Source organism: Artemia sp. Qi Xiang Cuo, chromosome 21, assembly GCF_049724085.1.
Source record: "Artemia sp. Qi Xiang Cuo chromosome 21, ASM4972408v1, whole genome shotgun sequence".
NCBI classification, from domain to species: Eukaryota; Metazoa; Arthropoda; class Branchiopoda; order Anostraca; family Artemiidae; genus Artemia; species Artemia sp. Qi Xiang Cuo.
Window position 1 is genome coordinate 46,708,925 of NC_142814.1, and position 144,179 is coordinate 46,853,103.

Sequence of the window (144,179 nt, forward strand, 5' to 3'; positions counted from 1 at the left end):
GGCACAAAGACAACAACAAAAATGTCGAAATTATTCAGATATACCTCAAATTATTGGAAAACTGAGTCATAGCTTCGCCGTGGCATTCAATAAGATCCAAAGAATCTAATTAAAAAGGGAGCACACACAAAAGCCAAATTAGGCCAGTAGCCTATGAGAAATTGCAATATACCTAAGACAATGAACAAGTCTTAATGAGGGGCCCTGGGTCTATCAAAATATTTCAATGGTGTACCAGGAAATTTGATATCATTTTCTTCTGTCTCCACTTTAAATGAAAAAAATAGTTATCCTTTTGTCATCCCTGCTTTCAATAAAAGAAAACAAGGTATTATCACTTAAAAATGATAGCCCCCGATCCCCCCCCCAATAGGCAAAAAATTACAAATTATTTATGAGTCTTATTTTTGGAGTAGCTTCCGAACAATTGAGTATTAAACATTCAGGCGTTCAACAATTGAGTATTAAAAATTAAAAAAATCTTATCTAAAAACAGAAAAAAAAAAAAAAAAAAATCTGCAAACTTACAATTCAGCAGTAGAAACACATCTGTCGGCTGTTAATTTCAAAATCCAACTGAAGGCTGAAGCTGTATAGTAGTGAATTTGTTCTATAATTCTATTCAACTTGAAAATAAAATTCTTGACTACAAACAATGTTAGAAATAGCGATTGGCAAACAGCATTCGAAATGATTTAAACTCATTTCATAAAGACGATACTGTTTTTTGTCAGCGTATGAAGAACTGTGTATATTACGATATTTGCAATTGGACACTGTATATGTCTGGTTTTTATGCAAAGTAACAAAAGAGACGAAAATTAAAGAACAAGAGAGTAGTGAAGAATTATGGTATGCAAAGTAATATTTGGCTGGGAAAGTCACTGGTGGTAAATCGCTAGGGGTGGCACCGTGATTGCGTGATTTTCGGGGATTCGGGGAAGCAAATTTTTTTTCGGGGTGACGCTTAGATTTTCGGGGAAATACCCGAAAATTCGGGGATAGTGCAAGCATTGTTTGATTTCTAATCAGGAAAATCGAAATACTAAACCACACGAGAAGGAAAAGGTCTGACTTTTCGGTTGAAGCACTAAAGAATTGCCGCAAAATTAATTTAAAGTCGACCACAACCGCCGCCGCCTCTGTCGGCGGCGGCGCGCCGGCGGCGTTACGACACTTCGGCGGCGTTCGACCGGGCCTCTCGTCGGCGGCGTTTGGTCGATCCGCCGAATTACAGTAATGACTTTGATAGGATAAGCAACTCAAAGATAAGCAACCTTTGGGTGGATTCGGATGCCTACCAAAGCTGTTTTCAAGTAATTTTTCAAGGGCCTTTCTACAGTCAGATCAAGAAGGTAATCTTGTTATCATAGGCAGCGCAATCGTGCTGCCTAAGTAAATAACGATGTTGGTACAATGTATTATTCATTACTAATTAAAAAACTTTTCTACAAAATAAGTTTTTCAAAGAAAATTAAAGCGTGAAACTACCACAAATCAGCACCGATAAATAAATGAAACCCAAAACTGAACAGAAATTACAATAAGTAACCGAGTCAAGCTCAAAACGAGCAGAAATTAACATGAGTAGGGTTCAAAACCCCTATGCCTTCCCAAGACCAAAACATAATTTGCACCTTACTGAAAAATATAAATGTTTCTACTTTTATAACTTTAATAAATCAAATAATATTAACGTTTTGATTACTAAATATCAGTATATGTATATTAAACTGACAATGCACATTCATTTGCATTTTTTTTCAGTAAAGTGCAAATGAATTAATTTTTAATTAATTTCGATAAACGGTGGGGCAAGAAATTGAAACATCTTAAAAGAATCAAAAGGATGTAATATCGTTGGCCGGTCATTGCCCCCCCCCCCTCCAAAGCTTTAATTTAAAAGCAGCATAGAATGATCCTAAACAAACTCTTTAAAATTTTAGCTGAATCTTAAATCTGTATAGCCGAGCCTTATTATTTAAAATCTGCCACGCGCAAAAAGAATATTTTCCATTTCTTGTTGTTTATTTTAATATGGTTTTGTTGGTGTATTGTAAAACACCAACTGGTGTGTTGCTTATTGGTGTATCGTGGTGTTGGTGTAGTATGGTTGGTTGTTTGTATATTGGTTTTGTTGTATGGTTTTTAGGTCCGTCATGTTTGCCAAAATCGCTTTGGCTTCTGAACGGCTTAGTTGTTATTATGAACTGCAACTGAAAGTATAATTTGATTAAGATCCTTTGCTGCTAAGTCGGCAACACCCGTAGTTTTGTAGGTTGTAAATTGCTGAAAATTATTTCATTGACTTGTGTTTGACTTGTTACAGAAGAAAAAAAGGGGGACGAAAGAAAAGATTACCCCACCCATAGATGCATAAATTGTCTGTGGAGAAGGACAAGAACGTATCTAAAAAATGCAGAAGAAAACCTTATCCAGATGTAAATTGAATTATTTTAGCATGTCCAGTCTTATCAGGGTAATAGCGTCATTTTTCATCCATTCAAACCAACCGGAATTGTGCAAAGAATTTAAATCTGTAGTTACGGGGCACAGTATATAAATTATAGGCAGTATGATCTTTCCCTATCTCACCCATTATAAAAACCCGGACCTAGATACGAGTGCTCCAGAGAACGTATAAACATAAGCGACATTAGATCTTTTCACTTGTAGACAAGTCAGATTTCTCACACGAAATTTGGTTTCGGCGTTGAACCACTAAATATTGAAAAATCTAATCTTAAATTAATTTATTCCAATACATATATGAAAATCGGTAATTAGTAGTGCAATGTTATTATTAGATGTTTTTAGGAATTAAAAGTAGGCTCCGAAGTCTCAAGTTGGTTTCAAAGGCATTTCGAGAAAGTTTCTGCCAAAATACGTGTTCCAGTATAATTGGACCGCTGATGGCAGATTAAATGAGAGGAGCTGTTTGTACGCGCTAATGCAAGAATAAGTGGGAGGAGCTGTTTGTTCGCAGCGAGAATGAAGAGCCAGAAATTATCCGCGGTAAACTTACTGCTATATCTTTATACTGTGTAATGGGGACACAAAGTGGGCACTTAGCTTCTCCTCTCTGAAACCTAAGTTTGCGTACACTGGTGGTCACCCAAGTTGAAACTATAGGGTTGTAGTGGAGGAGGAGCGTGCGCAGTTGGGGCTGCAATAAGTTGTTAGCAGTAGTAGTAACACAGCGAGGATTTCAGAATCTCGTTGTTTTCACTCGTCTTAAAAAAAGAGATATGATTTGGTGTATGAAAATTGTAGATATAAACTCTAAATTTCACTTGAAATTGTGATATTGTGATGTTGTAAAATACTTTTTCTCGTTGTTTTCACTCGTCTTAAAAAAAAAGAGATATGATTTGGTGTATTAAAATTGTAGATATAAACTCAATTTCACTTTTGAAATTGTGATATTGTGATTTTGTAAAATACTTTTTCTCGTTGTTTTCACTCGTCTTAAAAAAAGAGATATGATTTGGTGTATGAAAATTGTATATATAAACTCTAAATTTCACTTTTGAAATTGTGATATTGTGATTTTGTAAAATACTTATTCTCGTTGTTTTCACTCGTCTTAAAAAAAGAGATGTGATTTGGTGTATGAAAATTTTATATATAAACTCTAAATTTCACTTTTGAAATTGTGATATTGTGATATTGTCAAATACTTTTTATCGTTGTTTTCACTCGTCTTAAAAAAAAGAGATATGATTTGGTGTATGAAAATTGTAGATATAAACTCTAAATTTCACTTTTGAAATTGTGATATTGTGATTTTGTAAAATACTTTTTCTCGTTGTTTTCACTCGTCTTAAAAAAAGAGATATGATTTGGTGTATGAAAATTGTAGATATAAACTCTAAATTTCACTTTTGAAATTGTGATATTGTGATTTTGTAAAATACTTATTCTCGTTGTTTTCACTCGTCTTAAAAAAAGAGATGTGATTTTGTGTATGAAAATTGTATATATAAACTCTAAATTTCACTTTTGAAATTGTGATATTGTGATATTGTCAAATACTTTTTCTCGTTGTTTTCACTCGTCTTAAAAAAAAGAGATATGATTTGGTGTATGAAAATTGTAGATATAAACTCTAAATTTCACTTTTGAAATTGTGATATTGTGATATTGTAAAATACTTTTTCTCGTTGTTTTCACTCGTCTTAAAAAAAAGGAGATATGATTTGGTGTATGAAAATTGTAGATATAAACTCTAAATTTCACTTTTGTTGAAAACGATATTGTGTGGTAACTATACCCACTAATTTTAAGCATCTTTAGCGTGAAACCACAAAATAATGGTTACCACCCTTGGATGAAATTGTATCTACTTAAGATTTACGAACGAATTAAAAGAGCATAAATGCTCTGTATTACATATCATAGCTGCACGCCTAAAGGTTTTATTCAACATTTTCACGCTTCTCGGATATTGGCCGTTTGCTAAGTTGTTCTCAAAGGGCTTACTAGCAGGGCAGTCTGCTTAAATAATACTTCTTCATCCTGCTCTACCTTCTCTTGCTGATCCTTTATTTGAGAACGACTTAGTGAGACCTTTGAGAATTTCATATACGATCCTTATCTATGACAACGACGATGCGATAGTGGTATACAGACGGCTGTTTTGGCTCAGAGCCGTTCCTAGGGTTTGTGGTGCCCGGGGGAAAATTAATTACAGCCCCTCCCCCTTCCCAACTCAAATATAAGCAAAAAAACCGAATCAAGTTAATAATTTGATCAGAGGGGGCAATTCCCCAGCCGTGCTTCCTCTCAGCTGTGACGCTCGGGACTGCTGACCCGATTGTGCCCCCTCCTAGGAATATTTCTGCCTGCAGTTGACATACTTATATTTTATGAGATCAAAGTTGAAGTGTAATGAAAGTTGTTTAGCATATTTTAATGTTATAACTAAGGTACTTAAGATTTTTAATATATTTATAATATTTAATATACTTGTAAATTTTTTTGGTAATTAACAGTTTTTTTATGGGAGTGGATTTAAAAAAGGAGGCAAATTAATTTCAAAATCATTAAAAATAAAGGGTTTTTTTTACTGGGGCCCGACTTCCCAAAGGTTTATGTATAAAAAAGACAAAAAAAAAAATACTTCAAGAATTTTTTTTTCGCTTTTTCGTTTCCTCTTCTTTTTTTAGCTCTTGTATTATTATTATTTTTTTTTCTGTGTCAAATCTTGACAGTTCTTTTTTATATGTCATTTTATTATTTGCAGAAATAGTTGGATATTGGTGGTTTTGCTATCAAAGTTTAAGATTAATCGATAGTAATTTAACAAATTTTGATGGTTATAGATACGGCACTTGACCAGGTATTAACTTTTTTTTTGGAGGGGGGATGGTATAATTAAGAAAGAATGCCAAAAGTTTGCGAATTACATAGACAATTATGGGCGAAAATCGCAACAACTTCGAATTCTTATAATGGAGGTGCAGACGTCTTGAGAGCCTCCACTTCCGTATTTGCCTGCTCCATATTATGCTCAAGATTTATTTTGTCCAGCTTGGTGTAAGTAATGCGCATGAATATGTACAGGGTTCCCACTCTTAGTGATTTATCACTGCTTTTAGTGGTTTTTTATATTGCCTAAACAAAAGAATCACTAAATCAGCACATAAATCACTAGGTTATTGAAGAAAATCACCAAATCAACCAGTACATCACTAAAATCTATTGATTTTGTTCCTCACTGGGAGGCAACCTTGAATATATAGACTACTGCCTTCAACCTTGATGAGTATGAAACTTGATATCACGTTAATAGCAGAAAAAGGGTAAAATGGTAAAAAAATGGTAACACATGGTGGCATCTAATTCAAAAAAGTTTGTTCTCGCTCTGAAACCGAGAACAACTAGGGCAATAAGAAAAATGACTTTAAATCTGGGACTTTAACTGCAGACGATGGGATTTCTCCTATGGTACAATTCAAATTTGAAAAAAAAGTTCACATTTAGGTCACCAATTTCCAATTATTTTTAGGGAAAGCATCCTTCAAACTACTTTCTGGGGAAGGGGTGGTAAATGCTGCACTCGACTCATTTAAACGATTGAATATACCAAATTTAAGTTCGCACTAGTGACATAGCACCTAATAATAGCAGGGGTGGATCCAGGATCTTTTTAGGGGAGGGGGAGGCGCAACATAGATTGATTCGATAAACTTGCGTTAGGAGCAAATTTAATTAACGCAAACTTGAGTTAATTAATTAAGTTAAACTACTTTATACTTCGATAGGGGGGCCTTCCCCCCCCCCCCCCATGGAACCGCCACTGAATAATAGTAATAAATAATAATTTATCCGTAACCCACTTTTAAACAAAACAAGCGGAGCAAGTTATTCTAAAAAGAAAAAAGAAAAAGCAAATACCGAAACATATAGACAACTTTAAACTTTATCCCAAACAAAACACGCTGCTAATTTTAAGATTTGGACCTAATCAAATAGTTCGTGGTAACGAACTATAAGTAAGGAGCGACCCTGCTCAATAGTAACCGAAATTCTAAAAAAACGGAATTTTGATTAGGCCCAAAATAAAAATAAATAATATCGCGGCATAGTGCCACAGTTTTACGATTATTAGTATAGTATTTATATTACAATCACTTGGTGATGCACATAGAATCAAAGATTTGTTGAAAATCAATGTGTGTCATGTTATGATTATGTGTTATGTTTCGAGGGAAGTATCATAGCCAGAGCTTTTACATCCTGAATTATTTGGAATAAAAACATTAATTATGTTTGGTTTTATGCTTTTTATTCATTGAAACGACTACACAATTGTTTCCTCTACCTCCCCCATGGACAAGCGCTGCTTTTTACGGAAGGTAGAAAAAGGTCCTTTTTTGTTAATTATATGTTTTATTAATAAATCCTCATCCCTTGCGACCTTTATCTTTACACCCTCCCTGGGTAGGAGTTTATTCTCATGAAAAGTATTTATATTTGTCACCACAATTGTTTTTTAATTTGGTAATATTTTACTTCTTAGAATTATTATTGTTTGATTTTTAATTACTATTATTTTTTTATAATTAATTACTCAAAGGCATTTATTGTTAAATTAGCGCTAAGCAAATCAAATGGTTGAATAATGTCGGTAGCACCATTCTTCTCAATAATACGTGTAGTACAATATGAAGTGGGACGGTCCAGCAAAATTTGCAATATCTAAAATAAGCAATACAGATATGGTGTAAATCTTTCTTATACAGTAACGAATACATACCAATTAAAAACAAAACAGAATTGCTACAGTACGTGGAATCAAGGCTGTATCCACGGGGGGGTTAAGAGGTTAAACCGTCCCGAAATACTTGTTTGACTCGTAAAAACGTTACAAAAATGAATATAAGCAAACATTTATGCCTTTTTTAAAGTTTTTTTGGTAAACCCTCTCCCCCCAAAAATTCTTTTAACTCCCCCTCCCCCCAAAAAAAATCCTGGATACGACCCTGCGGGGAATATATTTTAGGTAAAGCTCGGTGCGAATATTTTCTATTGTTTTGTACAATTTTTGTATATACAATCTTCAGCTTTTCTTTAACATTTCTCAGAACCCAAAGTTGCAGAAAAGGGAGTGTAGATCAGATACATGTCCCTAACCACTGTAAACTCTGTAACATGGCGAATTACTTAGGATCCACAGGATAATTTATGGGCAGATGATTTGGGATTGAAAAGTAGATGCTGGTATTTATTAAAATTCAAACACAGACTAACATTCCAAAACTTCGTAGAAATAAATTAGCCTCGTTAGATTAGCCTCGTTACAATAAAATATCAATTAAATAAATTAAGCTAAATGTAAGAAAATAAATGACAATTAAATTAATGATTATCATGAAAGATCGTAATAAAGCTTATGACAATTGTGGTAATAGAACTTGGAGTTTAAACAGTAGATTATCATTTTATATTTCTATCGAAAATTTTTTGAAGGTGAAATTCCCCCCCCCCTCAAAAAGAAAATCTCTAAAAAAAGCAAAATTTTGAAAAATTTACTCTTAAAAAGAAGTGCTAAACTGGTGGAAATGACGTCTGACAATACTTAGTCGAATTGTAATCAGGTAATTTTTCGTGGATCATTGACTAACAAAAACTGTGGCGCGTAAGCGTTTCGTAACTTAACGCACTCAAGGCCAAAATTCCTTTCCTAATTAAGAAACTTGGTTTCCAAAAAAGGAGGGTCCTTTCCTAACATGTTTCTCAATAAAACTTAAGTTATGATTGTTTCGTTAATTAATTTGTTCTTTTTTTATTACTTTGATAATTATGTTAAAAATGTGCATGTTACATTTCGTCTCTATTAGCCATCTTTCATCTAATTACGAGGTCCTCCACAAGCTATGCTTCTTGGGGCCTCTAGCGCCCAAGTGTATTTGTGTAATTATTGTAGTATTTAATTAAAATTGTCCTATTCTACGGTGTACACATCATAACCTTAAGCAATTGAGATTTTATCTCTTTTATTTTTAATTCGTAAGTTATTTTTTTCTGCATGAAAACCAATTTGCCATTGGTCTAATAATCCACAAGATTTGAAGTTCAACGGTGGCATGAAGTTCTACATGCCACCGTTGTATTGGTGGCAATGACACCATTGTAACAGTGGTGATGTACTAGATTGCGACCGTTGTTTTCGGTGCATTTCTGCATTTTCTGTTATTTAAAAGGGAAGAGTTGATTGAAAAAGAATTTTGAATCGAATCGGAACTTACAAGGATTGCTTTGGGCATTTTTCGAAGAAACACTCTGAGAGGGAAGCTGAGTATTGATAAGTGGATGGATACTGGAATTTTTAATATTATCTTTCTCTTATATTTCATTATTATTGGGTTTCCTCGAGGCATTTGCCCTGCCTCGGGTACTATTTTTGTCCCCTTTTTGGAATATTTTGAGCGACCGCAATAAGAAACGTATCAGAACAATATTTTTTAAGTATGCATGGTGTCTGCTACAAATACCACATTTTGTTAGAAATCGCCATGTTTTTGTTAAGTATGGCATTTTTGAGCCTCTTGGTGCAGTTGAAGAGGCTATTCTGACTTACAAGAAAAACAAACTAGTATCTTCACCCCATGAATGGGTCCACCTTCTCAAATAGTTTTTGTGTGTAGTTCTCAAGTGTTGGTAGTGACGTAACTGCTACTACTACTCCTAAAAACTCACGGCAGCACCAAGTCGCTTGAGGGAAATATAGGTACAGACACTCCTTCTTATGAAGCTCCAGTTTTATGTAAACCCTTCTTTATGACCTTTCCCTACTGCATTCAGGGATGGCCTATTTTTCTTTTGGTTCCAGATTGATCACCATCTCAACCTCCTTTTATTATAGCCCTAGAAAGATAAAAACGATAGAACTAGATTTGTTTCACAGCCTTTGTTTTACATAGGGTCAGTCAAACGGGCACCTAAAATCTTCATCTGCCTTTCGAAGTGCCCATGTTTCAAAACCATGGTTGACCATTGTCATTACCTTTAGCTTCAAATGTCTTAAACTTGGTTTGAAGGCTTATCTTACTATTCTTCCAAACTTTCCTCAACAGTGAAGAACCATATATATCCATTTTATTATCTTTCTATTATTAATTCTAATTCAGTTTTTTTTTATCTGTTATTTATTTTATAGGTTATATATTTTGATCTAACTATAATAGATGCAATTAATTATTTAAAAAGGACTCATTTTAAGTTCCTCTATTAATTTTGTCTGCAAATAACCTAACTGACAAAAAAGAAAACTTTCGACGTTCAGACCTTGTCAGAACTACGGTTGACTTGACTGGTGTCAAGTCAACTATCGTAGTCAAGTATCCGACCTTGCTCTATATATTCGACGCATCATGCATTTAGAATAGTTTGTAAACATCTTTTCTAACGAAATCTATCTAATTTAGCCAGTCAAAAAAATAGATGTCGTCTTAGTTGAGAAAACTCAGCAAATTCGTAATTTGAAATTGACTTCCAAGAAGAAGTAGACAACGATAGAATTAATCAAAATTTGAAGTTCTACCGTAGTGAAATTTAATAATTAGCAAAATTGTAAGCAGAAGACTAGCCTTAAGAGGAAGAAAAAAAATCACCTACTTTTTGACAAGTTGAATAAAAATATTTAGTTTTACGTCCCCATGTATTTTCCTTCTTGCCAGAAATACCAATTAAGATCTGAAGTTATGGAATAGGCCATTGCTTTTAGACTAGACCACCAACTAATGCAATTAATTCCCTTGATTAAATAGTGTTGCAAAGTGCTTATTACCACTTGCTCCAATTGTTAATTTCTTATTGTGATTCAAAGCTCAATGAGCTGCAATTCTTCTTTCTATAGAGTAAAAATTTTGGTGTATATATCCAAAGCCGTTCCTAAGGCTGGTGGAGTTCTGGGAAAAATTAATTACAGCGCCCCCTCCCCACTCAAATATAAGCAAAAAAAGCCGAACCAAAAAATTGATTTAATCCGACAATCCCCCAGGCACAGCGTCCCCCCAGCTGTGGAGCCTGGGGCAGTTGACCCGGTTGCCCCCCTCTTTATATATCTGTCAGGATAAGCTATGAAGAATTTTTGTTTGTTTAAAGGGTTCTAGGTTGTAAGTTTTTTTTTTTTTTTTTTTTTTTGTTCTTGAAATTCATTTTAATGTTCAATCCGTGTCCCATAGAGTACAATTATTACGCTTATTCAGTAAATTATTGCAATTAATTGTAGTAGCCACTGTTTAAAGCTGGCGTTGTAAAAATTGAGAACGGAAACCGGCTTGTTTGTTCAGGTATTCGTAGTCTTTGTTGAAACACCTCTATAATAGACTCGAATGTAGATGGCGTACTCGTTTTGTCCAAACAGCCATAAATTTTTTCTTAAATTTTCGAATGCTTTAAAATTAATCTTTAAGAAGAAACATAGACTGCTGTGTTCTACAGTTCAAAAATAATATTATGGGTCTGAAGCGTAGGTGCTCCTAAAAACGGAGGAGGATTCCAGTTTTCCAGTGAAATTGTTTTGGGTACCCAAAGATTGACGGAGGTTCCAAAGATTGTCCTTGTCGGCCAACAGTCTAAAGCCGAACAAAAAGCAGGTCGTCGACGAATTGGGTTATGATGTCGTAAGGAAAGATTTAACAGAAATGGGTACTTCCTTGGAGGGTGTAAAGAGGAAGGTTTTGAATAGATTGGTATGGAGGAGGAGTGCACTGAGGTGAGTTGGCCTCAGGCAGCTTGGTGCTTCAGTGAGTTGTTATTAGTAGTAATAGAAGTATTCATAAAAAAATGACTCCATTTCTTTCAGTAACATTATATGGTACTTAAGTATTAAACGTACTCTTTTATATACTTTATATGGAATGTCAAACTGGAGATGCTACAGACACCGGGACAGATACCCGCCAGACTGGTTATTTCAATAGACCGCTATTAAGAATTGGAATGCATAGAGTAGTTTTCATTACATTTACAATATTTAAACAGTTTTTTTGGGGGCTTGGGGGGGGGGAGGTACCTAGGTTAGGTTAGGTTACGTATTTAATATATGGTATGCTTTACCCCCACCCCCTAATGTGCAAATATATAGCTCAATTTTGTTTCTAATCTATTATATATTCATCCTATTTTATTTTATTTCAATAGCATCAACCAAACTTGACTTCTTTAGCAGTATATTAAAGAGTACGTTTAATACGCAAGTACCCATTATATTTAATTTAAATCTTATGTCAGTTAGAATTTTCAATTGTCCATAGCTAAATTTTATGATTTTTTATTCTTTTTTAAAACAACGGCCGAATCGAGAATTTAAGGAACAGTTTTTTATAATTAGTATAAATTTTATAATTATAATTAGTTTGTTGTTTTTATGTTTTTGATAAGTGTTTTGTGTCTTTTCAAGTTTTATTAGAGATGGGTATTGTTGGAAAAAATCGACATATTTAAATAAGATTCCTGTATAAATTATATTTTTGCCTTATCTTATCGTTGCTTCATATCTGGGGATGCTCTTCTTTTTGTTTTTTTCCATAATTTTCGTTTTCTACAACTCAGATGATTATATAAACTAGCTTTGTTATGCTCTATCTGAAATGGCAGTGTCACCACAGTTTAGTTTCAATTTTATGCGCTCTATAGAGTGCAATGTATGCATCCAAGATAATTTGATGATAGTGATAAGACTAACCATAGTTAATTTCAAAATAAAATTGGTAGTATACCGTGAGAGAACTGCTGAACTGCTTAAATTTTTTTCTTTTCTGACTATTTATTTACTAGGCTATTATTTTTTTTTATCATATAATCGTTTTGTTAAAAAAAGACGATTTAACCATTATATATTAAAAAAGTAATACAAAATCAATCCAGAAATTTTAGGGAAGGCCTATTCTCGAATTTTGTAGGGTTTTCTCAGATTTCTCCAAAGAAAATTGGGTCCTCTGAAGTTTTCCCGAAAATTAACATTTGTAAATGCATAACGTCAGCACAAAATGCAAATTATTAATTTTCGTTAATGCTTATTTTGGGGAAATCTTCGGTGAACCCAGCTGTCTTTGTAGAAAATTTTGGTGAACCTCGAAAACTTAGGGATAGTAAAAGCACTGCAAAGAGCAGTATAAGCGCGTATGAGGTGCTATTTTGTTCCAAACAGTTTCTCGTTTTTTGTTTTTGCGCTATTCTTAAAAGTTGTTTCATGTTTGACATGTTGCCTTTCTTTATTAATAGGACGTATTAGTAAGCACGTACGGGGTTGGGTTTCATGCCCAGATTTTGGGCCCCACAAGAACTGAAGGATTTTAGCGTTTTTCTGCATAATTATTTGTAACATTCATTGCGGTAACAGGCACATGCGTTAGAGAAATGTAGTTCGACTAAGGTGAAATATTAGCTGTGAAATGAATTTTAAGGAGACAATAGAATGTTTTAAAGATGAAGTTGGGAGGAGATGAGGGATATACGTTGAGGTATTAAGATACCAGATTCTTTTCTCAACCCCAGCAGAGAATTGTAGCGTACCGTCAATGGGTGTTTTCTACAAGTATATCCAGTACCCTCTAGTATATTTCTACTTGTATTGCCGTTTATCAAGCCAATACGGCAAATACACAGGACTATGGTATGGTTTTATTACCTACAGAAGGAGACGCTCCTACTGAGCACTTGAAGTATAGCGTCGTAAAACTCTCCACCTCCCGTTGGAATGGCCTCCTGGGGGATGTTATCCTTTAAAACCCTAGGGAGAAAACCTAGGTAAATGGTTGACAAGTGGTACCTAAGTTTTTAGCAGGTGCCGTGAAATTTGACATAAAGAAATAATGAGACTATTCTCACTGTTTTGAAACAGGTTCTTGCGATGACAGCCAGTTGCAGGAAATGATTCATAACTGCGAAGGAAATGTTGGGTAGATGAAACAAATAAGGCAGATGGCTCGCTAGGGCCCTTGTCAATAAAATATACGAGTAAGGAATGAGACCCAGTATACTGCCTTGAGAATCTCCAGTCTTCACCATATGGTTAGGGGACATCTGTTCTGAAACAAGTTCTTGCTTGACTGCCAGTTTCAGGAAATGATTCATAACTGCGAAGGAAATGTTAAAAATGGATAAAATGGCGTTGATGGTCCGCTAGGTTTCTTCCTTGTCAGTAGAATATGCAAGAAAAATAATGAGACCCAGTATGCTGCCTTGACGAGCCACAGTCTTCAGCAGATGGTTAGGGAGCGTAAAACTATTACCATATTTCAAATTTTTTTTTCCGACTTTCCTCCAAAATGTTGACTGTCCTGAAACAAATTCTTGCGTGACAGCCAGTTGCAGAAACTGATTCATAACTGCGAAGGAAATGGGTTAGGTGGATGGAAAAGATGGCGTAGGTGGTCCGCTAGGTTTCTTCCTTGTCAGCAGAATATGCAAGGAAAAGACTGAGACCCAATATGCTGCCTTGAAGAACCACAGTCTTCAGTAGATGGTTGGGGAACGCAAAACTATTACCAGATTTTAATTTTTTAACCGACTTTCCTCCAAATTTTGACCATATGAAAAAAAATTCTTGCGTAACAGCCAGTTGCAAGAATTGACATAACTACGAAGAAAATGCGGTACTATCCCATTATGCGGGCCTCTCGGGTTAATCAGCTATAGAGTAGGCAATGATAAAACCCGTTTTGTGACGTCTTAACTGTTATAGAGCAGGCAATGATAGCAAGGTTTTCATTGCGTATACGATATTAAACTGTGTTTTTTTGGGGGTTTGGGGGGGGGGGGGGTAAACGTACCTAGATTAGGTTACTCATTTAATATATGCAATGCTTTACCCCCCCCCCCTCTAATGTGCAAATATATAGCCCAAACTTGTTTCTAAACTACTCGTATTATACATTCATCCTATTTTATTTTATTTCATTAGCATTAACCAAACTTGACTTTTTAGAGAGGCCCGCATAATGGAATAGTACTGAAAATGCTGGGTGCAAATTCAAGAAGGTATTGAAGAATATTCAAAATAAAGGATGTATCCTCCTGTCTTGAACTATCTCTTCAAAATGAAGCAAATTGCGAAGGAGGAAAAACAAGGATATTTTTCCTTTTTTTTCCTGGCTGGAAATTTCCTCGGTTTTCTTTTGCTTCACAATTTGCTTCATTTTATCGTACATAGCTAGTGAGATCTTAGGAATTATTTATCCTAAGGAGGAAAAACATCCTAAGGAGGAAGGAAAAAAAACGAGGATTTACTTTTTTTCTGGCTGGAAATTTCCTCGGTTTTCTTTTGCTTCACAATTTGCTTCATTTTATTGTATAGCTAGTGAGATCTTAGGAATTATTTATCATGGTTAGAATGTATTTGTTATAAATCTCATGGATCCCGTATTAACATATCGCATTTATAGAGGTGTATTTACTTAACATCATCTGTGATAAGTCAAATTTTATGGATGAAAAGCGTTGTCATATTTAACCAATTACTTTCCCTTACTTATTTTCACGGTTCAATGTGGCAATGCTGACGAAAGTGTGATACTGCCCTAGTAGCTGCATAAACTGCAGCTGCAAAAGACGGTGAAATTTGTTTAACTTTAAATGAATATTGCGGCTCTATATCCGAGAGCCGTCCTCAGCATATATATATATATATATATATATATATATATATATATATATATATATATATATATATATATATATATATATATATATATATATATATATATATATATATATATATATTAATAAAATAAGACTTGCAGTAAAATGCGATCTTTAAAATTAAATAAGTTTAACTCATTGAAGTAATGATTCTGGGGCCGTTTTAATTTTTAGTCATTTTAGTCATAGTCAAATTTTAGCATACGGGGGCAGTTTTCCCTCCGCTAGTTTTATTGCCCCTCTACCTCGATTTTTACCCTTAGGTTTAGGAAATACCTATTCTGGTATTTTGATAGAAGAAATCGAAAGAAAAGCAAAATTGAGCACTCTTCTAGATTTTAAAATTAACTTTTTTCCTCTTTTCTTCATCAAAAAAGTTTAAAAGAATCCTTGTCCCCTCCCATTCTTACATTTTTGGGAATTGGTATCCCTGGATTTATATATTAAAAGATGACCCGACTATGAGTAATTTCACCCATCTCAATTCGCTTCAAGTTCAGAGTGTATACTCCCTAGCTTTCAAGTGTTTACTACATACCTTACTCTGAACTTTGCTCTTTAATTACTGTTCACAATGAGCACTCACTTGCCAATTTTTGTATAATCAAATTGGTTGCCTGTTTTAAAACTTTCGTTGTAAAAAATGGCATCTGCCCATTTTTATCTGCTCCTAATGAGGTTGGCGTGACATGTAAAACATTTACGATAACGCATATGCATTCTATCAATCATTTTTTAGCTTGCTTTCAAAAACGTGCTGGACAGTGTTTTAGAGACAATCTCCTCTTTGTTCTACCATCATTTAGATAACAGTCATTTAAAAATAGGTAAACAGAGTTGAGACGCTATTTCAGTCCTAAATGGGACAAACTCCAAAAGTATATTCTCTATGGGCAAAAACTGCACTGTTTGGAAAATTTAGAAGTCCAGGAGGGGAGGCTCTTCTTGCGTGCGTACATGGCGAGGTACGAGGAATAAATGGGGAGCAAACCGACCTTATTTCTTTTACAAACAAAAGGCGCTAAAACCTTCGCTACAAATGTTTTAAAACCAATGACACAGCGAAGCGCAGGCCCGGATCGAATAGGTGCGAGACCCGATTGGATTTTTTTACGGGGCCCTCTCTATATATAAAATATAAAATATTTAATGTATATATATATATATATGGTAAAATTCTACTTTAGCTACTTTTGGCTATCTTGGGAAGGGGTTAGGTTAGGACAATGAGACTTTCAGGGATGGGTCTACAGGCTAAAGTATGTCCCGGGAAGGTATTTTGAAGTACCTACCTCCACTCCTTCTCCCTCTAAAGGGTCATGAAATGTGCCTACATGACAGGTCTATACCCATTGAAATTTTGACAAAACAACATTTTACCTTAATTTTCAGTTATCAGTTTCTTTTTCTCTGGTTTTAGCTCTGAAAATGCAATTTCAGTTATTTGAGCAGAATTTTAAGACATATTAATAGTTTATTTTCAAAATTTAGAAAATGTATTTGCATATCTTTAAAACCTTATAAATTGGGATTGAACAAAGTTGTGAAGCTGAAAACAATTTTGTTGTAGGCTACTTCATTTGAGCAAAAGATCTATTTTTCAAGGTTTTACTTTTATAACACACATATTTTTAAAGGTCATCAAAGGTCAGGACCCTCTAGAGGGAGAAGGAGTGGAGGTGGGTACTTCAAAATATCTTCCCAGGACATACTTTAGCCTGTAGACCCATCCCTGAAAGTTTCATTTTCTTAACCTAACCCCTTTCCAAGATAGCCAAAAGTAACTAAAGTAGAATTTTACCATATATATATATATATATATATATATATATATATATATATATATATATATATATATATATATATATATATATATATATATATATATATATATATATATATATATATATAAGCATATAAATATATCAAATGTCATGAATCATCAGATAGGTAAACTTCTTGAATTAAAAAATAAAAATGTTCAGAATTGCAAAACATTTATTGAATGTTGACTTACATCACCGAATATGGAAACATGAATTTACACATGTCTAAGTTTTCTTCTATAAATTCTTCTAAAATTGTTTGAAAATCTAATTTCCTTGCGTCTTCACTTTCAATCGACATAATTACTGAACTGTTGAAAATCCATCCTGATTCATTGTCGATCTCAGATAGTTTTTTATTAGTTTTAGCGTGGAAAATCATCTCTCTCCAGAAGCAACGCTTATTGGGATTGCTAAGAATATTCCAAGAGAAAACAAAAACAGGTTTGGAAATGCGATTGCTCTACATTATCTGATAAAATTTGAACAATTTTAAAAGGATTAAAAAAAAAAAAAATCCTGAATGAAAAATACATTTCAGCTGCCATTTCTTCAACTAATATCTTTCTGTCATAATTATCCGTTATCGTTAAAAGTAATATGCTTTCAATTTTGATTTTTTTTTTCATTTTGATGGTAACGAGGAGTCCTTTTAAATACGGATCCCGATTGGGCCCAATCACTCCGATCGCCCTTTATCCGGCCCTGGCGAAACTTATCCTAATAAGCTGATCCTAATTAGATAAGATCCTAATCATGGCTTCAAAAAAATAAAGAGGATCCAAAAAGAGGATGTATTAACTAAGTTCTTTTTCGTTGTTCGTAACAGTAAAAGGAAACCAATCTTTTTCCCATTCCAACTTTTCCTGTTCGATTCTTATTTTATAAAGTATGAAGATTGGGAGATCATGGATCTGACGTTTGCTGGAGCGAGAGGGGGGCTTTAAAAACACATCAAACATCCCTTTTTATTCTTGAAACAAGGTATTATACTACTACTACTACTACTAGCAACTCACCGCAGCACCAAGCCGCCTGAGGCCAACACAGTTACGCACCTTCCTCCTCCATCCTGATCTATTGAAAGCCCCCCTCTTTACACCCTCTTAGATAGTTTCCATTTCTCTTAAATCTTTCCTTGCGACTTTCTCCCACCCTAACTGGGGACGATTCATGGTTCAAGTCAGAATATTTCCTTGTGCCGATTGTTCGATGCTTCAAACAGTTTTTAGTTTTTTTTTTGTGTGTATTAACAAGTTGTCTTTATTTGTGTAAAAGGGGGAGGTGTTTAGAAGGGGGATGTTGCCTCGTGTGGAAATTTATCAAAGTTTAAGCGTTCCTGTACCCTGTGAAAACTGACTTAAACTAAATTTCTTTAATTTCAGCTTATATATATATATATATATATATATATATATATATATATATATATATATATATATATATATATATATATATATATATATATATATATATATATATATATATATATATATATATATATATATATATATATATATATATACATAACAATATAAATGAAATTTTTGGTTCGGGTGTAGTAATGTTGAATGTTTGGCAATAACATAACCAACGACAGTTGCCAGCTGCTTTCTTAATTATTTTCTTATCTTAATTAATTGTCTTGTAAAAGTAATATTGCGACAAGTAACGATAAAAGTGCAAAGAATTACTTTTTTTGCCATAAAACAAATTTTTATTAAACGCAACTGAATTTCTGTTATGATCCTAGTAAAACTTAATTGCCGGAAACAATTTGAGCTTTGATGCTTTTTAATCTTTTTACAAAGTTACGTTATTTAGTTATTTGTTTCCACTGAAGGGATAATCACTGTTTTTCCTGATGTATACGAGCTACTTCCTCTGACCTTTTGGTAATGCTTCCAATTCTGCTTTCTATTTCTATATCTGAAAGTCTTGTTGCCCCTTGATTCTTTCAGAGGTGGAATGCGCATGGGGGAGGGGGACCTTTGAGCCTGCCCTCCCCTTCAAAATCTCAATTCTCGATTTCAAATTGTCAATTGTCAAATCTCAGTTTTTACGATTTTGCCTACCGGTTTTTCACAGTCTGTCTTTTTTTCTTTTTTTTCTACTATTATTTGGCACCCCTTCAAATGTAGCCTAGACCTTTCCCCGAAATCAATTCCTGGAGAAGTCCCTGATCTTGCGTACACAAAGCAATCGAGTGTGCGATTCGGTCGTCCCCTCTACTGGTCAGTATTTCTATTTACTAGCAGTGGCTTACCCATGGGGGGGGGGGCGCTGGGGGCTCCCCTCAACATAGTCTAAAGTAGTGTAATTTACTTAATTTACGCAATTTTGCTTTAATTACACTTGATCCTAACGCAGGTTTATCGGATCAACCTATTTTGCGCCCCCCCCCTAAAAAAAGTCCTGGATACGCCCTTGTTTACTAGTATTAAATCACGAAATTAGAGGGGGGGGGCAAGATGATATTTTCAAAATCTCGGGGGATATTTTTGTTTTATTCATTTTTTCTATAAAAATTCCAAAGAAGAGTTTCCAAGATAATAACTATCGTTTCTAGGGGGATAGACTTATCGTCCTAGGTATCGAATGTAATTTTGCCTGCTGTTGTGTCGCTTTATTGTCAGTTGTACAAAAATATATGTCACAGTTCCAGGCACGTACACATGTTTTCTTTTGTGTGTGGGGGGAGGGGGTGTACTTCTCCAAAACAGTGACATATATTAATTATTTGTGTATTGGGCGTATAATCTGGGGTGGCAGTCCCGGAAATATGGGAATTTTTATTAATTCCCTTTATTTTCCATCTAATTCGTCTGTTTTTTCTTACTTTGCTTCCTCCCTCCAGATAAATTCCTCTGCACGTGCCAGATTCAAATTAAAGAAGAAGTTTCCGGAGGACACGTTCTGAAGCCCCCTCCCCCTGTGTATATGTCTCTTTCATTATTTTTCTGGTTAGGTCGTCTCTGCCCCCAACTCCGCTTCCTTTCCTTTTAAAGTTATTTTGTGACCAATGTTTCCACTTTTCTTTTGAAACAATCTGTAAAACCTCGGCGAATTTGGTAGAAATTCGGTAGACTGCTCTTAAACTGAGAGCCATCTACCCATTTCCTACTGAAAATTGTTTCGTTATCTTTTATTTTGTTCGAGGAATTGACTGGAAATTCGGTAGGTCTCCTGAAAATGGGTTGAATTGGAAACGCTTTCTGACAGAAGGAAAACCCCATTGATCAAAAACAACTAAGTAACATTATGATTAGAAGTCTAAGTGAGAGATTTGTCTGATCGAAGTTTAAATTCTCTTAATGCCCTTTTCACAATGACATTAGCTAATGCTAATTTAAGCCAATCAGAGTTTTTCGTAGAATATTCCAAAGGATCAAAAAATTCTATAAAAAACCTGACTGGCTTAAGTAGTGGTTATCTCATTGTGAATGGGCCTTAAATCTTCCGAGACAATTTCCCTATCTAAAAGATGTAGCGTAGATATTTCATGCTAGATAAGTATTTTGAATATCCTAGATGCCTAGTGTATAAGCAGGAAGATATTATTAATTATAAACACAATTCCTTCCCGGTCGAAGAAATGAATGTTTCAACTGTGATCCAAAACAGAAGCGAATCAAATATTCGCCTGTATGAAGGTACTTTTTTCGTCAGTAGGACTTAAAATCCGGCTGCCAAACCGAAATTTGACTGTTTGAACCACTGTATATAAATAATATACAGTAAGGTAACGGCTCTGTGATTTTTGGCTACTGCATCCTCGGCGCGTACAAACAGCTCCTCCCATTTAATCTGCCTTCAGTGGTCCAATGTATATTACACTGGAACGCGTATTTTGGCAGAAACTTTCTCAAAATGCCTTTCAAATCAACTCGAAACTTCGAAACCTACTTGTAATTCTTTAAAACATCTAGAAATAACATTATACTACTAATTACCGATTTTTATATATATGTATCGGAATAAATTAATTTACAATTAGATTCTTTAAAATTTAGTGTTACAAAGGTGAAGCGAAGTTTTGCGTTCAAGAGAAATCTGACTTGTCTACCCGTGAAAAAAAAAATCGAATATCGCTTATGTTTATGCTTGTCTAAGTGTTCTCTGGAGTACTTGCATCTCGGTCCGGCTTTGTATAATGGTTTAGATTGGGAATGATCCTACTGTATTATAATACAGCGTTTTGAACCTAGCACAAATGCACCCACGGCTTGGGATTTTCGCCTAAAGCAGACGCAAAGTCACTTGTTTGTACCTCCTTGTTTTTTATTCAGGATCGTTATTTTTATTTACCAAAATATACATATTTGCCTGTTATTTTTCTAGAAGCTAGCAATATTTTCCAAAGCGAATGAATTATTAGGGACAGCTATTTTCGTAGGTTTTTTATTGCGCGATGTTTACTCGATTTCTGCCACGGAACGATGGCGATAAGGAATTTAATTTCCATGTTCATGGATACTCCTGAAGAAACGTGTATAAACAAGCATAAATTGTAAAACATAATGAGTCTCGGATTTATCTGATTTAGGAGAATGGCTTATCGATCCAATCATTCTGGGCATAGACTACTATGGGCGTAAATTGTAATGGAATTTTTTTTTTGGGGGGGGGGGGGCTTTGAGGAACCAGGCCGTACCAGGTGCAAAATTCCGAAGGTATAGTGGGGAAAAGGATTTTTGTCAGTTTGTTCATGCAAATACAAAAAGAAGGGATTTTAAAAGATCTAGAGGGAGGCGTTTTTGTTTTGGTACTCCTGTATTATTCAGAACACACTCTAGAAGTGAAATTTGGTTAATCATAATGAAATAAAACAAAATATGATGAAAATGCAATATTTTAGTAACAAAATTATGGAAACTACAACAAAGAATTATGGAAGGGGGGCCACCCAGAACGCATTATATTAAATACCTAAATCAACCAAAATACCATCTCTATATATTAAATAATCAATGAAAATATACCTACAACGTAGATTTCAACTGACCCTAAGCCAATTATCTCCGTATACAGACAGCTATAAACAGGGGCGGATCCAGAATTTTTTTTCATCGGGGTGGGGGGGGTGCATAATAGGTTACTCCGATAAACTTGCAAAAAAAACAGTAATTTGAAAGGAGCCTCTATTATTGTACATCGTAGGTAGGTAGTGGAAACAGTCGTAAATTTAATCTAAAATCTGGTAAAGCTTAAAGTTCTACTAAATCTGTTGAAATTAAAATGATCTAAAAACATTAGTACAAAAAATAGTAAGTAAAAAAAAACACCCGCCATAAAAATATTAAAAAGCTTTTCACCCTCTACAAAAAAAATATTATATTTAATAGCCCCAAATCAACCACTATGTTAGGGAGGGGCGCGCCCCCACCTGGATTCGCCAGTGGCTTTAAACCTGTTGTTGTATGATTTTGCAGATCCAGATTCTCGAAAGTGTACTAGCTAGGTTGGAAGTACCTTTTTTTCTGTTTTTTTTTTTAATTGAAAATACCAAAAAGAGTATTTTTGGAAATTTGGTGGGGCAAAATGCCCATTGGTGGTCCAGTGTCGTAACGAGGATTTTGATAATATCGTAGGGGGGTAGTTGTCATCTAGATTGCATGTTTTCTACTCAACCTTTTTTAGGGAAATCCAAGCAGGGAAGAGAGTGGCCTGGATCGTTCCCTCCCCTCATGATCCCTTGATTTCTACGAGATCGTTTTCAACCGCTTCAATATTACACCGAAATATGATCTCTTCACACCATCCAATTGCAGGGACTTTTTACATTTTGGACTTTAAATATCTTTCAATGGAGAACACCTTAGATGTAATTTTATCTCTCCTTCTTGGTATCAAAACTGTCTGAAATTTTAATGCAATCTTATCAGTCATGTTTTGATTGAGTCTCTGGGTAGTCGTAGTTTGACTACCTCGTGATTAGAGGTTATTTTGCTAAGAGGAAACGAACCTTTCCATGAATTCCCATTTGTGAATTTTGAACAAAAAGAACAATTTAAATGACAGGTTTTGAGTGGCAGAAGGTGATAAGAACCAGTTTTTTATTCACTCTACTTGATCCATTGTTCTACAAGAGCAATAGTGCTATACAAGTTATAGGGAGTTGAATGGGTGGAGTTACATGCCATTATTAGAATTACGAATTTGTGTAGTATTTGGTATGGTAGTAGGCCATGAGTCTAGAGACTTTCGGGGTCTAGTTGCTGATGTAAAAAAGAGGTCCTCGCATTGATGGCAGATAAGTTAATTCAACAAAAAAGTCAGGGGCAGGGAAAGAATTTTATTCTAAGATCCCAAAAAGGCTTGTTCAAAATGTAGGGGAGCAATTTTTTTCAATTTTTCTTTCAATGAGAATTCCAGAAATAAATATTTTTCAACATACAGGGGTGTATTTGGCTCCTTTGCCTCCATCTGATTCGACCCACCTGCAGATGGCTTAATTTTCCTGCTTAGTGGCGATCAACTTCTAAGTTGGCGTCCAAAGTTTTCAAAAATTCACCTTGTTTAAGGGAAAGAATTTATAGAAATTCGTTAAGAAATTTGCTTTTATGGGTTTGTAAGAATCTAGTTGGCCACACAATTTCCCAAGAACAAATTATCTAGTAATCAATTTTTTTCCCAAAAACCTAACAAATTTTTGGATAAAGTTTTCCCGGGTTTTTCGGATAAGGGAAAAGCGAATGCGCGGGGAATTCGTCTGGTGTAGTTATGTATTTAAAATCCAAAGATGAAACCAGGGTATAATCTTGTAAACATAAATGGATGAAGTCTAGAATTGGGGCAGTTGTACTATACTTAATCCGCACCCCCTCCCAATGTGCAAATACGCCTATATATCCCAAATTATATGTTCCCCATGCATTTTGCCATGCGTCACTCTTGTATCGAATCGCGGGGGACTTGTGGGGCGCGGGGGACTTGCATTTTTGGTGAGAGGGATTGAATTTTGAGGAAAGGGAGGACCTTTATTTATGGAATGAAGGTAAGATTGAAATTTTTTCCATTGAGATTGAAATAAATAATGGTAAAAAGTTAATTGTTTGCCTGGTTTATAGACCCCCTGGTGCTCATCCGGAGGAATTTTTTCAGGAGTTTGGTATGTTTTTAAGCAGGGCCCAGTCTAATCGATCAGAGTGTGTTATTCTGGGTGATTTTAATTTTGATTTATTGAATTTAAATAGTTTTAATTTAAAATTTTTAAATCTTGCATTATCTCATAATTTGTACCCAGTGAATCTGATTCCTTTCCGTATCACTGCTCAGTTGGCAACATTAATTGATAATATATTTGTTTCTTCAAATCTATTGAGGCAAGCATTCTGTGATGTTCTCCTTCAACCTGCTTCTGACCACCTCCCGATTGTTTGTATGATAAATAGTATCAAAACTTCGACTAAAAACCCAAGTAAGAGAGTTTATAGAGATATGAGAAATAATAACTTGAGAAAGCTGAAAGAGCAAGTCAGTACTATAGCATGGGATGAAGTTAACGAAGAGCAAAATGCAACTACAGCGTTCGACAGGTTTATGAATATTCTCTTACCGGTATTTGAGGTGTCTTGTCTTCCGAGGAAAAAAGAAAAATGAGCCAAGAAAGTCATGGGTGACCACAGAATTTCTTGAAATGATGCAAATGCGAAACCAGCTTTTTGAAAAACATTTACAGAGCCCTGAAAATGCGAGTTTATTTGAAGAATTTAAGCGAGTCAGAAACAAAGTTAACCATAAGCGTCGCAGTGAGAAAAAAGCATATTATGCTTCTGCTTTTGATGGTAAAAGTGGTGATGCAAAAGGAACCTGGCGACTGATAAATGAGGTTTTAAAAGGGAAGACTAATGATAATGATGGAGTAAAGAATCTGATGGTTAATGGAAGTGAAATCACTGATAAACAGGAAATGGCCGATGAATTCGGAAAATATTTCACGAACATAGGCGCGAGTATTAAGGAAGACGTAGCTAAAAAGTCTAGAAGACATCTGTTAAAGTCCTTTATTGATAATCGAGGCGAAGGGCACAGTTTTTCGTTCGAGAAGTGCACAGCAAAGGAGATTGAGAGCACAGTGAAAGGACTGAAGTCCAATTCTGCCGGAATAGATGGACTTAATCTTAGGGCTGTAAATGCTATCCTAGTTTATATATTACCTTGTCTAACTGACTTAATAAATCTATCACTCCAGACCGGCGAATTCCCTAGTGGTCATAAACTAGCAAAGGTAATACCATTGTATAAAGGGGGGAAGAAACAAGAACTATCGAATTGGCGACCGATTTCGTTATTGCCTATTTTTTCTAAAATTTATGAAAAGATAATTCACAGGAGAGTTTATGAATATTTGGATAAACTAGGAATATTGTGTGACGGCCAATTTGGATTCCGCAGTAAACATTCTACTAGCCATGCTGTTCATCATCTTCTGGATGTAATCAATGGAACTCTAGAAAAGGGTCTTATTCCTTTAACGATCTTTGTTGACTTCAAAAAAGCCTTTGACACTGTGGATTTTGAGTTGCTGCTGTGTCGCCTATCTAGTCTGGGGATAAAAGATGTTTGCTTGGATTGGTTTAAATCATACTTGTATGGAAGGTCAACTAAAGTAATGATAGATGACATCGTTAGCGGAGTCTATCCTGTAAAATTTGGAGTTCCTCAGGGGTCAGTCCTTGGTCCATTACTCTTTCTCGTATACATAGATACTCTGAGGTTCTACCTGCCTGAAGCAACTGTTACAGCATTTGCAGATGATACTGCTTTGACGATTTCTGCACAGTCACTGGAAGAACTAGTAGATAATGCAAACCGAACGCTGGAAAACCTTTTGGTGTTTACCTCCTTGAGTTACCTTGCTGTTAATACTTCTAAGACAAATTATATGATTTTTAGTAGGGTAGGAAAAATTGTAAATAGTGCTTCCGTAGTATTTGATAATTTGTCGCTTTCACAGGTTTTTGAAAATAAATATTTAGGATTTTATGTTGATAATAATTTGAGTTGGAAGAAGCACATAAATATGATTTCTTCTAAACTTGCACGAGGTCTTGGAGTGATGCGGCGTTTGAAACACGTGTTACCCTTAAGTGTTTTAAGAAATATATATCATACTGTTTTTCATCCTTTTATTGTTTATGGTTGCTGTATTTATACATCTAATTTTACTTCAAATATTAAAAGACTGCAGATTCTTCAGAATAAGGCACTTCGAGTACTGGGTTAGTTTGTTCAGTATGAGCATACGCGTGATTCTTTTATTAGTTTTAAAATTTTAAATATTCATCAGATCAGGGACCCTCAGGCGGGAGTGTTTACTTACCAGGTGCTTAATAGATTATCTCCAGAATATTTTAGAGATTTTTTTAAGTTTAATTCTGATTATCATCATCATAGGATTCGTGGAAGCTTTGTCTCAGAAGTAAGGAGTACGAGTCGATCTAGTTTTGCAATTAGAAATTATGCAGTTAATTTGTGGAATAGTTTCCCGGAGAGCATTAGGGAGTCAGAAAACCAGTTTCAGTTTAAAATTAGATTAAAAAAGTATTTGTTGGGTGGGATTTTTTTTTTTTTTTTTTTTTTTTTTTTTTTTTTTTTTTTTTTTTAATGTTAAATTGTAATTAAGTTGTAAATGAAAATGTTAAAAAAAAATGTTAAATTGAGTTAATTTGTATTGAATGGTATGAAAAGAGTAGAAAGAGGGAATGAGTTTTGGTTTATGATAAAAGATTGTGTGACGCTGCTCAAGTCACAATAGTGGCTTAATAAAACGTCATACGTTCTTACCATCTCTACGTTTGTTGATAATGTTATTCAAAAAATGTGTTGTAAGTGCCAGTTAAGTATGATGTATTATTAGTTGAAAATAAAAGTCAAGTCAAGTCAAAATCGACGTTGACGAAATCAAGAACCGGAAAAACACTTGGGAAATATGTAATGCAGTAGCGGATCCAGGGGAGGGGCGAGGGGGCGAGCGCCCCAATAACATAGTCTAAAGTAGTGTAATTTACTTAATTAACGCAAGTTTGTGTTAATTAAATTTGCTCCTAGCGCAAGTGTATCGGATCAACCTTTTTTGTGGATCAACCCCCCTCCTCCTAAAAACCATGGATCCGCCAATGATGTAATGTGGGGTGTATGTTTGCAAATTAGGGGGGGGTAACGCCTATCGTAGCTACAGTGAGAATGTGTGGATTACGATTATTTGGTACGTATTATGAAATAAGAATTGTTCTCTTAACATGTTTCCTTCTCAAAAGGCCCAATTCTAAACTTATACTCATGAATGTAATGATTGTTACCACGACAGTAAACTATATATGATATAATAATACCTATATGATAATACCAAGAAAATTAAAATAAAATATGATTGTTCGATTTTTTTTTTCTCGTATCGAAGGAGTTGTCGTTGAAACTTCGAAAAGGGCTCACTCGATTGGAAATTGGAGTGGCTTATGCCCTTTTTAGTAGTCGAAAGTGATTAGAAGGCCACTAACACCCCTTCCACGCTCAGCATTTCCCAAAGCCCACCCAATCAAAATTTTGATATAGCCATCTTGTTCAGCGTAGTTTATTTCCAGACAGAAATTGTTTTTTTGGGGAGGAGAATCCCCCACAGCCCTCTGGGCAGGAGTCGTAAGTTATGCCCTGGGGGCGTATAAGGTTTTTATAGATAGCGTTGTCGTAGAAACTTCAAAAAAGGCTCATTCGATTGGAAATTCAAAGTAATAGTGCCCTTTTTAATAGTTGAAAGTGATTGGAGGGCAATCACTTCCCACTTTTCCCCCAACACATCCAATCAAAATTTTAAGATAGCTATTTTGTTCAACGTAGTTAAAAAGCCCGGAAATTATGTTTTTGGGGATGACACAACCCCACAACCCTCAGGGCAAGGGTTGTAAGTTATTCCCTGAGGGCATATAAGCTGTTGTCATAGAAAATTCAAAAAGGAATCATTCGATTGGAAATTGAAACGGCTAGTGCCCTTTTTAATAGTCGAAAGTGATTGGAGGGCAAGTTAACCCCCCTCTCACGCACACCATTTCCCCAAACATATCCAATGCACATTTCGAGATAGCTATTTTATTCAACATTGTTAAAAAGTCTGGAAATTATGTCTTTAAGGCTGATAAACAACTCAGGTCATGGTCTACAAATTTTGCCCTAGAGCATATTAGGTTTTTATAGAAAGCGCTTTCAGAGAAACTGCAATAAAGGCTAATTCAGTTATACATAGAAAGAATTATTGCCCTCTTAAATAGTAGAATGGGATTGGAGGGCAATAACCCCCCTCTCACGCCCACCATTTCCCCAAACACATCCAATCAAAATTCTGATATAGCAATTTTCTTCAACGTAGTTGAAAGTTCTGGAAATTAGGTCTTTGAGGATGACAGCCCCTCCCCATCCCTCAGGGCAAGGGTTATAAGTTATGCCCTGGGGATATGTAAGGTTTTTATTTAAAGTGTTGTCGTAGAAACATCAAAAGGGCTCATTCGATTGGAAATTGATAGGGCTAGTGCCTTTTTTAATAGTTGAAAGTGATTAGAGAGCAACTAACGCCCCTCTGACGCCCACCATTTCCCCAAACACATCCAACAAAAATTTTGAGATAGTTGTTTTGTTTAACGTAGTTGAAAGTTCTGGAAATTATGTCTTTAAGGATGACAACCCCCTCACAGCCCCCAGGGCAAGGTTTGTAATTTATGCCGTTGGGGCATGTAAGGTGTTTATACAAAAGTACTGTCGTAGAAACTCAAAAAGGGCTCATTCGATTGGAGTCGAAAGGGATTGGAAGACTTGACATTTTTATAGTAAAAATCGATGTCAGTAAAATGTATTATTATTATTTATTTTTTTCTTGTTTGTTTAGACCAGGGCACCTCGTATCGAAGGAGTTGTCGTAGGAACTTCGAAAAGGGCTCATTCGATTGAAAATGGAAAAGGCTGATGCCTTTTTTAATAGCCGAGAGTGGTTGGAAGGCAACTAGTCCCCTTCCAACGCCCATCCTTCTATTTACCCATTATGTTTAAAAACTAAATGTTGCCTTAAGATTAAATCAAAATGCACTGTGTTAATTCTAATTCCCAATAAGGCATCTTAGCAGTATCCCAAGAACGACTGAGGGTATTGTGTTCAAACTTTCGGGGCTACTTCTGCTCTTAAAATTTAACCAAATCAAAGTAGTGTAAGTGTATCCAAACTAACAAAGAACGTAAACAGATTTTTTTTGCGAATGGTATCAAGTATTGTAGTTCAGGTCCACGCTAGGAGATATGAAACTAATTTAAACACTAATATTCGTGTCAATATTTTTGAAAGTGTATTAGTTGTTAAAAATAACTGAACAACCTTGTCCAGGATACAAATAGAAGACAAAACTATAAAGTCTTAAAAAAACGAAAACATTTAAAGTATTATTTTCTTTTTCCCTAAAAAGACTATCTCAATACAAAACGAACAGAAATTAATTTAAAAAAAATTTTTCCACAAAATAAGTTTTTCAAAGAAAAGTAAAGAACCCCATTAAACCAAAAATGAGCGAAAAGAAAATCAAATAATCTACCAAGTGTGAAACTACCTCAAATCAGCATCGATAAATAAATGAAACCCAAAATGAATAGAAATTACAATAAATAACCGAGTCAAAATGAAAACGAGCAGAAATTAACATAAGTTGGGCTCAAAACCCCTATGGCTTCCCAAGGCTAGAACATAATTTGCATTTTACAGAAAAAAATGCTAATGAATTTGTAATGTCAGTTTAATATGCATATACTTATATTTAGTAATCAAAAATGTTAATATTATTTGATTTATTAAAATTACAAAAGTAAAAACATTTATATATTTTTTAGCAAAGTGCAAATTATGTTCTAGCCTTGGGAAGCCATAGGAGGTTTTGCGCCCTACTCATTTTAATTTCTGCTCGTATTGAGTTTGACTCGGTTTTTTATTATAATTTCTTTTCGTTTTGGGTTTTATTTATTTATCGATGCTGATTTGTGGTAGTTTCACGCTTGGTAGATTATTTGATTTTATTTTTGCTCATTTTTGGTTCAATGGAGTTCTTTACTTTTCTTTGAAAAACTTTTTTTTTTGAATTTTTTTTAATTAATCTCAGGAAAACCGGGATGTTTCTAATGATTAAAAGTGCTTCTTCGTAGTAAGATCGTACTGACAAGGAATTCAGTCAAGTTGGACCAGACCATCAATGCCTTAAAGCTAGATGCTGTCATCTACATTTCTCTTGGTATAGCGATTTTGTATTTGCTTAACATAGGTTGTACCAGAAGGGATGTACAACACAGGGGGGGGGATTTGGAACCCAGACCCCTGAAATCCTGAATTTGCCTCATTTCTTCCCATTTTTCAAATGCAAATTATCAAATATAACTTTTTCGGTACTGCCCCCCCCCCAAAAAATCGTGTGTATTTGCCAGGGTTTTAATCATTGAAAAATATTTTATTTGTTCATTTATTATTTATTACTGTTTGCAACAATTTTAGGTAAGTGGTAGCCCAATAAACTTGGGAATCTCTTCTCTGGACTTTTTTCCGAATTTTGGGCAGTTTTTATCTGCTACACAGACCGTTCAGTATTAGGCAATGGGAACAACAATGGAGACTGGTTCTAAAGACAGGCAAATTTCAATTCACTTATAAAGCCGGATTTCAAGAAAATTTGATGCCAATTTTGAATGTTTTGTAGCCAACATGTAGGCAAGCTTATTCACAAGGCGTTCTAAACTAGGTCATCCCCCACAACTAAGGCACAGAGACAAGACCTGTATTATGTTCATCTAAGTCGATGGAACAAGGGAGACAGAATCAGAGGGATTGCAGTCAGAATCAGTGTCGCCAACGCTTTGAAATAAACTGTACCAGTTTCTCGATTGAAATTGTACCGTAAGAAAGTAATCTGTACCATCGGAACAATAGGTTAGAACTTTGCCATAACAATAAGATAATTTTCAATAATTTAAAACTTGGAACAGATATTTTAGTCAAAAAGGAACAAGTAAAACCTAAATGTACCGGGAAATCTGATTGTACCAAAACATTTCCAAAGGTACTGCACTGTGCCAGGACCTCTAAATTGTACCAAAAACGTTGTACCGTGTTGGCAACGCTGGTCAGGATTAGATGCAAGGTTAGGACGAAAACCTGTATGCACCACGTCATAAAGTGTACAACCCTTTGATTGGTCTTTTGAAATTGCCAAGTTCCGTAACAAGCATTAGACATGTTTGTATTTTCTATTGTCATTAGAAGAGAGAGGTTAGAGTCATTGAGAATTTGTAAACAAATCGTCACTCTCTCAAAGACTTGTTTATCTGAGAAGAACGTTACCTGCTCTAGCAGAGAAACGAGGGAGGGGTAACTTAAATAACTGCAAGCAGACAATCGTGAAACCAAATTAGTAAAATGTTCTTATTGGCCAAAAAGTTTTTCATCTGTTTGGTTTGAAGTCAAGCAAATAAGAATATGATTTAAAATAGGTGGTCTAAGGAGCCGCCTGGTTTCAGAAATCCTGTGCAACAGTTTTCCAGCGCCATGTGTGCCATAAGTGGCACGGCAAACATGATCCTTTGTTCACTTATGCTGTAATGATCCAAGGGTTGAAATAGACGAATGAACAGTGGTTACAAGTCTCAAAATCTTGTATGAATTGACCATAAACGAAAGTAGTACCGCTTGTTGTTGTTGGTTTTTGTTGTTGTTGTTGTTGTAGGATTGTTGGTTTGGATGAGTTCCGTTATTACCTCATTAGCATCAATAATGTTAGAATAACAATTTATATTTTAGAGCAAATAATGACAAGAAGTATAATTTTTTGTTGTAAAGCACCGCTTTTTAAATTCTCACACGGAACACTTAACTCTGGTGGGAGATTAGAGGAGGGTGTTGAAACAAGCAGAGTGCGAGTTCGAGCTTGATTTCAGTTGAGTACCAGTATGCTTCCTAGGATTCACTCTTATTCTTTACGCTCGTATTTATAATGCACGGCTAGTCTATTGACCCATAGCTCCTTGAAACATTTGAGGACGGGGTATCCTTCATATCTGGATGCCGCCCTGTATGTTGTCTCGATGTTTATTTCGCCCTCACTGGTGCCCGAAAGTAGGGGAATATTCCTGTACCCTCTCAATGATCCAGCCATTTCATCTCACACGTTCTAGGGAGAAATTCCATGCAATGTATAGAAAATATTTCTTGAAAGTGGTAGGCCTCTCATTCCTGGGCCAGCCTTTGTATAGCCAGTTTAACGCTCTCTGAGCAGCTACGTTATTAGGGGACTAACTTACCTTATGGGGGAAGCTAACGGCTGATTTCGTATTTTGTCTTTACATTTTCTTGAATTACAGGACTAAAATAAATTTTACAGTTGTTCGTTAATATCAGCCTTAGGGGACATGCGCCCCCGCGTATGTCAGTATTTATTTTCATTTGTACTTTGAATCCGTAAGCCTGGTTAGATTACGTTGTATACGCCTGTCACAGAGTGTTTTACTTTGCCTGGGGAACATTATCGCTGGAGAGAAGCCCGATTTCGTCTTTAGTTTGCTGGATTGGTTGGTACGGTGCGTTTTTGTATTCTTCGGGTTCTTCTACCATTGTTTCGCTTCAGTTCATTACCAGCCGTGTGAGTGTGACATGAAGCAAGTTTAATGGATTTCTAACATTTGTGTTAGTGAATTTTGCTAAAGTATGTTTGACATTTTCACCATGTTTCTAGTTTCGGATAAGTTATTAGTGCCATATTTGGAGTTTATTATGGACAATAGGGGCATTCATTTAATATATCAAGAGAAAACAAATAAAATTTAAATTTATTTCTATTCGAACAAGGGTTGGATTGGCATCACCAAAAATCATGTTTAGTTGTATTGGAAAAAATAATGCTTTCAAGGGTGATAGAAGCCACCTCCCTTTATCAAAAAAACGACCTCTCGAACCTGATTCAGTTGCATGTCGATTGGTAAAACATGACCACGATTCGAGTAATGCATCTTTAGAAAAACCTCGAAGTCGTTCGAATGAAAAAGTGCCTTGGTTTTCGTGGTCATTTCGACGAAAAAAGAAGCCATATACGGAGAAGATGGATATAATTCCTGATACTCGAGTGGGTATAGAGAAATACCAGAAAGCTTTGGAACGAAAAGGTTCAAAAAAAGGAATTATGTCTTGGAATAAAGCGAGCTTGCCCTTTTTTGCTGATGAAAATGATAAGTCGTCTAATCACAATAAAGCTGAGGACAGGACTGTCGTTTCAGATGATTATGAAAGCCCACAATTTTTGTTGAAAACTTGTAGGGCGGAAGTCCTAGGGGGTTCGGACTTCGGATTCGGAAATAAGCCGGATTCGGTAAGTATTGTTAATTTTGAGACTGACTCACCTCAACAAAAAGGTGAACTAATTCAAGATGAAACTTGTATTAACTCCTTAAGTTTAATAGACCGTAATGTTTCTGAATCGGTTGAATCCAACGACACAAGTCAAACTGATAACGCGTATACTGAAGGTGAGTCGCCACTTTCTGTTTTAAATAGCCCTTCAATTTTGAAAAATTTAGTGCAGCCCAAAGTTGAATCTGGCGAAAAAGAATGCGAATTGAATAATTCTAGTGATATTGCTGCATCTAAAAATAGGCACACCAAAGCCTTGTTCACGCCACGTCTGATTTCATCTTTAGAAAAAATGATTTGTAACGTCGAAAAAGAGATGGAGTGTAACAAATTTCATAAAAAATCGTTAGCTAGCATAAGCCACTTAAGTCCTAATTTGATTGACGGGGCTGAAGTTTTTTACAACGCCGATGATCGAACTCTTTCAACTGACGCCGAATGTCAAACGGAATCTGAGCGGAGTGCTATTGATGATAAACTGTCAGATGCGGTGAATGATTTCAGTGGCATTTCTCCAGCATTAAGAAGCAATCGATTTTTGCAAAATATTGGAAACAATTCGCTATTCGACCCAGCATGCGACAAAATAGAAAATCAATCGGTAAATAAAATTAGCAAGGGAATTAGCATACTTCCTTCTTTGGCCTGCCCGCATGCAGTGGAAGTAATTAAGAATTACCTTGAGCCAGTTTTGGAAAAAGTACATTTAGAAAATGAAACGCATTTTGTTGCTAACATTACAGAAAAACGAAGCAGTGCCATAAGGCAGTTCAGAGGAGCTGTTGAAAACAAAGATAACTTATCTAAGTGTGACTATAATGAATTGAACGACTGCATGGCAGAAAGTGTATCAAATTATGTAATTGCCGAAAAACTGAACAAATTACCCGTTTCTGAAAATAACCTGAGATTGATAACTAAGGACCCGTCAAGCCATCGTACCTGTGAAATTGTTAATGATAAAAATGAAAGAAATTTCGAGGAATCTATGTTAACTTGTGATGACAAAAATGAGATTACGTTTGAAAATATCAAATTTTCAAATATGAATATGGATAATTCAAAGCTTAATTACGGAGTGAATAGTATTGAGTTAGCACAACATATTTTAAAGCTAAAATTAAGCAGAGAATCAGGTGACAAAAGAGCAAATATAGTATTTGATGAATCTATTGCAGAAGATATTGAAATGCATAATGTTACTACGGATCATGTGATTGATATGACATCCGGTATTCCTAAGAACAAAAGTGATGTCGATCACGCTACAAAACTTCTTGATCACTCTAAACAGCATGGTCAATTTGAAAGTTCAGTCGAAAGTCTTGATCGATTGATAGAAGAAGATGTAAGTAGTAAGAATGATAAAGGAAGGAAGCCTAATTTTCGTAATTTCAATATTTGCAATAACGTTATTGATTCAATTTCTAATGGTGATTTACAAAGAGATTTTGGTGTTGGCCCGAAGATTAATGAGATTGACGGTTCCGAAACTGTGATAATTGAAAGTGCCATTAAGAACCAATCTAGTAGTACAGATGTTGCAACTCAACGAACGAACTTAAAACGAAATCTTGGCGACGATGCTGAAATTGTATCGCTTCTGGATACTAATCCGGAAACGACGAGCGATTACCTGATAATTGATACTATACCCTTATTTAGTGTTTATGGCGACAAAAATCCCTCTGGCATAATTACAAAAGAACGAACTAAATTGTTTGAAAGAAATTTTACCACTAGATCACAAACTAGTAATGCTAAGAATGGTGACGTAACAAACTCAACAAACTTATTAATTGCTTCTGCTGATGGTCAGTCCCCTGAAAAAAATTTCAGCAGTGATTGCTCAGATAAGCTGACATTGGTACTTCATGATGAGCTGATCAGTACCTATAAAAAGTGTGGTGGTGAAACAGACTCATCAAATCTGTTCACCAATTTTGCTAATGCAGATATTGATATGAAAAATCGATCTTCTGAATTTTTTACCGGTGATGACAGATTAAATGTGCTGACATTGATACCTGGAGATGAGCCGCTCAGTGTAGCTAAAAATTACTGTGATACAACAAAATCGACGAGCCTAATTATTGAGCCAACAGATGATGATACCGATATGATAAATCGATCTTTAGAATTTTTAACCAGTGATGACAAGTTGAATGCACTGACACCTCGAGATGAGATTCTCAGTGTAGCTAAAATTTGTGATCAAATAGCAGAATCAACGAATATATTTGTCGAATCGGCGAATTTCGATACAGCTGAGCTAAATCGATCTTCTGAATTTTTTCCTAGTGGTGACAAACTAAATGCACCAACGCTGATGCCCCATGATCAGCCGATCATTGTTGCTAAAGATTTCGGTGATAAAACGGACTCGGGGGACATTTTTGTGGAATGTGCTCATAGTGATATCAAAATAAATAATCATTCGTCGGAATTTTTTTTTGATTGTGACAAATTAAATATGCTGACCCTGATACCTCGTGATGAGCTGCTCAGCATTAAAATAGACTCATTGTTTGATCATAATGAAGTCGCATTTATGGGTAGGCAAATTTTTGGAAACCGGAAGGTGTCAAGCACAAAGAATCTTCCAACAAAATTGAATAGGAATTTCAAAGTACGAGATGAGAATGAATTAGTATATAATGATATGGAAATCGTTGATAGTCTTAGTCTTCTGGTGCCATCTTTGATTGATTTCTGTAAGTAGGCATTTTGATTATTATTTTGTCTAAAACTACAATACCCAGGGGACCGAGCTTTGCTCGGATAAAAGAAAGGCTGTTTTTTCTTAATCTTTTGCAAAATAACTTTAATTTCATAGTATTTTATTCGCTGTACAAGGTAGAACTATTAGGGTAGTGGACGTCTGGGTATATGATTTTTTGACAGGGTCTCCTGGATGATTTTTGGGGTTCTTGTCTGTTAAACAGAACGCACTCAAGAGGTGAAGTTAGGTTAATCCTAATGAAATAAGCCAAAACATGACGATAATATAATACTCATCAAAAACAAAAAATATAGAAACTACGACAAAGAATTATTGGAAGCAGGCTGCGCAGAATGTATTAAATCAAATATATAACCTACCCTAACCCCTAACCACCTCTATATATTAAAAAAATACATAAATTGTCATTTTCTCATTCAAAATAAGCAAATCATAACCGATGCCGGATGGGAAACCGGTTTCTGTCAAATATTACGCAGCGTAATTCGTGCGTTCCGTTTAAGAGACGAGTACTTATATATAGCCTATATATATATATATATATATATATATATATATATATATATATATATATATATATATATATATATATATATATATATATATATATATATATATATATATATATATATACTGATATATGCATATATATATATATACTTAATTTGTTTTTCACAAATTTTCACGAAGTCTTGACCTCTATAGACCGTTAAGTATGGCGGCAAAAAATTAATGGTATATAATGATAGCGTAACTTAATGAAAAAATATTATAGCCTTCAATTAAACTAAACAATGAGACACATACAAATGAATAAAACCCTTTCGATCAGACTTACTTCACAGCTATCAGACGGTAAGGTCTTTTTCCAAAAGTTCGGAAGCAACTCATTTGTCAACAAATCAAATGCATTTTGAGACCCCTCCTACTTATGTTCAAGTCTTTCAACCTTCTGGGTTCTCTGATTTCAGTCAGAAGACGACTTATGGAAGATACTAAGAGTACTAGGAGGGAGAACACATTTCCCAAAGTCATGACCTATCTAGATCCCCAGATAATTCTCAGAAAAAAATAAATTGCTGTTTTCGAGAAGAATATTACTGACAAGTATAGGCCTATATACAATTATTTTTGTTTAATAATAAAAGATGCTAATAGTATATAATTCAATACCAGTTTGATAATTTTAGCGTTATAACATATAGTAAAACAGGCAAATTCAAAGTCTACTAACTTAAAAAAAAAACAAAAAAACTTTAGCTTCAAAAGCACGGGGCTAATTATCTCGAAATTCCCTTTTCGCAAGGGCTAATAGGGTACTAATTAGCTGGTACCCACGCGAGAAGTCAAGTTTGGTTAATGCTAATGAAATATAACGAAATATGGTACTTTCCCATTATATGGGCACCTCGGCTATAGGCAGTCGAATGAATGCAGTGATGGAGACTCGTAAAGCGGGTAACTGTTATCTAAATTGATCGAAGAGCGTGGTTTCTCATTGAATTTACAATATTTAAACTGTTGTTTTTTTGGGTTTAGGGGGAGAAAAAGGTACCTAGCTTAAGTTCGGTTAGGGTTACGTATTTAATATATGCAATGCTTTACCCCCCCCCCCTCCTAATGTGCAAATATATAGCCCAAATTTGTTTATAAACTATTATATATACATTCTATTTTATTTCATTAGCATTAACCAAACTTGCCTTTTTAGAACTGCCCATATAATGGGAAAGTACCCAAAATATGATGACAATATAATAGTTTAGAAACAAATTTGGGCTATATATTTGCACATTAGGGGGGGGGGGGGGGCGTAAAGCATAGTATACGTTAAATACGTAACCTAACCTATGTACCTTTTCCCCCTAAACCCCCAAAAACAAAAGTCTAAATATTGTAAACGCAATTAGAAACCATGGTTTGTAATCCAATTCTATATTGAAAGATACCCGTTAGACTAGTTTCCTTTAGCATCTTTCTGTGTACAATATATCGCGTGGGTGCCGGCTAATGCCATTGCCTTGTTAAATTTGTAGAAGACGTAAAGCAATGAAATTAAAACATATTCTTTACCTCAGCATTTTGGAAGATTAATGGGTACTTAAGTATTAAACGTACTCTTTTATGTAACGCAATGAAACCAGTCACGAAAAACTCTCTAAAGTCGGGTTAATTCAGGAGACCGTTATAGAGTCATGCAATGCAAAGCGTGGTTTTCATTGCGACAACGATATTTAAACTGTTGTTTTTTGGGGTTTAGGGGGGGAACGGTACCTAGGTTAGGCTATGTATTTAATATATGGTATGCTTTACCCTCCACCCCCTCTAATGTGCCAATATATAGCCCAAATTTGTTTCTAAACTATTATATATTCATCGTATTTTATTTTATTTCATTAACATTAACCAAACTTGACTTCTTTAGCAGTATATAAAAGAGTACGTTTAATACTTTAGTACCGATTAATCTAACTTTTTTTTCTTTTAAGTTTTTGTGCCACATTTTCGCCCTTAAAAATTCAACATCAACAATATGTTAATCCCCAAGACAAATCGCCTTCAAGTGAAAGCTGCAACATTTCAACCTGTTTGACGCTGCGTGTTTTAGCTTATTTTTGGCTTGTTTGGATGTGTAGCCTATACTATACATGTTGATATAGTGCTTTTTTTATAATATTATTTATTAAGTTTATTTTGTTTTTTGTGTAGTTCGATTTTTTCAGCACCAGCAAAAACCAATGTGCCGCTCAGCCTCAGCAACTATTTTCTTAAAAAGCGACAATTAACATGTTATTTTAGTAGTTTGCCAATCTATTGGGCAAATAACATATTTTTAGAATCATAGGGTTTTGGAGGTGGAGCTAGACACCTTCCCAAGGCCGCATCCAGGAGGAAGGGGGTGTGGATTTTAAACCCCAACCCCCCAAAATTTTTACTTGACTCGTAAAAACATAGCAAAAATTAGTATTTGTAAATTTTGATACGTTTTTGGAAGTTTATTTTTTGTGCACCCCCCAAAACAAAAAAAGAATCCTAGATACGCCTTTGCATCTCTTTTTACTCAGAAAGTTTAAAGTTATCTACTTGTGGTGGAGTTTGATCCAAATACACCAACTCCTCATTTTTGGCAATCGTTGATGGTGTTGGTACAATCCTTGATTGATTTCTATAACCCGACAATTTGATTATCACCCTGTTTCATGACTACATGCCCATAATGTATAATTTAATACCCATTTCGTAATTATCGCCAAATGGAGGGTAGCAGCTCCCTATGATTTTGTAAAATCAGGAAGAAACCGCCCTGCTACGTAATTTGAATTTTTTAGGGAATTGTTCTTCTTTTTTTTAGGCGCAACAAAGCTTTTTTGGAGTTAAATTCAGAATGTCGTGTAACCATAATTTTGAATGCTTTTTCCTATAAGCATTTAAGGAATGTCAGTATTTATTCAACACCGTCGGATTTTTCGCTAGCTTTTGAAATAGGAGTTCTTTTTATTTTAACGCAAATTTCAAAGGTCTTCTGGTTGAACTTTAAACGTTTTAAACGTTTTTTTGGTGAAACAAGATCTCTTTCTATTTTAACGGATACTTTAAATTTTTTTAGGGGAATTTAAACGGTTTTAAGTGAACTAGGGTTACTTTCTATTTGTACGCGCATTTTGAACGTCTTTTAAGTGAACTTTAAACGTTTCAAAGTTTTTTAAGTGAACTAAGATTTCTTTCTATTTTAGCGCGCATTTTAAACTTTTTTAGGTGAACTTTAAACGTTTCAAACGTTTTTAAGTGAACTAAGATAACCTTATATTTTTACGCACACTTTAAACGTTTTTAGGTTAAATTTAAACGTTTTAACCGCTTTTTAGGTGAACTATGATTTCTTTCTATTTTAACTCACATTTTAAACGTTGGTGAACTTTTCAGTTTGAAAGACTTTCGCGGTATGTTGGAATATTTTCAATGTAATAATTGCAGAGTTACGTACTACCCCAGGCTGTACCCAGAAAATGGTTGCCATGTTTGAACCCCTCCTCCTCCAGAATTATGTCTGACTCGTACAAAAGTAACAAAATACATATGAACAAATTTTCGTACAACCCATGGTGATCACCGTTTTCTTTTTGTGAAACCCCTCGCTTTTTTTTTTTTTTTTTTTTAATAAATTATCTCGAAAAACAATTCTGGGTACGGCCATTGTAGGCTACAACCTCACTTAACACAGTACTTGGGGGTTGGACCGAGCAGATTTTCTTCTTTGAGTGTCCGTCTTAGAAATTGCAAATAATTAACCTAGAATATACAACTTTTTTTCGATAAATCCTACTTATCTATTTTATTGTACACATAAATTTCTAGTATTTTCCAGTGAGAAATTTCCACTACGAAATCTTTCCCCAGAGCAAAGTCTTGGTTCTTGATAGCTCTGGGTTTGCGTCAGGAATTGTACAAGTAGGGCCTAATGCTATGTAAAAATAGCCTTATATCCCGTTTGCTATTTTTTTGGGCGGGGGGGCTAGGGGGCGAAAATCAAAGGTTAGCTATTTGAAAAATATAGCACACACTCTAAACGTCGTGTCAAGTCATGTGTTTACGCAGTGGGTTCGACTTCAGCTTGGTAATACAGAACCCAGAGTTCTAACTTAGCCGTAGCAATACACTGCTGGGATGACGCAAGGATCTTAGTTGTGAGAAGCGTCGCTAATCCCACACGCACACAAATATCTTGTTATTTAAGATGAAGGACGCTCTCGATGTGGCTGCCTCAGATGGGAAAGGGTTAGTGCTCAGACCGTCAGGAGCAAGTCTCTAGCATTTTTATTTGGGGGGGGGGGGCAAGAGGGGTCCATATACAGATAGTCAAGGGGCATGGGATATATAATAAATTTTTTTCTCCACATTATTGGGGGGGGGGCAAATGCCCCTTGCCTCCCCCAAACGACGCCCCTGTAGACAGTCCCTCAAACTACAATGATGATTAGTAAAAACTGCATGTAGTAACCACTGTTCCAGTTCAACGTCAGTCAATCTTCGTACACAACAAACTTAAGTTTACTATAAATATTTTAGTAAATTCACAATTTGATAACTGCTATTAATTTTTACTATTTTAATTATCATTTTATTATATTATAACTAGTTACTTCGACTAATTAAAATAGTGTTCTTATTGAATTACTAGTTGTATTGAGTTACAAAAGTTAACTATACAAAAGATTTAATTTTTCCTCGTTGTTGTTGAAACCACAAGAATTCGTAAAAATCCGACCTTGCGTAAAAGAGGAATCAAGTGTCGTGAGTCGTGGGCGCCAGGTGGAATTCATCGTTACATCCGTTTCAGCTGAACTTGCATCAGATAAGATCCTTTCAACAAGTTATTGTTTAATTTATGGCAGATGGCTGGTGATTTAGCTAAATCAGAAGGGACAAAACCTGTCTTATTTTGATTTGAGCATAGATTTTGATATTATTATTATTAATGATGGTGGTACAGCGAAGATGTAAAAAGTAGAATGTCGAGGCGCATCGTGTTTTGCACAGTTGGAAAGAGGCTTGGAAAAATAGATAAATCTGCGAGCGAAGATTGGAAGCGACGGTAATGACAGTGGCCAAGTTCGATTCTGAAGCATAGGCGCTGTGAAAGGCTGAGAAAAATTTGTATTCCAGGGGAAATTGTCTAATAATGATTAGTTACTCGCTTGACTTATCGCATATCAAACAATAAACTGCATGAAAAATGTGGTTCGTTTCCACCTTCTATAGATTTAATGAAAGAAAGGTTAGGCCAAGTTTGCGAATGACAGATGACAGATTGCCGAAGATTGTGCTTTTCAGCCATCCATCTTGGGCAAACCAAAAACAGGTCATTCTTGAATAAGGTGGAAGGGGGTCAAACAAAGGATTTGAAGGAAATGGAAACTTCATAGGACGGGTTAAAGAGTGAAGCTTCGAATAAATTGAGGCGGAAGATGAGCGTGAACTCTGTTGGCCTCAGAGAGGCTTGGTGCTGCAGTAAGCTGTTAGTAGTAGTAGCAGATATCAAGGATTCACAGACCAAATGCCAATACTTGATTGAATTTATTGTCCAATGCTTTATTAATTGCTTGGAACTTGTGCATTATAACTAAACCAGCGCTATAGACTGTACAAAGAAACCAGACATGAAAGCAGACAAACGGGTATTTGCTAGATAAATTGATGGCAAAGCGGAGTTTCTCATTGAGTTTACAATATTTAAACGATTGTTTTTTGGGCTTTAGGGGGGAAAGGTACCTAGGCTAGGTTACGTATTTAATATATGCTATGCCTACCCCCCCCCCCCTAATGTGCAAATATAATTGCTTTGTTAACCAATTGCTTTGTTAATTTGGTACTGTTCTAATATCTATACAAGACTCGAGGCATCCACTCGACAAAAGCAAAGATCTGACGCTATCTGATGCTGTAAAAACAAGTATTCAGGGGTCTCTCACTCTGAGAACTATATTTTAACTTTAGTTTTTTTAGGGTTTAGGGGGGAGCTTAGGTTACGTATTTAATATATGCTATGCTTTACCCCCACCCCCTTCCCCTAATGTACAAATACATAGCCCAATTTTGCTCATAAACTATTATATTTTCATCCTATTTTTTTTTATTTCATTAGCATTAACCAAACTTCACTTTTCGAGTGTTGTACATTAGAACCGTACTGTTAATTATATAAGGGACACAGAACAGTAAAAACAAAAAACTGATGCATGCATTTCATTATTGGTCGTGTATCGTGAACATCCTTTTTTGACAAATGATTCTTTGGCGGTCACTTGAATCAGCTTATAGGACTATTTGAAAATGCTAATGAGCTCTGACTTGGCTGATAACTTTGTAATATATAATATTCAATACCAAAATAAAGTAACCAAATATCTATTTCAAAATGAGAGAATATTTAATTTGATGATTTTGCATCATTGTGTGAAGTCAACAGCTGTCTCTTGTTCGTCAAATAATACCATGCGCTTTGGGCGCGGTCTTCTTTGCCTAAATAATTGTTTAATGGTTTTAATAACTCATCTTTTGATATTAATGTACAATTGGTGGCATTGAGAATAAAACATGTTAAGAACATTTTGGTACTTTCGCATTAGATGGGCCTTTCTAAAAAGTCAAGTTTGGTTAATGCTAATGAAATAAAATAACATAGGATGACTATATAATACTTTAGAAACAAATTTGGGCTATATATTTGCACATTAGGGGGGGGGGGGCAAAGCATTGCATATATTAAATACGTAACTTAACCTAGGTACCTTTTTCCCTGTCTAAACTCCAAAAAAACACAGTTTAATATCGTATACGCAATTAAAACTACGCTAGACTAAGTATTTCTCTCAGCGGTGTCTTAAATCACCTTGTATCAAAACGGGTTTTTCAACGCCCGTTTAACTGTAGCATCTAGCATCTCTTATATGACTTCTTTAGAGAAGCCCATCTAAAGCGAAAGTACAAACATTTTTTTGGTACTTATGCATTATATATAACACAGCGCTATAGACTGTACAAGGAAAAACTAATGAAAACCCGTCAAACGGGTATTTGCAATAGATAAATGGATTGCAAAGCGTGGTTTCTCATTCAGTTTACAATATTTAAACGATTGTTTGTTGGGGTTTAGGGGGGGGGGAGGTACCTAGGTTAGGTTAAGTTACGTATTTAATATATGCTATGCTTTACCCCCCCCCCTAAAGTGAAAATGTATAGCCCAAATTTGTTTCTAAACTATTATATTTTCATCCTATTTTATTTCATTAGCATTAACCAAACTTGAGTTCTTTCGTGTATAGCGCTGTGTTATATATAATGCATAAGGATCCATCTTTTACTTCACAATGTGCAGAGAAATTATAGTTTACACATTCTGAAGGAACAACCCCCCCCCCTTCTCTTGATGTGCAAATATGTAGCCCAAATTCCGTATTTCCCGTATGTTTTTCCATTTCTTGATTTACCAGCATTGACTCAATTCAACAAGAATGATGGGTGGCAAAATGTATGGGAAATATAAAATTTGCCCTATATATTTTGCACATTGAAGGGGAGAGTAAAGTATAATTGAAGTATCCTCAAAATGTGTTAACTGCATTTTTACTACATATTTTGAAGTATGAGTTGTTTTCTTAACATGTTCCCTTCTCAATAACCCCAATTCTGCCTTAATAAAGCATCTTTGTCTTATATTAATTAAAAAAAATTTCCACAAAATAAGTTTTTCAAAGAAAAGTAAAGAACTCCATTAAACTAAAAATGAACAAAAATAAAATTAAATAATCTACCAAGCGTGAAACTACCACAAATCAGCATCGATAAATAAATGAAACTCGAAACGAACAGAAATTACAATTAATAACCAAGTCAAACTCAAAACAAGCAGAAATTAACATGAGCAGGGCTCAAAACTCCTATGCCTTCCTAAGGCCAGAACATAATTTGCACTATACTGAAAAAATATAATTTTTTTTACTTTTATAACTTTAATAGATCAAGTAATATTATCATTTGGATTACTAAATATCAGTATATGTATATTAAACTGACAATGCACATTCATTTGTATTTTTTTCAGTAAAGTGCAAATTGTGTTCTGGCCTTGGGAAGGCATAGGGGCTTTGAGCCCTACTTATGTTAATTTCAGCTCGTTTTGAGTTTGACTTGGTTATTTATTGTAACTTTTTGTTCGTTTTGAGCACAGTTTACAGAATTATCCAGTAAGTTTATCGCAGATCATTTCTGGTCTTCATTCTCGGTACGAACAAAAAGCTCCTCCCACTTATTTCTACATTAGCGGGTTAGTCTGTTTCCGTCAATCAATGAGAAATGGTCACAAAGTGCATTATTCGTAATAGCAGGTTTCCACTTGTTTCGTGTCCAAGAGAAATCTGACTTGTCTATCCGTGAAGAGATCTAATGTCGCTTATGTTTCTATCTGCAAAAACGTTCTCTGGAGCACTCGCACCTTGGTCCGGGTTTTTAAAATGGGTGAGATAGGGTATGATCATACTGCTAATTCTATAAACTGTGGTATTGAGTTTCATTTATTTATCGATGCTGATTTGTGGTAGTTTCACGCTTGGACAAAATGTTGACAAAATGACAACTACGCTGAAAAAAATGGCTATCTCAAAATTTTGATTAGATGTGTTTGGGGAAATGGTGGGTGTGGAAGGGGTGTTAGTTGCCTTGCAATCACTTTTGATTATTAAAAAGGGCACAAACCACTCCAATTTCCAATCGAATGAACCCTTTTCGAAGTTTCTACGACAACTCCTTCGATACGAAGTGCCCTGGTCAAAGACCAAGAAATCAAATAATGATAATACATTGTGCCAACATCGTTCTTTACTTAGGCAGCGCTATTGCGCTGCCTATTATCATCCGCGAATGGCTAATTATCAGCCGCGAGGCCTAACCCGACTTGCGAGTGGTAATAACTTTTCTCAGTGTTTGACCTCACCCGTTCCTTTCCGACTCTCGTCTCATTTTAGCCTATTTCTATATCTAACATTGAAACTTTATGATGTAAGTTAATGCCTTTTGAATTTGGCGAATTGCAAAAACCTTGTTTTAATATTGTTATGCACATTATTTCACAATGTGCAGAGAAATTATAGTTTACACATTCTGAAGGAACAACCCCCCCCCCCCCCCTTCTCCTGATGTGCAAATATATAGCCCAAATTCCGTATTTCCCGTATGTTTTTCCATTTCTTGATTTACCAGCATTGACTCAATTCAACAAGAATGACGGGTGGCAAAATGTATGGGAAATATAAAATTTGCCCTATATATTTTGCACATTGAAGGGGAGAGTAAAGTATAATTGAAGTATCCTCAAAATGTGTTAACTGCATTTTTACTACATATTTTGAAGTATGAGTTGTTTTCTTAACATGTTCCCTTCTCAATAACCCCAATTCTGCCTTAATATAGCATCTTTGTCTTATTCTAATTAAAAAAAATTTCCACAAAATAAGTTTTTCAAAGAAAAGTAAAGAACTCCATTAAACTAAAAATGAACAAAAATAAAATTAAATAATCTACCAAGCGTGAAACTACCACAAATCAGCATCGATAAATAAATGAAACTCGAAACGAACAGAAATTACAATTAATAACCAAGTCAAACTCAAAACAAGCAGAAATTAACATGAGCAGGGCTCAAAACTCCTATGCCTTCCTAAGGCCAGAACATAATTTGCACTATACTGAAAAAATATAATTTTTTTTAATTTTATAACTTTAATAAATCAAATAATATTAGCTTTTTGTTTACTAAATATCAGTAGCCTATATGTATATTAAACTGACAATGCACATTCATTTGTATTTTTTTAAGTAAAGTGCAAAATGTATTCTGGCCTTGGGAAGGCATAGGGGTTTTGAGCCCTACTTATGTTAATTTCAGCTCGTTTTGAGTTTCACTTGGTTATTTATTGTAACTTTTTGTTCGTTTTAAGCACAGTTTATAGAATTATCCAGTAAGTTTATCGCAGATCATTTCTGGTCTTCATTCTCGGTACGAACAAAAAGCTCCTCCCACTTCTTTCTACATTAGCGGGTTATTCTGTTATCGTCAATCAATGAAAAATGGTTACAAAGTGCAGTATTCGTAATAGCGGGTTTCCACTTGTTTCGTTTCCAAGAGAAATCTGACTTGTCTACCCGTGAAAAGATCTAATGCTTATGTTTCTATCTGCAAAAACGTTCTCTGGAGCACTCGCACCTTTGTCCGGGTTTTTATAATGGGTGAGATAGGGTATGATCATACTGCTAATTCTATAAACTGTGGTTTTGAGTTTCATTTATTTATCGATGCTGATTTGTGGTAGTTTCACGCTTGGACAAAATGCTGACAAAATGACAACTACGCTGAAAAAAATGGCTATCTCAAAATTTCGATTGGATGTGTTTGGGGAAATGGTGGGTGTGGAAGGGGTGTTAGTTGCCTTGCAATCACTTTTGATTATTAAAAAGGGCACAAACCACTCCAATTTCCAGTCGAATGAGCCCTTTTCGAAGTTTCTACGACAACTCCATCGATATGAAGTGTCCTGGTCTAAGACCAAGAAACCAAAAAATGATAATACATTGTGCCAACATCGTTCTTTACTTAGGCAGCGCTATTGCGCTGCCTATTATCATCCGCGAATGCCTATTTATCAACCGCGAGGCCTAACCCGACTTGCGAGTGGTAGTAACTTTTCTCAGTGTTTGACCTCACCCGTTCCTTTCCGACTCTCGTCTCATTTTAGCCTATTTCTGTGTCTAACATTGAAACTTTATGATGTAAGTTAATGCCTTTTGAATTTGGCGAATTGCAAAAACCTTGTTTTAATATTGTTGCGTAAAAACATTTGCATATTTATTTGATTTCATAATCATATTCGAGTTAATTTTATGCGAAAGAGAAATTGCTGGGTCGACGTGAATAATATGGTGTTTGTGTAACTGAACCCTGGTGTAACTGAACCCCGAGCAACTGAATTCTCGTGCATCTGAGCCCCTGTGTTATCAAACTCTCATGCAACTGAACCCTTGTGCAACTGAACCCCGTGTTATTGAACCCTCTTTCAGTTACACCCCATCTAACTGAACCCTCGTACTCAGTTTCCAAGCACAAACCATTAAAACCTTTATTTGTTGAACAAATTTTCAGTTAAATGGGGTTGAGTCGCATGTGGGCTGAGATTCACAAGTGCCCAGTTAAACGGGGGCTCTATTGCATGAGGGTTCAGTTGCATGGAGGAAAGGGCTGAGTTAAGTGGGATTAAGTTGCACGGGGGCTCAGTTGCACGAATATCCAGTTAAATGTGGATTAGTTGTATGATGGTTCAGTTACACGATCGTTCAGTTAAGCGGGGCAAGGGCGGATCCAGGATTTTTTTTTTTGGGGGGGGGGTTACTAATTTTTGACTCAGTTTTCGACTAATTTTACTGATTTTTACCTAGGTTTTACTAATTTTCGACTTATTTTCGACTCGGTTAAACATTTCGGGGGGGGGGGGGTTGAAACCGGGTACCCCCCCCCCCCCCCCTGGATACGGCCTTGACGCGGGGGTTCAGTTGCATGGGGGGATCAGTTGCACGAGGGGTGAGTTAAGTGGGGTTGGGTTGCACGGGGGTCAGTTGCACGAGTGTCCAGTTAAATGTGGCTTATTTCCATGGGGGTCGAGCAGCACGGGGGTTTAGTTGCACGAATGTCCAGTTTTGCACGAATTTCCATTTAAATGTGGATCAGTTACATGAGGGTTCAGTTACACGTGGGCTCAGTTGCACGCGGGCTCAGTTGCACAGGGGCTCAGTTGCATGAGGGTTAAGTTACATAGGGTTCAGCTACTCGGGGTTATGTAACATGAAGTTTGAGTTGCAATGGAACCTAATAATATGCGGTTTAAAGGGAAAGGGGTAGCCTAAAGTTTACTTATACATGGAATGGGATAAATTCTCTCTTGCCATCGCCGAAAATAAATTCGTTGAAAGACATGCTAAAAAAAAAAAAAAAAAAAAAAAAAAAAAAAAAAAAAAAAAAATGATTTTGGCCTGAGACCCAGGTCGTAGCCAGTATTTTTGTTCTGAGAGGGGGGTTACAAAAAAACTTTTAGAAAACGCGCCAAAAATTTGATTGTATGCATTTTTGCTACATTTCTACTAGAGGGACAAATATTGGGGGTGAAGGGCTTGCCTATCTGACGCCATATGCTTTCCCTCCCTAAAAAAAATCTCGATACTTGTTTAGAATCCAGAAAACACGCGATAAGTGAAGTTTCATTAATTCTTATGAAATAAAACAAAATAGGATAAAAATATAATAGTTCAAAAACAAATTTGGGCTATATATTTGCACATTGGGGGGGGACCATAGCATATATTAAATACGTAACCTAACCTAGGTACCGTTTATTCCCCCTAAAGTACTAAAAACTAAAGTTTAAATATAGTTCCCGGAATGAGAAACCCTTTATTTATACAGCGTCTCATATAAGTACCGGGTAATGCCTTTCAATTTTCGCAATACAATTCTCGCGTGTTTTCTGGATTCTAAACAAGCACCAAAATCTCTACAGTCCCTCCCTCTAAAAGCCTAACCAGTGTATGTCTTTTCCAGCCTTGTCCAGTCTCGTAAGGAGTCATCCATATTTTCTCCTCATCTAGTTACAAAACTTCCAATTATTGGTAAACAGCCCCGACTTGGTATTTATGCTTGGAAGATGGGCTTTAGGCCCACCTCCTCAAAAATTATGTGACTTTACTGATTCCCCCCTGATTCCCTATTGTTTTTATTGAAATTGCCCCCTTTTCTGCTGTTTTTAAGAATCCCCCCCCCCAAAAAAAAATTATTCATAATGGCTGCCTTTTTTTCTGTTTTATAGAATTAACCCCAAAAATAAAATCCCGTGTGCGTATTGGACTAGAAATCCCAAGTTGAAAAATAAATCATAGGCATTTCTTGTTTTTTTTTCCCCAAGTGCGACAGCTGTAAATGGATGTGTCTAAAAAGCTTAAGAGCATTCATGTGTATAGCTTTTTATTAGGTCCATTTTAGGGGCCATTTAATCTTAGTTTTAAAGCATCAAAACAAAGCAATCATAAGCTCTAAATTTTGTAAAAGTAAATAATTTAAGTTACGTTATACTTGAACACTAACATATGCGCCACCACATGGGCGGGGAGTATGTCTAGACTTGAACTTGTGCTCTAACGCGCCCTCCAACCCTATTTACATATCTAATCGGCTGAACTTCGAGTCCTGGTCCCAAATCCCCCTGACTGGGGATTTTTCGTCATGAATTTTATTTTTGATAATTGATAACAAATATTGTGAATTGTTAACTAGTCGAGCACTTATCTTTTCATTCAGAAGCTTGCAGGGTTTTTTTATCAAGAAAAAGAAGGCAAAAGTAGAACCGTTAGCATAAATTCCAATAAAAGAACTTTGTGATGTATCATCTTTTTTCAACATGGTTTCACCATGCATAAAGCTGTTTCATCACACCATATTTGGCCTACAACATACTACGCCTTAAAACACTAAATTAACATGATTTTGAAGTTTGGTATACCCGGAAAACTATATCTTTTGCAAGTGTGTGCCAAACCGAAAAAACCTGTAATTCAGTTGCAGAAGAAGAAAATTAGTTTCTAATTTTGTAAAACCCAAACTACAATTACAGATTTGGAGAATGAATAATCTGTCAATATTATTATCTTTATACGCCTTTATTTAAATTTATCGTACTAGGCAAAACACACTAAGATTATAAATTGGCATCTTTACCCACGTGACTGTTATATTTTATATCCCAATATTTCTGGAATTTATGATTATTCAGACACAAACGGCCGAAATAGGAATATTTGTATGGGATAAAGTAAGATTCCCCCTTCATATGAAAATTAGCTTCCTTTTTCACCCGCCTCCAATATTTTAGCAACTGAATATGGATTAAAATATCCCAGCCTAATTGGCAATCATGACACGAGATATCTTAAAGGATCACGCTATCTCGTCTATCATAAGCTTTTTTTATTTTTGTGGATAAGAGTCTTAAATTAACGACAGAAAATTAAAAGCTGACTCTTACTTTCCCTGGGATATTAAAACCTACGTATTTAGCTTCTCCCGTTTTGTGCTGGAGATAGAGATATTTAGATTTAATGAAACTTACAATATTAGAAAGTATTAACACGTTCTAATTAATTTTTTACAAAACATTTACTTTCTATGTAACTTAACACTCTCTAAAAATAAAGTTACCTTGTTTTTTTTTTATTAAACAGAGCAGAATTTTTCATTTGAAAGTTTAGGAAATTGCAGTGCCTAAAAGTATTCTAGCATACTTGCGACCTGCAACTTGTGACGCTTCGCCGGCAAGTAAAAAATTTGGAGGAAAACGGTTAGCTGCAATGCTATCTACAATAGAATAAGTATTAAGAGGTTTTGCTTCACTCTTATTCCATTTCAAGCTGTATTTGGCAAGCTTGAAAAATGCAGTCATGTGCAGTCATGTTCTTGCTTATAAGAGGACTAGAAGTTAGCTGAAGAGTTAAAGATATTTATATCTGAACGAATTTACCTAGGCATCAAGCGGACAGTTTTTGTGCTCTCAGGAGGTCTGGAGAATCGGAGATGTAAAGATGTACCGATTTATGAAAGCTAGTGTGCTGCTTGCGGCAAGGGCGGATCCAGGAGTTTTTTTAGGGAGGGGGGCAAATAGGTTGATCTGATAAACTTTCGTTTGGAGCAAGTTTATTTAACGCAAACTTGCGTTAATTAAGTTAATTACCTTACTTTAGACTACGTTAGGGGGGCGCGCGCCCCATCGCCCCTCCCCTGGATCCACCACTGGCTTGCGGCCGCTTGCTACAGTTTTAGAAAGAAATATTTTTCTCAAATTAGTAGTTATACAAGTCAGTTTGGCTAGTCTAGCCTATCTATTGATTACGACTAGATCAGGTTAGACTCTTGGATGCTCACATTCTTTCCTTTGTTTATAGCCTGCTAGTTTATGATGTTACCTGTACTGCCTTCTAATGTTCATTTTAATTATTCAGGGGCCAGTTTTAACAAGTCCATAAACCAAGCATTGGACACCCCATCCCCCCCAAAAAAAGGGAAGATCATGTTGTATCCTTTATTTCTTTAACTCAAATAGCTCCCGAGGGTTCTCCCACTTTTCGCCACGTGGTGCACATATGGGAGCGCTCCGTGTGCTGCATAGTTCCGCCACTCTTGGCGCACTATTGCCTCGTTTGGCATGTACCACCTGGTATACGTTATTTCTTAAAATAGGTGCCCCCTCGATAGCTCCTAAAAATATCTATTATATAATAAATTTTGCCATTTTAGGGTTAGGCCTAAACCTTATTTATTGGAAATAATATGTATCCGTGTTTAATATGCAAAGCCTCAATCAAAAGTTCTTGCAAAAAAAAGATTAAATGAAACTTCGTGCTTGGTCAGATTGGCTTCTGAAAGCTTATTTGTTTTGTGTTCGTTTTATTGAAGTTTAATTTAAACATTGTTATTTATGCATAATTAATGAAGAGGACGAAAAAAAGCAAAACTAATGAACAATATGCGATATTTAATGTTCAGAATGTTTTTCTTTTTTTAGTCGTGATACCTTTAGGAGTACCAGAAATGACAAAGTACACACGCGGGGGCAGGGTTCTGAGCATGGCCAGCACAAAATAGGACTTTTGTGGTTTCCCACGATCAAGTAGCTTATCTAATTCTTCTAATTTATATATTTTTTACAACTATCCCCACCCTCAAATAAAACATCCAGTGTACGTGTCTTTGCCATATTTTATTAGCTGTTAATTTTTAGCTGTTCTTAAAGGGAGGATCAGCAGGATAATAGAGATCAAGAGGACTGAAGTCCCTACGGACCCTCCCTTTGAATGAAGCTCGGAAAACGGTTTTCCGAGGCAAAAATTTCAGAAGTTTAAAAATGTCACAAGTGACCGCGCGACTTTATGCGTAACAGAGAAGATATTTAAGTTTTTGCTTTTTTATACCGAAAATAGAGCTTATACAAGACCTTGAGACCCGAAATATTGTGGTGTTTACGTTTTTAACATGTGAATTTTCTGTAATTTTCTATGCTTTGCAATACACCATGCCCACCATATGTTTACGTACGTGCCTGCACCAGATATTGCAATGTTTTGGAATTTCATTTTTACCATTTTTTTCTGTGTCGAAGGAGAGGTGTTGGCAACAAGGCAGTATCCAGGGGGCTTAGGGGGTTTGAACCCCCCCCCCTCCCGAAATGTTTTATCTAATTCGTAAAAACGTAACAGTACTGGATATAAACAAATTTTTTATGCATTTTTGAGCGTTTTTGCGTACCCCCCCCCCCTCCCCGAAAAAAATTCTTGTGTAAAACACCCCTCGAAAAAAAAAATCCTGGATACGACCCTGGCTGGCAATATTTGACTTTTTTTTATACCGGTTGCTGAGTGTGAGTTACAGATTCAGTAGACCTAGCTGAAGAAAAACCCATTCTCCAAAAAAATGCAATATTTTTCAGGAAAAATTTAACTTTTAGTTGGTTCTAGCTTTGAAAAATTCGAAACAATTTTTAATGTGTCTATTCTTTCATCGAAATTCTAACAAATTGCTAATGTATTATTCTTAATATTGAGTTGTTTGGTAGATGAAACGACGTTTGGGTCAAAATCACCAAGTCCTATACCGAAAGTGCTATCCAACCCTCCTCCATCAGTGCAATGGAAGCCTCAAATTCAAGAACACCCCCCGAAAAAAACGCAAGAGGTGACGAAGCTGGAAAATGTGGTAAGTGAAAATGTCGCTTCACTGACATAGGGGGCTGATGTTTTTTTAGAGGGCTGATGTTGAACTCATAGGATTTAATCCGATTTTAATTTCATTAAAGGGTGATTCAAGATACAAAACTACCAAAGAAGAAAATAAAATTGAGAAACCCGACGAAGTAACTTTTTCTTAGAAAGCAACTGTTTTCCTTGTCGCTTCGCGTAGAACAGATGGTTTTAGAAACTTAGGAGGTGCTCGATAGCTTGGAAGTCGAATTTTTGGTCAACAAATTTTTAGCGTACTTTTCATGGTCGAAAGCGACCGGGAGGCAACCAGCTTCCAATGACCTCCTATCAAAATTTCAGATACATCTTTCCCTTAGAATGATCGAAGGTCATGCCTTACTTGGCTCAACGGACAAGGGACCTAAACCATAAACATTGCTAACTCTTCTAAGGTATATTCAGTACAAATTTGGGTATATTGCAACTTGTTCAAGTTCATGCAAAGAATTTAAATATGCTTGATTGGAAACACATACATATTGGGCTTGTGACCCATTCAAACCCTTTCCCCTCTGCCGCAACTAAGTCCCGGCTCGGTTCAAAAAGAGTGATCCAAGCGTTAGACTGACTCGATGCAAAAACGAGCTAATTCCTCACTCAATGTAAAATGATTAAAGTCTAAGTATCTTTGCATCTTTCAATGTGAATTTCTTTTATTATTTAAACATATTTGTATTCAAACAAACTGAGTTATTTAACTGAGACGATTAGATTTCATCCCCGACATATTAATGTCACAAGGAAAAAGGTCAATTAAATTTGCGAAACCTGAAAATATTTTTCAAAAAGTCAAAAGTTGTCACAAGTTGTCGAAGTCAATTTGAAAAAAAATAATCAATTCATCAAAAGTTAAAATCTTGCAAGTAAATTAATCGAAAGTAGGAAGTTAAAAAAATTGTCAAAAGTCAAAAGAAGTTTCATAATTCAAGATTTCAAATTAAAAGGAAAATTCTTCTATCGTAAATAAAAAATTAGATCACACTGCCTTTTCATTTACAAATTCAAAAAAAAATGAAAATATGAAAACAGGCATAATATGTTAAACAAAGACGTTAAAATTAGATAAAAAAACTTTCCAAAAAATTAGTTTTTTCAAAGAAAAGTAAAAACTCCACTAAACCAAAAATGAACAAAAATAGAATAAAATAATCTACCAAGTGTAAAACTAAAAAATAACCTACCAAGTGTGAAAGTACCGCAAATCAGCATCGATAAATAAATGAAACCCAAAATGCACAGAAATTAAAATAAATAACCTAGTCAAACTCGAAACGAGCAGAAATTAACATGAGTAGGGCTCAAAACCCCTATGCCTTCCCAAGGCCGGAACATAATTTGCACTTCACTGAAAGGAAGTAAATTTTAAATGTTTTCAATTTTATAACTTTAATAAATCAAATATTTTTAACATTTTAAGGAATAAATATCAGCATATGTACATTAGACTGACAATGCTCATTCATTTGTATTTTTTTCAGTAAAGTACAAATTATGTTCTCTGGGGCTGATCCAGGATTTTTTTTTAAGGGGTGAAGCAAAATAGGTTGATCCGATAAACTTGCGTTAGGAGCAAGTTTAATTGGAGAGAAGAGGGGTTGTCGAGGAGGGGGGGGGGGCTAAATGCCTTCCATCACTTTTGAGTTTTAAAAGGGAACTATAACCTCCAATTTTCAACCAAATGAGCCTTTTCTAAAGTTATACAACCATCCCTTCCATAAAAACCTTAAATGCCCCCGCGGGATAACTTACAACCCTCGGCTCCAGGTTGTATCAACCATAAAAGCCTTGTTATATGATCTTTGGACTATTCTGAATAAAATGACTGTCTCAAAATTTATATTAGATGCATTTCGGGAAAACATGACGTTGGGGGGGGGGGGGTTACCCGCTAATCACTTAAAAAAGGGCATTCTTAAAAATGACACTAAAAATTCTGATTACCAGTCCAATGAGTATCCTCTGAAGAATATACGATCACCCTTTCTATAAAAAAACCTTATATGCCCCCAGGGTATAACTTACAACCCTTGCCCTGAGAGGTGTGGGTGTGGGGGTGTCTTCCTAAAAGACATAATTTCCGGACCCTTCAACTACAATGAAGAAAATTGCTATCTCAAAATTTTGATTGTGGGGGAAACGATGCGCGTGCGGGGCGGGGGGCTGGTTGCTCTTAAATCACTTTTGACTCTTAAAAAGGACACTCTAACTTCCAATTTCAAATCGAATGAGCCCCATGGAAGTTTATACGATCACCCATTCCATAAAAACCTATCTCTAGGGCACTTGGGGTTGTGTCAACCCTAAAGGCATTGTGATATGTTCTTTGGACTATTTTGAGCAAAATTGCTATCTCACAATTTCAATCAGATTCATTTGGTGAAAAGAGGGATTGTCAGGGATGGGGCTAGCTGCCTTCCATCACTATTAACTCTTAAAAGGTAGCTAGAAGTTCCAATTTTCAACCAAGTGAGCTTCCTCTAAAGTTTATATAATCATCCCTTCCATAAAACTTAAATGCCCTTGGGGAATAACTTACAATCCTTGCTCCCATGCTCTGGGGGTTTGTTTCAACCCCAAAAGCCTTGTTATATGATATTTGGACTATTCTAAATAAAATACCTATCTAAAAATTTTTATTAGATAAATTTCGGTAAAATACGACGTTTGCGTTTGGGGGGTGGGGGGATATCTGCCGTCTGACCACTTCGAGTCTTAAAAAGGGCCTAGAACTTCTGATTACCAATCGAACGAGCCTTTTTTGTTTGTATGTTTATTTGTTTATGAAGCTTATATGACCCCGCTTTCTATAAAAACCTTATATGCCCCCCCCCCCTAGGGAATAACTTAAAAACCTTGCCCTTAGGGCTGTGGGGGTTTTTCATCCTCAAAGACGTAATTTTCGTACGTTTTAAGTACGTTGAAAAAATGGATATCTCAAAATTTTGATCACAACCCTTGACCTGAGAGCTGTGGGGGGGGGGGGGGGGTGTCATCCACAAAGAAATGATTTCCAGACCTTTCAACCACGTTGAGCGAAATGGCTATCTCAAAATTTCAGTCAGATGCATTTCGGGAAAATACGAGGTGTACGGGGGGGAGAGGTACCTGCCCTCCATCACTTTGACTCTTAAAAAAAGACTTAGAACTTCTGATTACCAATCGAATGAGCCTTTTGTGAACTTTTTTGAACCACCCTTTTTATAAAAACCTTACATGCCCCTAAGGCATAACTTACAACCTTTGCCCTGGGGGCTGTGGAGGGGGGGGTTGTCATCCTTAAAGACATAATTTACAGACTTTTAAAATACTTCGAACAAAATTCTACCTCAAAATTTTGACTGAAGGTGTTTGGGGTAATAATGGGCGTGTTTGATTGCCCTCCAATCACTTTCGACTATTAAAAAGGGCATTAGCCCTCTCAATTTCCAATTGAATGAGATCTTTTCGAAGTTCCTACTATAACTCCTTCGATACGTTGTGCCAATATCGTTTTTTACTTAGGCAGCGTACAGGTATTATACCTGTTTTCTATGCTTACATTTCTTCAAATTCTTCTATCAAAACTTCTAAAAAAAACCCAGATATTTCTAAAGGATATATTCTCACCACTTATGATGACCTTGCACATTCATTTTTCGGTAGTTAATTATTATACCAAACGCAGTCGAGAAGTTTGCTGAATGTAAGATCTGAGAATCTTATTATTTAATTTTAATAATAAAAATTAAATATTTTTTATTATTTAATTTTATAATAATATAAAATATTATTCTCGAAACATACATGTCGTATGTTTCGATGGCTTTGAAAAAAGTTCAAAGCCATCGATACATCAAAACAAAACAGCGACCAATTTGTTGGACTAAATTAATGGACGAAACCGGGTACCCCCCCCCCCCTGGATACGGCCTTGTCCAGTCCCTCCTTCATGTAAGTATGTGTTTATACGGATGAGATTTTAAATTATTAACGCATCCAAAAATGACTAAATAATACTATCCAAAACTTATTTTATAATAAATAAAAATTAATCCACAAAGTCAAGTTCGTGGTAACGAACTGTAAGTAGGGAGCGAAACCAAACATAAAGGGAACATACACAAAAAAAACCTGCAAATAAGAACTTTGGGGAACTATCATGAAAATGATTAAGGCTTGGGCTGTTTGTACAACTAACGAAGCGAAACTATCAAAGAAAAAAAAAACTCTTCCATCGGGACTTTATAAAGGTTCAAAAGAAGGATCTAAAGGCTTTGGAGGTTTAGAAGTCAAACTGTAAAAGATTTCAAAAAAACGTTCTTCCATCGAAACTTCATCCAAACTATCATTACTTCATAACAAAACAGCCAACAATTAGTTTGACAACGCGGCTGTCGCGTCCCAAAACAGCGCATCTGCTTCTGGTCAGATACAATGTTTTGGATTCGGAAAGTCATGTGAAACAGTAAATAAACTATTAGGTGGAATGGAACCTCTAATCTATGCAACCACAATTGCTCTATATGTACCAATCGATGCACCACGAAAAGTTTCATAAGAAACCATCCTTCACTCAAAGTAGAGAAAAGGTGCAGTTGGACTGTTCTTGGTTTGAATAGCCGAACCTTTATGGACAAAACCAAAGTTAACAAAGACACAAATGCAATTTACCTCTGATGCCTGAAAAGTCTTAAACGTTTTAGAAACACATGATGTCATTACGAGTTTCAGCGAAAGCTTTGCAACGACTTCTGTGTTTTTAGTAGTACGAGAAGCCAGATGATTATCTGGTGTTCTGTCATATCGAATTACATTAAGGCGACATCCTGAAAGAGTCAAGATATTGACTGCGAACTATTAACTTCTGTGTATTTAATTTTTGTTTATTATTAGATCTATTAGGGACCGTACGATGAAGTCATGCCTTGATGCGCTAAAAGTATAAAATCTCATGCTTGTAAAAATGCCCTAACATAAAGGAGAGAGTGGGATTGATTCTATCATATCTTGCTATGTTTAATATAATTAGCATACTTTTTCTTTGTTTTGTCAAAGGTGCCCCCATTCCACTCTCCCGAAAAACTCGTGCTCGGACCCATCTGTTCACGCGTTTTTGTTTTCGAACAGTTTGTGGTAACCAGCAAATCGGCTAACTACTAATCAAAACTCTAAAAAACGGAATTTTATATCAAATGATACGTCAAAAGAATCGGCTTATTATTCTGATTCCAAATATGTATGATTCATCAAATTTAGTGTTACCTATCAAATACTACAAGCCTGATAAAAATTTCCTGCGTTTCGAAAAACGGGGGAAACAGCCCCTAAAAATCAAGGAATCTTAATGAAAATTACACCATCAGATTCAACGTATCAAGGAATTCTACTGAAAAAGTTCCAAGCTCCTTTATACAGAAATAGGGATTTTTGCATTTTTGGTCACTGTAAAGATCACGGATGCGTTTTTTTTTTTTTTTTTTTTTTTTTTTTTTTTTAATCAAACTAATGGTCCTAGAATATCGGGAGGGAGTGCATTCAAACGGAAATTAAACGGTATAGTGCCCTTTTAAGTAACCAAAAAGATTGGTGGGCCACTACCCCCCCCCCCCCCCTCACTCGACTCCTTTTTCCCCATAGTCATCCGATCAAAATTTTGAGATAGCCATTTTGTCTAGAACAGTTTACCTTAGATCCTCCAGAGCCAGCAATGGCTCATAGGGCGACTACGAAGCCTCGACAGACATCTCGGAACTGAGCTGCAGCCGTGACATCCTCCCACTGTGGTTGAAGAGACAGCTCCGCACTTCTCAGGTCCCGGTCGTACTGCCGTCGTAGGGCGTGTCTTTGTCGACCTCTTTTCCGCCTCCCCTCGGGGTGCTAGTCATATATTATTTTTGGGACGTGACCAAGATACGTCCATCTCCTACGCATCAATAGGTCAGTAACTAATGGCTGACCGGTTCGCCGACGGACTTCTATGTTGGTGACCTTTTCCTGCCATGATATGTTCAGGATCCTTCTAAGGCACATGTCCTCAAAAGCTAGGACACGTTTCTCCAGTTGGACGTTTAATTTCCAGCATTCGGAAGCATAGAGGAGGATGGACATCATATTGCTATTTAGGAGTCTGAGCTTTAAGCGCAGAGAGTATTTACTAGTGCGCAAAACTGGTTTCAATTTATTAAAAGCCGATGACGCCTGTCCAATTCTCCTCTTAATTTCAATCGCTATTTCACCATCATATTCAATCCAGCTCCCAAGATACTTAAATTCTTTGACCTGGTCAATTACTTTACCTTTGCATTTTAGTATCAGCGGGGAGTCAGATGTGGCCATGCTCTTTGTCTTACTGCGATTCACCGCAAGTCCCACTTTCTTGGCTTTTTCATCTATGGCGTCGAGTAGCAGCTGCAGTCGCTGCTTTGCTTCTTCGAGAAGAACAACATCATCTGCGAAGTCCAGATCCCCCCCCACTTCCAGAAAAAATTCCCCTTGAAAACTTCTTTATACTTTCCAATAACCAATACTATATGTAAACATTGGCAAAGTTCGTAACTTGCAGCCCTTCCCCTGGGGACTGTGGAGATTGAGTCTTCCTCAAAGGCATAGTTATTATACTTTTCGACCATGCTGAACAAAATTGTTATCTCAAAATTTTGATCGGGTGACTTATGGAAAAAAGAGTGCGGGAGGGGGCCTAGTTGCCCTCCATGTTTTTGTCACTTAAAAAGGGCACTAGAACTTTTAATTTCATTTCGAATGAGCCCTCCGCGGAATTCTAGGACCACTGGGTCGATGTGATCACCCTTGGAAAAAAAACAAAAACAAATAAACACGTATCCGTGATCTTTCTTCTGGCCAAAAATGCAAAATTCCACATTTTTGCAGATAGGAGCTTGAAACCTCTACAGTAGGGTTCTATGATACACTGAATCTGATGGTGTGATTTATGGTGTGATTCATTAAGGTTCTATGACTTTTAGGGGATGTTTCGCCTTTTTGTCGAAAATTAGCCAAATTTTATCAAATAATTTATATGACGCTTAACTTTTGATGGGTAGGACTAAACTTAATTAAACTTATATATTTGAAATCAGCATAAAAATCTGATTTTTTTTATGTATCTATTGGTATCAAAATTCCGTTTTTTAGAGTTTCGATTACTATTGAGCCGGGTCGCTCCCTACTTACAGTTCTTTACCACGAACTTGACTTTGTGGATTAATTTTTATTTATTATAAAATAAGTTTTGGATAGTATTATTTAGTCATTTTTGGATGCGTTAATAATGTAAAATCTCATCCGTATAAACACATACTTACATGAAGGAGGGACTGGGCAAGGCCGTATCCAGGGGGGGGGGGGGTACCTGGTTCGACCCCCCCCCCCGAAATGTTTGTTTGACTCGTAAAAAGGTAACAAAAATGGACATAAACAAATTTTGTATGGGTTTTTTGAGGTTTTTTATGTAACTCCCCCCCCCCAAAAAAAAAAAATAGTAACCCCCTCACCCCTGCGAACAAAAATCCTGGATGCGCTTCTGGGACTGGGTTTGATTTTTTCCTTGTTTACATATGTTTTTATTCAATTCGAAAGTTGTTTTGTTAAAGCCCCCCCCCCCCTCAAAAATTCACGATCGTAGCCTACCTGTATGTAAAGAGATTTTAGGATACCGGGGGTTTTGTCGATACAAACGGATAGTCAGAACTTTTGATTTTATTTTTATATTTATTTATAATTGATAGCCTAAATGAAACTTCTCAGTACCATATGTTAGTAGGCTACTATTTACAATCATAGATGCCCTTGGTGCTTGAGTAGGGGGCTCAGTAGACGTATATGCAAAACTAAGGGGAAGAGGCGAAGTGGCCATAATAACTCCAAGAACATCTCTTTTTGAGGGACATGAAAACTCACAAGGGTTTTAAAAGATTTGAAAGGTCTTCTAATCTCGAACCCCCAGCTCCTCCCCAAGAAACGACAATTTTGATCATGTCATATCTCAATTTAAGACCGTGTTACTATTGACACGCACGATTCCGTGCAACCATAACTTGTCTGCTGAAAGAGGGGGTAACCCCTTTCAGGAATAAGATGCACCAGGTGGCACACGCCAAACGAGGAATAAAGTGTTTATTTGTGTTGCGGCAGTGGTTGCGGCACAGGAGAATTACGCCACATTTGATGGAACGGGCTGTACTACGTGACGAAGACTGTCCAACCCCTCGACATATGCGCACTTTATTTCCATTAATCAATATAATTAATCATGGGAGCGTTTGAAAGTTCACGATTTTTCCATTTTTTATCCAAAAATGATTTATGAATTATTAATTTCCTACTTTCGAATTCAATTAATGTTGGCTCTGAGAAGTTTTGAGTAAAAGTTGTATTGTTACATTCAAGGTCTTCTTTCTATTGTAATAATTCGCAAAAGTACTTCCTATTATATATTCTGAGTATGGTGATGAAACCTGTTTTTATGTCTCCAACTGGTTTAAGCTTAAGCTATTTCAAATTATATTTAATTGTTTTGCAGCGTGTTCTTTGAGAAAAAATAAACCGCTTCCTACCAACATCTTCTCAGTGGGAGACCGATACAAACTTGCCATGCAACTCCATAATATTTTTAATCACTTTCTAGCTGCAAAACCTGCCAGACGATAGGCATGGAAAAGAAGAAAAACGTAGTGTATACTTTTTTGTAAGGGTCGTATTAGGCTAAATTGTCTTGCCCCTCTCCGACACAAAATTTGAAGTTACATTAGGCCCCCCCTCAATAAAATTTATCACGGACCCCTCAGCCGTGGGACAGAACTGGGTAACCTCATCTAAAGTATGAGTTCAAAATTGCTCATTTACGAAGAGAAAAGATCCATATTCCACGTTGACCGAATTCTTTGTCCATCTGCAAGTCTGTTTCCATGGGGGGGGGGGTACGGGGCTTGATCGCTCTCCCCCTAAAGTTTTTGTTCGACTTCTAAAAATATAACAAAAATGCATATTAACAAGTTTTTGGTGTTTTTTAAAGTGTTTCTGCACTCCCTCCTGAACAATAATCCTGGATACGGCCTTGTACATCTACAATCATAAAATAGTCTAATATCCAAGCGGAACTTTTATTCAAAAATGAATATATTCTCAATATTTTATTTTTACTGACTGTTCCGAGTCAGATGCTCTGACTACTGAACTATCTGGGCTTTTTAGTTTGTTTTGTACTTCTAACATTTTCTATATATAAATAAAGAGAGTTCCTCTAGAGATACAGACACTGGCCAAATATATCAGTGGATAATTTTGTTGAGCGTTTTTGTAAAAAAAATGAAACATTTCCAACATCTTTTAAGTGAGAGATCGATATAGAGTCGCCAAATTTTAATTGATTTGAACCAATTTGAACAGTGGCGGTTCTGGCCTCTCTTGCGCCCGGGGCAAAATGTTGATCAGCGCCCTCATCTGTCTCTAACAAAATTTTTAGGCCAAATTTTATCATTTAATAACAAATTGTTTTCAATTTATTAATCAATTAATAAGTATTTTTGGATTATTTTTAATTTATTATTTAAATTATTTAAAAATTTGGTTATTATTAATTATTTAATTTAAGCGTTACTATTTAATCGTCATTATTTAATTTTTTATGTTTCAGTTTATTTGTGTTCTATTTATTAACTAATCGTTTTTCAATTATCTATTAACTGCGTCCTCCGCTTTATCGTAATAAAATAAAATTTCAAAAATAACAAAACAATTATGACCATTAGATTGTTTATTGTAAATTTTGCGCCCCTAAAGTCTCTGTACCAGGGGCAAGCGCCCTCTCTGATCACATTAAAACCGCCTTTGAATTTGACCAACAATTTAATGATTTTTTTTCATTTTTATATAGATTACTAGCGCTTGCCATACAACAAATAAAAAAGAGGAAACACCGAATCATATCTACGTTTTTGAGCGCTATAGAATAAAGTTTGCCCCTTCTCCAAAACATAAAACTATCAGTCTCCTCCCCCTCCCCAAAAAGATATACTTGCCGAGGTGTACTCGCTAGTTTTCTGGCATATAAAAGATGTATGCCCTTGTCAAAATACTCTGGATTAATATTATCTTCGGCTACCTGTTCTATGATCCCACGTTATAATCTCGACCACTTCTACCTTTTTTTTTTTTAGATCTACAGATTTCTTCAATCAATAGGACACGATATCTATAATAAATTTATTAAGGAAGGATTTCACAACTTTGTTAAAAATAATTCATGTTGATTTTACGACCAAATAAAGCACAAATAATAAAATATGCTTGAAAATGCAACCAGAACACAATTACTAAATTATACCACTAACCAAATCATCTCTGAAATCAACACAAATAAAGAACAATAAAAAAAATAATAATAAAAATAAACTTTCAAATGTGGATAAAACGATTTATTTAGACAGTGAAAAAACAGGCACAAAAGTCCAGATATTTCGATCATTTTTATAGCGACCGTAATTCTACTGAAGACGGTCGCAGTATATGTGATCGAAATATCTGGACTTTTGTACCTGTTTTTTCACTGTGTGAATAAATGGATTTATCCTCATTTGAAAGTTTATTTGTTCTTCTTAGAACGGCAGTGTGGTCTAAGAATACAACACCTAATTTAAAGGTGTTATGTCGGAGATAATAATAATAATTACTGAATAATTAATTTAAAAAAAGAAAAAGAATATATTAACAACACAGAAAGACCAAAATTACTTAAATTGTCCTCTCTAGTTATCCAGCCCCACACTCACCAACTGCTCGCAAGGAGATGTTTCTTTAACCGGTTTTTAAATTGCGGCATACTTTCCGCTTCCCGAATTGAGCCTGGAAAGGTATTCCAGACCACCGGACCCGTGTGCCTTCCCACATGGCTAGAACGAACCGTTCTTCTTGGCTCACTTACCAGGTCTTCAGCATTTTCATAGTAGCTTAGCCTATCCGTGATAAAATGAACTAAAAAAAAAAAAAAAACAATATTAAAAACATCAGACGCGAAACCATTCAAACTCTAAAACAAAAAGTACCAATTTGAAAATCTCTAATCTGACCCACATTCAAACTCCTAAGCTTCCTAAAAATCGACTCTGTACTTAAAACTCGTGTATCATACTTACCAATTAACCTCACTGCTTTATTTTGCTGAATCTGCACTCGTTTAAAATTGCACGTAAAATTACTAGCCCAAATCATACATCCATAATTTATATACAACGCAAGCAAAGAATAATATAAAGAACTAAAATATGAGAAAGTCAAAAAATGTTGAAAACGTCTTAGAATGTCAAGGCCACGCGCTACCTTACACGCAACCAGATCAGCATGCCTTCTCCAGCTGAGGTTCTGATCGAGGATGAATCTTAGGTACCGCACTTCCTCAACCTGCTTTAATAAACGTCCATTTATTGCTATTTCCCTGGGAAGATTTTGGGATTCAACAATCCGATTGAAAAGAATATAATTACTCTTTACCACGTTAATGCTAAGTAAGCTAGTACCTACAAACTCAGTCAACCCTTGCAGAGCTCTGTTTGCTTTCTGAACCAGTTCTTCGAGAGTCTTTGCTGCCACAGCAAGTGCTGTATCGTCGGCGAAAGATGCCATAGACGCACCAGGAATATAGAACCGCACACTGTCAACATACATTAAATACAACAGGGGTCCTACTACAGAACCCTGAGGAACTTCACATGAAACAGGATAAAACCTAGAAAACTTCTCCTAGATTTACCCTCACTGACCTACCATTTAAATAGAAACTAAATCAATCCAAACGTCTCTCTTTTACAGCCAAATCTCTTAATCTATTCAATAAAATACTGAAATCCGGTATCAAACGCTTTTTTAAAATCCATAAAAATACTAATACAACACTTACCCTTTTCTAAAGCCAAATTAAAATTTTCTAAAAGATGCTGCACAACATGTGAAGTCGAATGGCCCTTTCGGAACCTGAACTGGCCATCATACAATGCATGCAGGCTCTCGAGATGATAATTAAGTATTCCATGAATAACTTTTTCATAAACTTTCGATAACACTGGCAAAATAGTATAGGCATCCAGTTCGATATATCCATTTGAGGGCCCCCTTAAATATATAAAGTGCCCCCTTAAATATACAAATATATACTACCACACGTTTAGTAAGGCTGTTTGGGTATCTGGGTGCCCTCGAAGCTAATAAATAATATCTGAGACCACACTGGCTAATCATGATAAAACGAACAAATAGTAAAAAAGAGAAAAAAGAGGATTATAGTGAAAATGCAGACTAAAATGAAAATATTTCGGTCAAGACCTCCGCTTGACCGTCCTCAGTGCTCTATAATAACATAAAAATTACTAATAAAAATCCAAGGGTACTATAAAAAATTTCAAACCTTAAAACAAAACACAACTAAAGTTCGAAGCTAATTCCTGCTTTACATAGAACACAATCTAAGATTAGATATTAAATTAAAAGAATACTGTAGATGACTGGAAATTTGTACCTCTAAATGAGGTACACCTTCCTCCTTTGTACCCCTTCCTAATTTGTACCCCTTCCTAATTTGTACCCCTTCCTCCTTTCACCAGACATTTTAAAATAGTACAGGATTTCTCTGTTCTCTCCTCCCAAAAACCCTTTGGAAATTACAACTCGATCGCCCCGATATGAGTCAAACAGACAACACTTACCAAAATACGCATAAAATTCATCTCCTTTAATAAAACCTAATATAACATACATACTCTAATTGTAAAAGCGCTAGAAAGTAAAACTCACTTCAAATACTCAGTTGTACACTCTTGTCATTGTTTTCAGGTTTATGATTGACTACGAGTTACGAACAAGGGTGGATCTAGGATTTTTTTTTTGGGGGGGGGGGCGCAAAATAGGTTGATCCGATAAACTTGCGTTATGGGCAAGTTTAATTAACGCAAATGTGCGTTAATTAAGTAAATTACACTACTTTAGATTACGTTAAGGGGGCGCGTGTCCCCCTCGGCCCCTGGATCCGCCACTGGTTACGAACACTTACCAGTTTTATGTAGTAAGATCTATTGTAAGTGTTCACCAATGTCTTTTCTAGGTGGAATCTTTGCGCGAGGAATTGAAGAGAGCTAATATACAAAAAGAAGACTTCTGTCGACTCGAAAAACAGAATGGTAGGCCTCTTTCTTTTCATCCTCAGCTTTTAATTGTCTTTCGTAGGAACTATCAGGAGAGCAGCAATTTGGAATCTTCTGTTTCATCTTCTGTCTTCTTAATCTTCTATTAATTTAAATGCTAATGTTCAGGAATAAAAGGGATGAATAAATTTGTCCCTATCCAAAATTTTATTATAATCCATAAAATGAAAGTTATAAACATTTTTTATTCAGAAAATATGAAGGCTAGTTCCTCTGTTAACTTTTTATAGAGCGTAGTAATTATTAAACGCTATTAATACTCTTTAAGATATAATCACGTGAATAATAATGTTTAACCTATTTATAATTAATAACCTATTATATGCTACTTAAATCAGCGTCCATTCAGCTGATCAGCGCAAGGAAGGATGGTGCTCACAACCTTCACGCTTGACAGTCGTGAGCTACTCTGTGGGTGTCATCGGCGAGGACGTTCGTCAAGGTAAAAGAAAAGTTGAGGCCTTTTCGCTATCCAAGCCGATACCCCGCTCTTGATCGTTTCTATTCGTGAACTTGAGGGTCGAAATCGACAGACAACCCGCCTTTACAGAAGCTTTGGGTTCCACAAAAACTTTGTTTGCAGTGCGAAGAGGTTTCATGCCGAATCGATCTGCAACCCAACAAATTTTTATGACCCATCAGACACTTATGAATTCCGTCAGATGGAGTTTGTTGGGTTTGATTTTAAGCAAGATTTGACTTGGTAGATCGTCAATCCATGTGGGTTATACTTCAAAGAGCTGGCCTGCAAGAGACATACTCCTGACTCATAAACCAGATGTACACTGACGCACCAAGCTCTGTTGGAGTAAATGATCATTGTTGCCAAAAGATCAAAGTCACAACTGGAGTAAAATATAGTTTTGTTGCAGCTGTCGAGTTGTCTAACTACGTGATCGACTACACTGTAGAGTTTGATGTCAGAGTTCTCAATGACTTCACAAACGACATTGCTCTTTTCTGCTAATTTAGGAATAAGCTTGAAGCAGTCTTAACGTGGCTAAATTAAGGGTCTCAAAAGTTGGCCCGAATTTGGCAAAATTAGTTGTCCGTGTTCTTCGCTGATTTTAACTGGCGGCACAACCCTCTAAACAGGAAACAGAGTAACAAAGTTACAATACCACGTTCACACGATTGCTTTAACAAAATTTTCAATAGCCCTAAGCTACTTGAAGCTACTTGAATTTTTTTAAAGGAAGATTCATCGCCAGAGTTACACAGCTAAATCTAATATCTTTAGATATTAGAACTGTTTGTAAGTTTTTCTTCAGCATTTAGATAGAGTGGAATAATCATTTTAGTTCCCTCAAAGCGTCTTTTTTATCCCACCCCAAGGCCGTATCCGGGGGGGGGTTGAACACCCCCCCCCGAAATGTTTGTCTGACTTGTAAAAACATAACATAAATAAATTTTGTATGTTTTTTGAGTTTTTTGTGTAACCCCCCCCCCCAAAAAAAAAAATCAGTAAAACCCCCTCCAAAAAAATCCTGGGTACGGCCTTGTCACACCCTATAGAACTAACTGCGAGAACGACTCCAACAATCCACCGGCTCCACCACTCTGTGACATTTACTTTTACTAATGTTCTCATTCAACATTGCTTGCCCTCTTTTTATATTTCTTCGACCTACTAAATTATACTGTCGTCACTGTCATGATAAACTGTCAACAACAAAACAAATCGTCCCTGTCATGTTTCTAGGTATATCTTTGTACGTTGTTGAAGGGAGGATCTATAGAGCAGTCTCTAGAAACAGAAGGGTTGTCACGCCAGAGCATCTATATTATCAGCTTACCTTTGAATTAGGGAACATTAAGGGTAATTCCACCATCCACTTCTGTATCTATCTGAAAATTAAGCTGATTGCTTTCTCGGCAAAAGGTCGTATCTGACATTCTCAATCTTCTTATATGCTTTCCAAAAACCATTTGCCATGTTGTATCGAAGGGAAGATCAAGCTATCCCAAGTGTCTGGGCACTTCTCATTCAAACAATCGAGTTTTTTTGTAATTATTCTCTCCCCTCGAAAAGATTCCTGCATACCCTCCTGATTAGAGCATATGCAACAATTCCAGAAAGCCAAGAATGAAAAAGGGAACAAGTACTCTTATCACATTTTTCCCTCTCCCGCGCACACCTACTATGCGCTAACTAACAAATGGTAAGCTCTTATACACGTTTTTGTCCGGGCATATACTAAATAAACAGGGGAATTCTTTAAGCTAAATATTTAAAGTTTTTTTGAAATAACCAAAAATTTGAGCCTCTGAAGGAATGATTTCATCTTCTAAAGTGTAGGCTTTAAAATAGAATTCTTTGTGAGAGGACCAGGCTATTATATGTGGAGTGACAACCGAAAGCCCCATTTGCTTTCAAAGTAAAGAGACTCTCTGGCCATGGCTTAGGCTTTCTTTAGATGGTTTTTACGAAATAGCGAAAGGTTCGTGTCAAAAATTTTTTTTTATAAATTCAATTAGTCGGACCTTGTGAAATGAATTTATCAAGGGGTGTCAATTCACAAACATTCAGTGGGAAGGTAAGTATTTAATTTTTTATGGAGATACAAATAGAAGGTATTTTTGAAATTCTGGGAGGGCGGGAAACCCCCGCCCCTGATCGGTGTTCTTGGTTTATCTTTATTGCAGGCAAATCCATTTTCTATAAAATTGAATTTCTGGACTTATTCTTTTTTGTTTCTCTTTTAGATGAACTTTTGCAAGCTATTACCGCGCTGAAAAATGAACTGGATGAAAGGAAAAATGAGCTAGCTTCTAAAGTATCTGAATTGAATATGCTACACACCGAGATGGACAAATGTAAGCAAGTTTTTGAGCATCGTGTATACCCTGAGTGTCCAGGGAGGCAGTTTTGAGGGAGGGAAAATATTCATCCCTTGGATTTCCTAGAAACGACGAGAGCTTGGACCTGATCTGTCTTATTAGAACTTGGTCGTTGTTGAGCTAGAGCTCACACATCCCCCCTCTCCCCAGTTCTGCTCGATGTGTTTAGGCCCGTTTTTTAGCACTAAGATCTTACATCTTTCTGCAAAGATTATCGTTTTTTAACTCATCTTTGCTCTAAGATCTTACAGCTCACTGATGTTAGAAAAAAGTGTCAAGACCGCCACTGTTCTGCCCATGTAGAACAATGATGAGAGAATTTTGATGATCTACTCATCATTGTTCTCAGACCGCTGATCAGAGCAGAATGATGAAAGACGTTTGCACAAAAACGACCAAAGATGTAAGATCTTTATTATAAGATTTCACTTTTAAGCGTTTTCTGACAAAAGATGTAAGATCTTATTAAATGGATGAGTGAAAAAACGCCCCTTTTGTCATGTCAACGGTAAAAACAATCTGATATTTAATATATTGATTATTTGATTAAGATTGATGCATCGACGATTTTGTGCCCATATTCCTCAAGCCCCTGGAGAGCATTTTCTAGCGAATGTCTTCCTTTTTTCTAGTTGAATGGATGGTAGATACCGCAAGCGTCTGACTCATGTGTGTAATTTTTTATGTGACAGGGGGGTGAGGGGGGGGGCAACTGCCTTCCTCATTTTACTTTAAGAAAAGGTGCGAGAGGCAAAAAAAAAACATCTGAAATACAGTTTAGAAGCCAATTTCCTTCTTTGTGGCCTATGTATGTGCAAATTTGAAACAGTTTAATTTATTTATTGATATTCAAGACTGATAAATATCATAAGTTATTGCTATTCTCACGAATAAAAAAGTCAAAAGTTAGGTCCAAACTTTGACCTAAAACGTGTATTTCAGGTCAAAGTTTATCTGAAATTTTAGCTCTAAAGAAAAAGGTGTTGGCCTAGGAAGTCAAAATATGTCTGAGGTTTCAGTTTCGAAGCCAATTTTCCTCTCTGTGGCTTATATCTTTTTTTATTGGATTTAAAATGTGATTCAAAAGGATTTAATTTGTGTGCCAAGATTGTCGGGTATCAGTGTCATTATTGTTGTCATGAATAGGCCCAAAAAAGAAAGAAAAACATGTATTTTAGGTCAAAGTTTGTCTGAAATTTTAGCTCTAAAAAAAAAGGTGTTGGCCTAGGGAGTCAAAATATGTCTGAGGTTTCAGTGTCTGAGGTTTCAGTTTCAAAGCCAATTTTCCTCTTTGTGGCTTATATGTTTTTTTATTGGATTTAAAATGTGATTCAAAAGGATTTAATTTGTGTGTGCCAAGATTGGCGGGTATCAGTGTCATTATTGTTGTCATGAATAGGCCCAAAAAAGAAAGGAAAACGTGTATTTTAGGTCAAAGTTTATCTGAAATTTTAGCTCTGAAACCAATTTTCTAATTACATGGTCTCTGGATATATGTTGTGGTTAATGTTAGCAACAGCGCTTTTATTCAAGGTTGTCGGTTACAAATTTAGAAGTTAGTGGAACCGTCTTCAGTATAGCTCCTAAATAATGTTTAACTCAGGAAATCAGGAAAGGAAAATCAGGAAATCAGGAAAGGGCAGATAAGTTGCAGAAGATACCAAACAACAAATCAAACCTGGTACAAAGGCTAGGTATTTCAGGCCTGTTTCCTCCAAAAATGTCTATCCCTACCTAGACCTTGATTCTCAACTGTACCTCGTACAGGCACCCAGGACATAAAGAGTTTAATCAAAATATGCTACTGCGACAAATCTCTCCCGTTAAAGTTAAAAGGTGCTTTGGAGGCTTCGCAAATCACTGGGGAAGGTGCACCTGGGATGATTTTAGGTATAACTCTATTGCGGGATCCCCGTGGTTGTCAAAGGGATACTACAGAAAATATCTATATTTTTAGTACTCTCGTTTTATTCGCTAATTTCTGTGCTGATGTGACACCCCGTTTAACGCTTCCTAAATAAATTTCAGCTTTTGTGCTTCAACCGAACACTTCAAAAAATAGTAGATTTTTGTTTCTAATCAAACTGCTAAGATCTTACTTTCCTCATCTAGGATCTATTCTCTTTGTTTTGTTTTTTTTTGCACATAGCGCTAATTTACTTCTTAAGGCCAGTCTCCATTTGGCAGCTTCGGGATATATACACCGCCATTCTGCAAATTTAACTTCAATCGAGGCTTCTTTTCCAGCTCCGTATTGGCATTTCTCAGATGGTACAACTATCGTCGTTGCTTTTTCTGCAAGATGGCAGAATGGCAGAATCTGCCAAATAGAGACTGGCCTTTAGAAATGCAAAATGTATTCTAGTCACAATCCTTAGGCCGACATCTGTGATCAGATGATGATGTTTTATGATAGCCATCTATGTTCTTCAGAATGATTTGACAAAATTGCATCAAACATAGCCATCATTGGTAAAATAGTTTTATCGCATCATTTTTACCACTTTCTGGTTTAGGCATATTAATCGAAGGCTTATGACGAATTTTAGTTACTGGCTTATATCGCCAGTATTCTTTGTTATTTTAAATTTGATTTAATCTTATTTTATTTATTTTTTTTTTATTTTAATTTTATTTTATTTTTCTATTTTTTTATATATATACTGGCTTATATCGCCAGTATTTTTTTATTTTAAATTTATTTTTTATTTTATTTTTTATTTAATATTTTTATACTGGCTTATATCGCCAGTATTATTAATTTTAGTAAATCAGTATATCGCTACATTCGCATCGGGGGATAAGCAAAACAAAATAAGAATCGATGTATGCCCATTATACCGGTAAAGCTTTCACGATGAATAGATTGATAAAGTCCGTTTATCTGTTAATATCAATACGAGACAAGAAAGAATAATACAAGAATAAAAGACAAAAAAAGAAAACAAAACGGCAGAAGAGGGTAAAGAAAAGAAAAGACAAAAATAAAAGAAAAAAAACAAAAAAGAGAACAAAACGGCAGAAGAGGGTAAAGAAAAGAAAAGACAAGAATAAAAGACAAAAAGAAAACGAAAAAGAAAACAAAACGGCAGATGAGGGTAAAACTTGTCTTGAAGTTTCAGCTTTGAAACCAATTTTCTTTTTCGTAGCCTGTGTAGGGAGTAATCTGATTCTGAATTGATTGGTCGTTTCCATTCCCCAATTATCAAATTAGAAAAAGACCAGGAAAATGCTACGAGAGGTCAAAACTTGCATTTATTTAAGTATAGTCCGTACAAGAAACCCAAACCATTAATACAAAAAAATATAAAGGTGGAGCAAATATAAGAAAGAAAATAAAATACGGAAAACTTAAAATTAATAAAAAAAAATGGATAAAGCTGATGATTGGATTAAGTCAACTTAGCATTACTGATGAAAATGTAAAACCGCCCTAGCAGCTTCTTAACTTTTATATATTCAAAAGACAGAGGTTCAAGTCATTCGGGATAATTTATTTTTTCCTTCAATCCTCATCCTAAGCTATGATGTCTGACGGCAAATCCCTCTTTCTTAATTTTGCAATATAATGGTTATAATTTCACCAAATTAGGCTAGAAAAGGACTTTTGATTTTGAAATAGGTTGAAAGAAGTTGGTGAATCGTCGGATGGGCCCCCTAAGCTAAGCATATTTTTGTCTTACATTATATTTAGCTAACTTAAGTAGTTATTTACGCTGTGAGGAAGGCTTTCAAGAAACTATATGAGTGACTTTTAATTACTTAAACACCCCTATTAACTCGAAATTCTAGTATATGTTGATATTAATGAACATTTTTTTTTAAAGCCTAATTTTCAAAATTAGCACTGGTTTGCGTATGTTCCCATCCAGTTGCCACGCTTCAACTTGGCAACACTGACTCGACAGATTTTGAATCAATAGATCCTTAGCGTTTGAGATCCTATGAAAGAAAAGTGTATTTAAATATAACTAGTTAACTTTACTTATTTGTATTCACAGTTCAACTTGGCAACACTGGCGAAAATGTTAGGCTGCCCTAAGAACTTCTTAGTTTTGATATAACCAAAAGATAAACCCTAGGAATTCTTGGTTTTCAGGCAAAAATCATCTTTATTTTAATGCCATTGACATATTCAACAAGTCTTAAATTCCATACTTGCGTGATTTTACCAAATAAATAAGAAATCAAATTAAATGAAAAGTTCATTTCGCCAATCTTTTAGAATGGGGGCTTTAAAATTTGGTACCTTCTATACTGCCATAGACATTGTCTTTGAACTTGTTTCCCAACATTTCTAATTTCCTAACTTACCTATGAATACGCAAATCTTTCTCGTTTTCTAAAGTGGAAAGTCTAAAATAAGTTCTAAGGACAAAGTTGTTTACTTTTTATTGTAGCCTTAATACATTAAAAGTGAATTTTGATTGGCCAAAGAAAAATGTCTGCACGCCTCAGCATCCAAAAATAAACTAAATAAAATTAAAAACGATTAAGTTTAAGTTGTGAATTAAAGTTAATAAAATAAGGATACAAAAAAATAGTTAATAATTTTTCTATCATTTTAATTTTTCAGTACTTTGAGTTGGTTACGCATATGGATCCTCTAAAACTTACGGAGGGGTATTCTTAAGGATTTCCACTTTAGGATGGTGTTGAAACTCAAAGAGGGCTGTTTAAGTCTCTATTTATGGAGTTTTTTGGAGGACTTAAATCTTTTCATTCGGTCTTAAGAAATACCCCTAAAATCTTCCTCTGATTGTCAGGCTTCATTAGAACGTTAACCTCTATTCCTGCTGTATTGCTCAGAGGCAATCTTCAAGGGCTGGGGGGGGCTCTTGCCTCGGGTGACGAAATTTTAATGGCGCAAAATTAAAAAAATAAAATTTTAAGAATTTATAATCATTTGTAATTATTTTATTTTTATTCAAATAAAATAAATGGCGCAGTCGGTAGTAAATATAAGCATATTGAATCCGAAATAATTTTCCCCATTTAAACGTCAGATTTGAATAAATTAAAAATATTGTTAATAAATGAAAATTTTGTTAAAATTTGGTCTGAAATTTGTTAGGAGGAAGGGGTTGTATTACCTATATTTATTGTCTATGACATTATCTATGTCCCCATTATCCAATTTAATTTATTATTTAATTATTTTAGTTTCGTTCTTTTGATTATTATTATTCAATTATTTTATTTTTAAATTTATTGGTAATTAGTAATTGGTTAATGATTTTCGTTTATTAACTGTGCCTTCTATTTTAATTAAAATAAAATAAAAATCGGCTAAAAACTTTAGATCGGATATGCAATTAGTTAATTTAAAGTACCAAGGAGATGAAAAAAAAAACAACGTTTTTACCCTTTGATCCCATCTTAGGTCTATTCACATCCATAAGATTTTTTCTTGTCAGCTGTTGTTTAGGGCAATATAACATTTACGTCAATGTTGCCTCGCCGAACCATGAAAATAGATAAATAAAACTAATTAGTTAATTTGACAGTGCACTTCATCCGTATAAATTCAAACATTAACAATGTTTTGATTCCCAAAGATAAATACATCCTGAAAGGAAAGCTTCACCTTTTTAAATGTTTTGATGTCATACGTTTTTAGCTGTTTTTTTTTGCTTTTTTTTTTCACCCACATTCGTTGTTTTTAAAGTTAGCGCCAACGAATTCAGAAAACAGTGCAACTGCATACGATGTCTTTTCTATTAAAAATGGAACTATCAATTTTTCTTAAATTTAAAGATATATTGTTGCGTGTAAGTTTCCATACAACCATATCTTACAATTAGGTTTTATTTTCACTGTACTTGATACATTAGATTTTTAAAACATTGATCCCCCTCCCCTTGTCTCCCAAAAAATTTTCAAGCCGAATTGCAAAAAAGTTTTTATTTATTTACACAACTAATTTCAATTTAACAATCAATTGGTGTTTTTGTATTATTTTTAATTTTTTATTTAATTATTTTAATTCAATTCTTTTGATTATTATTATTCAATTATTTTTATTTTATTTTTAAATTTGTTATTAATTAGTAATTGATTAATGATTTTCGTTTATTAACTGCGCCCTCTATTTTAATAAAAATAAATTTTCAAAAATTACAAAATGATTATTATAACCATTAGATTATTAATTGAAATTTTGTGCCCTAAAATTTGAAATTTCCTACAAATTGTCCTTGGTATTTTAAATTTTTTACTTCCGGTTTCCTTTTTGTATTTTTTTTTTCAAGGAGTCAACAGACGAGGTTTCAGTAAAGATATCCCTCTGGGAATCGTTACAAGAGGAAATGCAGCATGTAACAAAGCTTTTCTTATAGTACTTTGCTGGGTGTCTACTCTTTTAATGTAGTCTCTGCGTTTTGCGCGTCTAAGTATTTTTCAGTTTGCTTGGGAAAATGGAACCCTATCTTCAGTAGGGATATCTTATTTACAAAACAGAAAGATTATACAAATTCATGTTAGGATAGCTGCTATAAAAGTTGAGTTTAAATCCAGTCTTCTCGGATAATCATTTATTTTTTGCTTTGGGTATGTGGAGGGCGGTGGTGATTTTTCCAAGGGGCTTTGGTCTTAAGTATAAAAACGATGTATTTCATGATTATTCATTTGTTTTTAAAGTGGTTGTTTTGACCATTTTTAGGGAGAATCCCATCCCCATGAACGCGCCTGTATGAACATTTGCGTCCCTGTATGTGTATTTGGTATGTGTATTTACGATAAAAATGGCCTGTGAAAACATAGCTTTTCAAAGTAAGAAAATATTAGATTATAGATCTCCAAAGAGTTTCTGTTGATGTAACAGGAGCGCAAATCGGCACACATGCTTTTTCTGCGGGGGGGGGGGGTTAGTGTTTCTTATAGTGAATTAACATGACAGATATTTTTCAAAATCTAAGGTTTGGTTTTTAGTTTTTCAATAGAAATACCAAAAAAAAAAAAAATCCAAAATTTAGGGGAATTTTTTTTTCAAAGAAAACACCGAAAAATGTATTTTTACATAAATCCATCTTCTTAAAGGCCACTACGAGAGGGGAAAGCTTTTGTTTCCAATTGTATATTTGCAACATTTAAAAGATATCTCTTGAAGCTGATATGTGTTTTGGCTGCCTGCCAGGTCAAAAATTAAATCGATCCTCCGCAGATATTATAGATCGTAAGCAGTTTCTATGTCACAATGCAAATCGAGCTGGCTGAACAATTAAACTGTTCAGAAACCAAATCGATCAAGCCTTTTTTTTCAAGTTAGAGAATTCTAGCTTCAAATTAGTTCGTTGAACCCCAACAGCGGGGGTGCAAATTCAAGAAAATGAAGTTAGAGGGGGGGAGTCAAGATTTTTTTTTAAGGATAATACAAAAAAAGTTTTTTTTTCAAAATCTAGAGGGGGAGGGGAATTTTGTCTTTTTTCAAGTTTTTCAGTGAGAATAGTAAAAAAAAACTTGAACGCTCTTGAATTCGTTCTTAACGCAAGAAAAAAAGACAGTTTTTTAACCAATTGAAGTTGTTTTTCTATCCCTATTATATGGTACTTGAATCTCTAAGCTGCCAAAATGTAAATAAGAAGTTAGTCGAAAAGTATAGTAAAATAAGCACCTTGAAATTAAATTTTGGAAATCACTAAGTAAAATAAGACCTAAATTATAAAATTGAATTAGAATCGTGATTTGGAAATACTGAATAATTTTTTCCTCCTTTCCTCTGCATGCAAAGCCTCTTTACCCTTAACTCATCCCTACCTTATCCTAAAGCCTCTCTACCTTATAGGCAACCTTGACTCACTAACTTCTGGCTATAAACTCCTAGGTCTTGCGGCTGATGGTACAAACACTATTATTCAGTAGTTTCTTGTTAGTAGCATTTATGTAGCTATGATGGTAGTGATAGCCAAGTAAAAAAAAAAAAAAAAAAAAAAGACACGAGGATGAAAAACCTGCCAAAATAAGTTAAAAGCATGACACCAATCAGTTTAAGAAGATGGCGAAGATGGCTATTTTTGAAGGTATAGTGTTCTTTAAGTCAACAGATCGCTGGTCTTTGAACTTTTTTTGGACGAAAAGCGTTGTCAAATTTAATTAATTTGCTTATTTTTCACGGTTCAACGTGGCAACAGCGACGAAAATGTAATATATGTAATATTTGTTATTTTCTTTTTACGAAAGTTCCAGTCTTTAGATATGGATAGACCTGAGATGGATCCAGGAGGCAAAAAATTTTATTTTAATTTTTTGGTCATTTCAACGTTTGGTCACTAAATTCTATCGTATCATGGCTGTACCCAAAGTGCTATATATTTTGCAACTTTGGGTTTCAGTGTCTAATATAGAGCAGTTGAAGGTTCATTCGGGCTTTTGTCATCATCTGCAGTTTTTGGTCAGTTACCCCTTTACAGGGATAGTTCCTTTTTTGCAAAAGCATTCTGTTCCGTACCCTTTACATGGGTTTAATTATGTAATTAAGTAAAAAAAACAACAGGTTTTTTCAACTAAAAGTAAGGAGCAATGTTAAAACTTAAAACGAACAGAAATTATTACGTATACGAGGGGGTAGCCCCCTCCTCAACACCTCGCTCTTCACACTAAAGTTTTTCGGCATTTAAAAAAAGTTACTTATTGTTCTAATTAAACAACCTTTGTGTTTCAGGATTTGTTAAAAAAAAAAAAATTGGGACAAAATTTAACTTTAGCATAAAGAGCAAGGTGTTGAGGAGGAGGCGATCCCCTCGTATACGTAATAATTTTTGTTCGTTTTAAGTTTTAATATTGCTCCCTAGTTTTAGTTGAAAAAACCTGTTTTTTTATTTAATTACCTAATAAATATTTTCTGTTCATTTTAATGTTGCTCCTTACTTTCAGTTGAAAAACTTGTTTGTTTTTTTTATTTAATTTCTGATTGTTTTTTAAATAACGCCAAGAAATCAGGCACCACTTCCACGGGAAAATCCCCCTCCCCTCGGAAATATCCTCTGGACAATTGAACCCTGGTGAAAATTTACCCCGGACAATTACTCTTAGCACCTCCACGCGTAAAATTGAGTCAATAAAGAGAAAGCAAGACATATAGAGGAATTTCGAATGGGAATTCTGGCAAATTCCCGCAGTATACAATTTCCCCTGTAAAGTTCACTCCCTAGAAATTCCCTCTCCATGGAAAATTCTCCCCGTGCAAAGTCCCCCCCCCAGCAAAAAATTCGTGTTCCCCTCCCCACCAGAAGAATGTATGCATACTTCCCAAAATACTAATACTATACAAATACTATACGTAAACAAATGGGCAACTTAAATACCTTTCCTCGGGGGCTGTGGGGGGTCATGTTATCTCCAAAGATATAGTTATAAGGCCTTTCAACTATGCTGAACAAAATAGCAATCTCAGAATTTCGATCGGACGATTTTGGTGAAAAAAGTGGTGTGGGAGGGGCCTAATTTCCCTCCAGTTTTTCGGTCATTTAAAAGGACACTAGAAATTTTAATTTCCGTTAGAATGAGCCCTCTCCCGATGTTTTAGGCCCACTAGGTCGATACGATCACCCCTGGTCGATACCAAAAAGAACATAGTTCCACGTTTTTGCAGATAAGAGCTTAAAAACTCTAGAGTTGAGTTCTCGGACACGGTGAGTCTGAGTGTGAGATTTTCATCAATATTCTGTGAATTTTAGGGTTTTTTTCCTCCTTTTTTTGAAAATCAGGCAAATTTTCTCAGGCTCGTAACGTTTGATGGGTATAATTAAACTTAATAAAACTTATATATTTGAAATCAGCATAAAAATATAATTCTTTTGATATCTATTTGTATCCAAATTCTGTTTTTTAGAGTTTCGGTTACTATTGTGCCGGGTCGCTTCTTACTTACAGTTTGTTACCAGGAATTGTTTGAAATATGATGTGTTTAGCACGGATAGAAATCGTATGTTTCATTTTCGGTTATTTAATATTATTTAAGAATATTTCTTGGATTAATACTTTTGTTTATTAGGAAGTTAAGAAGTAATTATAGTAAGAATTTAACGTTTTATTTGTGTTTTTTTCTTCTTTTCTGTCCACTTCTGTCCTTTTTTGTCCTTTATTGTCCTTTCCTCTCCTTCTGTCCACATACTGTCTAACTTACTGGCAACTTGTGACTAAGTATTAGTGATTGTATATTCAATTATCTATAGACAATCAAGGTCTGCGTCCTGAGCTCTTTAACATTTATCATATATTTAAAAAATACACATGCCTGTTCTTAAGGTCGTTCGATACGTTAAGGAATCACCCATTCTCTTCCATTACTTCCTTCCATTTCCATTCTCTTCCATTGTGTAGCAAAACTATTCAGAATTGGTTGGCCGTTCTTGCGATAATTTGTATAGCTTTGATAAGAGATCCGAATAAACGACATCTACTAAAAACCTAAAACCCGACATCTACTTCCCCGGAAATCTTAGAAAATTCATTTGACTTCTCCAGTTTTGTGCCACAGATAGAGATATTCAGAATTAATTAAAATTACATCATTATAAAGCTTTTTTTTTTTTCTTTTTTTTTTTTTTTTTTTTTTTTGTTTCTTTCTTTATTTCTTTCTTTCTTTAACGGAGTATTTTCTTTTACCACTTGGAAAACATTAAAAATCAGCTCAAAAGAAGGCTAATTGAATACAGCTTTGGAAGCTGTTGTGCTAACTGCCCTGCCAGAATTCTTTGCAGAAACAGGATGCAGACTATTTATGCTGTACGTACACTGATTAACAGCGTTTTGCTTAACAATTAGTAAAAGATTATAAGTTTCCTTTGTTTTAAAATAGCCTCTCGCTTGCTTTTTGAACTGTTGGCACATCCAAGATCCCCTATCAAAATATAACTAAATTTCTTCTGAAGCCTCTTATGGTGCTTATAAAATTTGCTAATGGGCCTTTGTCTTTGAGATTGTCAGCCGACGCTGAGATTCGCAAAATGACATTTTTAATATCGATCGCTGTTAAATGTTTTTCTTTTGGATTTGTATCTGTTTTAGATTTGTAATACCGTCGGTATTGAATTGAATTTTGTATTGAATTTATTGAAAAAAGCAAGAAATATATTTAACAAAATCAATAGTATTTTACATGCAAAATACTTGTTTTGTTGTTTGCGAAATGTTGTTTTGCAAAAACAACAAAATACTTCAAATTAGTTTCCCCCGTAAGGCTCTATGGCCAGAAAAAACAGTAGAGAAACTAAACGAAAAATTAAACAAATACATAAATCAAACATTTTTTAAATAATACACTCTCACCACCAACCCAATTAATCTCCTCCCCCCCCCCAAAAAAAAAAATCCAAGCTAGACAGGGGAGTAGTGCATGCTTCCACCTACACAAATAAACAACAGACCCATTTCGGAGACATCATTTCCTCGGAAAGCCGGGAATTGATGACCGGGAAAAACCAGTTGGCTCTTATTATTTCTTTATCATGCACATATTACTAAATTCTTCTACAAAAAAATTGTTAAGCTCTCAAATATCCCATTATTATAATGGTAACACAGCACTCTTTTTACAGGCTGAGTCCCTGCTTTTCGAGGGTATAATCTACTTTAATACCAATTGAGCCTGCAAAGCAGGACAGTAAGCAGGACAAACGGAAATGAATAAACTTATATTATATTAAGTGATGCTTGATTGAATGTTTTAATTTATATTCAAACATATTTAATGAATTTGAATTATTTCTGTAATATTTTTTTATATTTGATGATTTTATTGATTTCAGTGCAGGAAATCAATAAGAACCTCATCAAGTCTATAGAAGCTCAAAATGAAGCAGAAGAAAAATTTAGAGAGCAGGTGAGGATTTTAGAATCTGGTGAAATGGGTTTCTAAAGTGTTTGTTGGTGAAATCGGACCCAGCTATTTAGACTCCAAAGTGTTTTTTTTTTTCGAGCTTTAAGACTATTGATTGTGTTACCTTAAAACTCCCTTGAAAATGATAATGATCCTTCTATTTAAGGGTATTATATTAGAGATTGATTAACATTAGAAATTCGTCTGTTACCTAAATTTTATTCTTAAGGGGGGGGGGGGCATAACATAAAATATTTTAAGAAACGTGTAGGATTAGGCTGACGGGGATAAAATTAGGGGAGGGGGACTAATTTAGACTAAATTAGTACGGGGGTAGGCCGTAGAAATATATTAAGAAAATGTCTGTATCCAGATTTGTCTCATAGTGTGATACTTATTTCGAGCTACATAACGTGGGGCCTACAGTTAAAGGGCTTATTTGACTCCTGCTTTGAGTTGTATTGCATAAGGCCCTGAAATCCTTCTGAGCTTTAGTCTTTTAATTGTGCAGTGATGATTGTTTTTCTTTTTTTTTTGCGGAGTCTAAGTTAGAATCAGATTAGCATAGAATTTTTCCATGGGGGGAGAGTATAACACCGAATAAGGAAACATCTCTATATTTATATTTATTTATTATTCTATAAGTTATTTTGAGCTAAATATCACAGGGTCTACAGGTAAAGAGCTTATCTGACTTCTATTTTTTATTTATGTTAAATCAAGCTGGGAAAAGATCTCAAATTTTACTAGTCGTTTAGCTCCAAATTCCCCTCCTCCTAAGTTCCCCAAAGTCTCCCCATTCTTCATTTTTTTTCGAGTATTTTTGAGGATGTTCAGAGATTCTTTACACTTAGAAATTAACTCGCTTTGCAAAGACTTTTTTTTTGGGGGGGGGAGGGGGAGGGTTAACATACGAAATTTATTAAGAGACATATGCGTGTGAAGATTGGTCTTTTGACCTGATTGTTATTTTGAAGTAAATATCACGGGCCTACAGCCAAACAGCGTATCTCATTGTAATAAGGCTCGAAAATCTTTTAAGCCTTACTCGGTCTTTTAATTGTGTTACCTTAAGATTCTTCCTAAACGATATTTTCCCTCCTTTTTGAGGAGGCTAACTTGGTATTAGATTAACTAAGAATATTTTCAAGAGGGTGGGATAACAATATATTGGGAAACGTCCCTGGGGGTAAATTTTTCTCTCATTCTATTACTTATTTTAATCTAAATATCATGGTGCCTACTGCCAAATAGTATATCTGACTCCCGTTTTGGCCTTAAATAAGGTACCAGAAAATATTTGAACCTTACTTCGAGGCATAAATTGGACTTTAGGTGAGGTGGGGAGAATGGTTTAGCAAAATTTTAGGGATTTTTTTTGCTTGAAAGAATGGCAGCTAAAATTTATTCATAATATTAATATATAAGTTTGCTAATTCGTATGTGAATAATGGATGAGTGCCTCATCTTTATGAATCATGTTTGTCATATTTCTGCCAAGATCACTCGTAGCATCGGAATGACAAGAAAACTTGAGCATATTTACCCGGCTAATATCCTAAGGACACAATATATCCTAAGGACTAATATCCTGAGGATTCTTTTGCATACGCATCTAGTATACTGTATGACCTGCCAAGGTCATACACAGGATTTTTTTTTCGGAGAGGGTTTACTCAAAAAAAAACGCATACAAAATTTGTTTATATCCATTTTTTTTACATTTTTACGAGTCAGACAAACATTTCAGGGGGGACTCAAACCCCACTACCCCCCCCTCTGGGTACGGCCTTGTGACCTGCGTTCGTAGTTCATGTACGTTAGTTGAAAATGCTTCAAAATACAGTTGTTAAGTTGCCGACTGTTCAAGATATACGTTCTTCAGTCAGATCCAATTATTACGAACTTAAAATATTACATATTTCTAGTCTTGTGAAGTTCTATCATGCTCTTTTTTGTTTAAGTACCAAAATAATTTGCTGCGTAAGTACTTTAGTGGTAATTTTTTTTGCCGGCTTCAAGGGTTTGCGAGTTTAATATAAGTAGCTAAAGTAAGTTTTGAATTCCTGGAATAGTAAGTGTTCGAGCAAAGCTTTCTGTGGGTTATGTTTACCGAAGTGCATGGAATGGTTCGCCGCGGAGTATTGAACAGGAATCAAACCCAAGAGAGTTCTGGTGGTTCCTGAAATACCATTGTTTTAGGGTTTATGAAAAGAGTGGGTGATAAGTTTTCAGAATTCTTTATTTATTAAAATGATCAAATTGCTTTTTTTTTTTTTTGGGTTGATGGATTGATGATGGGATGGCCCGTAAGGTTTTCTTTTTGTTTGTTTGTTTTTATCGTTTTTTGGGGTTGATTGTCGTTATCTTTCATAAGTTGATTTAGATTTAGGCATAGTGGGGGAGTATTCACCTAAACAAGCTTTGCTTCAGGTTTTGTTATATTTATTGTTTATGAATAAACCCCTTCTTTTCTTAAAAAAAAAAAAAAAAAATCGAATAGTATTTGCAAGTTTTCATGTTTTTATGGCTTGACGTATCTAAAAGAGTCAGTAAAAAATATCCCCTAGTGGCGCACACAACTATTTCAGCTAAAGCTACTGAAGATGACCATTTCTTACTAATTGATTGTGTTCAACCGCATAACGGCTTCCTTTTTTAGCACTATTTCCTTGTCTGTTTAGTTGTTTTTTTTAAATTACAAAACACAATTGTTTTGGTGAGATCGAATAAAAAACTAAGCTGTTTATGTACAATTAAGGGGCGATTAAAACTTAAAAACAGCAAAATTACTAAATATTATTGTTTAAACGTAGCTGGACTCCAAATTGTAAGCATGAATATCCTTTTCTTTTGGTATAATTCACCAAATATTTTTGAGGTGATCCTAGTTGGAAACCAAATCAAAAGCCTATTTAGTCTTTTTTTTTTTTAATACAAAGTTGTACACATCAGAAACGTATTAAATTGTTACAATTGTTTTAATTGTATATTAGAAACGTATTAAAACTACCTGTAAATAATCCTTTACGAAAAATTCAGAACCAGAATCTCTTGAATCTAAGCTGTTGGAGTATATATCCCACCCTAATTCAAAAGACGGTTAAGTAATAATTCTTAAAAAAAATTGTGATAATGGTGAAATAGTGTGAAAGGGTGGATGTAGAATAATTTTCTTAGGGGGGGGGGGTATGAAACTTACTCAACTGGTATCTTTATCCCTTTGCCCCTTTAATTAGGGTAACTTGCAATCCTTTGTGGATAGCACTGCTTCTAAAACCACAGCCTGAATCCGCTCCTGATAGCATAAATAGTGTGTATCTACTGCCGGATGAAGAATAAGTCACCCAAAAGTGGGAAGAAGTTAGAAGAAAAGATTCAATGTAAACTGGGACTTCATGAGGGGGGGGGTGTACATAGTGAATCTCTGAAGAAACGAAAAGAATTGTGTGTAAATCGCTTTGTTGGCGTGAGGCATTTTGGTTGCAATGAATTGTTAATTGTAATAGTATAAAATCGTTCTGACAGGCAAAGAAAATAAAGTCAAGTTGCAGTCGAGCAGTCGAGCTGCTTAAGTAGCTACTTAAGCAGTCGAGCTGCTTAAGTAGTCCATCTGAAAATGAAATCATAGTTGCAAAATTTTTCGGTTTGCTTGATATGACTGCAGTAATTTAAAACACATTATGTAGCATTTTTTGGAAGTGAGGATATGCGCTCTTTCCTCTCAAATGAGGCAAAATATATTAAAAAATAATGAAATTGTAAATTTAATACATTTGTTGTTTTTCTTTTGTCCGTTATTATAAAAAATTAAATAGTCCAGATTGTAAATTTGCTTTTGATACTCGAGGGCTGGTCAGACTTACCATTTTTAAAGCTATAAAAAGGATGTTTTTTACACCAGCTTTTACGCTCCTAGATCAGCGTTAAAAAATGCTCAATTTGAGTATTTACACTCACTTACTGAAGGCTGAAAATTACCTGAATAAGTTAGACGTTTTTAATACAGGAATTGTGGGTTAGTTACTCCCTTGATTGCTTGGACAAAAGGATTTTCTTTGTTGAACGTCCATGTGTTACGAATTCGAAATATTTGCCTAGAATACACTTCATTTTCTGTGAAAAGCCATCTTGGTGCACATTTGAAATGCTGGAAGAAAAAACTATATTTTTCCAGGTTTCAAGTTTTTCAAAATTACGAAGGATCAGTACGATCATTACCATAGGCTAGGAATAAGTGAAGATGAAAAAGTGACGTTGGGTAATGAAAAGATTGATCAGGTGGGCAGCTTCACTTGCCTTGGTAGTATTATTAGTAAAGATGGTGGGAGCAGTGAAGATGTCAAAAGTAGAATAGCCAAGGCTCAGGATGTTTTTTCACAGTTAAAAAAAAGTTCGGAAGAATAGGAAGAGAAGTCTCTAAACCAAGAATAGAATATTAGAAGCTACAGTGATGACAGTGGTCAAATATGGCTCTAAAGCATGGGCGCTCCGAAAAGCGGATGAAGATTTTCTAGATGTTTTCCAGAGAAATTGCTTAAGGATTGTTCTGGGTACCCGACTGACTGACCGTATTTGAAACAATAGGCTATACGAAAAATGTGGTTCAACACCGCTCTCTAGGGCTATAATGAAAGAAGGGCTGAGATGACTAGAACACGTTCTGCGGATGAAGGATGACAGATTGCCGAAGATTGTTCTTTTTGGCCAACCGTCTAGGGCTAAACGGAAAGCAAGTCGTCCTCGTCTGGGGTGGGAGGACGTCATAAAGAAAAAATGAAAGGAAATGGGAAATTCATGGACGGGTGTAAAAAGGGAGGCTTTGAATAGATTTGGATGGAGGAGGAGCGTGCGTAGCTGTGTTGGCCTCATGCGGCTAGGTGCTGCGGTGAGTTGTTAGTAGTAGTAGTAGTAAATGACCAGGGCTAAAAATTGAACCACGAAATATTCTGGATTTCTTTATTTCCTTCAAAATCGTGGAGTGTTTAAAATACATGAATGTAAAACATATAAATGAAGATCGCAAAAGCACTTCAACATGTAGATTGAAACATGAGTGAATAAACATGTAAAAAATGAGTGAATAAACGAAACATGAGTGAATAAACATGTAAAAAAAAAAATGAAGTGAAATTGGTCCCATTAAACTGTTTTGACACCCTATTGGTCTTCATGTATAAATAGTATTTACTATTATATTATTTTTTTCTTTTTGTTGTCCTTTTTATATTTTTCATTCTTTCTTTGTCATAGGAAACGGAGCTAAAGAGCTACTATGCTGAAGAACTGAAAAGAACTACGAGTGTCTATAATGCTGAAATAGAGAAGGAAAAACGTGATAACAAGTCTCTTATGTCGCAGCTTAAACATAATCAAGAACTCGTTGAGGAATTGAAAAGGACCCTCCTTCTGCCTGTAGATACGCGATATGAAGCAAGTTCCTTTTATTATTATGTAAATTAATTTGGAGCTGTTTTTAAAATTTTCAAGCATACTATTGAGATCCTTAAGGGCTAAAAGGATCTATTCAAGGAAAGGGAACTTTACTCTTCAATCTGTTCCTAAATGAGTATTAGGTAGGAATACTTAGTAATCCAGTAGGGAATGCAAGAACAATTTAAGGATTTTATTATTATTTTTTAGTCTGGTTTTACTGTGTGCAATTTTTTTTTTAGAATGTTTAGCATTGGGAAAAATTAAAAAACAGTTAGGAGCAAATTATTTGAACTGAAGCCCGTTTCCCATGTGTACAAAGAGCAGTCTCGCCCTTAATAGAGCTTTACATATTTCAAGGTCATTGTGTATTTTATATGGGAATTCAATACAGATCATACTGTGAGCTTGAGAGGGGCTAGAATAGGTCAATTAAAATGCTTTTTTATTATATTGCTTTTATAAGGATTTTCTTGAAGGGAATACAATGAAGTTAATATTGGCTAAAACAGGTCAATTGAAGGATTTTCTTGTTATTTTTTAGTTTTGTTTTATTATTGACAGTTAATTTTTTTGAATTTTTTATAGTTTACTGTTATTTTTTAAATTTATAAGTAAATAATGTAAGCTCAATGCAGTTTTCTCCGTATTCAAAGTGACTTCTTGTCGTCACTGAAACTCTTGCGAATTTTCAGGCCAGTATGAAACCTAATCGGTAATTCAATATACATGTCAGGAGACAAAAGAGGTTAATTTGAAGGGAGGTAACTTTTCTCTTCAAATCAAACTAGAATTAGGGAGACAAAATTAGGAAATATTGGAACTTAAGAGTTGGCGTTGCAGAAAATTAAGCACATAATTTAAAATAATAAAAACTTGTTAAAAATGATAGATCTAAAAACCTTAAAAAATATACATATCTTTGACTATATTTTTTTGTAGAGATTGAATAGAAAGCAATTTTGGATTAAATTCATGGAGGCTGCTGTTGAGAAACATTAAATTATAAGAGTTGGGGTTGCTCCAATTTGGTACACCATTTAAAATAATAATATCATTCGATAATGGTGGATTTAAAAAATTGAAAGAAAATATACATGTCTTTGACATTGCATTTTTGGAGAGATTGAATAGAAAGTAACCCCAGATTAGCTTCTTGGAAGTTGCTGTTATGAGACATTAAAACGTGAGAGCTGGTGCTGCTGAATATGCGGCGCATCATTTAAAATAATAAATATGGGTTGAAAATGGTAAATTTTAAAACTTTGATAAGCTGTAGGTAAACAAATATGGTTTAAAAACAGGCGTTGGTAGTTTATTCTTGACACATATGTAATTTAATTTTTTCCAACTCCTGTTTTGAAATTACTCTTTGTGTTTAGAAATTGCATATCTGTAAATGGTGCCCTGAAATATTAATAAACCTTAGACAAGTTCAAGGTCGTACCCGGGGGGGGGGGTTGACCCCCCCCCCCAAAAAAAAAATGTTTGTCTGACTCGTAAAAACGTAATTAAAACTGATATAAACAAATTTTTTATGTGTTTCTGAGGTTTGATTTTTGTGTAAACCCCCCCCCATCGAAAAATAATCTTGGGTACCCCTTCGACAAGTGTAACTCCTTTTCCCTCTTCATCCCCCCAAAAAGTTTAATTTCAAATCTTAAATGAATATTTTGACCCTTTGTCCAAGGATAACACAAATGAAAATGTGAAAGAGAAACTTACATTAAAATACGACTATTGAAACAAAAAAAATAATTAATTAGTTAAAAATCATTAATTTTTTCCATCCACACTAAGTTGGGTTGGGGCAGCGACAATTACTATACATAATGTTGAAGAAGCTACACTTCATATGAACTGAAGTTTTTTACAGCATATTTTGCGACTTGAAGCAAGAAAAAGTTGAAAATTGAAAAAGTTTAAAAAAAAGGATTCCATAGCCAAGATTTCGTTCCAAAATACTGTTCGAATGGAAAAAAAGATCTTTTTTCATCTCTATGGTACACGTTTTATTTAATAACCCCGTATTTTCGACATAACATGTTTAAATTAGGTGTTGTTTTCTTAGACCACACTGCCGTTCTAAGACGACAAAATAAACTTTCAAATGCGGTTAAATCCATTTAATAATAAAACTGAAACTAGCGGTTATATACAACAAAATAAATAATTTTTCGGGTCATTCAGAAGATACTATGAATGACCCGAAAAGTTATTTATTTTGTTGTATATAAATACGCTAGTTTCATTTTTATTATTTCAGTATTTCTACTGAAGACGGTTGCTGTATATGTGGTCGAAATATCTGGACTTTTGTACCTGTTTTTTCACTGTTTAAATAAATGGATTTATCCCCATTTGAAAGTTTATTTGTTTAATGACCCCAAAACAATTTTATTTTTCTACCCAAAATATGAGGAAAAAAGTGAGGCCAACATGTTTTTCCTTTGTATTTGGAAATTGCCAGAAAAAATCTAGATCATTAGATTCAGACAAACTATGGAATTGCTGGGTCATTGAAAAATGTTATTACATGGAAGATGGTTAAAAGAAGTGGAGATGTTTTAATTAAAAAGTTTAACTAAAACTGTAGCAAATATTTTGGCACAGTGATATGTACTGAAATGAAAACTATTCCTATGTTTTAGCTTGTTGAATTAGTAATTGGGCTATTATCATAATTGGGCTATAGATGGAAATATTAGACTATCACCATATTTGGGCAGTAATTTGTTAAATTGGATTACTGCTATAAAAAGGGCATTGAAATTCATGGTAATGGACTGTTTCAATGTTTGAATAAGCGCTAAAATTGTTCACAACACCAGATAACAACAGGTTCTGAAACACATCTTCCTGGGAATAGTGCTCTACTATAAAAACACCATTGTATACAAAAACCCTCAAATATTTAACACTAAAACCCTAATATACACTTGAAACCAGAAGTATACTCAAAGAGGAAATATTAGGAGTTAAACCACTTGCTGTGATTCTCAGTGGCATAAACCTAATATATTTGATTTCAGAGTACAATTTATTTGTGAGTTAAAGCATATTCTTAACTGTTGATTTTTATTCAGGATTAGCAATTTTAGGATTAGTTCTGGAGGGCGGGGTGTCTTTAATCGTGGTTAAATGTAGCCGTAAAGTAGGGGGGGGGGGGAGGGAGTCGACGCAGAATATTTTTGCGAGTTAACAATTTGTCTCTAAATTGTTTTTTTTTCTAATTAAAAAGAATGGATTCTCTGCAATCATCATTCTTAAAGGAGAGTCAATTTCGGGTTTTTCTAAGAAGCATTGGTTGTTTTGAATGAGACTTTTTTCATCTCCGTAGAGGGGACGTTCTCTCCGATTTCTTTACAGATTCTGAATATTTTGGTTGTCAACATTTTTTTACGAAATGAAATTTTTTTCTATTTATTTTATTGCCAACAGAATGTCTGGAAAAAATCTATAATTGTATTCAATAAGGGAAACGAGGTTTGTCAGAATGAGGTTTGTGCCATTTGCCAGTATTCTAGCGATCTTTTGCATCTTTTTTTGGTACAATTTCAAAGGAGGAAGATCCCAGAAAACCCCACAAGGACCTTCAGGGTGGCTTGGAGAGGATTTAGGCGTGGGCAGATGCGTGGCTTGTCAGCTTTAACGCATCTAAAACGAAAGAGCTCCTAATTTCTAAGGCGCATAATATGAGAGCTCATCCCGATTTCGTCTTCAAAGGAGAGGCAATAAAACGAGTTGATATACTACGCCTACTTGGAGTTAACTTCTCGTCGAGTCTCTCATGAACTAAGCATTTCATTATAATTAGATCCTCCCGCTCCAAGAAACTTGGAGTTATCCTAAGATGCAAAAGTCTCCTCCCTGGTGAGTCGATTCTGCCGCTTTTCAATTCGTGCATCAGACCTGTCATGTAATATGCACGTCCTCTCTTCGCCGGTGCACCAAAAAGCCACATGGCTCCACTTCAACGGATTCAAAATCCAGCAGCTCGTGCAGCAACCTCTGGCAACATGAAAGCTAAAACCCCACAGCTGATCCAGGAACGTTTCGATGTGGCGTCCATGTCGGTTTTCTATAAGCAGATGTATAACCCTCCATCAGAGGAGCTATAAACCTCGTTCCTGACAGAGAAACGCCCTTGCAATCAACTCGGCGAAGCACAGCTCGTTAGGACTACCTTGTGTAGGGTACTCCCTGCCAATAATATCTGAAAACGTGTTTCGCCCGATGATCAGTCGCCACATGGAATAGCTTGCTGTCAGAGGTAATCTCGGAAAACTCTTCCCTTGACGCGTTCAAGAGAAGATATAAAAAATACCTCAATGTTGGATAATGAGGTATTTGCCAGGACTAACGGCATATTATCACCTGTGATGGAGCGGCAAAGCCTCTAATAAAAGGGGGGGAGGTTCGCAATATCCAGTGATTTTTTCGTCTATTTCTTCATATATTGAAGTACATGTTAGTTCGAAACAGATTATATATCATTTACATACCTCAAGCCTCCCCTCCCCCTCCAAGAAAAGGCCTCAAAGAAAGTAAATTAATTTTTTATATGAAAAGGGCGATGACCAGTCTTCAGACTTGACCACAAAGGAATGAGATACGATGCTTCCGTCCTTGAAAAATATACAGTTTGTTCGGGGCAAGAGAAGGATAGTGGGGGGCGGGGATCATGTAAATTTTTTCCAATAGAATGGGGAGTAAGATCTAAATAAAACGAAACAATAGTAAAACAAAGAGAAAAATGAGGATTATACAAGCCAGTGAAACATATGGACTAAAATGCAAATATTTCGGTCAAGAACTCCGCTTGACCGTCCTCAGTGCAAGACGGTCAAGCGGAGGTCTTGACCGAAATATTTGCATTTTAGTGCATATGTTTCACTGGCTTGTATAATCCTCGTTTTCTCTTTGTTTTACTATTGTTTCGTTTTATCATGATTAGCCAATGTGGTCTTAGAAATTATTTGTAAGATCTAAACCAGAATAACTCTAACTTACAAGGATATCATTTTAATGTCCTTTGAGCATAGGTTTGGGGGTGGGGGGGGGGGGGTGAGTCAAGAATTTCTGGAAACTTCCTGATTTCGACTTAACCCTTCAACTAAACCTTGCAACTCCCCTGCTTTTCCGTTACCCTCGAACGAAACGTAGTTTAAAAAACAAAAAAAACAAAAAAAAAACGAAGTGTTGTCTGACAGCAATAAAACCCAATCCTTAATGTCTGAATATATGGGCTTCGGCAAATTGAAAGGCGTCATTGCACAACATTAGTTCAACGAGATAGCGGCAAATCTAAAAAAAAAAAACGTGCTTCAGGTGTGTTTATTTTTACTGTGAAGTAATTTGCTCATGGGGAAATTATTTTGGGCATCCAAAATGCGCCAACAAAAATTTTGATGTAATTTTTCTTTTTCCCAACTATTTCTGTAAGTGAAAAAGGTGATTCCTATAATTTATTTTAGAAAAAAAACCGGAAATATCCAAAATAAAAACGCCGCAGATATTAAAGAAAACACAAGGAGAAAAAATCTATAACAGACACAATTAAACAAAGCCGAAAGAATTAAGTTAATATGCTTATTCTAGTTGCCCAGATAAACTGGAATTAAAACTGGAAGAACAAAGTTGCAGAAACACGAAACTAATAGAAAAACAGAAACTTACTTAAGCAGAAAAACTAAAACTACTATTGAGAACCAAATAGAGGGGGGGGGGAGGGCTTGAAATGGATTTGACCCCATCGTTAGAACTTGCTTAGTTTGAAGAAACTGTATAAATTTCTAGGCTGAGAGCTAAATAGGATTCCCAGTAGGGTTGAGAGCCAATCAGTGTAGGGGAAAATGAATTGGACCAACCAATAAAACTTGTTCAGTTTGGCGATGTACTTGCTTTGTTTATTGTTTAATCCTGGGCTGTATACAAACTGTAGTATTATGCCTTATAAAATAGCTAATACTGACTTCATCCATCCATCCTCAACGGGAAGATGCACCCCATTAATAATAAAAAAAAAAATAAATAAATATTATTATTATATAATAATAATAATATTGAAAGAATCTTGTGTATAATCACTAAATAGTCTCTTAGACCACACCTCATATCCTTTTATAATCACATAAACTTTCTTTTATCAGTTGTGACTTCTCTTTATTTTTTCTTGTTTTACAGTGTTTGTATTCAGCTTTCTATCCTGTTTTCCAGTATATGATAACTGTTCATTGTAGTTTTTCTCTTTTTTTGTTTGATGTTTTCTCCGTTGATAAATGCCATTATCTTCCCCTTTCTGTTTATCCCTTTCATTTAAAATTTTTTATACTTTTTCCTATAACACTTGAATTCTTCTTCCAGAAAATGAAAACCCTTTCTTTCTTTGTTTCTCTTTTTTTCTTTGATGTTTTTCTCTGTTGATAAATGCCATTTTTCCCCTTTTATGTTTTATATTTTTTCCTGTGAGATCTGAATTCTTATTCCAGAAAATGACTACCCTTTCTTTCTAAAAAGATCTTAAAAGATAATCCCTTGTTCCCCCTTTTTATTAGTTTTCTTAGCAAATTCATTATTTTATGATTTCTCATAGAGTTCCTTCACTCTCCCTCTCAAAACAAACATTCCCTCCCACCCAAAAAATCCAATAAAAAATAATTCCCCTCCCCCTATTTTCCTTGAGTTTATTAGGATAATGTTTTTACACACTTCCTCTCTATATGGTTTGTACCCTTCCTCCTAAAGTAATGATACCTTGGGCAGGAAGAAAAAAAAAAGGAAATTGAATCTACACAAGTAATCAGGCACTTTAGACAAGAGTAAGGACCAGCATATTTTTGTACCTCCCTCTAAAGGATACACACTTCCTCTAAGATCTTAGACATTTAAACACGATCACACATTCTAAATAACTGTTCTGGTGTTGACCACCAAACCCAGCACCTTTTTACTTAGCACAAGTCCCGTGTTTTTTTTTTTTAATACCTACTCTATATAGAACGCGTAAAATTAATTCAGAATTTAAAACGCGTGTTTCAAAAGTTCTTAGCTGTCCAAACTTCGATGTTGTAAGAGTATCCATACCCAGGAATTGGGGTACATGAAGGGAAACTTTTTCTTCGACGGATCTGGGGGACTCCTAAGAATTTGGAAATTGTAACCTAAGGTTGTAATATTGTAAAATACACTTTCTTCGCCTTTTAATTTTCTTTTTTTTTCAATTTTCCCATTTTAGTATGTTTTTTAATATTTTTTTTTTTGTGCAATGCGTATGTTTTAAATTGGTTTGTTTATTGTTTGTTTGTTTATTGTGTCATGTGTATTTTGGCTGACAGTTTTTTTTATTTTATTTTCTAAGCATAAAAATATAAATATTTGTATAAAACTACAATTTCGTCTTTTCATAATATTTGTTTCAAATATTTTTCCCATTTAATGTTTTATTTAATATATTTTCCCCTTGTTTTATGTTATGTTTTTGATTAATTTCTAGCACGATTTTTGTGTGTGTTCATTTTGTTATTTTAGCTGTTTAATTTTAATTTATTTTGATATTTTCCACTAATTAATACGTCGTATTTTGATATAATTTTTTTTAAACAATTACTTCACTTGACATTTTTTTTCGTAAAAGTGTAAGTTCGGGTCATATTTTAAAGATGGGGTATTTTTTTTACTCATATTTTTTTATTCTCTCACTTTCCCATATATTTTTTTTTTGTATTTTTAAACCTATATCCAGATACGTATTTTGGAAATTTTCTTCATGATAATTCATTAATGCGAGAAAAATACATTATAGGCACAAATTGAGAAGCAATCAGCCGAAATCAGTTCATTGCGCACAGTGTTGGCAATGAGAAATGAGGAGCTGAAAGATTGCCGTGCTGTCACCAGGGAGCTTCAGCTACAACAAGAGGAGCTGTTGACTCTGAGAGATAGACTTCAAAAAACTGAATTGGCTAAGGAAGATCTTTCCGTAAGACTCCAAATGGAGAGAGAAGAGAAAAGGTAAGCGCTCGTTGTCGGAAGAAATATCTGGAATCTTAAGATACAGAAATAAGACGTTCCGATCAGGGCTGTATCCAGGATCTTTTCTGTCGGAGGGGGTTTTACTTAATTTTTTTCCGCAGGGGCCAGGGGGGAGGTTTACAATTTTTTTTTTTTTAAACGCATCACAATTTTTTTATATTAATTTTTGTTGCGTTTTCTACGAGTTGGACAAAAATTTCGGGGGGTCAAACACCTTACCCCCCCCCCCTTTTTGCCTATTTGATGGAAAAAGAACATGGATGTTGTGATTTTAAAGGCACTATATGGCATTTTTTATGACCCCACTTCCTAAATAGGTAAAAAGCCTTAATATTTTTTTACGGTGATCCGTAAAACAATAGTATAATGCAATTATAAGATGAACGAAAATTCTGGTCTGTTCTTACCGTCTGGGGTTTTATTGGAATCCATAATCTTCGTCGTTGTTACGCACATAGGTCTTTATCCTATAGGTCTTATGCGGGGCTCCCACGGCGTGAATAAAGTTAATAAAGCTGTCCACAAAACCGTTTTCCTCACATAACTTTGTTGACTTTATTGCAGTCGGAAAGAAGTTAAACTTTATTTAACTTTTTCAAGAAAGTCTGCAAAGTTCAACCAATAGCAGAAGACGTGTGGAAAGTTTCAAATAAACAGCATACAAATTAGTTTCTACAAATGTAATCGTGTATACTTGTTTTAATATTTAGCTTGGTAAGAGAAACAAAACATATTTTCATTTACTATTAAAAGGTAAAATGCTTAAAAAGATGGTTTTCTCAGCTCCATGTCTGAGTATTTCAGTTACTTTCTTTGAAAAACTGCTGTTAAGTCAAAAGATGAAATCCTTGTGTGAGCGGGACAAACTTTATGGTTCGTACTTTCATGACTATCTTTATTAACTTTATTGACGCCGTGGGAGCGCCGCTTTATTCCTAAAGATCTTATCCTATAGATCTTATCCTAAAGGTCTTATCCACATTTTTGGATAATTACCAAAAACTGTTTATTAACCTGATCAGTCAGACAATTTATGTTCAGTCACCCTTTAATACTCCCTATCTATACTATCCTCCTTATCATTACTGGTCATCATCATCGCTATCAGCATGGCTATCATTGCTGTTACGCATAAATGCCTTATAAGATTTTTTTTCATAATCTTTGCTTAATTACCAAAAAACTGTTTGCTAAGCTGATCAGCTGGACAATTTATGTTCAATCGCAGTCTGATCCTGATCTTGAAAATTTTTAGTGCGACGTGTAGGCATGACAGCGACTTTATGCTAGCTAGGGAATTTTGTATAGATAAAGAATGATAGATAGCCAAATATTTGGATTTTATCCGTCTATCTGGGGCAAAGCGAGAAGCAGATCGTCCCTGAAGGGGGCGAGACAAGGTAGTAAGAAATGATTTAAAATGAAGCGGAGCTCCATAGAAGGAGCTAAAGAGCAAAGCTTTGGATATGTTGGGGTGGTAGCTGAGTTGCGTATTCCTGCTGGCCTCAGGTGGCTTGGTGATGCAACGAGTTGTAAGTAGTAATAGTAGTAGCAGAACGTATCGGATTAGCTTTGCAATTTTTTTTTTTAGAAATTTTTTTTTTGCGTTTTTTTATGCTGTGAGAAAGTTTTCATTATTAAAAAAAAATTAGTCGTTATTTCCAATCAAATAATCATGTGTTTCTTTTAGTATGTCCGCTTTGTTCTTGTTATTCTGTTTTTATAATTGTATGTTTTGTGCAATTACGAATTTTACAATACTTAACTTTCTACATTGTAACTGTCAGTACAAATGTGTTAAGAGTGAATAAACAAGGAAATTCTCGTAAATTCATGAAAATACAGGGGGGGGGGGGGTGAATGTGTATTTTAAATCTAAGAGGGGTGGGGGAGGCTATGTTTTAACTCAATTTTCTCAATAAAAATACAAAAGTCTTTTTTCAATCTTTAAAGGAATAGTAGCGCATACATACACACATACAGCACATACATACACAGCAGCACATACATACATACATACATACTTACACACATAACTGAGAAAATAGATGACGCTGCTGGCTTTTAATGCACTGACACTTGAAAGTTAGGTTTGAGTTATAATAGTCAGAAATAGCCACTAATGCTTTGTATTTTTTTTTAACCAGTGATTACACAAGTTTTTTCCTGAGAAACCACTGTCACCAGCCCAAAGGGGCCAACTTCGAACTTTAGTCAGGGTTTACTTGTAAAAATGTTGCAACCCAAAAACTTTTCTGTTCTTTTTACTGGCTTAATATTTCTTGCAAAAGAACCAATCAGGTTTAAAAAGGCGGAGTTATTTGTCTCTCTAGAAATTGCATTTCTTTGGCTGTTTAGATTTGTCCCTCAGTAGTAGTTAACCGGAAGCTATAGTTGACCTAATTTCGTAAAAATAAGGGGGCGGGGGTCTCATCAGAATTAAGTAATAATGGGATCTGTTTGCCAAAAGATGTCACAAAAAAGTGATCAAAACTTTGCCTTGAATTTTAGAAATTTTTAAATAGTAAAACTATAGCAAATAATAATTAGGTTTGTCTTTCAAAAAAAAAAAAAATTTATATGTTTTTTCTTTATGTTTTAAGTATATTTTTCGAATAAGTAAAGTTGTAAGTAAAACTACTAATGCTTTTAACAACTCACTGCAGCACCAAGCCATCTGAGGTCAGCACAGGTAGGTACGCTCCTCCTTCATCCGAATCTATTCATAGCCTCCCTCTTCACAACCTCCCAAGAAGCTCCCTTATGACATCCTCCCACCCCATTCGGGGACGACCTGCTTTTGTTGGGCTCTGGACGGTTAGCTGACAAGGACGATCTTTGGCAGTCTGTTAAAGGTCTGCAAGTAAAACGATCTGCAGATTTGTACGTAAAACGCTAACAAAATTCCGTTTTTCTGCCACGTTTTGAAAAAAAAGTTTTCTTAGGTTATTATTTTTTTTGTTCTTGACTTCACTTGACTTTTTTCTTGACTCTGGTGACTTCATATTGTGAAGGCATGTTACATCCCGCTCCCCCAAAAAAGTTAGTAATTGTTGCAATATTCACCTCCTTAATACCCTTTGTTTTTAAGTTTTCGTGTCTCACAATTTAGTCTCTTTTTATCCCACAATTATTGCCTCACCAATATTCTCTTGCTCCCTCTTTCTTTCTATGTTTTTTTTTCATCCTTGAACAACATATATTCCTGATCCCCATCGATTGATTATTACATGGGAAGCTCTCCCAATGAAAGTGAGTGGTTTTGTTTCAATAGTTTTTCGAATATCTCTCCTGAAAACACAATTTCAAGGATGACTCTCTTAATCCTACCCTTGGGGTAAATGTATACAGGGTAGTTGAAGCCTGTTTTGTCTTTGAATGGTGTTTTTTTTTCCAATTTTCGTATGTTTTATTGATAGTTCTGGTGTCTCCGCCCTTTTTTACTATCTGTGGAGTATCTGTGGCTTCATGTGGCTTGCGCTAGTATCATGTTTTTTTTTGTGTGTTTCGTTTATATATATAAATTTGAATAACACTCTTTTTCTCCCTCTTTCTGTCCCCCCCCCCTCCCTCTTTCTCTCCCTACTTCTTTCTTTCTCCACCTATCCCCCTCCATCTCTCTTTACCTCTAATTCCACATCCTCCTCTTTCTCTCTGTTTCCTTCCCTCTCTTTCTTTCATTCTCTTTCTCATCAACATGTTAAAGCGTTGGTTTAAGGTGTTTTCAATGTTCCACCCCCCTCCTTCCGTGGATGGTAACTAATTTTTCTAATTGTAGACGCTGTGAACAGAAGATTGAAACGTTGACAATCCAATTAAGAAGTGACTCGAATAAGTTGAAAAGAGTTTCGATGGACAAAGAACAGTTGGAATACAGACTTTCCAGTGCTGGTAATCTTTTTGTTCATAATATCTTATTATGAAAACCGTACCATGAAAATGCATTGTAGCCATGAAAACTTTATCACGGCCATGAAAAGTGAAATCATGTAATGAGGTTGTGCTTAAACTAAAAGAGCACATCTGACTTTTTCACCAATCTATAAAAAAGTAAAAATGGCAATTTTTCTATTTATGATGATATTTGTCAATAGCTATCTTATTCATAAAATTCAAAAATATATTAACGTTGTTACCGATATCGAAGTGACGTTATTCTTTTATAGTAATTTATTACTAAAAGCCGCTGTGGATTACATGGTCACGTTTTGTATAAAATAAAAGGACGTATCTGATCTTTTAATGATTTTGTCTGAGAAAGGGTGATAATCTTAGGACTGTTCATAAAGCCTATTATGAAAAGCCGTCGATGCCATTAACACGCAAATTTTATGACAACATTAAATGAAAGCTAAGTTATGTTAACCAACGTTGGGCAAAGCTGAATCAAAGAAATTAGCAGCTTGGAAATCAATTGTTAAAGTGATAAAAAGTTTTTTAGCAATTGTAAAAACTTGATAGAAGATCTTCTTAAGTTCTACCAAACCATGGAGTATCTAATGTCACCCAGAATTCATTTTTTCGTTCGCATTCGATTTTTTTTTCGTAACATCTTGGGATGGTTAGTGACGCACTAGGGAAATTGTTCATCGGCACTCTAGCACTCTTTTTTAGAACTCTATAGAAAATCAACATCAAAGTCATTGGGATCCGGCAATGTTGCGTGACCACTTAAAATATTATCACCTCAATTAGAATAGCATTCCATGTTAAATTAACACAAGTAATAGAATTTTAAATGTTTTTTTTTAAATACTTCTCCAGCTTCTTTCGATAACAAAAATAACTGAACGTGTTACAGCTTTAATACAGCATTAGTTAAATTAATTGTTAGTTGCGTTCCGTCTCCATTATATGAATCATTTGCGTTCCGTCTCCATTATATGAATCATTTTGATGGACTGTCTCCTCAAAAACAGTGTAAACTGAAAACGGCGAACACGCCATCAAATGGAGAACTAAAACTTCCCTTGACTTAAATTATACTGATGATTTCAACATCATATATGAAAATATGAGCAAAATGAATGAACTGTTAGTGGTTTAGCGAGTTCAAGTTGCAAGAATAGGTTTGAAAATTAATGTTAAGAAGACTAAGTCACTAAGGCTAGGAAAAAGTGAAGTTGAAGAGAGGATGTTGGGTAACGAGAAGATTGATCAAGTGAACAGCTTCTCTTACCTAGGTAGTAATATAGGTAACGATGGTGGGTATAGGTAAACAGTTTTTTTATCAAAGGCCTTACACGGTCATGCCAATGAGCGGCAGTTCCTGTCATCATAAAATATAAAGCATTAAACATATAAAAATGACAGCCATAGCCATTGTTATACAGATTTATACGTTGATTCGAAATATCACAGAGTCATACTAAAGCCTAAGACATTGAAACATCCAACTATTAAAGAAAAAAAAACTTTAAAAAACAAAACGAATGAAAAAGAATAATGAACCAAAGCAAATAAGTATTTACAATTATTGACGAGTATGACGAGTCCAGTATTAAAAATCTTGACGAACGAGGAAACAAAACTTGTTGCGTACCGTAACGCATATGCCGTGCTGATACCGGCTGAATTTTTGGTACCGGTTGAGCGACTTGTCGTGGGAGCCGTTGGCGCGAAGAGAGATGCTCAGGTGGGAGGATTTCATGAAGCTGTGGATTTGCCAAAACACCGATACCAAATTTAAAACACAATTCATCACGGCATGCCAAAAGGGTTGTAAGGAAAAATTGTTTTAAAAGGGAGCAACAAGGGACTTTGGGAGATTTAGAAACTACCAAAAGAGCTAGGTATTGGATCCTTTTCAGGCGGTCCTTTTGTTCCGAAGTTAGGCCGTAATACCAAACGGGACAAGTATATTCTACCAGCGGGGTGACAAATGTAAGAAAAATACACAATAGGTGGGGGTGGGGACACCATGACGAGCAAGGAGTTTTAAAGAAATGATATCCAGATTTACCAGTTTGATCATCTCCTGTGTCTGTTTTTTCTACTTCACGTCCTGTGTGAGATATATTCCTAACAGTTTAATACTCATGACGCTGCAACCTGAAACTTTCTGTAAGGTAAGGGATGAGTTGTCCCTCAGAAAAGAAAAGTTAATACGAGCGATTTTTCACGGTTGATGATCATTTTGCCCTCCTCAGCTTGGTGTGATAAACTCGCCTTTATTCTGTCTGCTTCGCTTGAAACACTCTTTTCACCCAGCTCCAGTACGAATAAATCATCAACCAACTTAAAGCGATCCGACTCATCATTTGCCAACTCATTTACCATAACCAAAAAAGGAGAGGGCCTAAAATTGTTCCCTGGGGAACTCCATAGTAGATTGGCTGGGGATCGGAATAGACCGATTAATACTCAGTTGTTTTACTTCTACCTGAAAAAATTGCAACAATTCTTACCAAATATACTTCAACATTAAAATTTTTCAATAGCTTGCGGATAAGGGTTCTATGACAGATCAAATCGAATGCTTTCTTTAGGTCAATCGCGATGAGGTTGACCCAGCGTTCCAGTTCATCTAGTTACTTTAAAATCTCATCATGAAAACGTTCGACTTGTCGAACTTTTGAGAATATTACCAAATTGTTGAGGGTCAGTTTTATGCAGAATAAAAGTTTTCAGCCATCCGATGAAACTTTCATAAATCTTGCTAAAAATAGATGTCATCGTAATAGGCCGTGTACAAGCAAAATCAAAGGGCTTCATTTTTTCGGGATAGGGGTTATGAATTCCTTTTTCCAATTTTGCGGATACTGGCCTGACATTGTAATCTTGTTGAATATTAAAGTCAACGGAGCACTAAAAAATCCAGGAAAGCCTTAATGAGGTCAATAGGAATATTGAGTGATGTAATACTGGTTCTCTTCAGTTTCATCAATTTGAGGCGAATTTGGAGTTCTGTGATGATTGGGAAATCCATAAAATCTGGAGATGGATGCAGAAAATCCTCCGAGTTTAGTGGTGGTAGTTACTGAACAATCGCTACCAGGTAAGTGTTTAGGCGATCTGCAGTTTCTTTGTCCAGCGGATCATTGCCAAAATCCAGTCCAGTTTGCGTTTTACCTGTCAATTGCTTTACCCTGTTGTACAACTGTCCAGGCTTAGAATCGAATAAATGAGATACATCCTTTTGATAGTACAACGCCGCTGCCTGGCCGGTCATTCCTCCGATTTTATTCTTCTGGGTAGTAGCTTCTTCATGTCTTTTTGTTCCTGAAAAGTTGTCTCATTTTCCTGCTTAGTGCTTTGATTTCTTTTTTAACGTATGGATGATCTGCTGAAAAACGTTTGTTAACTTTTTCAGGAAAATAGAAATGGTACTTGCCGAGAAATTTTTCTTGAAAAACAGTGGCCATTTCATCAGCATTAGCCATAGAAATTATGCCGTCCTGTTTTTCAGTCGTGAGTCGACTGCCGAAACCAAACAATCCATCATTTGTGATTGGCCGACTTGTAGTTGTTTCTGTAGTGTAACTGACCCGGAATTTACTTGTAGAGTGTAGCTCAAGGGTGAATTGGTAGCTTCCTCCTATTGGGGGGCCTGGGGAGGGTTTCCTACAGAATTGAGACATGTTAGTAGCTATGCGGTCCAGGGCCATATCATCTGTCGTTGTTGGGCAATTAAGTAACGATTTTAGACCTAATCTAGCTTCCAAACACTCAAGTCGTAGTTTTTTAGCGTCAACAAGCAAGAACATACCACCCGTAGAGTATTTACCCTGTACGTAGTCAGCACTTAATTGAAGTTTTTCCCAGAAATTTTTTTAAGAAGTGACATCTTGTCCTGGCGAATAATAAAAAAACACAAACAGCAATGCCATTGTAATGGAAGGGCAGGCATCTGGGCTTTGCCAATACCCGAAGAATTTCATCATAATCATCAAACACAGGTACCTCTATCTGAAAAGTAGGACTTTTCTTTTTAATATAAATTGCAAGACCTCCTTTTTTTCCAAGCCAGTGGTCATCTGGGCCTTGCTTTATCATTTTATTATAACCGGGCAAACTGAGTAGATCCGGGTTTTGCCTATGAATCTCTGTTACCGCTACTATTGAGGCCCCAATTACTTGAGCTAAATTCTCCAGCTCAATAATCTTATCCGTATTTCAACTTTCCGCATTACTATACAAAAAACTAGCCAGAGCAAAAATGTCACAAGAGTATTCTTTTACCTGGGTTTTCACCTTAGTCCGTGTGCAGACAGTTTCCTGGTGCTCCAACGATTCTGCAAGATCAGTTTCTTCTAATGGCGAATACCTGTTATTAAATGGGACGGTGTGGCTTTTAGTCGAAACGGTCCATATCTTGGTTAACAAGGGTGTAGAAGGATTTTCTCTAGAGAGAGGAGAGGTTGAGACCCAAAATAGTTTTTTTTTTCGAAACAATGAAAAGAAACATACGGGAATATTTTATAGCCTCACCGCCATACGCGCCTGTCTGAACCTGTTTCAATTCAGATTCCTCGAGGAACTAGATTTTAAGCTCAATATTAGTCCCTAATGTTGCTATTTCTATACATAGTACTAATGACTTCGATATTTTAGTGGTAATTTATTTTATTCGCAGAACCAAGACCGTGATTATGTAAGGAAAACGTAGATAATTTCGGAGACCACACTGCCATGATGATAAAAATAAAAGTTCAAAATAGGGATAAAATCCTTTTTATTAGACAGTGTATAGATATTCACAAAAATACCAGATATTTTGGTTTTCCAGAAAAATACCGAAATATCTGGTATTTTTGTGAATTTCTATACACTGTCTATTAAAAAGGATTTTATCCCTATTTTGAACTTTTATTTTTATCGTAAGGAAAACGATGAGGTGGATAGGAATAGTTTGGCGGATGAAGGATAACAGATCGTCATAGATTGTCCATATCGGTCAACTGTCTAGGGCAGAACGAAAAGTGGGTCGTCCCGAATGGGGTGGGAGGATGTCGAACGGAAATATTTAAAGAAAATAGGAACTTCTTGGGAGGTTGTAATGAAAAGCTGGTCATCCCTGAATAGGGTGCGAGGATGTCGTATGGAAAGATTTAAGGGAATAGGAAACTTCTTAGGAGGTATTAAAGAGGGAGGCTCTGAATAGATCAGGACGGAGGGGGAGTGGGCGTAGCTGTGTTTGCCTATGGTGATTTGTATAAAAAATATCCAGAATTTTGTATTTGTTTTCACTGTATAGTAAAAGGATATAGCAATATGTTGAACTTTTGTTTGTTCGTCATAGAAAGGCAGCATGGTCTTAAAAAAAAATACCTACGTTGTATGTATGGACATGATTTGACCAATCAAGTGCATAACTATAAATTGAAGAACTTTTTCTTTGCAATTGGAAGAATAAGAAGATTCTGATTTTTCTCTTAATTTTAGGCCTTGATGTTTGTGGATCTCCCCTGGCTCGAAACAATGGCAATTCAACATTTTCGTTTAACGTCAGCTCTCCAAACCTAGCTAGCTCAACCCTGTGTACATCACCTAAGTACGACTCTTGTTAAATGTTTCTCTCTTATTCCCTATTATCCTCTCTTTTTCTCTATGAATTAAAAAAAAAACCTTCCGAAAAGAAGTTTTCTAAAGAAAAGTAAGGGCCATATTAAATATAAGAATAGAAACCTACAGTTACTCAAACTCGAAAACGACCAGAAATTACTATTAAAGAATAAATGAAACCCAAAATGACAGAAATTAAATAAACAATCATAGCAAACAAACATACAATATGTACTAATATAAATGAGTAAATAAATCTTAAAACGAGTGAACTATTACAGTGAGAGAAGGAGGCAAAACTCAAACTCTGATTTGTAGAGATTTTCATTCATTTCAAGTTTGATTTACGTATATAGTTTTAGTTTCACTCGTTTTAAGATTTATTTATTCAATTATGCTAGTAGCCTACCTATTGTATGTTTGTTTGCTATGATTGTTTATTTAATTTCTGTTCGTTTTGTGTTTCACTTATTCTTTAATAGTAATTTCTGCTCGTTTTGAGTTTGAGTAATAGTAGGTTTCTATTTTCTCTGATCTTAAGCTTAATATGGCCTTTACTTCTCTTTAGAAAACTTCTTCTTTGGAACCTTTTTTTAAATTAGTTTCTGTTGGTTTTTTATTCGCAAAATTTCAAGTTTTTCAAAATTCCCTATTTCAAAATAATTTTTTTTCGAAAATAAATTTACAGTTTTTTCAAGAACTGATAAAATTAAAGTGAATATTTGATATATAATGATATAAATTACTGAAAGCTCCAGCTCAAAATTTTGTTTCACCCAGGGCAGGATTAAAAGCTTTGACGCTTCTAGGCCCAAGCGTTTTTGGTGCTCCGTTTTTGCAAGATTTCTGGGGAAATCTTCAAAATTGCGGGAATAGTAAAAGCTGTAGGGCCTAGTGGGCCTGTTGGTATATCTTGGTCTGGTTTCACTGCAATTCCATTTTATTTTCAATGTTGTAATAAGCACAAAAGAAAATTTTTCTCGTATAATTGGTTTTAGTAAAGAGCGAAATACGCAGTAAGCCTTAGGCTTTTACCGTTAGGGAAATGGGCAGTAGCCATGCTCTTGTTTGTAGGTAAGAATATAAGGGTCTTGGAACATTTTTGGAAAGAGCTAATAAAATTATACTGAATCCCTGTGATTTTTGGAATAGAATATCGTTAATAAGTTGTTTTTTTTTGGTTTGAGGGTTGGGCATGGAGGGAGGGCCAGGGGTTAGCTCCCCCAATTTTTGGAATGAAATAACGTTAATAAGTTTTTTTGGTTGGGGGGGGGGGTCTGGTCATGGAGGGCGGGCCAGGGGTCAGTTTCCATGATTTATCATTGATACTTTTTTGTGGAAGGGAGGGATATTGGACCTTGGAGGACCAGGGCTCATCTCTCATATGCTTTGGAATAAAATATTGCTAATATTTTTTTTTTGCGGGGGGGGGGGTGGAATACAATATCGGTAACAGGTTTTGTTCTTTTTTTTGGGTGGGGGGGGCATGCAGAGAAGGCCAAGGGTCAGCTCGCTTGAGTTTTGGAATAAAATATTGTTCATAAGTTTTTTAAATGGGGTGGGAGGTTTGATTTATCTGATCTTTGAACTATTTTCAAAACCCTTGAATAAGAACCTTTTATGCCTCCCAGACATAACAGCCAACACTTGCCCAAGGGCTCTGGGGAGTTGTGTTGACCCTCGAGTTTTTGTTATCCGATCTTTTGACTTAATTTAACAAAATGTCTGTCTCAAAAATTCGATCGGATGGATTTGGGGTAAAAAGGTAGAAGGGCTAGCAGCCCTCCTGCATTTTTCAAAATAATTTTTTGGAAGGGGGGGGTGTACAAAAAAGTTGTTTATATTCATTTGTGTTTTTTTTGTGAGTCGGGAACACATTTTTCTTTTTTATTTGCGGGGGGGGGGAGGTTCAAACCCCTTTGTTAAAAAAATACTTGTTCAAAACTTGTTCAAAACAAAAAATACTTGTTCAAAAACAACAAAAAATCTCGCTGGATTACTAGAAGGAGGCCTGTAAAAAGAATATAAAATAAACGGTAAGCATCCCGATGGAGTAACCCCAAGGAGTAAGCTAAAGTGACTTTCCTATTACGGAAAAAAATGCTTCATATTGGAGTAGTATCCGATAAAAAAGCTTCACAAACAGTACAACGTCATGTGAACTCGAAGCTAGTAAGAACCTGGGTTCGTTGTGAGCACTTTATATACCTTGAGCATTTAAGTGAAGTACACTTAGACGAAATTTACACTGGCAAAGAGCACTGGGTAGCTGGGTAGAGCGTAGAAAAATCACATTCTGGCAAGTCTTTTACACTTGGTAAGTCAACGTCACTGCCAATTGTGGTGTTCAAAATGGTATCTAATTTCAACTTCGAATCTAAAGATCCTTGGAAACGGTCCATATCAGAATCACCGTCCGTTTATTCAAACGGACGGTGGGGTCTAAAAACTGCAAATATCGGCATCATCAGCAATCGTCTTACAGGGTAGGCTACAATATGGTCACCATTTCTCGTGTATATAACACCTCTTAAATGTTCACATATTTTTGTCTCAAATTTATTGCGTGCTAGCCTAAAAACATTTTGTCTTTGTTTTGTGAGCGCTTCATTAACAAAAATCCGAGAACCTTTCAGGTTCTTACGGTTTCGCAAAATCTCAACCGAAGAAGCTTCAGAAGTAACGGCAAGCTTAATCGGAACTTTATTAACAGCTCCAAGACGTCTAGCATTCTTAACAACAGATCTGTCCAAACGAAGGCCCATAAGAGTGTTTAAGCGATAAATAACTTTTTCTCCAAGGTTGAATAAATCACGAGCAGAAGTGTCGATCCGGAAATATTAACTATCCAAAAGAGTACTTTGATTCATGTCATCCAGTTTAGTTTCAAGTTTTATCAATTTACCATTATCCTAGACCGCTTTTGATCTTAAATGATTCAAACTTTTCTTGATCACATCGAACTGACTTGAACTGTAAATCAATGGCTTTGTACACAGATAGAGTAATAGTGTCCAAGAAATTATCTTTAAACTGTGAAGGAGATACACTCTCTATTCGTGAAAACTTGTCCTGTACCTTTTTTCCGATTTCATCCTCAATCCTACCTTGAAGGCTACTTAATTCACTCTGCATTGATGAAACTGAATCAAACACATCAGGCAATTCGTCTCTATCATCCGCACATGATTTAGCCACCTTCTGTACATTTTTTCCTCCCATACTTCGGGGCATCAGCATGCTTTTGCACATAAGGCCAAATGTTTTCCGATGTAACAACCTTAATATCATCAGTGCCAAACAACAATACAACAAGAAAGAGAAAAAAAAGAACAAAAGACAAACAAATAAATAAAACTCACATTCTAAACAATTCCAAAACCGCAAAAACTGCAATTGTCTGCCTAATCACCGCCAAACTTGTGTCACTACTACAACACATCTTAGGCAGTTACGTGTTCTCCAGAATGGGGCTATCAGGATTCTTTCTAATAATGATTCTCGTTCTTCGGTAAGGGGATCTGTATAAGAGTGTACATATACTACCGATTTCTGGTCTGTTTGAGTTCTATTGAGCACAGTTAATGTTCGATATTCTGAATAATATAGCACCGGTTTCCTGCATAATATCTTTTGTTCCGTTTCTGAACGTCAATATGGTACTCGTAACACAGGTATGATTCATCGACCAAGGAAACCATTGACTCGGTCTGGCTTCTGGCTCAGACATCAGCTTCCGTTAACATGGAAAAGACTACCAGGTGAGATTCTAGACCAGACAGTTAGATTCAATTTTCGTAGGTTGCTAAGGGACCGTTGTGTTGGTTGCTATGATTTTGATAAATGTGGTTTTTTTTTTTACCTCAAGTAGTGCCAAACAGTATGAGGATTGGTAATGAATATTAATGGTACCCGTCGGGGAATTGAGTGAGCAAGAGGTGTCTCTCGTAAAAAACACAAATGAAACATTTTACATTTACTTTTTTTTTTTTTTTTTTTTTTTTTTTTTTTTTTTTTTTTTTTTTTTAGTTAACAAAATTGCCAGACACCTCGCTATTCTTCTTTATTTTTTTTTAGTGGTCATATACCTAGAGAGAATTGTTTCCTGACTTCAAACTGTCCAAATACTTTATCCCCCCCCCTTTAGGTGAACTCAAATAAAATTCTCAAATTTGGAAAGCTTTATTTTCCATGGGGGGGGGGAGGGATATTTTCCACGGGGGGGGGGTATTTCTGGGTGGGCAATCGCCCGGGGGGGGGGTGAATGCCTAGAACGAAATAATATATTGTGGCGAAGAAAGTCAAATAAATACTCTGCTACAGCTGATTCAAACATTTCTGGTTTTTGATTATATGTTAGTGAGCAGTCAATGGCATTTTTATGTTGCTGCAATCAACATTAAGTGGTAAATAAGTGATAAATTAAGTGGTAATTTACATGATAATCCTTGAACAAATGACAACGTTGCAAGTGAAAGTCAGGATGGGGTCGAAGTTGGGAAGAGTCAACAGATGGCAGCTAAGTTAGCAAATAAGAAATTCCCTTAATTTATAATGCATAAGATTCTTTGACCCGTTGCCATACATAGTTCAAATATTTTTAACCTTGTAAATTCAATTAGGGGTGGTGACCTAGGGTTTTATTGATCGTTTTTGAAATAAAAACATTTAATATATCTTTTTTTATAGAGAAATCACTTTATTTACATAAATGTTTACAAACTTCCAGAAGCCTGGTCATCCAGTCTTGTCAGGCGCTATCTCTTTTCAACTTAACATCCTCACATCTTAAAAAAAAAAAAAAATCTTAGTATAAAGTAAATATAATGTTTCATTTGTGTTTTTTACAAGTTTAAGTGTTTTTTTTCAATGACCGATTTTCCAAGTATTAGGTACTGTTATTAGGTTAATGTAGTGTTTCATTGAAGTGTCTAATGATGATCGCTGATCAAAGTTTATGTTATTTTTGCCTTTCATTTTATGTTATTTACTGTATTCATGGCCGTATATTTGGCTTTAAAATACAATTATCTATCTATCTATCTAATATGCAGAATATTTGTACCAAACACATTATGCATACAGACCCGCTATACTTTATTCCTTCCCCCTAATTTGCAAATCTATAGCCCAAATTTATTTCTAAAGTTACGAAGAAACTAACGGAAAACCCGGCATGTTCTCGAATTTAACACAGCGTAAACTTGAGTGAGTGGCACGTAATACAAACGTACCAAAATTTCTTCCCCCTACGGAAATAAAAAAAATAAAACTCAAATAAAATTCTCAAATTTGGAAAACCTTATTTTCCACGGGGGGATGGGTGGGTATTTTCCGTTGGGGGGGGGGATTTTCCAGGGAATAATCGCCGGGGGGGGGGGTGTAAACGCCGGCCACTATATTATTTGACCAAACACAAATTGTAGATACATGTTTAATTAAGGGGCATGTAAAATTTTCTGACAGTGGTAATTTACACAATAGTCCTCGAATAGATGACAAAGTATTTTGTCATTGGTTTAATGTGGTGCGATAATACTACCTGTCTATGTTCCAAATTTTCGTTTTTAAGTATCGGTTATTGTTTAAATTGAAAACGTTCTTAAATTAAATTCAATATGCTCTGAAATAAACATGCTTTATTATGTCAGTTGGGCAAAGTTTCAGACTAATTATGATAATTATGATAGTTTTCAGACTAATATAATATCAGACATGGTTATTTTCCAATATTACGGAAGAAATAAATTTAAATTGCTGCTTTTGCTATCTCCTTCTTTGATTTTTAATAAAAAAACTTGTTATCAAATATTTGATAATTTGTTTCTGTTCATGTCTTCAAGTTTAAATACAAACTTCTGCCCTATTAAGTGGTTTCCCTCTGCTTATAAAAAATGAAGGTAATTTCTGCTTTTAATTGTTTTTTTTTCTTTTCTTTAACCTTTGCTTTTATTTGGTTTAATTAACATTTTTATTATAGACCACAGACAAATGGAACATCTGATAGACAGTCGTTATCTCCTGTGCCGCAGTCGCCTGGTGTTATGCGACGCGTTGTTGAGAAATCCGAGTCGCTCTCCTATGTCCTGGGATTTGAAGAAGAGATTGACGATATGATTGTTGAGCTGCGAAGCCCAAAGAAGTCAGTTTAGAGACTTCTCTGAAGGATGTATATAGTCTGTGCTCTTTTCAAAAGTAGGCTTCGACGAACTGTTAATAGCCACTAATAGCGATACTGAATAAGCATGGTGCTAAAATATTATCAGTGGAAACATGCTGAATACTGTTTGATCCGCCTTAAAGCAGCCCATGTGTAAGCTATTCGACGTTGATGGGGATTAAAACGTCCAAGATCAGCCGACATTCAATTAAGATTGCGCTAGTAACCAGTGGAAACATTCTTAGTACAGTTTGAAATTAAAAATTATACATGATCAGGGTCTAAATTAAGGGCTAAATTAAGATCTCCCTGCAAATATAATCAGTTTGACACGGTTTGAATACAGCCTCTTTAAAGCCAGCTCGGTGTAGCTGATTGGTTGAAGATCAGGCCCAGCTGAAGTAAATATTCAGTCCAAGCTAGATTACTATATATTCTATTCAAATATTATATTTTATTATAAATTTATGTTGTAAAGCGAAATTGTCCATCATAGCTTAATAGCAAAACATCGTTACTTGCTACAAATTAATCACTCTATTTCTCAATAAATTAAATACCTTCTTATTTGGCAGTTAATTGACTTAAAATTTGATACAAGTCAGTTAAACTCCCTATTAACAGTGTTTAGAAATTGCGAAAATATATGTTCCCTTAAGCTAAGAATAAATTATTGGGTTTAATTATTCAAATTTATAATATTTTTTAAGTCAATGAAATATCACCTTTGTTTGGGATGCACCGGAGATTTCATTTTAACACCAAATGTTTAGGTTAAAGGAAGTTCTTAGCCTTATTAATGTTACAATTATTGTTAATGCTATGTTATTGTCTTGTGGAATTTCCGTTTACAAAGCAGACAATTTGTGATTTATTTATTTATTTTTATATGTAGGATAAAAAAAGCTTCATTTTGGTATGCAGTAAAGGGGTAATTTTCTCGTATTGGAAATAGATTGAGGGAACTCTTTCTGTCAAACCATGTTTAGGCAGAGATCTATAATCAAAAAGGCCGAGAACGAGTAGTGTTACAAAGCCATGTAAAATTCAACTGTATATATCGTCAAAATGGTTGTCATTTTTAAAAATGGGGCACAAAAAAGGAGAAAAAGGGGGAGCTGATTTCTCTGGTGAGATTGGATCCCTTACCCCCTTGCTGTGTCCAAACATCTAAACTATTTTTTTCTTTCGAGAAACTGCAAACAGTATTGTGGGATTATCTAAATTCCACAATCAGTCATGAAAAAAAAAGACAAAAAAGTATCACATTTGTCGTAAATATCAACATCACTATGTTCACTACATCAAATGTTCACTGATGTTACATAACTGAATATGTCTATTATTTTTATAGTTTTTAGTCTGTAATAGTCATTTGACGGAAAATGCAGTTTTTTTATGTCTACCATAGTCATCAACTTTTTCTCTACTATAGTCGTTGCGAGTGTAGTTTGCATACTTATGAAATTTTTGGTTTATTGAAGAAGAGAAGCAAAATAAATGGCTTTCTCTACATGTTGACAAAATGTAACGAAAATATTAAATAAACAAGTTAAGAAAACGATTGTGAATTCTAGTTTCTATACTGAAAACGCACAGGTAGCCTAGAAACGGTAGATCGACGAAAACAAAAAATCTCATCTCTAGAATACCATTATTTTTAATTTACCTAGGACATCAAATTAAAAAAAATCTCCCTGGACCAAGGAGATAAGGAGATCTATTCATACCTAAAAGCTTCCTTTTTCTTAGGACTGTCTTTAATTGTTTCAAGCTGTGGAGTTCTTAGGGTAGTGCTATATTTTCTCCGGTGTTGTCAGGTTGAAATGTGGGAATAAAAAGCAACAGTGAGTGGTTTATTTATTTCCATTTGTAAAAATCAGACATTAACATTCTGTTAATTACCGAAGCCAACTACACGTTCAAAATAAAGCTACGCTTTCTTAAGCTGTTTGGTACCATATATTTTTCTGAGAATTTTTGACGGCTTTTTTTAGATTTATCGCAAGCTCCGATCGAAAGCTGCTTGACTGCATATTCAGGAAAATATCTTTTTCATTTAAATTGAATTTCCGAGTTTGCCTAACTTTTGAGAAACATGAAATACGAAAAGATATTTATTTCAAAAAATGACTATCACAAGCCCCGAAGGGCCGAATTCGCATTTCGGAGTCATAAAAAAAAATCATAAAAATAGCACAACTAAAAAACTGGCTGAACATTGCCAAAAACAACAATATCAGAAAGGCAAAGCCATTCATTAGTCAAAAAAAGCGTCAAATGTAAGAAAGTTAAAAAGGTAAAAACTAAATCAAAACCAAAAAAAAGATTGAGATAAAAATAGCATTAAAAAGGTCCACCGTCGTTATTGTGTTGGCGCTGCCTGATGTCTTATTGTGTTGTCACTGTCTGATTTCGTTTCCACTGTTGATGATTACCAGAACCAACTACACCTTCAAAGGTAAGCTGCAGTTTCTTGAGCTCTTAAGCAAGAGGAAACTTTTTGCTCTTTTTTCCAACACTCGTTTTTAAAGATTTGGCAGCTGCTTTCGAAATTGCTGAACTGCAAAAGACATTCTCATTTGTCTATTTACTTTATTTAAAACGGTAAGCACTCAGTGCTTACTATGAACAGGTAAAAAAATAAAACAATATAAAACTTGGCTAGCCCTAAAGAAAAGAAACATCACTAAAACAAAGAGTTCTCAGGGTTGCTAAAATAGTACTAAATTAGCACAAAAGTGCTATTTTAGCACTATTTTAGTTAATTTTTAACTATAGCACCGAAAATCGCTGTGTAGCACGCAAATTTTGGCAATTGTTGCACTATAGGAACTGACCATGGTAGCAATCCTGCTGGGTAGTACCATTATTTCTTTATAGTGGTAACTCTTCTTTGATCTTTTTGTTCAACATTACGTTTAGTTGAACAATATTATAGTTGAACTACCCTTTTTCATAAAGGAATGCCACCACAGTCAGTTCCTAAAGTCCTAATAATTGCCCAAATTTGTCTGGACACAGCGATTTTCGGTTCTAGAGTAAAAAAAAATTGACAGTAATTGACAGTAGCACGACAGGCTAAAATAGCACTGTCATGCTACAGGTGGTAGCCCTTGGCACATACTACACATAATGAATTAATTTTTGCTAAATCAACACTTTTGTGCTACAGGTTTCAACCCTGCTTCTACAACAGAGCAAGTCTCACAATCAGGGCGGAGGTGGGGATTCAGGTTTGTCTTTGGGTTAGCCGAATTAGGTTGAAACGTTCAAAAATCGTTCAATATACGAACTAAGCAAGAGGAAACTTTTGATCTTCAACACTAATGGCTGTCATTGATTACTAAATAAGATTTTGAGGAACTTTCTGTAAATGCAAATTTTATAACAAAAACTTCAAATTATGCTTACAATTTGTCATTTGATGTTGCAAAATATGTGTAAATGAAACATATCTTGAAATGGTAAAAATTAGTCTAAGCAGGGCTTCAAAATCAAAAAAAGTATTTTAATTTTGCCATAATTGGGCTTTTTTGCCACAGGTGGAAAAACTTGCTTGTTTATTTTAATTTAGTTTGTTTTTTAATACCATCCCATTCTAACCTCAAATGCAAGGAGGGCTGTATCCTTTCAAACTAAGCCAAAAAAAACCTTTAAGAGCGTAGCTTTTGGCCCCTCAGTAAAAGACATTTTACAGAGAGTTTCTTCTTATGTTAGCATAGTACCAGGAGGTACTATACCCCTGCGCTTTTTCTTTTTCACACTTTGAGTGTGAGACACAAAACAAGACCGTACCCAAGGGGGGTTACGGGGGTTTGACCCCCCCCCCCCCGAAATTTTTGTCTGACTCGTGAAAACGTAAAAAAAGTGGATATAAACAAATTTTTATGCTTTTTTTGAGGTTTTTTGTGTAGCCCTTTGAGTATATACCCCTATACCCCTGCGCTCGGCATGCAGCAGGTTCATAAATATTTATTATTCTCGAAATACGTGTTCACATAATAATCTTGTTGTTCTTTAGTTTTGAGTCATGGGATGGCAAATTAGCAATTTCAATCGAATTAAGAATTTCCTGCACCACAAACCTTACAACAAAACAAATTCAACTGATGTTAAAATTATACCCCAAGAGACCAAAATAAGTTATTCAATTATTTATTACCCCCCTCCCCCACACACTCACAAAAAAGACTAAAATTCACTTAATAAACAGGATTTCCTTAATTTCTCTCTTAAACAAAGAAATATCATTGTTATTGCTAATACTCTGATCAAGATGATTCTAACTTTTAATCCCTCTATGAAGCACATAAAACGTTAATCGGGTCGAAACAATCTATAAAGTATTAACCCCTCCAGAAGATCGAGTGTCATAATTGTGTATTATGGATCTTAACTATCAAAACATGTCGGACAATGTTGTAGCCTAAAAAGAAACAAAAGTGTACATACATTTTGTAGTCCACAAGCAGGCAAAGTTTCGCTCGTAGACGTTTTATTTCGACTCCTAGGGTTGTGGCCAACCGACAACCGAACAGCAGTGTTTTGATGAACTCGAACATGCCCGACAATGGAAGCAAATCAAAGTATAATCATCTACTGAACAAGTACAGTCAAAACTCTCCAAAAGTGACCCCGCATACCTCGGCGCCTCTAGAGGGAAAATGTTGTACTACTTAATCGCTCCGAGCCAATAAATTAAATTTAATACAGCTTTTACGGAACAAGTATAATCACCAACGGAACTTGTGATTTAGTCGCCAGGTTCGCATAGGTATGGAATCGTCTCCGGAGACGCGGACAAAGGGTCACTTTTTTTGTGTGGAGAGGATAGGTTTTGTCAGTACTTGTTCAGTATGTGTTTATACGTTGAAGCAAATGTACTAAGTCAAACGCTACTGAAATAAAGTGTATATAGATGGACAAGGCAAAAAATTAAGGACGTGTAGGGAATAAATTCTTTCTCATTATACGTAAGTTACGAGACTAAATTTTGCTTGCAGACTGTACATGATACTTGAACGATAAAATTTCCGCAATAAAAATCCCTAGGTTCTTAATAAAACAATAACAACAAACTAAACTAACTGCTAAACTCAGTTCCTATCTCAGACGCAACAAAATTGCTCTCATACATTATACTTATAACTTTCACTACCGTATTTATCTGGTATGCCTGTATCAGTACCTGAGGCTTTATTGTTGATATTCAAGAAATTCATCCTTTGACGCACTGTAGAATCGGTTTCTCTCGATACTTTCTTTCAGCTTAGCGTAAGACAAAGACAAGTGACAGAATAGATGGGAAATATATAATTTGGGCTATATATTTACGCATTAGGGGAGGGGGAGGGTAAAATATTTGGACAGTGTGAAAATAGAAACAATTCTTACGTGATAATATATAGAATAATTGAATCTTTACACATTTTGCTTGCAAACCCGCTATACTTTATCCCCTCCCCCTAATGTGCAAATATATAGCCCACATTTGTTTCTATAGTATTATAATTTTATCGTACTTAGGTATACTTCATTAGGATTAACCTAAATTGACTTCTTGAATGTCGGCGGTATAAAAGATAAGTACCAAAATTCCTTAGAAACTATCTCAAATTTTTCTTCGCAATATAAATCTTCTTTACATTCTAAATAGTCACATACTTTTCAATTCTTATTTACATCGTTTTTTGTGACTTCGTCATGGTTTAGCAAATTCTCAATATGCTCTGCCCGTATCTATTTAGTAAAAACTCCTATATACTCTAGTATCTTGTATCAATCCTGCTAGTCTTTGGTTTCAGCAGCATAAGCAATATCATAGGCTATTTTACCATCATTTGGGTACTATTTTAACTTATCGGTTATTTGATGATCAAATACTGCATTGGTTATAACTAGATTCTTATACCTACATAATTGCAGCAAGCTATCACCATTTCTGTCTTATTTCCTACGCCCATGGGTGCCCATATGGGGGGGGGGGGCTCCCCCCCCCCGGATGAATGATGCTGCCTTATTTTTATATTTTTGTTCTGAGATTTCTATTATATAGCATTAAAGGTGCCAATTAGACGCGGTTTGCCCCCCCTGGAATTCAGCTTATGGGCGCCCATTCCTACGCCAAATATATCTAGGCTTAAACAATATTTATTTCGTATTACTACTGGGTTGGGGATTAAAATACCCTACTAAAAAGTATCATATGTTCACATGGGATCCTCTCTATTTGTTCCTGTAGCTCAAAGTGTAGCTTATCTGAGTCATTACTCTTTTCGCCAGTTGGTTATCAGGGAGCTTATGCTACTAACATATGAACAACCACTTACGAAAAAACTTCTGCTATATACTTGACTAATGTCCTTGAGTTACGTTGGGGCCATCTCCTTTACACTGGATCGGTTTCTTATACGATAAATGGTTGTGAGCTTGCTTGAGAAAGTATTGGTGGTCACTACTGAAGTGTTCTTGTCATATCTTCCTAGGTCTTCGAGGTTGGCAGCTACCATGGACCAATCTTTCAAAGGTAACTTTTGGCAGGCATGAAATTTCCATCGTTGTATGCGACCAAGTAACCTAAGTTACTTTATCTGCGCTTTCTGTAGAATTGTAGTTTCCCGCTTCAGTTGCCCTCGAATGTCTTTATTGGAGATTCTGTCTGGATGTGTCACACCAGCTATACGACGGAGACATTTCATATCAAAGGCTGAAATTTATCGTTCGTCCTCGACTTTTAATTTTCGAAGCTTCAATTGCATTCATAAGTACTTATTTTTGAAGAGGGGAGCATCCTTTTCAGGTCTGCACTTCTCAGGGAAAGTCTACACTTTATGTCATTGAAATAGTTATTGCAAGACGATAGTAGACTCCCTTGGTACACAAACTTTTGTTTTATCTGGCTAATTCACATGCCAAAGCTGTGTTGCAGATTCAAGTTTGGTGTCTTGAACCTAAATGCTGGACTCGATTTCTTCTAGTTTGTTGAGATAGTCGGCATAACCTCATGTGTTGATGTTAATACTGTTAATGATTACTCCTACATGGTTCTTGAGCAAGGATAGTATGGTTATAAAAGGAGGTTGAAAAGTTATAGGGAAAGAATGTAGCCTAGCAGCCCGCCAGAATATATCGCAAACTCTTCTTTTTTGCCTTCTGGGATCTGAACATAGCTACGGTATATGTCTTGCTTGTTTTTCAATCTGTTCCCTATATTTTCTTGAGCACCTTAGAGTGCCAGTATATACCACAATAAACCTCACAATACTAGGTCAAATGCCTGGTTGAATTTATCAAGTAGCAGGCGGTTTTCTCTATTGAATATTCGTATTCAGTTTGTGTATTGAATATTCGTATTCAATTGAATATTCGTATTCAATATCTCTTATTCAGTTTATAAAAAACATTTTTATGATTTAACCTAGGTAAATTGTAAGGCTTATGAGGCAAGAGTTTTTGCATTAATATTTAGGCCCTGCAATAATTGCTTTAATCCATGTGTTTGGGAAATGACCTATCAACCACACGCCAACCTCTGCTTTATGTAGTATATCCTCGAGCAGAGGGGATCGAACTTTGAACAGTTCTGCCAGGATACTCAGGACCAAGAGTTTATTGTTTTTTAGACTGTGAATTGCCTCTTTTACCTTACTTTGTAAACGTCGGGGATTAGGGTCACATTTCGGCTTGGAAAAGCCTTACATCTCAAGAGGGATGCATTGAAATAGCAGATTCAATGCCTGTTTGAAGGGCCTTTTCTGTCTTTCCTTATCAGCCTTGCTGTCACTCAGGAGACTACTTGCCTAAACCTGGAAGTTAGTCTTAGCGGATGGTTTTTTTGTGGAGGGTTTTATGACTGTTCAATGTATCCTGTGGCTGTTTCCTGATTTAAAGCCATTCTCGCAGGATTTGTATTTCTCGCGTATCTAGTCTATGAGGCAGGATTGCTACGGGTATTACCAAGGTGCTACTTCTAGTACTTTTTGATGAAATAACACTTTCTTAATATTTTCTGTAAAAGTGGTACCTTTTCAACAAGGCTGTATCCAGGGGGGTATCCTGTTTGACCCCCCCCCCCCCCGAAATTTTTGACCGAGTCGGAAATTAGTCTAAAAAATACCTGTAAAGACAAAACCTTGCCAGAAAAAAAATATGCTCCCACACTAAATCCTATTGCATTTTGTGGGTAAACGGTGCTTATCAGCTTACGCAATTAGGTAACCGTAGGTAACCCCATGTTCACCTGACCTTGCATAGTAAATTAGGGTTAATATGCGCTATTATCCTTTTGCATTTTGTGGCATACAAAAATCCTATTGCAATTTTGTGGGTAAAACGTTGTGACCAGCTTACACAATTAGGTAACCCCATGTTCGCCCAGCAGGAGTATCTCACTGCCGGGAGTACTCACTAGGGGTATTAAAAGGAACAAAAGATCGCAAAGAACAGAATCACAGACAGGGCAGGCTGAACTTTCGAACCGACTTGAAAGTATCGAAGGTGTGATAGATAGTGTGGAAGAAATCGTAAAGAGCAGCAACAGCCCTTCGGCAAGCCACGCATTGGAACTAATCAATTGCGCTGAGACGCATTTCTCGTCAGTAGAAGGATTAGAAACCAAGAAAGCAAGAACTAGAGAAAATGCAGAAGACATGGTGATAGATCAGCAAGAGCTTCCAAAAAATTCGCAACTTTGAACGTAAATGCAATAAAGCAAAGAAGTAGACAAATAATGCTAAAAGGGTATCTACTAAAAGAAAGAATAAAAATAGTATTTATACAAGAGAACGACACAAGCGAATTAAAAGGTTTAGAACCTGAATATAAGTATTTTACGAATTACAATGCAGGAGAAGGAAGCATAGCAATAATACATGAAGAAAAGTTCCATGTAAAAGATGTTCGAACTGATACAGACGGGAGAATTATCAGGTGTGAGATAGGTGGGTGCAAATTTGTCAACATATATACTCCATCTGTGTCGCAAAACAAAAAATTACAAGAAGTATTCTTCGAAGAAAAATAGCCCCACATGGAAGATGAATACTGAAGTAATGAGAAACAAAGAATTCACAAACGCAACAGAAAAGATATTAGAGGTACTGAAAACTGTCGAGAAAAATAGCCTTCCGAAACACTGGGAAAGTGTAGCTAAACCAGTGATTACAAAAGTGGCCCAACAAGTCTCTCGTGATACAGCAAGGTTTGAAGAAGAACACGTCAGCTTTGGAGAAAAAGTAGTTTACCAGCTAAAAGAAAAAAAAAATTCAAATGAGAATTGAAACAAGGAATATCTTGAGGCTCTATCAGAGATATGTTGGGTTGAGCATAAACAGACAGAAGCAATCAAAATAAAAAATAAAATAGATGAACATATTCAAAAGGAACAGCTAACAACAACTCTCATATGCCGCGAGAAGAAAAAAATAAGCCAACAACAAATGAGAAGAATAAAAAATCAGAAAGGGGAAGTCCTTGAAAACAAAAAAAATATATTAAACTAAGGAAGAGATTATTACCAGAATGTGTTCAAGAAAGAAAAAGAAGAAACCGAATAAGAATAAAAGAAGGTACGAGAATTTTTTGAGGAAATTCACATAACAAAAGTAACCGATGAACAGAATGAAATGCTAATAAGCGAAATCACTGCAGAAGAAATAAAAAAAAAGCATTATCGGAAACGAAAAATAACAAATCACCGGGAAGAGACGGCATACCCTACGAATTTTATAAGCATCATGCAAATGAAATAGCCGCGATTTTGTCTGAAATGTTCAACAAGATGCTAAATAGCCCCGAAGAAAAAATTGGATGCATTGGAACAATGAAGCTCCTAGCAAAGTCAGGAAATCTTGAAGAACTGGAGACCTGTAAATTTAAGAAACTGCGACTATCGGATCCTCACCGAAGTTCATGCAAACCGACTAAAAAAGGTATTTGCTAAGTTGCTAAGTAAGCGACAAAAAGGAGGATTAGATGGACGGAAAACAGCTGATGTTCTGAGAGCAATACGAAGCGTAATATACGTGATGAAAAAAAAGAAGGAAAAAGGGAAAGACATAATCACAAGCTTTGACATTCGAAAAGCATTTGACAAAATAAGAAGAACAATCCTACTTATCATACTGGTGGCATACGGTTTCTGTAAAGAGTTTATCAAATGGATTAAGAAGACCTTGGAGAAAATAGAACAGACAATTGTTATAGGTAATATGGAAAGTGATAGCTTTGAAGCAGAGAAAGGAGTGAGACAGGGATGCCCAATAAGCTCTTTATTGTTCGAAATATATATTGACCCTTTGTTACGATATTTGGAGCAAGAGATACAAGGAATCGAGATAGGAGGAACCCAACAAAAGATAGAAGGATTTGTCGACGACCTCACGGTTTTCACGGAAACAGACATGGATTATTTACGAGCTCTGCATTGTATAACTAAGTACTGCGATTTGTTCAAACTAGAATTAAACAAAGAAAAATGCGAAGTCCTGTCTTTAAGCGAAGAAGAACCTCAGTTTATTGGCGGGATAGAAAGGAAAGATGAAATACAGGTTTTAGGTATCCAATGGAGAAAAACATGGAAAGAGACGAAAAAAGCAAACTGGGCTAAAACATTGCAGAAGTTTAAGTCGGCACTTGCTTACGGATATGGAAGAGCCTTCACAATATTTCAAAAAGCTCAGTATGTCAATATTTACTGTTGTCCAGTGATATGGTATTTCGCTTCAGTATCAAACCCCACAAAAGGCATCCAGAAGAAAATAAAATCAATGATATATCATTTCGTCTGGTACAGAAAACCTCCTCCAAAGCTTAAACTTACAGATACGTTTCTACAAAAAAGCCAAAGACGTATACAAACAACTAATACGACTCCAAGATAAAATAACTTCCCATGAAAACACTTATCGAGGAAATGCCTTTTGAATAAAAGACCCCAATGAAAGATCGGTATAACACATAGGCGAGAAATGAAAAGAATGACTGCCCAAATTCGGTACAAAAACATTTCGAAATTGTCAAAGAATTATTAGAAAAAAGGATCGCAGACCCTGATAGAAAAAAAATCAACAAAACGGATATGAAACAGTGGTTCATTTTGCAGGAAAACCTACCTCCAGCGAAAATTCTAGAGACGAGTGATCTTGACGATGAAAAACTGAAGAAAAATGTTCGACCTGATACACTCTAGTTTCTTACCACCGAAGGTTAAAGAGCATGCGTTTTTCCAAGTTCATAAAATACTGCCAACTGAAGAGAGAAAATACAGGATAGACCCCACCAAGTCGACTGGAATGTGCGGAAGGTGTGGAAATCAAATTAAAACACTTGAACATTTAATTCTTCAGTGTACAAGTGTAAAAACAGAAATAGAAGAATTGAAACAACTTTTAGGTAGTGAAATACAAGAAAATGAGGAACTGGTCACCACAGAAAAGGTTGTAGAATTAAAATTATGCACGGAAACCAATCAAACGAAAAAACACGAAGATTTGGCATACATTTTCACACATTTCAGCTACTTTGTTTGGAAAGCGAAAATGAAAGATACGAACCCAGTAAAAAAAAAAAAATTTAAGAAGTTTTTATAATTAGAAATTGAGACGTTGTTATTTAAAAAAGGAATAAAAAAAATGATAAAGGAAGAAGTATTAAAAGTAGGATAAAGTTTGAAAGAGATTTGAGAAGTATTGAAAGTAGGATACTGATAATGTTTTAATGAGGATTGAGCAGCCAAAGGGGAAATGAAAGATGAGTAATAAGGGTAAAGGAAATGAAGTAGGAAGATAATGGAAGATTCTACCTATTGGTATTTATATATATATATATATATATATATATATATATATATATATATATATATATATATATATATATATATATATATATATATATATATATATATATATATATATATATATATATATATATATATATATATATATATATATATATATATATATATATATATATATATATATATATATATATATATATTCTTATTTTGGGGGACTGGTGTAAAAGTGAATTATATATCGGGGGAAATAGAGGTTGATGAAAAAGATAATGAAAAGTGTAACTTAAGGTCGGGATGGAAGGGGTACCCCAAGGGGGAAGGGCAACCTGAGATATCAGATAAACCTGAAAGGTATAAAAAAATTGAAATGTAGTATACCTGTATTTTTATACTGTGGTATATTTTGGAATGCTCAATTTTTATACAATATTAATAATTGAAATTTTTTGAAGAAGTTATTTTTATTAAGAAAAGAGTAGGTGACATTAGATAAGTTATGAGATATTTTTAAAGGAAATTCGAAGGTCACCGAGAGGAGAGGAGGTGGGATTAAAAAAAAAAAAACACTTAAAAATTACACAAGAATAGCGAGGTATCTGGAAATAAAAAAAATAATCCAGTATAAAAAAAAAAAAGAAAAAAAAGAACTTGAGTGTGGTTGCTATAATAGACAAGTACCATAAGATGAAACAAAAGACGATCACTTAACCAACTTTATACATTAGATGATTAACTAAAATTAATCTGCATAGTAGTTTATCTCACTGAGACTAAGCTAATTATCTCTGAATGCAGACATAGAAATTGGTTTTACTCAGATCAAGAACTTGAGTGTGGTCGCTATAATAGACAAGTATCATAAGATGAAACCAAAGAGGATCACTTAACCAGCTCTAGGCATTAGATAATTAATTAAAACATATCTACATGGTAGTTTATCTCATAGAGACTAAGCTAATTTTCTCTGAATGCAGAAGCAGAAATTGGTTTTACTTAGATCAAGAACTTGAGTGTGGTCGCTATAATAGAAGAGTACCATAAGATGAAACCAAAGAGGATCAGTTCACCAACTCTATACATTAAATAATTAATTAAAACATATCTACATAGTATTTTATCTCACTGAGACTAAGCTAATTATTTCTGAATGCAGATGCAGAAATGGTTTTAGTCAGATAAAGAATTTGATTCTGGTCGCAAAAATATACAAGTACCATAAGATGAAACGAAAGAGGATCACTTAACCAACTCTATACATTAGATAATTAATTAAAACATATCTACACAGTAATTTATCTCACTGAGACTAAGCTAATTATCTCTGAATACAGACATAGAAATTGGTTTTACTCAGATCAAGAACTTGAGTGTGGTTGCTATAATCAACAAGTAGCATAAGATGAAACCAAAGAGAATCACTTAACCAACTCTATACATTAGATAATTTATTAAGGCATATCTACATGGTAGTTTATCTCATAGAGACTACGCTAATTTTCTCTGAATGCAGAAGCAGAAATTGGTTTTACTTAGATCAAGAACTTGAGTGTGGTCGCTATAATAGACAAGTACCATAAGATGAAACCAAAGAGGATCAGTTCACCAAATCTATACATTACATAATTAATTAAAACATATCTACATAGTATTTTATCTCACTGAGACTAAGCTAATTATCTCTGAATGCAGACATAGAAATTGGTTTTACTGAGATCAAGAACTTGAGTGTGGTTGCTATAATCAACAAGTAGCATAAGATGAAACCAAAGAGAATCACTTAACCAACTCTATACATTAGATAATTAATTAAAACATATCTACATGGTATTTTATCTCATAGAGACTAAGCTAATTTTCTCTGAATGCAGACTCAGAAATTGGTTTTACTCAGATCAAGAACTTAAGTGTGGTCGCTATGATAGACAAGTACCATAAGATGAAACCAAAGAGGATCAGTTAACCAAATCTATACATTAAATAATTAATTAAAACATATCTACATAGTATTTTATCTCACTGAGACTAAGCTAATTATCTCTGAATGCAGACATAGAAATTGGTTTTACTCAGATCAAGAACTTGAGTGTGGTTGCTATAATCGACAAGTAGCATAAGATGAAACCAAAGAGAATCAGTTAACCAACTCTATACATTAAATAATTAATTAAAACATATCTACATAGTATTTTATCTCACTGAGACTAAGCTAATTATCTCTGAATGCAGACATAGAAATTGGTTTTACTCAGATCAAGAACTTGAGTGTGGTTGCTATAATCGACAAGTAGCATAAGATGAAACCAAAGAGAATCAGTTAACCAACTCTATACATTAGATAATTAATTAAAACATATCTACATAGTATTTTATCTCACTGAGACTAAGCTAATTATCTCTGAATGCAGACATAGAAATTGGTTTTACTGAGATCAAGAACTTGAGTGTGGTTGCTATAATCGACAAGTAGCATAAGATGAAACCAAAGAGGATCACTTAACCAACTCTATACATTAGATAATTTATTAAAACATATCTACATGGTAGTTTATCTCATAGAGACTAAGCTAATTTTCTCTGAATGCAGAAGCAGAAATTGGTTTTACTTAGATCAAGAACTTGAGTGTGGTCGCTATAATAGACAAGTACCATAAGATGAAACCAAAGAGGATCAGTTAACCAACTCTATACATTAAATAATTAATTGAAACATATCTACATAGTATTTTATCTCACTGAGACTAAGCTAATTATCTCTGAATGCAGACATAGAAATTTGTTTTACTCAGATCAAGAACTTGAGTGTGGTTGCTATAATAGACAAGTAGCATAAGATGAAACCAAAGAGAATCAGGTAACCAAATCTATACATTAAATAATTAATTAAAACATATCTACATAGTAGTTTATCTCACTGAGACTAAGCTAATTATATCTGAATGCAGACATAGAAATTGGTTTTACTGAGATCAAGAACTTGAGTGTGGTTGCTATAATCGACAAGTAGCATAAGATGAAACGAAAGAGGATCAGTTAACCAACTCTATACATTAGATAATTTATTAAGACATATCTACACAGTAGTTTATCTCACTGAGACTAAGCTAAATATCTCTGAATGCAGACATAGAAATTGGTTTTACTGAGATCAAGAACTTGGGTGTGGTTGCTATAATAAACAAGTAGCATAAGATGAAACCAAAGAGGATCACTTAACCAACTCTATACATTAGATAATTTATTAAAACATATCTACATGGTAGTTTATCTCATAGAGACTAAGCTAATTTTCTCTGAATGCAGAAGCAGAAATTGGTTTTACTTAGATCAAGAACTTGAGTGTGGTCGCTATAATAGACAAGTACCATAAGATGAAACCAAAGAGGATCAGTTCACCAACTCTATACATTAAATAATTAATTAAAACATATCTACATAGTATTTTATCTCACTGAGACTAAGCTAATTATTTCTGAATGCAGATACAGAAATGGTTTTAGTCAGATCAAGAATTTGATTCTGGTCGCTAAAATATACAAGTACCATAAGATGAATCCAAAGAGGATCACTTAACCAACTCTATACATTAAATAATTAATTAAAATATATCTACATAGTAGTTTATCTCACTGAGACTAAGCTAATTATCTCTAAATGCAGACATAGAAATTGGTTTTACTCAGATCAAGAACTTGAGTGTGGTTGCTATAATCAACAAGTAGCATAAGATGAAACGAAAGAGGATCACTTAACCAACTCTATACATTAGATAATTTATTAAAACATATCTACATGGTAGTTTATCTCATAGAGACTAAGCTAATTTTCTCTGAATGCAGAAGCAGAAATTGGTTTTACTCAGATCAAGAACTTGAGTGTGGTCGCTATGATAGACAAGTACCATAAGATGAAACCAAAGAGGATCAGTTAACCAACTCTATACATTAAATAATTAATTAAAACATATCTACATAGTATTTTATCTCACTGAGACTAAGCTAATTATTTCTGAATGCAGATGCAGAAATGGTTTTAGTCAGATCAAGAATTTGATTCTGGTCGCAAAAATATACAAGTACCATAAGATGAATCCAAAGAGGATCACTTAACCAACTCTATACATTAGATAATTAATTAAAACATATCTACATAGTAATTTATCTCACTGAGACTAAGCTAAATATCTCTGAATGCAGACATAGAAATTGGTTTTACTCAGATCAAGAACTTGGGTGTGGTTGCTATAATAGACAAGTAGCATAAGATGAAACCAAAGAGGATCACTTAACCAACTCTATACATTAGATAATTTATTAAGACATATCTACACAGTAGTTTATCTCACTGAGACTAAGCTAATTATCTCTGAATGCAGAAATAGAAATTGGTTTTACTCAGATCAAGAACTTGAGTGTGGTTGCTATAATAGACAAGTAGCATAAGATGAAACCAAAGAGGATCACTAACCAACTCTCTACATTAGATAATTAATTAAAATATATCTGCATAGTATTTTATCTCACTGAGACTTAGTTAATTATCTCTGAATGCAGACATAGAAATGCTTTTACTTAGATCAAGAACTTGAGTGTGGTCGCTATAATAGACAAGTACCATAAGATGAATCTAAAGAGGATCACTTAACCAGCTCTATACATTAGATAATTAATTAAAATATATCTGCATAGTAGTTTATCTCACTGAGACTAAGCTAATTATCTCTGAAAACAGACATAAAAATCGGGTTTACTCAGATCAATAACTTGAGTGTAGTCACTATAATTGACAAGTATCATAAGGTGAAGCCAAAGAAAAAACTCCTGTTATTGTTATTAAATAATGACGAAGGTTATTTTTATTTAAATGAACTTTTTTTTGTAATTTTTGTGTCAATAGTTCCACCATTGTCATAAATGATTTAGACATTAGATTATTATGAATGTAATAGTCATTTTTAAGATGTGGGCCGCTCTTCGACAAAATTTTACAATACAGAGCGATTCAGCGATAAGAACAATGCAAAGAATGAACCTATTTTCCGTCCGGTCCTACGAAAAAAACCCCTGGGATTAATCCTAAGTAATTACAAGGGTTATTTTTAGTTGGATACACCTTTTTGTTTTAATTTTTGGATCAGAAGCTGCTCCACTTTATATAGCGGTTTAGAAAGTAAATAGTCATGAATACAACAATAATTTTGAAGGATGCCGGCTGCTCTTTACTAAAATTTTGTTATACCGAACTGTTTGAAGATACGAAAAATTAGATAAACCTATTCCTATTTTCCGTATTGATCAATTAAACATTCTAAAAATTGATCCAAAACATTTTCCCCCCTTAAATATCAAATTAAAATGTCGGTTGAACTCGCTTCACCTTGTCTAGCTCTCAATAAAGCGTATAAATGCTTTTTAATTTTGACGTTTCCGGACAGTTCACCGAGCTATCCCATGTCAATTATCCCATGTTATCCCATGGTACCATAAGATGAAACCAAAGAGGATCACTTAACCAACTCTATACATTAGATAATTAATTAAAACATATCTGCATAGTAGTTTATCTCACTGAGACTAAGCTAATAATCTCTGAATGCAGACGCAGAAATTGGTTTTACTCAGATCAAGAACTTGATTGTGGTCGCTATAATAGACAAGTACCATAAGATGAAACCAAAGAGGATCAGTTAACCAACTCTATACATTAGATAATTAATTAAAATATATCTGCGTAGTATTTTATCTCACTGAGACTAAGGTAATTATCTCTGAATGCAGACGCAGAAATTGATTTTACTCAGAACAAGAACTTAATTATGGTCGCTATAATAGACAAGTACCATAAGATGAAACCAAAGAGGATCACTTAACCAACTCTATGCATTAGATAATTAATTAAAATATATCTGCATAGTATTTTATCTCACTGAGACTGAGCTAATAATCTCTGAATGCAGACGCAGAAATTGGTTTTACTCAGATCAAGAACTTGAGTGTGGTCGCTGTAATAGACAAGTATCATTAGGTGAAACCAAAGAGGATCACTTAACCAACTCTTTACATTAGATAATTAATTAAAATATATCTGCATAGTATTTTATCTCACTGAGACTAAGCTAATTATCTCTGAATACAGACATAGAAATTGGTTTTACTCAGATCAAGAACTTGATTGTGGTCGCTATAATTGACAAGTACCATAAGATGAAACCAAAGAGGATCAATTAACCAACTCTATGCATTAGATAATTAAATAAAATATATCTGCATAGTATTTTATCTCACTGAGACTGAGCTAATAATCTCTGAATGCAGACGCAGAAATTGGTTTTACTCAGATCAAGAACTTGAGCATGGTCGCTATAATAGACAAGTACCATTAGATGAAACCAAAGAGGATAACTTAACCAACTCTATGCATTAGATAATTAATTAAAATATATCTGCGTAGTATTTTATCTCACTGAGACTAAGCTAATTATCTCTGAATGCAGACATAGAAATTGGTTTTACTCAGATCAAGAACTTGAGTGTGGTCGCTATAACAGACAAGTACCATAAGATGAAACCAAAGAGGATCACTTAACCAACTCTATGCATTAGATAATTAATTAAAACATATCTACATAGTAGTTTATCTCACTGAGACTGAGCTAATAATCTCTGAATGCAGACGCAGAAATTGGTTTTACTCAGATCAAGAACTTGAGTGTGGTCACTATAATAGACAAGTGCCATTAGATGAAACCAAAGAAGATCACTTAACCAACTCTATACATTAGATGATTAATTAAAACATATCTACATAGTATTTTATCTCACTGAGACTAACTTAATAATCTCTGAGTGCAGACGCGGAAATCGGTTTTACTCAGATCAAGAACTTAATCATGGTCGCTATAACTGACAAGTACCATTAGACGAAGCTAAAGAGGATAACTTAACTAAGTCTATGCATTAGATAATTAATTAAAATATACCTGCGTAGTAGTCTATTTCACTGAGACTAAGCTAATAATCTCTGAATACAGACACAGAAATCGGTTTTACTCAAATCAAGAACTTGATTGTGGTCACTATAATAGACCAGTATTATAAGTTGAAACCAAAGAGGATCACTTAACCAACTCTATACATTAGATAATTAATTAAAATATATCTGCATAGTATTTTATCTCACTGAGACTAAGCTAATTATCTCTGAATGCAGACGCAGAAATTGGTTTTACTCAGATCAAGAACTTGAGTGTGGTCGCTATAATAGACAAGTACCATAAGATGAAATCAAAGAGGATAACTTAACCAACTCTATACATTAGATAATTAATTAAAATATATCTGCGTAGTATTTTATTTCACTGAGACTAAGCTAATAATCTCTCAATGCAGACACAGAAATTGGTTTCATTCAGATCAAGAACTTGAGTGTGGCCGCATTAATAGACAAGTACCATAAGATGAAACCAAAGAGGATCACTTAACTAACTGTGTACTTTAGATAATTAATTAAAATATACCTCCATAGTAGTTTATCTCACTGAGACTAAGCTAATAATCTCTGAAAACAGACATAGAAATTGGTTTTACTCAGATCAAGAACTTGAGTGTAGTCACTATAATTGACAAGTATCATAAGGTGAAGCCAAAGAGAAACCCCTTGTTATTGATATTAAATTATTACAAAGGTTATTTTTATTTAAATGCACCTTTTTGTTATAATTTTTGTGTCAATAGTTCCACCATCTACATAAATGATTCAGGTAGTAGATTGTCATGACTCTAATAGTAATTTTAGAAGACTTAATACACTGCTCGACAGAATTATACATTGATACGCGGGTTGACGATAAGATCACTGATAAACAGATTCCTATTATTCGTCCTATTCTACGAAAAAATAACCCTGGGACTGATATTAAATTATTACAATAGTAGTTTTTAGTTAGATGCACCTTTTTTGTCTTGATAATTGTGTAGTAGCTGCTCCATTGTCAAAGACGGTTTGTATAGAAAATATCTATGAACACAACAATAATTTTGGAGATTTGAGCTGTCGCTTGCTAGAATTTTGCAATGATAAACGATTCAAAGATAAGAAATTTGATAAACCTATCTCTATTTTTTGTATTGATCAATTAAACATTCTAAAAATTGATCCAAAACATTTTCCCCCCTTAAATATCAAATTGAAATGTCGGTTGAACTCGCTTCACCTTGTCTAGCTCTCAATAAAGCGTATAAATGATTTTCAATTTTGACGTTTCCGGACAGTTCACCGAGTTATCCCATGTCAATCTGTTTTGCTATAAATTTCGACAATCAGAAATAATTAACCCTTTTGGAAAGGAGTAAATCTATAAAATAATCATTTTCAGAACATAATACTTTAGTAACAAAATTATAGAATGTACATTAGTTTCATTTTTCTATAATGCTTAATCCGAAGGTTATGAATTCCATGTTTACGCTTTAAATTTGTCCAAAACTTTCTACAGTATTAGCCATGTACAAATGTGGTATTCTTTGTCACACTTAGGGGTGAACCATTTTAGCATAAATTTGCTAAAATTTCGGTATAGTAATTCGTTTCTTCGTTCAAAATCTGGTACAGGGCACTGTGGTAATATACCAGTTCAATCTGGAGTACGACAGGGTGGGGTGCTATCATCTTATCTATATAATGCTTACATTCAAAATATTTTATTAGGAATCAAGCCTTGGTATTTTTATAATTTATCTGATGTGTCTTATATTGCGTATGTGGACGACCTGCTAGTTTTAAGCCGAACCAAGTCTATTTTGGCATTATCGGTGCAGCGTATTTCTATGATGTTTCGGGATGTTGGACTGTTTTTGAATTTTGATAAATGCGAATATTTAGTTTTCAATCCCGAATCATCTGCTCATAATTTGTCCTGTGGATCCTCAGTAATTTGCAATGTTACGAGTTTACGGTGGTTAGGAATTAGTATTTGTTCTGAACTCACTTTTTTGCGACTTAAAGTTTTGAGAGATGTTAAAGAAAAGTTGAAGATCGGATATGCGAAAATTGTACCTAACCGTGGAAAATATTCCCACCGAATTTTAGCTAAAATGTATTTCACATATTATGACCATTCTGTCTTGTTTTTAAGTGGAATGTATTTCTTATTGAATAAGAATGATTTGCGCCAGATCCGTATCGCTTATTTTAGATATTGCAAATTTTCATTGTATCTTCCCACTTGATATCGTAATACACGTATTATTAAGAAGTATGGTGCTACCGAAATCATCCAATCGTTTGAATTGCTTAGTAATAATTTGACAAGAAATGCCTTTGTGTCCCTAGGCCCAAACCATAATATTATCCGTGTGTTTTTGTCAGTGATTAAGGTTTAAGTTATCTTTGTTTCTGTGTATTTGATTGATTTTTTTTCCCTTTTTAGTATGCTTTACTCCGCTTGTTTTGTATAAAAGTGGGTTATAAATAAATTATTATTATTAATAATAAAGAATTATGAAAAGCAGACCGTCCAGAACGCATTATATTAATAACCCCTCAGCTGTATCGGCTAAGTAGATATTAGAGGTACTGTTGTACATGGCGGCGCTGTGTTATATTCCTTCCAATAAAGTAGGTCAATGTCCATGCACTAAAAATGTGACGAATTCCTGAAGAAACAATTTGATGTTTACCCAGCGTCACAGGCTGTTTTTAGATCTAGTTTCTTACATGAGTAGATTTCATCGCCATAGGCTATTTATAGATCTTAGTTGAAACCTCATGACACGTTACTACACACCAAAGCAAAAATCACCCATCAAAGTTCGATGAACACGGCTCATGAATTAAAAAACCCTTCCCGATTATCAACTCCCCCTCCTCTTTTAATCAACTCCGTCCCGAAGCCCAGATAAAAAAAAATGTCCTCCTTGTTTTGATATTATACCCAGCCTCTTTGAAACGCTTGTACACATCTCTGCTTCCCCTACTTTGCCAAACAACATCCCTTTGCTACCTCCCCTCTCATACAGAAGCCTTTTTCCCTCCCCACATACTACCACGCCCTTTTAATTTGATTGTGTTTTGCTGCTTTTATTATTCTCCAAATCAAAATGCTGCTCAAAGACATTAAAACTTAAGACGAACAGAAATTATTCCGTACATGAAAGGAACTGTCCCCTTCTCAACACCTCGCTCTTTACGCTAAAGTTTTTTATTGTTTTAAAAAATAAAGTTGTGAGACAGAGTCAATGTAACCCAAATGTAACCCAATTGACATGCAACCCAATTTTAAATGTAACCCAATGGACATCCTGGATTCGATATCAGCCGAAGCTGTCACTACTAATATGAGAGTCAACCCTTTAAAGTCAACGGTTTTAACTATTAATATTCTTAAAACTCCCCTTCTTTCTCCTGCCAATCCCCCCTGAAATGTCTGTTACCACTATGAAATTACGGGGTGTTACCATCTCAGGCGACTTAAAATGGGATTGTCCTATTAATGAAATCTTAAAAAGTGCGAATGCCACATTTTCCCTCCTTAAACTCCTTAAAAAATCTAAATACCCTAAATAGCATTGTTTGAGGATTTTCCTCTCATTTCTACACCCAACCCTCGAGTACACCTGTCCTGTTTGTCCCTGGCATCTCTTTTGAATTGTTGGACAGAATAGAGGCAGTCCAAAAAAGGTGCCTAAGAATTATATTCAATTAGGGTAAATTGCCTTATATTTCCCTTTTTCGGAGAGCCAATCTAGTCACCCTTAAGGAAAGGAGAGCAGAACTTTCCTTGTTATTCGCTAACAATGCCCTTTATAACCCTCAGACAACTCCCCTTTTCCCTAGTCCATATTCACTCCTTTGACCCCTCCTCCTGCGTTCTGCTTCAACAAAATCTTCCTTCTTGCCCCTATAAAAGTTTCCATTCAAAGATATAGAAGGACTTTCATCCAATAAATAGTTGACATATTTAATTAGCGAGTCTCATCAGCCCCCTTCACTCCCTTTTTACCTCAAAATTTTTAATTTTAATGTTAACTTTGTAAATTTTGAACTTTCTATCCTTTGGTCAAATTACCAACTTGTGTTTTTGTTTTGATTATTTCATTCCATTTTTAATTTTCACTATTGTGATATTTTTGTTGATTTGGTAATGACCATCTCATTTTATGAGTTTTAATTGCTTTGATATTTTTACGTATTTGACATTGACCCTTTAATAAGTTTTTGTTATATTTTTTGTTTTTTGTTTAATGACACTAAAGTGTAAATTTGGCCCATTTGGGCTTTTGATAGCCGTTTTTCAGTAATCAATTTATCTAAATTAACCTCTCAAGTCTAAATAAGATAATAATTATCGTTCTTTTTATAACTAAAAATGTTCTGCTAGGAATTCTAAACACATGCTAGGCATGTGTTTAGTTTGATTGCTTGGATCTTTAACTGAACTATAGATGACTTCATCAAATATTTAGATAATGTTTTGTCTCCAATTTGTCCAAATGTTTTGAAAGGAATATCAGTGGTCCAAATAACTAGTTATGGACTAAAGCTGACATCACTGTAAATAAGTCAAGTACCATACAGCAGTAGCAATCAAAATTGGTGAACACACTTTTAGTCACAACAAATAATTCGTCTTCTTGCTCTACTGGATTTTCTGCTTCTTTATGTTTCTTGCAAGTTTATTACCAATTTTTGTATGAAATGAGTAGTTTTATGGGTAGAGGAGAGTCGGGAACCCTGGGACAAGTTCAACTTAAAGCTCAATATCTCCTACATTTACAGTCCAATTTTCTTGTATCAAACATCAATCTGTGGCAAAATCATTTGGCTTTTACTGGGATTTTTCTCAGATTTTTATTGATCGCAGTAAAATTGGCAAGGCTAATTTTTTAGAGGGTCCTGTTTTGTACCAGAGTACCACTTGTGCGGGTACTATGGGTCAGGGCGGTGGGTACTTTAGGTCACTATGAAAAACCAATTAAAACTTCGTATGTTTTGTGGTATAAAACTGTAAGAATACAATAAACTTTTATTGTATTCTCTGATGAATAATCTAAAAAATTATTCAACAGAGTAGTTGGTCAGGTCTGCATCAAAGCTGATCATCTTGGCAATGCCTTTTGTTCCGCCCGAGACCATTAGAACTGGCAATTCATCACTACTTCTGATCTATCCACAAACGCTTCATCGCGCTCTGTCGGAAAGTAAACCTCCAAGCTGGAACGTTTCGTTTCCAAAAATTGACAGTGTAGCCGTCTGGCTCGGCCTGAAGCACTTCACCAGTGTAGAATTTCGATCCCTTTTTCCCCTTGTACTCGACTAGAACAAAGTCACCGGAACAGATACTGGGAGTCACAGACTCCTCTTCCACCAATCGGAAATCTTCAGAGAAGAACGAGTCGTCAAAATTGTCGCCACACTCAAAATCTCCTGGTCCTGCTTCATCTCTGCTTTCGTCACTGAACGTCAGCAATCTCTTGGTAGTTTTCTTCTAAATATTCGGCTTTTTGGCAGGATCCACTTTCTTGCTTTTCTTGAGATCCTTCTTCTCTTTTTTGCCTTCCTTCCGTTTTTTGCAGCTTGGATCGAGTCTTTCACCGGTGTAGAAGTCAATATCTTGGATACTCCAGGCTTCCTGCATGTCTTTCTGTTTGTAGCTTCCCTTCTTGGCAGGATTATAATATATTCTGGCAAAACAAACGAGGTTGAAAGGGTTGTAGTACTGGGACTCTGGCTCAACTGAAGCTTTTGCGGACCTGGTAAATGTTCGTCAACAGTGGTATACTGATTTCCCGGCTCACTACTATCTGCTCGTCACAAAGCAGGAAGAAAGTCAGACTCTTGCCATGCTCCAGTATTCAGCGGAAAAATTCCACGCTTTGAGAATCCGCTAGTAATGTTAGTCTCATAGAAAACCTTAGGAAAAGCAACCCCCAGTAATTCACCGAACTTATATTCCGTCACTGCTCGACCAGAGTGAAGTCTCAACCAGTTCTGCATTGCCTGTGACCAGTAAGTCTTTAAAGGTCCATAGACCGAAACGTCGAAAGGCTGGAACTTGGATGATGTGTGCGGCGGGAGCGTAAGTAAATGTATTCCCTTTTCTTTGGCCAACAAAACTGCAATGTAGCTGGTGTGACTTTCATGATTGTCCATCAGAATCAAGAGAGGATTCTCAGGAGATGGGTGGACATACGATACAAAGTGCTCCAAATACAGAAAAAACAGACCCTTTGTCATCCAAGCATTTCCAGGCTTGTCACTTACTATTCCAGAAGTCGGTGGGGAGCTCCATCAAGAAGCCTTTCTACAAAACGTGCTCTTGGGAAAATCAGAAAGGCTGGAATAAATACTCCCATCACATTTATTAGGGCCCACCATGGTCACCAGATTTCCTCTCTCTTGGGAAGTCGTAGCACCAAGCTGCTTTACTCCCTTCGGGCTCAGTACTCTTTGACACTTGGTCTGGACATTTGTAAGCCCAGTCTCATCGAGGTTGAAGATCCGACTAGCAGGGAACTTGTATTTTGAATACAACTCTCCGAGATTCCTGTAAAAAGTGTCAACAGCAACACGATTGAAACCAAAATTTCTCTGGATACTTGTAGGTTCAGGCCTTTGAAGTGAAATTGAAGGATGCTTTCTAAGAAAGTCATACAATCAGTCTTTGCCTGCAGACTTTTCTGTGTCCCAGCTTGATGGATATGCAAGTCTGTTTCGTTTCGCCATAAGCCAAGCAAGCTCTGTGGCTCTCTTCCTGGAGAGACCATAGTGCATATGGGCTGCTTGAAGGATGTACTCTTCAAGTTGAAGCTCCTGCTCAATCGTAAATACTCGCCTGTTTTCACAGGCGGGAGTGTAACTAAACTCTTCATTTTCTTCATCTGTTCTGTTACGAAACGCAGTGGAATATCTGCTAAGAGTTGACCGCTTGACATTGCAAACTTCAGCAGCTGCTCGAAGTGGCATCCCATAAAGGCGAGCTTCTACTGCTTTCTTCATGTCCTCCTCATTCCAGACGCAAAGCGACAGATCAGCTTTCCTTGTTTTTGGCCTTCTAAAACGAAACAAAGAGTTTTTAGTTTATTTATTAAGTTTAAGTTCTTCTAAGTTTATATATTAGGTAAGATTTAAATTTAATTGAATAATTAGAATGTATGGAGATTTTGATTAATATAGTTTTATGGAATATAGAAATAATATAGGATTTTTTATGATATGAAGAAAAAAGTTTATAGAGTTTAGATTTGAAGTATTTGAGACTTAGATTGTAGGCTTTAGATTTGAGGTCTTAGATTTGAAGATTTGAAGAATTTGAATTAGCGGAGTCTCTTATGAAAAAAAATTGAGTAAATATTTAGGGAATGTAGAAATAGTACAGGATTTTTATGAATTTTTAGATTATAGATTATAGATTTGAAGTCATTTTTTTAATGATTGTCGGAATTTATTTTTAACTAGTGGAATTTATTTCATGTGTTGAGGGGGATACGATTGGCCTGGATTGTAAAATATTTGATTTTTGGGAGTTTTTTTTTTAGGATTATTGTAGCTAACTAATAACACAAGGCCCATCGAGAGCAGAAAAACTAAAGAAAGAAGTCAACATAAGACTAGAACCATGCTCTTGAAAGTTCTCTAGGCTAAATCAAGCAAGGGTACCCTGGGACACAATGAACTGAACCTGTCCCAGTGTACCCCGGAACATGTGTCCCAGAGTACCCTAACAGTTCGAACTTACGAAAATAAATTAGTTCGGCCACTAGATGACAGAAGAACACAACAAAATTTACGCCATCAAAAAGCTCATAAATTTCTCTATCTAATGGGCTATAAGCAATTTTTTAGAAGCTGCTTAACTAGGGGTACCGCAAGATATTGCAAAACAAAAATATTTTTCAAAGACCACATAGAAAATTCTTCCCTAAATTTTGTGATAGAAAGTTGGAGATACGAACACTTTATTTCATCCATAAATAGTCCAAGAGATGATGTTTGAGGTGTGAGTAGCGGCAGATTTTTAGCTTGAAGTTTTCTGTCAAAAGTACACGTGTCTCAACGGACCCGCGTCCCAACGTACCCGACTCTCCCCTACATTTCCAGAATATGGATAGCTGCTTGTTCCACAAAAGTACTGCTTTGCTTTGGGCACATTCAGTTTGACTATATTAATGAAAATGAATAAATGCGAAAAAGACAAAAGTTGTGAGAAAAGGGTATTTTAATCACATGAATCAGAGAAACAAGTCTGTCTGGGTGATTTACCCCAACAATATAAAAATGCAATTTAAACTTGCTAAAGGGTCGAAATATCGTCAATAGCTTGCAAAAGTGTCCATAGATACAAGTGACATTATATTTCGTTTCGATGCATTTGTAATATCGATCGAGTAGAAGTCGAAACCCATCAATAACTACACAGAATTTCATAAATAATAATACAGTTTATAAACCGAATTGTTTACTATAACTCCAAAGAATAGTTGTGCCAAACAGCTTTTGACTTTTTTTTAATCAAATTTCTGACTTTTCATTTGTTAATTTGACTTTAATCTAGTCCTTCTTAAATGGTTGGAAAAATGGTTGGAAATGGTTGAAATACTGGAAAGACGACTTGAGGACGGCAGAGGTAACATAGATATTACTGGCTGATTGTTGTATCTTTTGCACTCAATTAATTAAATTCGAAATTTTGAATTTGCATATTTTTTCTAGCAGCATTCAGTGTTGCCAGATGTAGCATAATTATGCTGAACGGAGCCTAATTAGAAACCAAAAGCATCCAAGCATAATTCTCTCTAAGACAGCATTATTATAGTATAATTCAGAGATGGGTTTTCTAATTTTCTGATCAAACTAAATGTAAGGAGTTGAGCTGTCTAGAAATGTAAAGCATTGGCATTCATAGTTAATATGGAATATAGTCAAGCTGCTACTTTGCCATATCAAAAAGTGAAGCATGTGATGGAGAAATTTGTTCCTGTTCCTTTTGAACTTTGTGCTTCTCTAACCCGTAATTGAGCTTTGCCAGTGATCAAGAACAGCAGTAGAGTCACTAGGAGTAAAAAATATTACAATGTAATTCCAAAATATTAGTTACCATGCAAAGTATATTATGTAAATAAATTACGATAAATAAAAGTTCAAATAGGGATAAAATCCTTTTAATAGACAGTGATGATGATAACAGTGATAGAAATTCACAAAAATACCAGATATTTAGGTTACATATACAGTGACCGTCAGAGTTTTACTACTGATGACGATCACTGCATATGTGACCGAAATATCTGGTATTTTTGTGAATTTCTATCACTGTTATCATCATCACTGCCTATTAAAAGGATTTTATCCCTATTTGAACTTTTATTTATCGTCATGGAAAGGCAGTGTGATCTCCGAAATTATCTACGTAAATAAATTATTTCTGGTAAAAACATGATTAATTTGTCTCTGTGTGGTGACTTGTATCCCACTCTATTAAATTAAGTTAAAGTTAATTTTCAGATCAAAAACTAAGTCAACAATGCACAGTGTTTCAGCCATCCACCTGGCAGTCAGGTTGAAGAAGAAAATCTGTATCATGAAGGCAAAACAGGGAAAAATAGACGTGCCAAGGTTTGACTGAGAGCAGATTTCTTACATTACATTTCAAATTTTACTATTTCAGGCAGCTTGAAGTCTCAATTTCTGATCTAATGAGCGCACTCCAATGTTTTGAGACCACGAGGTGGAGATGAGGAAGGGGCGGTCCTCTCCCAATAAGGATTAAATCCTGCCCCTTTTGGGGTTTAATCTTTCTCATTCCTGTAATAATAAATGCGTATACCAGAAATATTTTCAGAAGTCATAAAGGAGTAGATATAAATTACACATTTTTCTTATGCGTTTTTAAAAGTTTCATTTGTAGTTTCTATTTTCTATGATATTTTTCCTTTTGCTTTGCCTGATTACCTCGTTCATGGAACTTGAAGGCAGGGTTTCCAACTTTCGCACTCTTTTGGTCGTTGTTGTACTGTAGTACGTGCGACACAGAAAACTTTTCCATGAAAAGCCAGAAAATGTCACACTAAAGTGCTACGATTTCTTTTTCTATCAGAAAATTGACTTTAATATGTGAAGAAAAAAAAATTGATCAAAATTAGGGCAATTTGATCAACTAATAAAGAATTAAGAACCTTCAGAGAAAAGAAAAGAAAGTTAGCATTTGGAATTTAGATTGATTAGTACTCGGTGAATTTGATCCATTTTAATCTTGTTTTCAGTCATGGAAGATGGAACTAAGTAAGAGCCAACAAAAAGAAGAGAAACAAGAAAGGATATCCATTTTTTTTTAGCCTTAACATAAAAATGCTAGTAGGTTATAAGCTAAATACTAATTTTATGCGTTAGCTGGATTAGTCTTGGTTGTTAGGAGACTGTAAACTTCAAGCATTGCGCATTAATCAAGATTGGGGGGGGGGGGGAGTGGTTCTCTTTTTTCTGGGCTAACATACCAGCAAAGGGCGGGTGACACTTCTGGTAACTATGCAGTTTTCAACATAAGTTAGCTACAGTGACATGAATACGTCACTTGATGCTGCTCTTTGTGTTCATTTTTACTTCAATAATAGTTCTTGGTTCAAACAATAATAGTTTGGGTTCAACAATAATAGTCAGAGGCAACGCTATAGCGTTGCCTATAGTAAAGGCCATACGGCTCCAATGTTTTATCATTAATATTATTATTTTTTTTCCCCAGAGGCACTTCATATGGATGGGGTCGTCGTAGAAACTTCACAGGGGGTTCATTCGAATGGAAATTGAGAGTTCTAGTGCCCTTTTAAGGGTCAAAAGTGATTGAAGGGCAACTGGCCCCCCCCCCGCCCCTTATTCCCCCTAACAGATCCAATCAAAATTTTGAGATAGCCATTTCGTTCAGCGTAGTTGATTTCCGGATAGAAAATATATTTTTGAGGAGGACACTCTCCCACAACCCTCAGGAAAAGGGTTTTAAGTCATGCCCTGGGGGCATATAAGGTTTTTATAGAAGGCGTTGTCGTAGAAACTTCAAAAAAGGCTCATTCCGTTGGAAATTCAAAGGGCTAGTGCCCTTTTCAATTAGTCGAAAGTGATTGAACGTCAACTAGCCCCCCCCCCACGCCCATCATTCCCCCAAACACATCCAATCAAAATTTTGAGATAGCCATTTTGTTCAGCGTAGTTGATTTCCAGATAGAAAATATGTTTTTGAGGAGGAAACTCCCCCACAACCATCAGGGCAAGAGTTTTAAGTTATGCCCTGTCAGCATATAAGGTTTTTATATAAAGCGTTGTCGTAGAAACTTCAAAAAAGGCTCATTCGATTGGAAATTCAATTGGCCAGTGCCCTTTTTAATAGTCGAAAGTGATTGGAGGGTAACTAGCCCCCCCCTCCCACGTCCATCATTTCCCCGAACACACCCATTCAAAATTTTGAGATGGCCGTTTTGTTCAGCGTAGTTGATTTCCAGATGGAAAATATATTTTTGAGGAGGACACTCCCCCACAACCCTCAAGGCAAGGGTTTTAAGTTATACCCTGGGTTCATATAAGGTTTTTATAGAAGGTGTTGTCGTAGAAACTTCAAAAAAGGCTCATTCGATTGGAAATTCAATGGGCTAGTGCCCTTTTTAAGAGTCAAAAGTAATTGGAGGGCAACTAGCTCCCCCCTTCCAACGCCCATCATTCCCCCAAACACGTTCATTCAAAATTTTGAGATGGCCGTTTTGTTATGCGTAGTTGATTTCCAGACAGAAAATATATTTTTCAGGAGGACAATCCCCCACAACCCTCAAGGCAAGGGTTTTAAGTTATACCCTGGGTTCATATAAGGTTTTTATAGAAGGCTTTGTCGTAGAAACTTCAAAAAAGGATCATTCTATTGGAAATTCAAAGGGCTAGTGACCTTTTTAATAGTCAAAAGTGATTTGAGGGCAACTAACCCCCCTCTCACGCCCACCTTTTCCCCAAACACATCCAATTAAAAATTTGAGACAGCCATTTTATTAAACGTAGTTTTAAGGTCTGGAAATTAGGTCTTTGAGGATGACAGCTCCCCCACAGCCCTCGAGGCAAGGGTTGTAAGTTATGCCCTGGGGGCATATAAGGTTTTGTATAGACAACGTTGTCGTAGAAACTTCAAAAGGGCTCATTTGATTGGAAATTTAAATCGCTAGTTCCCTTTTTAATAGTCGAAAGTGATTCTAAGGCAACTGACACCCCTTCCACACCCACCATTTCCCCAAACACATCCAATCAAAATTTTGATATAATCTATTTTTTCAAAGTAGTTGAATGTTCTGGAAATTGTATGTTTCAGCAGGACACTCCCCCCCACAATCTTCAGGGCAAAGATTATATGGTGCATCCTGGGGGGCTTATCTGGTTTTTATAGGATAGATACTGAACTATACCTCACAAAAAACTGATTTTATTTGACATTGAAATCTTCCATTAACGGTTTGCGCGACAAAATATATTTTAGGGTCAACAGCTCCCCTCCCAAACCCTTTTTCTCCCAAATACATCAGATAAAAGTTTAAGATAGCTATTTTGTTACAAATAGTTCAAAGATCATAGAACAAAAATTCTGTTGTCGACAGAACCCACAAGGGCCCGGAGGCAGGCGTTGCAAGTTATGCCCTGGGGGCAAATATGTGTCTTATGATAGGGATGCTCGTATTAACTTCAAAGCGGGGTCGTTTAATTTGAAATTGTAAGTTCTAGTTCACTTTTTAAGATTGAAATGAGATTGGAGGGCACCTAGCCCCCCCCTTCCACGCCCCTTTTTCCTGAAACCCATCTTATAAGAACTTTGAGATAGCTTTTTTTTAAATAGTTCAATGACCATATAACGAAAACTCAGGGGTCAGAACAGGCCCCCAGGGCCCGAGGGCAGGTGTTGTAAGTTATGCCCTGGGGGAATATATGGTTCTTATTGAAGGAATGCTCTTAACAAATTCAGAAATGGCTCATTTGATTGGAAATTGAAAGTTCTAGTTAAGTTTTTTAGAGTCAAAAGAGATTGGAGGGCAACTAGCCCCCCACCCCACGCCCCTTTTTCCCCAAATGCATCCAATAACATTTTGAGATAGCCATTAAGTTAAAAATTTCTCATAAGTCAGATAGCAAAAACTCAGGTTTCGACACAACCCCCCCAGGGCCCGGGGGCAGGTGTTGTAAGTTATGCCCTGGGGCAAATATTATTCGTATGAAAGGGGTGCTTGTATAAACCTCAGAAAGGACTCATTTGATTGGATATTGAAAATTCGAGCTCACTTCTTATAGTCAAAAGAGATCCAAGGGCAGCTAGCCCCCCCGCGCCTTCTTTTTCAAAACACATCTGATGAGAATTTTGACATAGACATCTTGTTAAAAATACTTCAAAGGTCGGATAAGAAAAAATCTGGTGTCAATAGAGCCCCTCAGGGCACAGGGGAAGGCGTTCTAATTTACGCCCTAAGGGCATGTATGGTTCTTATGAAAGGGATGCTTGTATAAACTTCATAGAGGGCTCATTTGATTGGAAATTGGAAGTTTTAGATCACTTTTTAAGAGTCAAGAGAGTTAAACTAGCCCCCTCCCCACGCTCTTTTTTCCCCAAACCCGTCCACTACAAATTTTGAGATAGCCAGTGTTTTGGAAATTGTTCAAAAATTAGATAACAAAAACACCCCCAGAGCCCGAGGGATAGACGTTGTAAGTGTTGTCCTGGGGGTGTATATGGTTCTTATGAAAAGAATGCTCGTATAAACTTCAGAGCGGGCTCATTCAAGTTCTAGTTCAATTTTTAAGAGTCAAAAGATATCCGAGGGCAACTAGTCCACCCCCCACACACCCTTTTTTCCCCAAGCCCATCCGATAAAATTTTTATAATAACCATTTCATTAAAAATAGTTCAAGGGTCAGATAAGAAAAATTTCTGTTTCAACAGAACCCGCCAGGGCCCGGAGGCAGGTGTTATGAGTAATGCTCTTGGGGCATATATAGTTCTTATGGAAGGGATGCTCTTATAAACTTCGGAGAGGGCTCATTTGATTTGAAATTGAAAGTTCTTGTTTACTTTTTAAGAGTCAAAAGAGATCGGAGGGCAACTAGCCCCCCCCCTCCTCCACGCCCTAAATGCATCAGATAAAATTTTTGAGATAGGCATTTTGTTAAAAGTAGTTCAAAGTTCTGATAACAAAAAACTCCGGTGTTGACACTGTCCCCCAGGGCCCGAGGGTAGGTGTGTAAGTGCCCTGGGGACATATATGGTTGTTATGGAAGGGATGCTCGTATAAAATTCCTAGAGGGCTCATTTGATTGGAAATTGAAAGTTGTAATTCACTTTTTAAGAGTCAAAAGTGAATTGAGGGCAGCTAGCCTCCCCCCACACTTCATTTATTTTTTTCCCAGAGGCACTTAATATAGAAGGGGTTGTCGTACAAACTTCAAAGAGGGCTCATTCGATTGGATATCAAACGTTCTAGTGCCCTTTTTAAGATTCAAAAGTTATCGGAGGGCATATAGCCCCCCCCCACTCATGCCCTTTTTCCCAAAATACATCTGATAAAAATTTGAGGTAGTCATTTTTTTAAAAATAGTTTAATGATCATATAACGAAAATTCCTTTACATATGGCCATTTCGTTAAAAATAGTTCAAAGGTCAGATAGGAAAAACTCCTGGGTCGACACCCCCCCCCCCTCCCCCCCGGGGGGGTCGTTGGGGCTGGGGCAGGCGTTTTAAGTATTGTTCTGGGGGCATATATGGTTCTTATGGAAGGTATGCTCGTATAAACTTAAGAGAGGGTTCATTTGAATGGAAATTAAAAGTTGTAGTTCATTTTTCAGAGTGAAAAAAGGTCAGAGGGCAACTAGCCCCTCCCGCCCT

At 35.4% G+C, this 144,179-nt stretch overlaps 2 protein-coding genes across 2 annotated transcripts; one reads left to right on the forward strand and one right to left on the reverse strand.

Moving 5' to 3' along the window:
- Positions 1-32,580: 32,580 nt before the first annotated feature.
- On the forward strand, positions 32,581-112,059 carry LOC148939634 (uncharacterized). Its single transcript, XM_089107183.1, has 10 exons — positions 32,581-36,110; positions 53,338-53,477; positions 66,609-66,684; positions 69,415-69,525; positions 81,297-81,370; positions 86,621-86,800; positions 94,605-94,813; positions 98,613-98,725; positions 104,219-104,327; positions 110,319-112,059. The coding sequence occupies exons 1-10, from the start codon at positions 32,864-32,866 to the stop codon at positions 110,488-110,490; spliced, it is 4,431 nt and encodes a 1,476-aa protein (XP_088963309.1). The 5' UTR covers positions 32,581-32,863; the 3' UTR covers positions 110,491-112,059.
- Positions 112,060-135,099: 23,040 nt separating this feature from the next.
- LOC148939635 (uncharacterized) lies at positions 135,100-135,525 on the reverse strand. Its single transcript, XM_089106930.1, has one exon. It carries the CDS (start codon positions 135,523-135,525, stop codon positions 135,100-135,102), a length of 426 nt encoding a protein of 141 aa, XP_088963056.1.
- Between the last annotated feature and the right edge of the window lie 8,654 nt (positions 135,526-144,179).

Bases quoted from the DNA above. Each gene is read 5' to 3' on its own strand.
- LOC148939635 (XM_089106930.1), bottom strand. From the start codon at position 135,525: ATGACAAAGGGTCTGTTTTTTCTGTATTTGGAGCACTTTGTATCGTAT.
- LOC148939634 (XM_089107183.1), top strand. From the start codon at position 32,864: ATGTTTAGTTGTATTGGAAAAAATAATGCTTTCAAGGGTGATAGAAGC. The intron at 94,814-98,612 runs GTAAGCGCTCGT...TTCTAATTGTAG, and splicing joins ATGGAGAGAGAAGAGAAAAG to ACGCTGTGAACAGAAGATTG. The intron at 98,726-104,218 runs GTAATCTTTTTG...TCTTAATTTTAG, and splicing joins ATACAGACTTTCCAGTGCTG to GCCTTGATGTTTGTGGATCT.